Source organism: Hibiscus syriacus, unplaced genomic scaffold, assembly GCF_006381635.1.
Source record: "Hibiscus syriacus cultivar Baekdansim isolate YM2019G1 unplaced genomic scaffold, ASM638163v2 tig00112319_pilon, whole genome shotgun sequence".
In the NCBI taxonomy this organism is placed as follows: domain Eukaryota; kingdom Viridiplantae; phylum Streptophyta; class Magnoliopsida; order Malvales; family Malvaceae; genus Hibiscus; species Hibiscus syriacus.
In genome coordinates, this window is record NW_024063301.1 from 325,048 (window position 1) to 460,604 (window position 135,557).

A 135,557-nucleotide genomic window follows, 5' to 3' on the forward strand; every position below is an offset into this window, starting at 1 on the left:
GTTGATGGATATGTTATAAGAATTTCGATAAAATAGAAAGTGTATAAAATTATTAAATATTTTTTAAATTGAAAATATAAGGTGAATTAACTAAACAATTTTTTGATAAAAATTAAGCAAACAGTTTGAATTATCCATTTAAGAAATTATGTATAAAAATACAAGTAAATGTGAGTGTTTTTAGAAAAGTAAAATTCGGGATAGACACGTGTGTTTTGAATCTATTTTTCTATATAATATTACTTTTATTTTGGATTTTAGTTTTAAATTTGTATCCTTCAAAAAATTATATTTATCTCTATAAATATATAATGATATTATAAAAAAGGACTTTTCCTTTTTCTCGTCCTCTGTAAAACCCTAATAATCATTCGATCTCTTCATTTCTCCCTAAAAAATCCCGGCTTTTCTTCGTTTCATTCCCTCGATCATTTCCGTTTTTTCAAAAACCTAAATTTCTTCGCAAGATCTGTTGTGGGTCCTTTCTTATTTATATTTGGGATTAATTGAAGAAGTCTTCTAGGGTTTGTTTATTCGGAAAAAAAGAGGGCGATTGTCAAGGCTGGCGGGTTTGCGGGTCATGTAAATGGCGGATCCGCCTGGAATCCGCCTTGTAAAGATTGCACGTTATTTCGAGTTAATTTTTTGTTCTGGTGTTGTTGTTAGTGTGGGATTGGATTTCATAGGTTTACAAAGAGGTGAACGTTGCTATCTGTGACCGGCAAAGGAAGTCCGAGAAGTTGAAGCATGCTGAGCGTGCTACGGGTGCACCTCCCTTCTGATATACCAATTGTTGGCTGCGAGCTCACGCCTTTCGTGCTCTTACGCCGACCCGACAAGACCATTACCAATGATGATGTGCCCGAGTCGGCCCCTCTTGATGGCCACTTCTTGACTTACAAGTGGTAAGTGTTTTTAAATTTGTCGAAGTGTATATTTTATGTATTTTCTTGATTCGTAATTTGATTTAGTTTTGCAAGTAAATGTATGAACTTGTTTATGGCTAACTAACAATTTAAGCCAATTGGATTTTGGGCTAGTTTATTGGGCGTGTTATCATTTGGTTGTTTTTTCTGTAACTGTAATTTTTTTGTAGGTGGCAAGTGTTTGCATTGGCAAAATTTTCTTTTATACTTTTTGGTGTTTTAGTCTTTTGGGTAGTTCTTGTTTTGGCCAATGGGAGTCTGGGTTTTTTTTTTTGGTATGAGATATTTGGCTGTTTTTAGGAGATACATGTATGTGAAACTGTTGAGTGGTCACTAATTATTTAAGGGATGTGTGCAATTGAGATTTACATGTTAAGTTTTTCCACATGTGCATTTGGAGATAGTGTGATATTTTGTTACTTTGTGTGTTGGATTTATCTTGCACTTTTAGTGATCTGGTTTTTGTCATTTTTGAAGGGCCTATAAATTAGTTTTTGATTCTGGTTAATGCGTCAAATTTCATGCTGTTTTGTTTGGTTTGGATTTCGTTTTTTTTTCCTGATTTTTAACTACTAAAGTTGTTGCAATTGAACTGTCTTTATATGCTTCCTTTGTGTAAATGGACTTATGCGTCATAGATAAAAGATACCATGATACTAGGCTTAATGAGCTAATCTTTCACCAATAACAATAATTGCCACTGTTGTTTTTATTCTTGTGGCCAAATGGCACCATTATGCCTGTGAAAGCTTGTAAGAATGTTTCAACTTAATATCTTTTTCATAAGAAGAAAAAAACCATTCAGCTAAAAGATTAGATGCACAATAATCCCCCAATGTTAGCTGTTTAAAAGGTACTTCTCACGCACTTTACACGTGTTATTGCCCATTTTCAAGCTTTTGCAAGTTATAATGGTTGCCTAATGTTTCATCACAAAAGATCCTAAACTCTATACTTTGGTTTTGGCATCAGTTACATGTGAAGTTGAGGTTATTGATTATTCAGTCCTTAATGGCATTTAGATGAAACTTATGCTTCGGTTTTGATGTCAATTACATATATTAATATGATAAAGATGATTAGTGGAATATAAAGTTGAGTTTGTTGATTATTCATTCATATTTCTTTATGTCAACTTTGTAATTTGGCTTTGACATAGTTGATTGTAGCAATATGTTAAATTTTGAATTTATTACTTGTTCAGTTCATGGATGGTATATAAGTCCTTTTGTTTTAAGACGAACTCCAGCCCCTATCGAAAACAATCTTTGTTACTGATTGGCACATGCAAACATGCTTTGGGTGCATTGTAGTTTTACCGAACTTTGAGATCATTATTGTATGCATCCTTATTATGATTGATGGATTCTTAAAAATTTGTTATTTTGACTGTCTTGTGCACTTTTTGCAATTGTTCACTAGATTGTGTTGTCTTTCTGTGGGACTAGGTGGGTAAAGTTGATTGTTTCAAAAATTTTGTATATACTACATGTCTAATACACGATGCTCCTTGTGTATGCAGGTATCGGATACAAAGTGATAAAAAAGTTGCTGTGTGTAGTGTACATCCTTCTGAGGAAGCCACATTGCAGTGTGTAGGTTGTGTTAAGGCTAAAATACCTGTTGTTAAAAGTTACCATTGCTCTCCAAAGTGCTTCTCTGATGCATGGCAGCATCACCGTGCTCTGCATGATCGTGCTGCAAGTGCTGTAAATGAAAATGGAAATGAGGAGGAAGAGATATTTGGCCGTTTTAATAGCTCAGGTTCTGGTGTTCTCAATGCTAGCTTAACCGGTTCAGCGTCAAGCACTAGCTTGACAAATGGATTAACACCTCCATATCCCACTGCGGTTACGCAGAGGAGTGGTGGTGAAACCTGGTTTGAGGTTGGACGCTCTAAGACATATACACCAACAGCTGACGATATTGGCCATATTCTCAAGTTTGAGTGTGTTGTTGTAGATGCTGAAACAAAACTACCTGTCGGACATCCCAATACTCTTTCAACATCTCGTGTTATTCCAGCACCTTCCCCTACTCCTCGGCGCTTGATCTCAGTAAGCGGAGCTGATATGTTGGGAAATCTACACTCAGATGGTCGTATTTCATCCTCTGGAAATTTTACTGTTCTCTCCTACAACATCTTGTCTGACTCATATGCCAGCAGTGAGTTATACAGTTATTGTCCTTCATGGGCTCTTTCTTGGCCATACCGTAGGCAGAATTTGTTGCGGGAAATTGTTGGTTATCGTGCAGACATTGTTTGTCTTCAAGAGGTAATACTTGGTTACTGTTTGATGAATTGCTACTCTTTTCAGAAGTTTCATTTGGATCCAAGATGCAGCTTTGAAGTTTAGTGCATGGCAATTAATTGCTGTTATGCTCAACGTTTACTGATATTTTGGCTCTGTAATGTCTGCCCTGCACTTTCGTCAGTCTTTAACTTTAGGGTTTTATTTATGCTATGTTGAATCTATTTTAGATGATATATATATATGTAGTTAGTAATCCTAAAAGAAAATGATTTTAGCCTTACCTTTCTCCAAGAATAAAGCTTGGGGTTTTAAAGAACTAAGTAGAGATCTTAGTAAAACATGAAGCATTGTTTTCAAATTCCAGAATTATCAGCATATTCATCTCATATTACTGCCTTTGGGCCTCTAGGTGATGCACCTTAATATCAACTATTCTCATCTTTGCAGGTGCAAAATAACCATTTTGAGGAAGTTTTTGCCCCTGAACTAGACAAACATGGATATCAAGCATTATACAAGAGAAAGACAAATGAGGTTGCTTAAGAACTACATGATTCTCATTTCACTGATTTATAATATTACTCGTTTGTGTAATTTCTGTTGTTTATAATACAGGTTTACAGTGGAAATATCCATACAATTGATGGCTGTGCAACATTTTTCCGGAGAGATAGATTGTCACATGTCAAAAAATATGAGGTTTGGGAGTATTTCTATAGTGGTATATGGGTTTATACATGTTTTTACTGGGCTAAAGTAAATCATGTATTTTTCAGGTTGAATTTAATAAGGCTGCTCAGTCGTTGACTGAGGTTGCTGTTCAAACTACTCAGAAGAAAGCTGCTTTAAATCGTTTGGTTAAGGCAATAAATATTTACTACTAATTTCAATTTTTATCCATTCTCTTATGGCCAATATTTCTCTAATGCTAATGATAAATTGGAAACTCTATTTTGTCTGCAGGATAATGTTGCACTAATTGTGGTTTTGGAAGCAAAGTTTAATAATCAGGGAGCTGAAAATCCTGGGAAGCGGCAGCTTCTTTGTGTGGTAAGGATTGTTAATTTTTTTATTCTATGTTGTATATCTCCAGCCTATTCTATTATCGTCTGCTGTTTTGCATAATTTTTCCTTAGTGCATATTTAGGATAAAAATATTATTCATATTGCTAAGTGGTAATGGGATATGTTACCCAAATTCTGTTTTATACAACCTGAAAAGAATTGCAAAATGATCTACCCAGGATTGAGTATGTAGCATATTGCTTGTTTCTCAAAACTGGAAGTGCCTGATTTGCTGTCTAGTGTGCCAATTGGTCTGGTAGGTAGATTGGTTATTCTAGACATGTTTAGAGCCTAAACATCTCTATAGGACATGGTAATTTGTCTACGTCAATCTATGAAGAGATGGCATTGTAAGAACCCTTTGTGTCGCAGTGTTTTTTTTTCCATCATTTTTTTGGCTTTGCAACAACAATGTCAACAGAGTAGTATGCTTGTGAATGATAATCAGATTCTAGCCATTTGAAGTATCAGAGCCTGTGACACTTCCCCATATTTCCTCATGACTAGTCAACTCCCCTTTTGGATAAGATTGGTTTGATTATTACTTTGTTCTTTGATTGTTTTAACCCCCCCTCCCCCAACAAACAAAATATGGAAGTGTTGAGCATATTTTGGGCTATTCTGTAGAATTTATGTAAGTATCTCAATTAAATGATGCTATTCTTTGCAACTCTTTCATGATTTCTAGGTGCGTCGTGTAACTGTTTCTGGTTTTGGAATACAGGCAAACACACATGTTAATGTTCCACAAGAGCTAAAGGATGTCAAAATCTGGCAGGTTCTGATTTTGTTTTTCTAACATGTACAATTACTCATGTTTCTTTTATTAAGAATTTGAACTCATTTTTGCTCTTTTTTAATATTAAATTAGGTGCATACTCTCCTAAAGGGATTAGAGAAAATAGCAGCAAGTGCAGACATTCCAATGTTGGTTTGTGGGGATTTTAATTCAGTTCCCGGAAGGTAAACCTGTTATCCTTTACATGTTAGATTATTTAGTGCTCCCAATCCACTTTATTGGCTTTAAATTTTAGCAGTATTAAATGCACCCTCAAATGTTCTGCAGTGCACCCCATTCACTTCTTGCTCTGGGAAAGGTAGATCCAATGCATACAGATTTGTTGGTAGACCCTCTTGCGATTTTGCGACCTCACAGCAAGTTGACTCATCAGTTACCACTGGTAAAACTATTGTCTAGTAATTAACTACTTCCAGAGGTTATGTTTTTAGCCTTACTATCGTCACTTTCAATGATGTTCCGATATTGGTTTCGGGAGAACAAAGGAAACAAGCTTCAGTTGGTAAAAGTGGCACTGGTAATTAGCTCTTGAATTTTTTTCATACAGGTTAGTGCTTACTCATCCTTTTTAAGAGGTGTTGGTCTGGGTGTGGAGAAACAGAAGAGAAGAATGGATCCCGCAACCAATGAACCTTTATTCACGAATTGCATGAGAGATTTTATTGGCACCCTAGACTACATATTTTACACAGGTGGGTCTCTCTTTTCTGAAACAAAAAATATCTATTTTTCCCCATAAATGTCGGTTGAGGTTTTCATGTAATTAAGTGCCATATGTGACTTTTAAGTTATTGCAGCTGCTTATGACCCGTTTGATTTGTGGTTCAGCGGACTCATTAACAGTCGAGTCATTATTGGAACTCTTGGATGAGGAAAGCTTAAGAAAAGACACAGCACTTCCTTCTCCAGAGTGGTCCTCTGATCATATAGCTCTGTTAGCCGAATTTCGGTGTGTGCCTAGGCCTAGATGCTGAGAAAGGTATGCCGTTGTGACCTTTGATTTTAAACAGGATGCACATGAACAACTCTATCCCGGCTCTTCAAAGTGTCGTGACCTGAAAGATTGTGACTGTTATTTAGGCGTTGGAAGATGGCGAAGAAAACACGAGAGGAAGCCGATGGATAGAGATGAAAGATAGATCATGCTCCATAATATATATATTTTTAAGGCCATCAATCCCATTGAGGGATCTGCTGCTTTGTAATATCAACACTTGTTTCATAGTTTATATCATTGTTATGCCATTTTCATTCTATTTTATTTTTCTCAATAGAAATGTCCAGCGGCTCAGTATTATTAGTGATTGTACTTTCTGAACTCCTCTGCAAAGCTAGCATTATTAGCATTTTGCATTGTTTTTTTGGTAAATTACAAATTTCATCATAAAATTTTATTCTCTCCCATTTTGCTTATTGAATTTTAAAAGTTTTTAATTTCCTCACTAAATTTAATGCATTGGATTTTTTCACTTCGCAAATTTTCACCAAAACAATGTCGATTTACATCTATATAAAAATTCATTTACATTATAATTTCGTTAGTGAGAAAACGGTTGAGTGACAAAAATTAAATGTATTAAGTTATGTAATAAAATTAAAATGTTTTATATTATTTTGAAAGAAATGGGAGGGGGTAAAGTTGAGTTGCCAAATTATCACATTCCAAAAGGAATTTAGCATCACAGAGAGTAGCATTCCATTGACGAGTACTAATAATGGAATGATACTGTAATTTTACTTCTAACTCGACGGAAGTATTTTGTAAGTATATTCAATTTTATTATAAAATTTGCATTGATACAACCATGTGAAAAACACAAGTGTTGAATGTAAATATTTGGAGAGAAACAACAGGAGAGAGAATCCCCTCCATCTTTAACTAAATACATTCAAAAACATTTTCCACACAAATCATGGAAAAAAAATTGACTATCTGAACTTGGAACCATATAAAAACAATTCAACTATCATCCTTACAATTTACAAGTCTACAAGGCAATCAATTCTCTCTCTTTAATATACCAAAACAATTATAAAAGCTTTCAAGCACTCTGATGTATTAGCTATGCACTTTGAAGCATCTCAGATAAGGGAACAACTTAAGTAAATCATCACGGCTGCGCCTCTGCAACAGAAATCAAGATAGATTTAGCAAAAGATATTGGCAGGAATTATTAGCAACCCTTGTAATTCACATTGCAAGGGAAAGTCCATAATGTAAAATATCCATTTTCGGGTATGAGCATGTTCAAGAATGGATACACTGCAGACATAGATATTCATTTTAGTACTCCCCTAATAATGTAGTTTCCAGTAGATCATATTTGGTTGGTGCCTTCATATTTGAAGACTACCATATTGTCCTTTACCTAATGGTATATATTCTTATGTTATTTGGATTTGGTTGGAGTATCTGATACTGGTATGAGTCTAAAACGGATATTTTCAGATATTACTAAAGTTTTCCAGTGTATTTGATGGGTACATGGAAGATCACATCCCTGAACCCATTTCCGAATGTCGGACATGGGTATTTCTCAGAAAAATAAGCGTCAAAGCAACATGGGTATATTCATCCACCAAAGAGTAGTTTGACATCTACAAGCAAGAGAAACTATCTTTGATAGAATTACAACAATAGATCAGAAAGTAACTGCCGTAGCGTTCTTATAAATAAGCAGAGGACAAGCACATTAGTTTATAGAGAGAAGATAAGTTTACCTTGATACCGATACATCCACTAACATCAAGAGTCGTGATCTTATTTGCACACGACTTGGAAAGGGCCTCTAGGCACTTGTCAGTCACCCTGATTATCCCAAACAAACTGCAAGACATCAATAATAAAAACTTTTAGATGAGAATAACTTATAGGCCAGAGTGTGGCATTTGCAAATTGCATCATCAAGATGATCATATGCTTATAAATTTAATCATTCTCCGTGTAATCACCAATTTTTGGCCCACACCATCCCTGCAGCTGTCACCACCGACCTCCTGCTGCAACTCCATCCCGTGCCGGTGCCCTGCTACACCAACTCAACGCCACCACCACTCCTCACCCATGTTCAGCAGGTCACCAAACAATCAACATCAATTTTTTAATGTAAATGGGTTATAAAACCCAACAAAAGATCGGTGTAAGGGAGCCCCCCATTCGGACTAAAAAAAACGGCGATTTGACCAAACTGACACGCCTTTAACGAATTTTTATCTTTTTGGCACCGTTTAATATATATTTCCCGAAGTGGCACCCTTTCGGCTGAGTTGGCGAAAGGCGCGTCTCCGGGGACGCGCTTTATCTGTGTTTTCGCTGAGTTGGATGCCACGTGTGGAAGGCGCATCCCCGGGGACGCGCCTTTCGCCAGCTCAGCCGACACGTATTTTGTTTAATAATAAATATTTTATTTTTATTATTATTATAAATTAATAATATATTATGTAAAGTATTTCGATTATAATGTAAGAATTATCAAATGTATTTTGTTAATGTGTTAAAGGTGGAGTGAATTATCTACATTAATATGATAGAACAATATATGAAAACTAGTTTTGACTTTATTGTAGTTATAGGAAAAATGTATGAAATTATAATATTACACATATGGTTATATTATTATTTTTTATTTTGATTATCGATCTATTAATTTTATCAGTTAATTATTTAAATGTTATCAATCTAGTCATCTCTTATCAATATTTAACGAAAATATTGATGCATAAGTTAATAAATTAGTATAATTACATATTTAATCTTCAAGACTTACATATTTTATGAAATTAGTCTTATTGAAAATTTAATTTAATAAATTTAATCCTCCAATCAGAACATGAAATGTGTCATCGTATACATAAATTTTTTAATAACTTTTAATTTGTTTAATTTAATATTTTTCTCTACTTAGAAGGTGGAATTATTATTATATTTTAAAAAATTTTATAACTAATAATATTAATTATATATTAAATAAATATATTAAAAATATTTATGTATTTAAAAGTTAAAAAAAATTATTTAGGTGTACATACATTGACAAATTATATAAATGCAATAACATTAAATTATTAGAAACAAAAACATTCATTTAAATACAATATTAATTACATAAGAGTTAACGGTTATATGATGATAACAGAGCTGGACATTTTTTTCCTATTGTGCCCGATGTTTCTACAATGCCCACATCGTTTTTGTTCTGTTGACTTCTCCCGAATATCCATATCACAATGTATTCTAGTAGATTTTGGATGATCTGAGTCCCTCAATAACAATGGATCTGGTACAATTGTAAGCCAAGTTTGAATCTCATTTGGGTCTCTTTCGTTTCCTATGGGCGGAAACTCAAATTCATATACCTTGAATACTTGTGAAAGTTGGTATACGGGATCAACATAATTTTTGTAGTCCAAATGCGAATGTGAGCAAGCAGCAATGACATGAGAGCATGGATATTTGAGTGCTTGAAAGAAACCACAATCGCACCACCTCTCTTGCAGATTAACTCTTAAAGAGTTAGCTCTAATCCCTTGCAGCGGACGTGGCATTTCGGTTACACGAAACAATTCATGGGTGCGAGAAAAATTTATAACTAACATCCCATTTGATACAGCCACTTTTTTCTGTAAATCAACTACTAGTCTTGGGTGGTAAATATGTTCGTTTTGCATCCAAGTAAGAGCTTGTCCACCGAGCTTTGCAAAGAGTTGACCCAAACGAAAATAAGTCATTTTAACCAACGCCGTGACTAGTAAATGACGTGCTCCCTTTAAGGTTGAATTTATAGCTTCAGCCAAGTTTGTTGTCATATGACCATAGAGATACCCCACGTCATATGCATTTGTCCACATTTCTTTGCTGATGTCCATAATGTACTCGCACCCCTTCTTATTTTTGCCAAACAGCTCTTGTAGCATCGACTCAAACCTTTGAGGTAAGAGTTCGTAACCTAAGCCATTAGGAATATGTAATAGTTAATATGAAGTGTAAATAAGTAATAAGAAATTGATAGAAAAATTGGGAAAAAGTAACATACCCATCCGCACGACTAACTGACGTTCATCGTTCTTCTTGTATTTTCCGTAATAGTTTGCAGCAATATGACGGACACAATAACGATGTTGAACATGTGGAGGTCTATACATTGTACCCAAAGAGTCCATTACTGCTTTTATCCCAGCTCCTCGGTCTGAAATAATGCATACTCGTTCCCTGGAGACAACATGTAAACGTAAATTTTTTAAGGAAAACAGCCCAAGACTCAGTGTCTTCTCCTTGAACGAGGCAAACGCAACAGGAAGAATATTACGGTTTCCATCTTGGACCACATCCAATAATAAAACTTGCTTGTATTTCCCATACAAGAAAGTACCATCAATTTGGACAACTGGTTTACAGTACTTGATTGCATTAATACACTGAGGGTAAGTCCAAAAGACACGGTAAAATTGGCAGCGATCGCGAACCATTCGATCATTCACGTAATGATGTTGAGTTTCAAACTCAACAATTGTCCTGGGATTAAGTCTTTGCACAACATGAAACCAACTGGGCAGCTCGTTGTAAGAGGAATCCCATTCGCCATGAAGTTTGCAAATGGCATTCTGTTTTGCCAACCACGCTTTTTTATATGAGACAGTGTACCCATATTGTGATTGTATAGCAGAAATCAACACTGCAACAGCTATATGAGAGCTTTGCTTCACAATGGGCATGATTGCTTGACAAATAATATTGGAGTCCAAGTTGGGATGATCCTGGTTTATACCTGTTGCACAACATGTATGAGGACCGTTGTATCTGGTTAGTTCCCATAAGTTGTTCTTCCTCTTCCTCTTTTATACACGGACCATCCATTGACATCCGTTGTCACGTTGGACGCAGTAGCAGACATATTTCTCCGTGTTAGATCGATCAACTCGAGACTTAACTGAGTTACGAATATTGTAACTCTTTATTTCCATCATTGCTTCCTCATTCGATGCGAACTCCATTCCAATATGTAAATTACCGTCATTGACTAATGATTAAAGTCCATAGTTGCCAACATCAGGAAGATCTGGAAATTCAGGCTCATACATTGCATCATAATCAGCCTCATACATATGTGCAGGAAGTTCGGCTGGTGTTGTATTTATCGGAACGTCATCCTCTTCATCATCAGAATGTACGTTAAACTGTGGTGAGTCAGGTTCAACGAATAATCCTGTTTCAGCACCATCTGCCCCTGGCTCCCGAAGAGGTTCTTCTGGTGGAGATGAGGGTTCCTCCGATAATCCAATGTTGAGGTCAAATAAGTTCCCGCTTGCGTGTCCTCCCCTTGAACTTGAGGCCATTGTATCATGTGGGATGTGAATAGCCTGACGTCTCGTTGGCATTTCCATATGTAAGTCGAAAACATTGGCAGATGAATGTCTGCCCCTTGAAGTAGAAGAGATATTTCCATATGGATTATTGGTGAAGCCACGTGGGTTGAGATCATAAGCAGTTGCAGATGAATGCCTTCCTATTGAACTTGATGGCATGGTATCTGGCGTTGGATCCGCCATTAATGATGTGAAATCATTACAGATCAGTTGTGTCGGGCTATCAACTTGATATGCAATGCCAAAGTGAGAGGAATATGAGAGACCACGAGTTGCACGAACCTCAATAAAAGTGGCATACATTTCAATAAGAGATTGTGAACTCCCCATATGAGCATCAACCATCATAGAAACATCATCATCGTTTGAAAGCTGAAATGATGTATACGTGAGCGGAAAAAGTTCAGTAGGAAATCTGTACTGAAGTGAAGATAGTCTTCTCTGGCATGCTACACGAATCTTTAACGAAATTTTTGTGATTAACTCCTCAATTATGATTTTTCTCTTCAAGGTTAAGGGGATATAATGATCTGACTCAAAAACAACCCCCTCTTCAGCTTCCTTAATTTCTCCATCATACAAAACAACAGCAGAAAGACGACTCATTTTCATAGAATTTGAGAATTTAGAGTTTGGGAATTTGAGAATTTGAAAGCTTGTGAACTGAAGTTTGTTTTGAAAGTTTATAATATGTTGCATATAATAGTGTCTATAATCGGAGTACTATTCACATGAAGGCGCGTTCCCGGGGGCGCGCCTTCCATTATTTTGTCAGAGAATATGTTATCATTGCCCTATTATGTCACTCATGTCCCTCGGGGACACTATTCATATCAGTACCTATTATTTCTCAGGGGACTTGAAGGCGCGTTCCGGGGGCGCGCCTTCCATTATTTTGTCAGAGAATATGTTATCATTGCCCTATTATGCCACTCATGTCCCTTGGGGACACTAGATATTTCAGTACCTATTATTTCTCAGGGGACTTGAAGGTGCGTTCCCGGGGGGGCGCCTTTCATTATTTTGTCAGAGAATATGTTATCATTGCCCTATTATGTCACTCATGTCCCTCGGGGACACTATTCATATCAGTACCTATTATTTCTCAGGGGACTTGAAGGCGCGTTCCCGGGGGCGCGCCTTCCATTATTTTGTCATAGAATATGTTATCATTGCCCTATTATGTCACTCATGTCCCTCGGGGACACTATTCATATCAGTACCTATTATTTCTCATGGGACTTGAAGGCGCGTTCTCGGGGGCGCGCCTTCCATTATTTTGTCAGAGAATATGTTATCATTTCCCTATTATGTCACTCATGTCCCTCTGGGACACTAGATGGATTGTGAAATTAGGTAAATTATAACCAAAATTTAACTTCTTTTGAAAGTTCAGTAAGTTAAGAATAACTTAAATTAAAACGTTATGTGAAGTTTGAATAAATTAGATAAAATGTTATGGATAAATTGAATAAATGTGAAGTGATAAGTTGATTGTGACATTGAAATTGTATGGAATGAGCATCGAGATGTTTTTACGAATAAATGTGAAGTGATAAGTTGATTTTATTGTATACGTTTTAATATATATGTTAATGATAAAATCATATGTATGGATAAATTTAATTTCAATTTAAGTATTGTGAACTATAATTGGAATATAACTTTTAATTTCGAATACAATTGGAATATTAAGTTGAAATTTAATGTTAAATTTCGAATACTATAATTTATATTTTAATTTTAAATTTCGAATAATATTATTTTTAATTTTATTTTAAATTTTGAATAATATAATTTGTATTTTAAAAACATTTATCAAACATTTAATGTTAAATGTGAATAAAAAATAACATTAAAAATATGTATGTAACAACCATGAAACATTTAAATAACATAACCAAATTACATAAAATTCTGAAATATAACTATTTAAATAACATTAAAATACAACTGGATTACCGATGTCGTCTTCTCGAATGAGTTCCACATGGCGGTGATTGTCTATTTCGTGGAGGATTTCTTCGTGGAACTTTTTCTTCAGTCTCCTCATCTTCACTATCATCATCAGCAGCATTTTCTTCATTCGGTGTAGATGACGCTGAAGGGGCTGAAGGGCCTGTATAAAATAACGACCCTGGAGGAGTGCTAGTAACAATCCCACCGCTCCCCGGGAACTGTGAAAACTGTGGAAACATTGGCATCGATGTCTGTGATCCGGATGGAGATTGAGGTGTCTGCGGAGAAGCACCACCGGCCAAATAAGATGCATATGAACCATATGATGGATCATTAAACATAGTCGTATATGCACCTCCATATGGTATAAAACCCTGCGGGCTAGGCATGTAACCTGGCAGGCTAGGAATGTAACCCTGCGGGCTCGGAATGTAACCCTACGGGCTCAGAATGTAACCCTGCGGAGATGGCATATAAACTGGTGGGCTTGGCATATGAAGTGGAGGGCTGGGCATGTACCCCTGGGGCATCGACGGATAAGGATGTTGTGGTGGGACTGATGCAGAACCGATAGCGCCTTCTCTCCGTCCACGCGTCGGGGGACGATGATATTGAGACGGTTGACGTCTTTCTCGGCGCCTAGGAATGTTAACCCTTCGTGCTTCCGCCGAAAGTAGAAACGGCTTCCCATTTTCATTAAACCAGTCCATATAGTTATCCGTAACCATATGACCAGTTTCAGCGTAATATTGTCGAGGGGCCAACAGTGTATATAGGTTCTCCCAAAGCGCAATCCAATCTCTGTGTCTCACCACCCAGTTAACATCTTTCTTTCCTCGTCTATCTATGTTATGCACGTCGTCTAAATTCCTAGGTGCTCCAGGAATATATTGCGTACAACCATACTGACAGAGCACGCGATCAACTGGATGCCACTCAATAATAGCATAACATATAAGAGGTATAACCGATATCCATACCTCTAATGACCCACTAAGGTGGGGTGGGATGCAAGCTTTCACTTCATCGCTCGCATAAGGTATCAACTGAAACTGAAATATAAATATACAATTCAAATAAATAAAATATTCTAATTATATCTAACATTTTAAATTAAAATATTAATAATTAAACAAATTTAAAAACATACCTCAGACCCAGCTTTCGTATCAATAAGTAAACGAATTTCCTCTAACCCAGTAGGTATACTTTTATGGTCCTTTCTTTTCATCGACCACCTATGAAATATAATATAAACTAAAAACCACCCTATTTAATTGAAAATATTTAAATCAAAATTTAGTTCGAAAATTACTTCAACAATAAGGGGAATACGTATGGTTCATTCACGATCGGGCATAAGAAAGGCATGCGGAACCACACCTATGATTGTAGAAGCAGAAGACATCCACCGATAGCAGTTTTCTTATAATTCATCGCCCGACACATTTCTCTAAAGAGAAATGCCAAAACTGCAGCGCCCCAACTATATCTTCCAGCTTCATCAAAATCGATCAGATGCCGCAACCACATACAATGCACCTGGTTGCGAGATTTGTCGGGCATCAATATTCCTCCAATTATTCGTAGGATATATGCCCGAGCACATGCCTTTTCTTGATCCTCTGAAGCATTTTCATTTAAAACCTCAAAATTAGCTTTCAACCAAGATAAAGCTATTCTACCTCCATTAAACTCTGGCGGAGCAGCTCCAAGATAATCAATGCACATTGACTGCCAATCACCATCCGCCATACCACACATCATATTTCTGTCGACGGGAAGCCCCAGATGCATAGAGACATCCTCCAATGTAATTGTGGCCTCTCCACATGGAAGGTGAAAAGTGTATGTCTCGGGCCTCCACCTCTCAATCAGTGTAGAAATTAGGACAGGTTTGAGTTTGCAACCGCCAATAATTGTTGCAATATACCCGAACCCGACAGAAGCCAAATATGGCAAAATACGTTCCGGTGTCGGTATATGTGGATTTTTAATAAAAGTCTCTAAAATACGATCAGTATCATAAATAATATACATTATAAAAAATAAAAATTAATATAAATTCATAATAACTTTAAAATAAAAATAAATTTAAATATTAACATTAATTATAAAAAATATTACCATATCGCTAAAATGTCTGGAGATATGATCAATATCCAATCGCAACAACATTTCGTTTTCCATTATAACTGTAGACAAAACAATATAATTAGCACAAAAAAATTAATAATTCTAAATAAATAATAATTATATAAATATTATTTTAATAAAAAAATAATATTTACATAAATATATTAATATAAAATATAATAACTATTTAAAAAATACTAACATAAAAATAAATTTCTTACCACTAATAACAAATTTAAAACTCAAATAGTTGGAGAATTTGAGTTATATAAGAGAGGATAATATGATTTTGGTGTGAAGAATGAGGGAGGGTTGAGGGGGTTTATATAGGGGAGGAGGGGGGTAGTTAGGGAAAATGGATGGGGGCATTTATGGCATTTAATGGAAGGCACGTCCCCGGGGATGCGCTTTCCACACGTGGCAGTCGAGTCAGTGAAGGAGCGTCCCCGGGGATGCGCCTTCCACACGTGGCATCAAACTCAGCGAAAACACGGGTAAAGCGCGTCCCGGGGACGCGCCTTTTGCCAACTCAGCCGAAAGGGTGCCACTTCGGGAAATATATATTAAACGGTGCCAAAAAGGTAAATATTCGTTAAAGGCGTGTCAGTTTGGTCAAATCGCCAAAAAAACAGATTGTAGGGGATTCTCTCCCATTTTTTCTCAAGAAATCAATATAAAAAAGCAAGAAAAGGTTTTTTCTCTCTCTCTTCTTCTTTCTTTCGTTCGATTCCATGCAAAAAAAAATTAAAACAAAGTAGAGAAAGGAGAGAGGAGTGGTTACCTTTGGTTGGAGATTTCGCCCGCGTTGAAGTCTCCGGGTTAGAAAGCCAATTGGTTCGGCTTTTCGGTTCTAAGTTGAGTGAGGAAGAAGAAATAAGGGGCTAATTGGGGTCGCGGTTTGGCCTTGATTAGGACTGGTTCAGCTCCTCGGTCGGTTTGGATAGCGGTTCGGACCAAAGAGGCCGTCGTGGGCGGTGGCCGGCGCGTTTAGCCTTGGCTTGGGAGTGGTCGGCCGTTGCACATTTGGGTAGAGGGGAGAGAATGAAGAAAGAGATAGGGGTGGGGTTAGTTTAGTTTTAGGATTATATTTTATATTTAGGGTTAATTACAAATAGGTCCCCTAACTTTAAAAATCTATTTGTGTTTTGGTCACTAATTTAGAGTTAAATCGTTGTTTGGTCCTTGTCTTTAGCATATGTAACATCTTGGTCGGCTGTTCGTGGGGAAATTTCCCTTAGATCCCATATTCATTGTCGTATTTTACATATTAGTCCCTGAATCCCTACATTTTATTTATTTTATTTTTAGTACTTTAGTTTAATTACTTTCAATTTAATCACTAACATGTTATATTCCCTATTTGATTTATTTTAATTTTGGCATTTTACTTTCTGTATCTTTAATTTTAGTCACTAACTTATTAACACTCTAACATTTATTTTATTGTCCAAACTAACCCCATAACTTTTAAATTTAAGCAATTTATTTCTGTTTTTTATTTATTTATTTATTTATTTTTCAGCACTTTAGATTCCATCATTTTATTTTCCAACCCTTTAAATTTTCAACATTTTATTTGAATCCTTTTTTTATTTCCAGCATATAGTTTTTATCATTTGCATTTAGGCATCCTGACTTATATTTCATTTTATTTTAGTCATTGAGCTTGCTAGTGGTATATTCATGTTCGTGCCTATAATTTTTAATATTTATGTTTTAGTCTTATTTATTTACCCTCTTACTTGTATGATTTTTTAATTTGGATGGTTGGTTTAGAAAGCTTGCATGTTGGTCCCTTATTTATGTGCACATTGGTATTATTACTCACCCTTTTTTTTTATAAATCATCATTGTTTTCTAATATATGAAAATGAGAAAATTTCATTTTGAGAGAAATCTACGAAGACATCTCCCAACTACAAGAGAAGGTATCTTGTAGAATTGTTCGCACAAATGTTTTTTATTCGATAATTTTCTTTGCCTTACATTTATTTATTTTGATTATTTTTCACTTCTTTTCATTTTGTTTTTTTAGTTTATTTTATTTTTGTGGAAAATGTGAAATGATGTCTTTTGTGAGGGAATCTATGGGAAAGTCTTCTAACTATAAAGGAAATGCATTCCCGAGGATTGTTCACACAAAAGGGAATTCGTTATCCGAACATTTCTATAATTTAATATAATATTATATTTTTTTAAACTATAAAAATTAAAGAACTATTTTGTGAGGGGACTCCATGAAAAACTCTCCTAACTACAAAGAAATTTCATTTTCAAGGATTGTTAGTACAAAATGATGCATTTTTTTATATAAATAATTATAATTTCTTTTTTGATTAAATAAATAACTTTATTCTATAAGAATGTATTTTGGGCTCTTTAATCTTTTTGACTCACTGCATTTATTGTTTTAGTTGTATTAAATCATCGGCTCTAACCGGAAGAATGGTGAGATGGCAAATGTTGTTGTCTGAATTTGATATAGCATACATGAATAAAAAAACAGTGAAAGGAAGCATTATTACCAACTTCTTAGAAAGAAAAGGATTAGAATACTATGAGCCAGTGAAATTTGAGTTTCCAGATGAGGACTTAATGAGTATATTTGCTGCGGAAGAAGATGCTCCGAAAGATGAAGTCTGGAAAATGAACTTCGATGGTGCCTCTAATGCTGTGGGACATGGAATTGGGGCAATACTAGTTTCACCTTAAGGAGATCATTATCCTTTTACTAGTAGGCTCGTCTTTGAATGCACAAACAACATGGAAGAATATGAAGCATGTATCATGAGTATTCAAGCTGCAATTGAGCGCAAAATTAAAAGCATAGAAGTATTTGGCGATTTTACTCTAGTTATTTATCAACTTAGCGAAGAATGGATGAATCGAGACTCCAAATTTCTTTCACCAATTTTTGTCCCACACCATCCCTACTGCTGTCACCACCAACCTCCTGCTGTAACTCCATCCTATGCCCATGCCCTACTACACCAACTCAACGCCGCCGCCACTCCTCACCTATGCTCAGCAGGTTACCAAACAATCAACATCAATTTTTTAATGTAAATGGTTTATAAAACCCAACAAAAAATCAGTGTAAATGAGCCCCCATTCGAAATAAATAAAAGATTATAGGGGATTCACTTCCCATTTTTTCTCAAGAAATCAATATAACAAAGCAAGAAAAGGTTTTTTTTCTCTATTCTTTCTTTCTTTCGTTCGATTCCACGCAAAAACAATTCTTCTTCTAGTGTAATATCGTTTACATATCATGCATTATTTTATTTTTTCACTAATTGATTTTAATGGTCTTCATATTTGAACAGATTTTTTGGAACTAGCAAAACGGGTATCTTTTGTCGTGTTTTTAAAGGTTTGTGAGTTTCTCCGCACACATAACACATGCATTTACATATCATAAGCTCACTTACGAGCTTTGTCCATTTTAAGTTGAGGTGAAAGCTTAGCCTACGTGAGATAAATTGTTTCTCAGCATGGGTTTTAGCAAGTAACCTTTGGGGTTCATATACCTTATGTCTACGTGAGATAAATTATTTCTCTGCATGGACACAAGGGAATGTATCCTCTCAAATTCAACTCGATCCACATGAGCCTATAATGAGCCAGGGTTGAGTGTTTGGCAGCCTAAGTAGGAACCAACATGGATAATTCGAGTACCTTTTTCTTAGAACCCAATATTGCATATAGTGAGCCCTAGTAACCCACCCTGATAAAATTCATGTTGAAACTCTGTTCGTTGTTAGGTATTCGAATAAGTGTACACAAAGGAGAAATAACACTAAACCTCTTTTCTTTACCTGTATTATTTTGTTTTCCGAATAAATCATGTGAACTAGAAAAACATGTGGTTAGGTTTTACTTTCGAACAAAGTATGAGGGTAGAAAGCCTATTTTGGGTAGGATTTAACCTAATAAGTGTAGAAAAGCATGTGGGAGGACATCTCAATTATCTTTAAATAATATTTAGTTGATATTTGGATTTTTTTATACTGACACACTTTCTATGTTTAATTGTTTATTATTTGGCATTGCATGATCATCATAAATTAAAGAAAGGTGTTGATTAACCAAGTAATCATCAGAGTAGAAGAGTGATCATGAAGATGGAAAAGAGTTTTCATAACAAGGAAGAGTTTGCCTGGGGATTATGTATCACAGATGACCACATATGTTATTGTCAATTTTCAAGCAGAATGATCTAAAATAGTTGTTAGAGATTTGGGAGAGTTGGAGAGTAGCTACCAAAGGGAAGTTCCACAAGAAATTTGGTGACATAGTCCATATTCTCTATGTAAATATAAATGAACCATTGCTTAAAGCTCTGGTCTGATTTTGGAATCCCGCTTACAACCGCTTGACTTTCAACAGACAAGATTTGTAACATCCCAAAATCAGAGCTAATGACTAAAATGGAAGTTTTGAAAACTTTGTGTTTAATTTTGAAAAATTGAAAAGTTCATGGACTTAATTGGAGAATTTTGATGTTGGATTTAACAGTAAAGTTTGAAAGTAATAAGGGTATTATGATCTTTTCTAAGAGAAGATTTTTATTTTATCTTTTTAAGGGATATAACACGTGAAAATGGGAAATGAAAAAGGAAAAGTCTGGAGAATACAAGCTTCTTCTTATTCTCTTACCGTGTCTCCATAGCTAAGGTGAGAATGCTTTTAGTTGGCTAATTATTGTAAGTTTTGAGTTGGTTTTATTCTTGGGATGATAGCCAAGGTTAAGGAAAGCTTAAGTTGTTCTAAAATCAAAAGATGAGGGAATTAGAAATGATTAAAGATAAGATTATGATAAGTGATATCTTGGAAGAGAGTTAGTAAATAAAGTTTGAGACTATAATTGACTTGTCATCAACTTAATTAAGAAGTCTGAAGTTTTAGAATTGAGATTAAAATATGTTGAAAAATTGGTAGGATTCTTGATTTCCATATATAGGATGAAATTTTGAAGATAAAGACGTGTTAGATGAATAGAAATGGGTTTGTGTATGTGTACTTGAGTTAAGAGTATAAAAGGGATTGAGACATGAAGGATTTAAGCTGATATAGCTTAATTTTCGGGTTTAAAAAGCGAAATTTGGGCTATTAGTATCGGTACTGCTTCATCCAGTACCGATACTTCAAGAGTAAAAGAGTGATATTTGGTGTAGGGGTATCGATACTGGTTGAACAATATCAATACCATAAGCCTGAATTTGACAAAGACATTCATGGGGTATCGATACTTGGAGGGAAATATCGATACTAAGAGTATCGATACCATAAGGACAATATCGATACCATTTTGAAATAAATATCACAGAATCGAAAAAGGGTACCGATACCTAGGCTTGGTATCGATACCACAGCTAGGGAAGTATTGGTACCATACTCTAGGTACCGATACTACTCAAAGAGGAAATTCAAATTTAGTATTTTGTTTAGCTTATATTAGTAATGATCGATTCATAAGAGTTAGAATTCTAATGTTCGTGTCAAATTTTCATTGGTGTAGATATCGAACGGAAGAAAGTACATGATGAGTCAACGAGATTCGATCGATCAAGAAAGAGATAAGTATATTGCTTGGACTAGTGAGGTCAGGTGAGTGCATACTAGTGGCATATGATGTTCAATGGAAATATAACTTGTGACGAGTCTATTTCGTATAGTAAAATGCATGAATTCATGAATGTAGGTATATGTTTGATATGAGTGTATGTGTTATGTGTTATTACATATGTTACATGATTTGTGTGAATACATGTTAGTGGGATAAGTCATATGAATTGATATGAATAATATATGTGATTACATGAAAAAATAATATAAATTATGAGATATAAACATAAGAGATTTATGAATATGTAATTATAAGAGAATAAAGTATATGTTACATGATACAACCATATGATATGTTATCCATAAGACAATGAGATATGAGGCTACATGAGAATGTTATAAGATCTATATGAAAAGAAGATATGAGATTACAAGTACAAGGATATAAGTATGTGATGATTTATATGATATGAATATGTGAAATGATATAAGAGATAATGCCCATGTTATGTGGCATGAGAGCTAGAGGTATAGTTGGCATACCAAGAGTTGATGGTTATATAGGTCATTTGGGACATATACATAGGTCATTCAGGACAAACTTCACATGTCACTCAGTGGATCCTTATACGAGCTGTGGTGACAGCATATGTCCACAACCTCTATTTACTCACATATCTTTAGTTCTCACATGTTTACATGGGCTAATAAAAGAGAATATAAAGAAACCTTGTATGACACTATCTGCTTTGTTTGTGAAATGTATGATATGAAGTGTTACAAAAGTTAAATACAAGATTATATGTTAATGATAATGATAATGATAATGACAATGATGTAATTAGGACAGTGTTGATATATGTGCATGTATATAGTTGTCATAGGAATTTTTATATGATGTTTGTAATATGTTAATAATTGAAATGTGAAATGTTCATGCATAGTTAAATATCTAAAGTTTCGATTATACGTGTTATATGCCTCACTAAGTCATAGACTTAGCGTGAATGTTTCACACGTAGGTTCCGAGAAGATTAAGGAGCAAAGAGGAGCAAGACTGGTCAGCTTCTCCTTTCCGGATATCAGATCAGAAAAATCTTTTATGTAAAAGACACAAAGATATAAGCTGACCAGATGGTTCTTCAGATATGCAAGCTTAATATCATAAGTTGCTACACTGATGATTGAAGTGAACCCTGGAAAAGAAATGATCAAGTTGGAGAAGATCAAGTTTTGAAATCAAAAGAAGATTGAATCAACATTTTGCATTCATAAGAACATCATTTGTATCATGCATTACATTGCATTTTGCATCAATACATTTCTCACATGAAGATGCAGAGACAAAATACCTTATGGAAGGTAAATCCCAAATGAAGGAATCACGTTATGAGAGGCAAACATCTGAAGAATAGATGAACGCAATCCATACATAAGAGTATTTTTGGGGCATGCCCAACCAACTAGTTGTTTGAAAAATGAGAAAATGATTTTCAAATGTTTCTCATTTAATCTTTTCAAGAAAGTTCTTACCTAGTAAATTATTTCCCACAAATTTGAAAAACCTCCGGGTCATCTTTAAAACCTCAGGGTAGGATGTTTTCGCATGAAAATGAGAAAGTGATTTTCAAAGTTTCTCATTTAATGTTCTAGAAAAGTAAAGCCTCCAGGTGATTTGTAAAACCTCCGGGTCATCTGTAAAACCTCAGGGTAGGATGTTTTCGCATGAAAATGAGAAAGCGATTTTCAAAGTTTCTCATTTAATGTTCTAGAAAATTAAATCCTCCGGGTAGGATGTTTTCACATGAAAATGAGAAAGCGATTTTCAAATTTCTCATTTAATGTTTTAGAAAACTAAATCCTCCGGGTCATCTGTAAAACCTCCGAGTAGGATGTTTTTATTGTTGATTTAAGTCAGTATGACGAATATTTCTTGTTTTTTTATCTTTGCACCATTCTTGTTAACACAAAAATGAGCAAAGAGTGGCAGCTGCCGATAGTCATTTTCGTCTGTTTTTTTGTTTTTATATAATTATATATATTACTATTATATTTATTATTATATTATTATTACAAATAAATATAATAAATTAAGGCCTAATTATAAAAGCCCAATTACAATTTTTAAGGCCCAATTGATTTAAAACAAGAAGGTCTAGACCCGAATCAGGCTCATTGCAGACTTGGAAGCCCAGAACCAGTCAGACCACGTCTAAGCCCAAACAACCTGAAGGCCCAAATGTGTTTTAGGGTTTCATCCCATCAGCACCAGCCGCCAGCATCCTCAACCATTCAATCCAGCTGAAGATCAACACCCCAGATTGATCCAAATAATTCCAGAAACCCTCGGGTATCATAACCCTAGGGCTATATTCGCTCGCCGCCTCCAGCTGCTCCAACCCACGACTGCTACGACGTCGTCGCCTCGCCAGAAGATTCCAGAGACACCAGGAGAGCCGCACACGTCGCAACCCTAAGGTGAGTCACCACTGTAGTTTCAGTGACTCACCGAAGGACAGCCTTATGACTGGTCTAAAGAAAGCACTACAAAGCCCTATAAAAGGACTCGATCGATCCTGCAAGCAACAACAGAGAGAAGAGAACAAGAACAAAGAACACACAAAAACGACGGGGACAGAGAGCAAGCAACCACAAAACGAGACAGAGAGAATATACACAACAAGCAACAAAAGAAAAAGGAAAGGAACGAGTATACCTTACCGTCACTTGAGCTCGAAAGAGTCATCGGAAAGTCGTCTGGCCGAAGGTATATATTTATATCTACAAAGATTTGTTGGGTTTAGCCAAAGTGGAGGTCGGATCTAGATTTAGGGTAAACGGGGCTTCGATTTGGTGTGTTTTGAAATTTTTCGGCCATCGTGAGTGGTTGCCAACGACGACGATCGGCGTCGAAATATGGCGGCCGGTGGTGGCCGATCGGTGATCGGCTCTCCCCTCCGATGAGAATTTTTAGAGAAAGGGTAGAGAGAATTGGTTCTCTCTCTTTACAAAGAGCGAAAAAGAGAGAAATGAGATATTTTGGTCTTTTAGGGTCGTTTAGGGTGTATTTATACCCTCCTCTAAAACTACGTCGTTTTGGGGAGAGGCTTTTGGGTAATTAAGGAATGGTTAAATTCCACGCATGGTCCCTCTGGTTCTGTAAGCTTTACGATTTGGTCCTTAAATTAGGTTTTTGTACCTTTTAATTTTATTTTTGCATTTTAATTATTTTTATTTTAGTCCTTGCCATGTTAATACATATATTTTAAGTAAAATATATGTTTTAGTCCCTATTAATTTAATCATTGATATTTTAATCTATATTATTATATATGGTTAAATTATATTATTAGTACTTATATTTTGTAATATTTAGAATTAGGCTTATTATTTTTATTATTTTACAAGTTAGTCCCTAAAATTTAATATCTTTTATATTTAATACTATTATTATTTTATTTATATTTTAGTACCTCATATATAAGATATTTTGTAATAATATTTTATAACTTTGATATTTTTATAGTTTAATTGTTAAAATTATTATATGTTATATGGTAATTTTATACAATAAGTCATTAAAATATTTCCTTAACTTATTAGGAATATATTTTTAAATGATTATTGGTATAAAATAATATTCCAAATGTTTTTATGGGATGATAAAAATTAAAAACAAATTTATAAAATTTATTGCAAAGACACTAATAAATGAACACCGGTACCAATTTTGGGCGTTGTGGGGGTGCTAATCCTTCCTCATTCATAACCGACTCCCGAACTCATTTTTCTGGTAAGCAGATCTTGTGTTATATTATTTTAATACTATTCTCAAGAATTTTATTATAATAATATAACATTTTGGTGACCAATCTCACCACATTAAAAGATTGGTGGCGAATCTACTTAATGTTTTATCTGATTCAAGGAAGATAAATACTTACTTTTTCGAGACTAATTACACCTTGGGTGTACTATTTGCACTCTTCGTCGCCGGGCAGAGAAACGTCTAGACCCTAATGGCTCTATTCTTTTACTTATTTTAAAATTATAAGAAAATTGGGTTAATTATGATATAAGGATTCTAACTTTCATAAAATCATACATTGGCTTATAACTTCTTAATGTTTTGAATTTAACTCGTACCTTTTCCATATTTATAAGTTTTCCCTAGTAATTTTACAACTTTATAATTTAGTCCTTAATGGGAGATTAACAAGGCTACCATTGAAGTAGAATTAAATTAACTTCCAAAACGTGTTGCTTTTGGAGTACATTACAAGCACCTAAAGGTGTAAAGCAAGTGAGACTCAAATGAGTAGTTTTGTAAAAGAAAAAGAGATAAATGAAGTTATAAGATACAATGCACAACTTGAGTTATGACTTCTAAAATTATTTTATGGTGGATACAATTACTTTAATTGGTCTATGAAATATGGAAAGAGTGGATATATATTAAGATTTATCCCTAAAGAATTTAAAAATACTAAAAGCATATAAAAATTTATTGACAAATTTATTCAAATATGTCTATTTAAATATTTATAAAACTATGTATGATATAATCGACTAGTTAATGATTGGAGAAAGAATATAAAAATGATCCTATATGTCCGTATATTTTTATAAAAAGATTATGATCTTATAATTATCATACATATTGATAATTAGACTGAAAAGTTTTAAAAGTATGTTATTATTTAAGGAAAATATTTGAGATGGATCTTGAAATCAAATTTTATCTCGACTTGTAGATTGAGTAAATAAATATGAAATCGTCTCTTAATGACATATACTAAAAGAATTTTACAATAGATTCAATGTGTATAAAACACATTTATTGAGTCCCCAATGATTGTGAGATTTCTATATGTGAATAAAGATAATTTTGTTTTCGAGAGAAGAGTAAAGAAATTTTTGAATCCAAAAACATCATATCTTATTCAATCCAAAATTATCATATCTTAGTTGATTCAGAAGTATCATATCAAACTGCTAAAAAGATAACTTATATGTATAAATTAATTGAAGAAGCATATATTAAGGGAGCTAAATGAGTAATATTTTTTTTATGTTGTTCTTCTTTTACTTTATAAACAAGAACAACAGTATAAATGTTCAATGAATTTGCTTAAGTGATAATTTGATAGATATAATCTTCAAACGATTGTTTATTTCAACATTTAAGAATTGTATTTAAGATTAGAGTGCAAAGAATCTTAGATTATATATAATGTTGTCATGAGAGTAAATACGTGTTACTTTTTTCTTTAACTCTTGGTTTGACTCGTAATATTTTTGAGAAGATTCTTAAATGATACACGTTATAAGTATTAAATATATGTTTATTTTTTTCGCTTAAAATATTTTTCTTATAAATTTTCTACCTCTAATAAGATTTTAACGATGAATATTAAAAAATGTTATAGATATTTATCATTTATGGAGTTTCATTTAAAAAAATGAGCTTTAGATTTCGAGGTACATTAGAATTGTGATTTCAGATGACATCTACCTTATTTATCTATAAATATATAATTTTTTTTGTTCAAAAGAATAGTGTTTGTTTTATTTTTTATTTTATAATATTTTTATTGTTTTCTTAATTTTACATGCTTTGATTTTCTAAAAAAACATTTTTAAAATTTGTAACAAAACACGTTTTGAAGTGTAATTAAAATTTTAATAAATGAAAATCCAAACAAAGTTTTTACCTAAAGCACTCTCCGAAACTTGCCAATTAGATAAAGTAAGTTTGAAAATTTTAATATATTTAATTGAAGAGGCCATTGACATCCGATGCCATGCAACATATCTAAGGAAGGCCATCTTTTCAATCACACTCACTCGAAAGGAATAACTATAAGCAATTAAACCATTATATCGAGACCAAAAGCTAGATCCAGGATTCGAACCAAAATATCTGCTCTCCAATTTATAAGGAAAAAATAAAATAAACCACCACCCATAAATGCACTTGCAAAAGCATCGCAACCTAGGGTCGTAGCGAATAATGGGCCACAGGAGACATGGCTAAAGTGCAAGATGTACCCAAACGTTACCCACAACCTACTATCAGTGAGCCTTTTAGACAGACAGACCTGAACGGTTAGTTTCCTTCGGTACTATCCCAACAGCAACACCAATGTCTTCTCACCATGTCCTATGTTAGAATCCAGGTCAAAATGGAAATTGCGAAAATTTGTTCTCGAAATCCGAGGGAACATATATGTATATATACTCGAACGAAAGATTAAAAATAATTCACTATAAAGCGTGAGCTAATCCCAAGCACTAGTCACCCCTGGAGCATATCCCCCGCCATAATTGCTAGGAACTCCATATGCTGCACTATCGCTATTCCCTCCCCCGCCGTAGTAATCCAGATTCTTACCAAATATACTTTCCCTTCGGAAATCACGCCCACCGAAACTCCCTCCTCCAGATCTTCGATTTTTGCTACCTCCATAAGGAGCCCAGGATGCATAACGGGTGAGCCATGCTGGAACCTCTTGATTTGCTTCCTGCATTAGCTCAGCTAGAGGCCTTGCCATAGACAAATTGCCCTCATTAAAGAAAGCTGTAGCCAGCCCCGATTTTCCAGCACGACCTGTCCTTCCGATCCTATGGACATAATCATCAATGTCATTTGGGAGATCAAAGTTGACCACATGAGCTACATGGGGTATATCAAGACCACGAGCAGCCACATCAGTTGCTACTAAAATTGGGGTCTTTCCAGTCTTGAAAGACCTCAATGCCAGTTCCCTTTCCTGCAAATACCCATAGCATTATTTAAAGTTCCTTCTAAATCAAGGTAAATGTATAGCACAACACATCTTAGAACAAGCTTTCACTAAAAACACTGTTGCACCACTAAGTGGTGCTGGCATAAATGTTAGTACGAACTTAGAATCGGGGCAATTTGAAGAATCTCAGAAAACATTTGAAATCTTTTTCAAATTAAAAAATGGATCAGTAAAGATGAGAAATTAGAAAGAGAATGATTGCACTCTAATGTCAATATGGATTAATATATCTAACAAATGATGCCATAATGCAAAATCCAACTCATTTATCTAACTCAGGCTCCCAACAAAGTTCTTAATCTTCAAGTTTGCATGCAGAGAAGAACGCCCCCCACCCCCCTCCTCTCCCGGGCCAAATGATATTACCACTGAATAGAATAAATAAGATTAGCATATAACATAGGCATAAGAAAAATGAAGATGGCCAACATATCAAACAACAATCATCAAGGAAAAGTATATAATCCAACAAGCCACGAAGACCATATTCTTTCACTTCTCAACAGTTACCTGCTGAGTCCTATCACCATGGATGGTCGTTGCTGGGAACCCATTCATGCACAACCAATGTTCCAATGAATCAGCTCCTTTTTTGGTCTCCACGAAAACTAACGTCAAAGCTTGCTGAAAAGTAAAAGACAAACTCATCAAACAGCTATTAAGATTCTTAGACCTACGGACCAAATGAGACTAAATACCAGAATAACACCCTGAACGTTAAATATTTACTGTAACACTTGTATCCAAATTAACTTCAATTGAAAAATATATGGAGAAAGCTGCCTTGCCAGGAGTTCAAGGCATACTCTAGGAACTAGAACCCTTACATTGCATGATGCACAAGGCTAAAAAAATGGAGTTGCCAAGTGAAGCAAGGCGCAATAATTCGTGTGCATTTGAGTATATTATATAGAATAAGTTTAAGATGTATATATAATTTTAATAATGAACTCTAAAGTGTGGTCCAATTTATCCTGCAAAACATACACAATTTACTTTTTCTTTTGTTGGGCAATATGCATGATTTCCCTACGATCCCATGACTTCTGTTGAATAATCAAAACCTAGAGAAGTAAGACTGATATCTTCCCCTTTTTACTAGTAAAGATGATGATGAGAACTTCAATCATGCAAGCTTTTCTTGCACTTATCGTCTTGCAAAACAGCAAGCGTAATCAAATGTGCCCTGATTGAAAATGTCTTAGGACCGAACCACTTTATTGCCTAGCACTAAGGCACAGATACTAGGTGCAGGCCTTAAAACATTAAGATACAGGAATTTTAATATGCAAGTAATACATGATAGTCTCATGTTACCTTGCCATGAGCTCCATTTTCCCTCTGTGCATGCAGAAGATCCATGAGATGGCTTCTCTTATCAGACTCAATAACAAATTCAACCCTTTGAACAATCAAATCCGTACTTGAACCAACCCTCCCAACAGCCAAGAATATGTAATTTGAAAGAAAATCAGAGGCAAGTCTCTGCAAAGCCAGCAATTCACAAAGAACTATGTGATGTATTCCAGATAGCCTTCTTTTTATTATAAAAAACTCATAATTATCTTGATTGCACTAGAAATTTTCTCTAAAGCAAAATTTAAGTGCTCCGACCTAATGGCAAGGGTGAACACAGTTTTACTCTGATTAGATAACAGTTTCCATTTTCTACAAAACATATATAGAGGTAGAAAAAATTGAAACAGGCACAGCGGTATATTCCAGACGGACATGAAACTCACTCTAAGCTAAAAAATTCTGCCGTTATATTTGAAAACATGAGTGGAATATATCAAGAAATACAGCTATAACCAACATGGAAACCTTATTTAACAGTTATAAACCTGTATCTCTCTAGGAAAGGTGGCACTAAACAACATTGTTTGTCTCACACCGCGATTAGGCATGTCCATTTGTTCCACTATCTTTCTGATCTGTGGTTCAAACCCCATATCAAGCATGCGATCTGCCTCATCAAGGGCCAGGTACCTAATCATCATCAATGACAATATCGCCCTCTCTAGCAAATCAACCAATCGTCCGGGAGTTGCCACAAGAATATCAACTCCTCTGTCCAGCTCTCGTAACTAAGTATAAAACAAAGAACTAGTTAAATGAAATATTATTTACTAATAAGTAGGGACTTGTAAGGAGACTAATAAGCTTAAAAGTCGGTAGATTTTACAGAAAGAGAGAAGATAAATGAAAGATCGCATAAGAACATAAAAGTTGAAAGTTGGGCAACATACTTTGAAATAGAACAAAACTATGTATCCTTGATACTTAATCTAAACAAGCTAGTATCCTTTCACCACCATTCAACATTACCACATATTCAAGGGAGAATATATCCAACAGCTGGTGAAACACAAGCAACTACTTTTCCACTCCAGCTCAATGAGGACGTTATTGTAATTAGACCTTAATAAAAGAAAAGAAAGAAAGAAGCTACAACCGATTTGAGACAAACCAAGAACTGATTTGAGACCCCTTCCACTTTTGTTAGTTCCATTTGTGAAGGGGGGACAAAAAAGTAAAACAAAATAAGTTTTTGAGACAAATCCAATAATGTGGTTAATCTCAATATATAAATAAAGCCTCCAATTTGTAGTACAAGTAGATATAGCATAGAAAAGTTAATTAGATTTGCATGAAACGCAGTAAACAATAACCACACATGTTAAAAGGGAAGTGGGATTTATAGGAAGAACCTTCTGTGATGCGGCATAAGATGGCCAATTGCATTAAAAGAGAAGAAATAGAGCAAAAATGATACTCAAAACCAAATTCAAGGCGATAACAACCTGTTGATTAATTGGTGCTCCTCCATAAGCAACTACCACCTTGACACCAGTTTGATAGGAGAACTTCTTAGCCTCATCATGAATCTAAAAGTGTATCACTATCAACAAAATCAATACAACAATTCATTAAACCATTCTAAAAGATTACATTACATGTTCAAAGGATCCCACCTGACAAGATAGTTCCCTTGTGGGGGATAGAATAAGAGCAAGAGGGTAAACAGCTCGTCCTACACGCGGTCTCTGCACATACTGCTCCCGCATAATGCCACTAATAATTGGAAAGCAAAAAGCAGCTGTCTTCCCTGACCCAGTTTGAGCACAAGCCATTAGATCTCTCCCTGCCAATGCTATAGGGATAGCATGACGTTGAATCGGAGTCGGTTTCACATACTTGCACCTTCTAATGTTTTGATTCAACAGCTCCCCTAAATCTATCTCAGCAAATGTATTTACAGGCCGTGGTACATTTTCACCACTAGTTTCCACAGGAATATCCTCGTAAGCATCGAAATTGATTCCGGTATTCTCTTGCTCGCCGGAAGCCTGTTCGACAACATCATCAAATGGGTTTACGTCCCTTTCTCTCTTATCCCAGCCCCTATTTCTATTATTCCAACCACCTCCGCTCCCACCTCGTCCAACTAGAGCTCCAGTATAACCATATCCCGAACCTGAATGCCCCGGTTCGGGATTAGGTGCACCACCGCCGTTCCATCGGGACCCGCTAGCGGTTCCACTAAAACCCGGCCTCTCAGTAGCGGGACCTGGCAGGCTAGGTGCGTCTGAAGCTTGACGGTTACGAAGGTGCGGCGGGACATAAGCGGATCGAGTAGGACGAGGTGCGGAACTGTTGTCTGAAACTGGAATTTCAGATGGAGAGCTTGCTACAGAATCTGCCCACGAAGTTCTCATTATTTCGCGAACCTAAGAAAACCAAATAAATATCCTAACAAAAAACAAAAAAAAAATCCTCCACAAATTCTGCTTATCCTCTCCCTTCTTGTAGATCACACCTGATCAATGAAAATGCAAGCAAACACGACGAATAGAAAACATTAATTTAACACACACAAAAGTCTGCTATTGATAAACACACACAATGCTGAATACGGAAAAAGAATTAAAAGAAAAACTACGAGAATCGATGAGAGCAGCAGAAACCTTGTTTGGAAATTCTTTTGAAGTTGAGGTCAGGAAGCTAAAACTCGGCTGCCTTTATTTATTTACCTTATTTTTTATGATTTTCAAATTAAAATCAAAGGTTCTTCTTTTCTCTTATTTTCTTATGAGTTGTTTGGTTGCGCAGCTAGGGAAAATCCAAACGTGAGATAATCTATATAAAAAATTCGGGGACCGTAAATTCGGGGTGTGCGTCATAAATAAAAGCTCCCTAAATCTACGCTTATTTATAGTAAATGTTTTGATTTAATTACCATATTTATAGTATTATTGAAAGAAAAGTTATGTAAATTTTAATTTATATAAATTTATTTATTTTAATATTGTACGTCTGTTTAGAGTTTAGATATTATAATTATAGATTTTAATAATTACATTCAGTTTTAGAATTTAGAGTTTGAAGTTTCAAATGTAAAATTTTAAGATTAAAAGTTTTACACCTTATTGCATTCCAATAGAAAACCCCAGCAGAAGAAATAGCGACAAAATTATCGAAACATCGTGATCGGGAGGAGGAAGAGCACCGGATAGCCTACCATCGTTGATAAGTACGGTACCAACAGATAACGTCAATCTCGTGCAGCATGTGACAAGCATTGGAGAGGGAAGAGAAGATGTTCCCATGGAAGATATCTCGTCTGAACAACCTCACATGACATATATCATGAAAAACCCTAATAAAATAATCAAAACACTGAACGTAGGAGAAGGGTTTCAAAATGCGATCCGAAATGTGATAGTGCCCGTGAAATAGTGGTAGTGCCGCTGTTCGAATTACCCGTTACATTCATAATAGCATCCAATAGTACCTGCGACGGCCACAATCACGTTAAACAGGAAATGACCAAAAACACAATTACGATCGCGATTTGAAACCCTGGACAAGAGATGTTTTGCAAACATTGTGATTGGAAAATCTAACCCAAAGAACCCTCTATGTACAATAACAAAGGAGGATGAAATAAAACTAATCGATGGAGACTGCGTTATAGATAAAACTGGGGATTTTCCTACAATAAAATTCTCCGAGAGAATTCACAATCTAATCGAACAGAACATGCGAAGGTCGGTTATAATCCGTTTGCTAGGTAGGTCGATAGGTTTCAAAGCTCTCGAAACAAGAATTATGGCACTCTGGAAATTAAAAGGAAGTTTTCAACTCATTGACATAAAGAATAATTATTTCATCGTCAGGTTCGAACAAGAGGAAGACTACGTGAAAGTATTGACGGAAGGTCCATGGACAATATACAGAAGTTATCTTACCGTTCAGCCGTGGAGTAGTTCGTTCTCTATGCTCGAGAAACATCCGTCACATGTCGTAGTTTGGATTCGATTACCGGGATTACCCTATAACTATTACAAAAAAGCCCTGTTCAATATGATTGCATCGACCATCGGAAGCATTGTGAAGGTGGACTACAATACAAGCAAAGGTGAAAGGGACACGTTTGTAAGATTAGCCGTAGTGGCTGACCTTAGTAAACCCTTGCTTCCATGCATAGGGATCGATAGTTTCATACAAAAACTTGAATACGAAGGACTTCAACTGATATGCTTTAAATGTGGAGTTTACGGACACACCAAGGAACAATGCGAGGACTTCAAACATTCAAAAGCACCAAACCAGGAAGAAGGCACAAGTAACTCAGGGAATTGCCAGAATCCACAAACGAACCATCTTACAAACAACGAACCAAGAAAGGAGACATATGGCTCTTGGATGGTGGCCGAAACAAGGAGGCGAAAACCGAGGAGGAAACTACCCAGAAGAATGAACGAAATCATCAGCAATTTTCCATGCGGGGATCTCGATTCACAATCTTACAGAGGGAGATCACAGAAAATGAACAAACTGACCACATAACCAAAGCAGTAGAGGAGCAAAGGTTTGAAAGAAATCAACGAACTTTTAGGGAGCAAATCCTAACAAGGGAGAAGAGAAGGAATAACCAAGAAAATAATGGGACAAGCTCAAATCATATACTAAAACCTCAGGTAACAGGAAGGAAAATAGAAGAAACACAAAGAAAAGAATATAGGTACCAATGGGAAGAAGTTTGTAATGCATGGAAAAGCACACCTGAGTCCGGAAACATCTACTACACAAGCCATAATGGAAGACTTGACAGGAAGTAATGCAGAAAAAACATCATTGGAAAACATTACGGTGATACCTAGCCAAGAAGGACAAACACCTGAAGTCTCGTTGCAAGAATTGATTAGGGAGGACGGTAGGCATACAACTCTCTCAATTTTGTAGAAGAACCACATCTTGAAGGAAGGTACAGGAAAAGGTAGAGCAAGAACTGGAGGTCCCATCCGCACAAGCAAGGAAGGTACAAGAAGAGACTTCAAAATTAAGAAACAGTACAGACAAAAACCACTGGACAAACCTAAAAACTCTGACTGGGTAGATTCAGTTTGAAAAAAGGTAGATGCACTAGTGTCACTGAACACAAACAACACAAAAACAAGTAATTGTGAATCTGACGTTGTGAAGGATGATGCAAGTGGTGCTTCTCATATCTCGGGGACACAGGTTTCCGATCACATGCTAAACAACATGGTTGATGTTGTAGTACAAGATGGTACAGGGCTATATGATGATCTAGCATAGACTTACATTACACTCCTCCAAATAATAATGGTTAAGCTAGCTTTCTGGAATTGCTAGGGGGCGACAAGCTCCTCATTCAGAAGAATATTCAAGGATATGGTTAGAAAACATAAACCGCAGGTCGTAGCATTCCTAGAAACGAGAATCAGTATCACAACAGCTGATGGAGTAATAAAAAAATTAGGGTTCGCGAACTCATTTCAAATAGAGTCACAAGGATTCAGTGGCGGTATTTGTATCCTTTGGGTAGAGGTTATAGAGATGGATATACAAAGTGGCCAACCAATTTGTACACGGAAAATGTAGACACAAGGACAGTAATAAATGGTTCTACTATACTGCAGTATATGCAAGTCCACAAGCGGAAACCAGGAAATTGCTTTGGAATAAAATCGAACTCTTGGATCCTAGAGATAAGGAAGCATGGATACTCGGAGGTGATTTTAACGCCATTCTAAGCTATAAAGAAAGAAGAGGAGGCTCACCACGGGGAAACGGAACTAGAAAAGATTTCGCGGATTTCATTTTTGACTCAGGACTACAAGACGTACGTTTTCTGGGACCCAAATTTACATGGAATAAAGGCAATTTATATCGAAGGCTGGACAGATGCTTAATCAATGAAGAATGGATGAAGCAATTTCAAGAATCCTTAGTTCTTCATTTAGAAAGAATGGGCTTCGACCACCGACCATTAATACTCCAAACAAGAATAAGCGAATCATCAAGAAGAAACGGGCCATTTCGCTTCTTAGCAGCCTGGAACGACCACCCACTTTTCAAGGAATTTCTGGCAAATAATTGGGATAAAGCAAAACACGTTTTATCAAATGTGGAGGATTTCAAAACAAATGTCCAAGTATGGAACCGAGAGATCTTTGGGCATATAGGCAGAAAGAAAAGAAGACTAGTCGCTCGACTGAAAGGCATCGAGAAATCCTCATCGATCTGGAAAAACAACTTAAAGCATAATTGGATGTTGTGCTAGAACAAGAAGAATCCCTTTGGTTTCAAAAAACAAGAAACAAGTGGATACTTCATGGTGACAAAAAGATGCGGTTCTTCCATGTATCTACCATAAGCAGGCGAAGGAAAAACACGATAGTGGCTCTCAAAACAGCATACAACGAATGGTGTACGGATCAGGAACAATTAAATCAAATGGATGTACAATTTACCGACAATTATTCACAAGTGTGGGTGGAGATGGCCACAATTATGAAGTACTAGGAAAATTCCCTCTCATCAAACCTGAGCAGATAAAAGAAATGATGCGACCTGTAAACAAGAAGGAAATAAAAAACATAATCATGGCAATGAACCCATGGAAGGCTCCCGGGGTGGACGACATGCACACAATCTTCTACCAATGCAATTGGCCAATCGTAGGGGATTCATTTTGCCAACTAGTCCAGAATTTCTTCAATGGAAGCCCATTAGATGAATACTTGAATCGCACTCTACTTGTACTGCTACCAAAAACGAAGTCACCAGAGAGCTTGAGTCAATACCGACCTATAAGCTTGTGTGGAGTATTTGATGCAGGGGGATCCGAGACAGATGATACTGAGCTGTCAGATTGCACCTTGATGGTGCTGAGATACCATGAATTGGCAGATCAGCGCAAAGGCGGGAATTGATTGTGACATGTTCCTCATTGGGGTCGTTTTGAATATGTTTCAATCTTTTGGCCATAACTTTGGCTACAGGTGTCAGAATCGCGCATAAGACCCCAATCCGGAAAGCTCTTTTCGACGCGCACGTTGTCTACATTGAGATATGCTCCATGTGACCTTTTTTTCAACCTCAAATTCTGTCGTTTTCCCCTCCGAATCACTAGATTTAAATATTTTTTACTATTTATGATAATATTTCGATTGTCAATTAGGAAGTCAATTTAAATCCGATTTAGGCCAGATTTTTTGGAGATTACTTATTTTATTTCGAATTTCAATTTAGAGTGATTTTCAGGATTTTTCTATTTTTGGCAAAATTCGAATAAAGACGATTTTTGGCTATAACAATCCGACTTGTGGACTGATTTTGGCATGGTTTGATTTTATAATATTTTATAAAACCCTAGAGACTTTTTTTCTCTGGTTTTTTTGGGCGAATTTTCTCTTGTGAATCATCTGTTGGAGCGCCTGCAGGATAATCATTATTCTGTCCGGCGTCAGTTGGTGTCAGAGCTTCAACATCTTCCTGGGAAATTTCACCAGTTTTAATGGCTGGAGGTCGTGGTCGTGGTCGTCGTGAGCAGGTTCCGAATGAGGAAGCCCAACGCCGTGATCGCAGCGTTCAGGATGTGATGATTGCGGATTTGCAGAGGCAAGTCGCAGAATTAACCCAGCGCCTGGCGGCGCAAGTCTTCGAGAATCGTGAGGCCTCTGATCACGATACCAATTCCACTTTCGAAAACCCATATCACAATCGTGCTCTATTCCAAGAGCACCGTGGTCTGGAGGAGCGTCATGGATACCTCGGTTTTTGGGTCGATCTCCCTGAGTTTTATGGTACGTTACAGACCGAGGGATTCGTGAATTGAATTAATGAAGTAGAGCGTATTTTTTAATATAAGAAAGTCCCCGATCGTGTGAAAGTGAAACTGATCGCCATCAAACTCAAGGGCAGAGCATCTGCGTGGTGGGAACAGTTGCGACTTTCACGAGAAAGACAGGGCAAGGCCAAGATCACTGATTGGGAGAAGATGAAGAAGAAGATGAAGGGTCACTTCCTTCCCTTCGGCTACACACAAACCTTATTTCAGCGACTTCATGTGTTGAGGCAGGGCGCACGATCAGTCGATGATTACACGGAGGAGTTTTACCAATTGGTCGCCCGGAACGATTTATCTGAGACAGAGGAGCAAATGGTGGCGCGGTATTTGAGGGGTTTATGCCAGCCCTTACAAGATGTCCTCACCCTTCATTCACTGTAGAGTGTTTCGGAAGCTTACCAGCGTGCACTTGCTGTTGAAAAATAGCAAAACAGGAGACCAGTGATCAGGAACGATCACAACAGTCGGCCAGTTCGTCCTCAGGATTCCCGTCCTGCTCAACAGCCACCGCAGGGTAGTTCTAACCCTACTATTAGATGTTTTCGTTGTGGTGAACAAGGGCATAGGGTGACTGATTGCAGAAAGCCTGCTAGTCAAAAGGGCAAAAATTTGTTGATTGAGGAAAACGCGGAAGACGAGACTGAAGAGATTGGTGAACTCGTGTATGACGATGATGAGACTGATGATGTGATGTATAGAGATGGTCATGAGACTCTGGTCATTCGCAAGAGTCTACTTACTCCCAAGGGTGATTCAGGGGACGATTGGTTTAGAACCAATATTTTCCACACGACCTGCACAGTTGCAGATAAAGTCTGCAAAATGATCATTGACAGCGGCAGTTGTGAGAATGTAGTGTCCAAGGAGGTTGTCCAGAAATTGCAGTTTAAGACGGAACGTCATCCTAAGCCATACAAGCTGTCATGGCTAAATAAAGGCAGTGAGGTAACAGTTGATAGGCGATGCCTCGTGTCTTTTTCAATTGGTAGAAAATATTTTGATAATGCTTGGTGTGATGTTGTGTCTATGGATGCGTGTCATATATTGTTGGGTCGACCCTACCAGTATGATCGCAGTGTCATTCATGATGGACGGAAGAATACATATTCCCTTAGCATCAAGGGAAAAAAGATTGTGTTGGCACCCCGACGGGAAGGACTCACTCCTACCCCAGTAACCCATAATAATACTCTGCTTTCTATGTCCAGGTTTTTAGATGAGATTGAGCATGGGGACGTGGTCTATGCCTTACTACCTTGCCAGAACAATGCAGTAGACGTGGATGCATATTTACCAGTAGAGGTGCAGCGGCTGCTAGCAGAATTCTCTAACTTGATGTCAGAGGATCTTCCTCCTGGGCTACCACCTATGAGGGATATTCAGCATCAAATTGACCTTGTTCCTGGTTCAAGTTTGCCAAATCGACTAGCATATCGCCTCAGTCCCAAGGAGGCTGAAGAGTTGCAGCGACAGGTGGAAGAGTTGTTGGAGAGGGGCTATATCCGAGAGAGTATGAGACCATGTGCAGTCCCTACTCTACTAGTGCCAAAGAAAGATGGTTCTTGGCGTATGTGTGTTGACAGCCGAGCGATCAACAAAATTACAGTGAAGTACCGGTTTCCAATTCCCCGTCTAGATGATATGTTGGATCAACTATCTGGTTCTAAGGTCTTCTCAAAAATTGACCTTAAGAGCGGTTACCACCAAATCAGAATAAGACCTGGAGATGAGTGGAAGACGGCATTTAAAACGCCACAAGGGTTGTATGAGTGGATGGTCATGCCTTTCAGGCTATCCAATGCGCCCAGTACATTCATGAGATTTATGCATCAGGTCTTGCGGCCTTTTATGGGGAAATTTGTTGTAGTTTACTTTGATGATATCCTCGTTTATAGTCCGACATGGACTTCACACTTCGATCACCTCCGTGCTGTTTTTGAGATGCTGAAAATGGAGTGCTTGTTTGCCAATCAAAAGAAGTGTTCTTTCTTACTTCTGTGACTTTTCTTGGTTTTGTTGTGTCTACTGATGGTGTTCATACAGATCAGTCAAAGATAGATGCAGTCTTGGAGTGGCCCAGACCAAGGACCTTACATGACATCCGAAGTTTCCATGGCTTGGCGTCTTTTTACCACCGATTCATTAGACATTTCAGTACTCTGATCCCCTATCACAGAGTGCCTCAAGGGGCGTGATTTCCAGTGGTCTGAGGAGGCAGAGGCCAGTTTTCAACTGGTCAAGCAGAAGATGATCGAGGCTCTAGTTTTGGCACTTCCAGATTTTGACAAAGTGTTCGAGGTAAATTGTGATGCATCTGGCGTTGGCATTGGTGGTGTTCTGAGTCAGGCAGGTCATCCGGTTGCTTTTTTTAGTGAAAAACTATCGGGATCAAAGAAAAATTATTCCACTTATGATCTGGAGTTCTATGCCATAGTTCAGTCCCTGAAGCATTGGCGTCACTACCTAGTACAGAAGGAGTTTATTCTGTTTACCAATCATGAGTCCTTGAAGTACATCAATGGCCAACACAAGCTGAGTAGACGTCATGCCAAGTGGGTGGCATACTTGCAAGAATTCACTTTTACGCTGAGGCACCAAGCAGGGAGTTTGAACCGCGTCGCAGATGCCCTGAGCCGTTGTACCTTACTTCTCACCACCATGAGTACTAAAGTTGCAGGCTTTGAGACATTCACATATATGTATGCAACTGATCCTTCATTTGGAAGGATATTTCAGGAGGTAACTGAGGGTCACCGTCATGATTTTGTTTTGCATAATGGGTATCTGTTTCATGGATTACAGTTGTGCATTCCAGATTGTTCATTGAGGCAGCAAATTATAAGTGAACTCCATAATGAGGGACACTTTGGTCGAGATAAGACCTTGGCCCTTATTTCTTCTGACTTTTATTGGCCCAAGTTGACTAGTGATGTGGCCCATTATGTGGACCGTTGTTATGTGTGCCAGCGGTCTAAGGGAGTTCTCACCAATGCGGGCTTGTACACTCCTTTACCTGTTCCTGAAGCTCCTTGGTTCGATGTCAGCATGGATTTTGTACTAGGCTTACCCCGCACCTAAAGGGCCTCGGATTCTATCTTTGTTGTGGTTGACAGGTTTTCCAAGATGACTCATTTTGTAGCTTGTAGAAAGACTATGGATGCTGACCGGATTGCCCATCTCTATTTCAAGGAGATTGTGTGTTTACATGGTGTTCCTCGATCCATCACTTCAAATCGTGATACTAAGTTCATCAGTCATTTCTGGAAGAGCCTGTGGGGGAAACTGGGAACGCATTTGAATTTCAGTAGCGCCTACCACCCCCAGACAGATGGCCAGACCGAGGTGGTGAACCGAAGTTTGGGAAACCTTTTGAGGTGTTAGGCAGGAACGAAGCCGAAGCAGTGGGATTTGGCATTGCCTCAGGCAGAATTTGCCTACAACAGATCAAAAAACAGAACCACATGTTTAAGCCCATTTGAGATTGTCTATGGTCAGAACCCATCCGGGGTGCTGGACTTAGCCCCTATTCCACGTATAGGTCGTTTTAGTCCTAAAGCAGATGAGATGGCAAAGTATCTTCGGGGTATACATGAGCAGGTGAAACAGACCATTCATGAGAGCAATACCAAGTACAAGACTCGGGTCGACAATCATCGTCGTCAGGTACTTTTTGATGTTGGTGATTTTGTTTGGGCTGTATTAACTCGTGATCGTTTTCCTGTTTGTGAGTATAATAAGCTTAAGGATTGGAAGATTGGACCTTGTGAGGTCGTGCAGAAGATCAATGATAATGCTTACAGGTTGCGCCTTCCCAGCCAGTTGAAGACTTCTGATGTCTTTAATGTGAAGCACCTGAGTCATTGTTTTGTGGATTTTGATGACACTACTCTGAACTCGAGGACAAGTTCTTTCCAACCCGGGGTGACTGATGCAGGGGGATCCGAGACAGATGATGCTGAGCTGTCAGATTGCACCTTGATGGTGCTGAGATACCATGAATTGGCAGATCAGCGCAAAGGTGGGAATTGATTGTGACATGTTCCTCATTGGGGTCGTTTTGAATATGTTTCAGTCTTTTGGCCATAACTTTGGCTACAGGTGTCAGAATCGCGCATAAGACCCCAATTCGGAAAGCTCTTTTCGACGCGCACGCTATCCACATTGAGATATGCTCCATGTGACCTTTTTTTCAACCTCAAATTCTGTCCACATTGAGATATGCTCCATGTGACCTTTTTTTCAACCTCAAATTCTGCCGTTTTCCCCTCCGAATCACTAGTTTTAGATATTTTTTTTACTATTTATGGTAATATTTCGATTGTCAATTAGGAAGTCAATTTAAATCCGATTTAGGCCGGATTTTTTGGAGATTGCTTATTTTATTTCGAATTTCAATTTAGAGTGATTTTTCGGGATTTTGCTATTTTTGGCAAAATTCGAATAAAGACGATTTTTGGCTATAACAGTCCTGCTTGTGGACTGATTTTGGCATGGTTTGATTTTATAATATTTTATTAAACCCTAGAGACTTTTTTTCTCTGATTTTTTTGGGCGAATTTTCTCTTGTGAATCATCTGTTGGAGCGCCTGCAGGATAATCATTATTCTGTCCGGCGTCAGTATTGTACAAAACAATCACAAAAATACTGGTGAATCGGATCAAACCGTACTTGCCAAAATGGATTTCACCTACTCAAGGTAGTTTTGTCCCGGGTCGCAATATAACCGGTAACATCATCATCACTCAAGAAATAGTGCATTCTATGAGAAATAAAATAGGCAACAAAGGCTGAATGGCCATAAAGATCGATCTTGAAAAGGCTTACGATCGATTAGAGTGGTCTTTTATTGAGATACCCTTTCAGACATTGGAATATTGGTGGAATTGAGAACGAATATCATGCATTGTATCTTCTCGGTATCGATGCAAATCCTGTGGAATGGGTCCATGAAAGAATCTTTCACGCCAACGAGACACATTCGCCAAGGTGGCCCATTATTGCCATATATTTTTGTCATGTGCATGGAAAGACTTGCTCAAGCTATCAACTGCGAAGTTCAGGAGGACCGATGGAAGCCATTCAAAACAAACAAAACTGGCCCAAATATTTCACATTTATTCTTCGTTGACGATATGATCCTTTTTGTCGAAGCATCCATCTAACAATTAGAAATCATTAGGAAGGTACTCTAGAAGTTCTGCATAGCATCAGGACAGAAAATCAGCATTGCTAAGACGAACATGCTATTCTCAAAGAATGTACCGGACAACGTACTGAAGGAAATCAGTGGAGAATTCGGATTCAAACAAGTCAAAAATTTAGGTAAATATCTAGGGGTCTCCATAATCCACGGAAAGGTGACAAAGAAAACGCATCGATACTTAGTAAAAAAGGTACAAGACAAGTTGACAAGTTGGAAAGCCAAACAATTATCGCTAGCAGGACGCATTACATTGGCCAAAGTAGTGTTATCGGCAATACCATCCTACACTATGCAAATTACTGCAATCCCCAGAGGCGTATGTGCGGAGATTGAAACAATCATTAGGAGGTTCATATGTGATTAATCGTCGGAAAAACGTGGAATAAATCTGGTGAGTTGGGATAATCTGTGCAAATCACCAAGTAATGGAGGTGTGGGTTTGAGAACCTTAACACGTCATAATGAAGCATTTTTATTAAAAGTTGCATTCCAAATCTTAAACAACAAGGATGCACTTTGGGTAAAACTGAGGATTTATCCGGAAAACATTAGGAGTTCAAGCTACTCGAATCTCTGGCGGGACCTTGACAAAATTTGGGGTAGATTTACAGCACGGGGTAGTCTGGAACCTTGGTAACGAACATTCAACAAACTTCTGGCAAGATTCATGTCTAAGTGATGTTGGGCCATTGATAAATCATATCACCTGCGATGCAACACAGAATATGGAATCAAGATTAGTAGCTTCCATGATGAACGGCGAGTTCGAGTAGATTTGGGAGGAACTTGAACCAGTACTACCAAGGTCGGTACTTATAAGACTGGCAGCAACGAAACCCCCATTAACAACTTTACGAGAAGACTCTGCTGGTTGGAAGTGGTGGGAAGATAGGAAAATCTCATTCTAGTCTGCATATGAATCTCGTATTAAACAAAGTGGAGAGGAAGGGGAACAGGTCTGGAAGGCTATATCGAAACACAATGATCTTCAAAGAATCAAGACTTTCCTGTGGTTAGTGGCGAGAGGAGCGATATGAACCAATGGCGAAAGAATAAGAAGAAATTTAACGTCAGATGCCAGCTGCACAAGTTGGACATGGATGGGAAGGCATTGATCATATCCTAAGACAATGTCCAATTGCCAGCATATTATGGAGAATGCCAGCACAATGTACCAATAATCAGAAATACCATAATACCATTATCACTCTACTGTGTATTGTATTCCTAAGAGTACAATAGTATTATAAACTCTACTATGTACTCAATGTAGTTGCTAATCCTCTATGGTATGCCAACTATACCAAGGACTCTCAATGTACATATAATGAGCATTTCCATTAAAATCATATACTATTCATTCATTAAAGATATCCATATAAAAATATATCAAAATATTATATAATAGTGCAGTGGACAGTTCATACCCGAAAACATTTGATTTCATTTAGCAAAATATTATGAAAATATCATAATATAAATCAAATTATTTTCATTTCCAAAGTGTTTAAGGTTGGCTTGTCACAAACTTCCTTATATCATATAAATTAGTATAATGCACTAGCCTGATATGCCTTATTAGCAATCCTCAAACACTAATACAAGTCTCACTCCTTAGCTTTTTCTTTAGCATTAAGCTTGCTTCGATCTCAATTTAGCTCAAGATCTGCACATACATCATTTCAAACACATACAATGAAAAGTACATATTAGTACCTTACCATATGATCCAAATTTGACCTTAAACACTTTAAAACAGATTCTTTTGAAATTTATCCCAATATTTCCATAATTATCAAGATGGTCCCTTCCATTTAACATTGGATTCAAGCTTCCACCAATTCATTTAAGCATTCTACATCAATTTCTAATCAATTTCCTCATCAAGCTTATCATTTCTACATATACCGAATTAGTCCCCTAATACTTCCACACTTCCAATTTGATCCAAAAAAAATCTAAAGGTTGTAAAACATTGATTAATTTTCCCTAATTATTCATCAATGACCGAACACCATATAACAAGATAAAAAAAATGATCTCCAACATTATTCAAATATGAATTCTTCTTCCAAACATCATATCTAAGCATTATTAATCATTTCAATGTCAAAAACCAAATCAAACTTCGAAGTCTATAAACAAAAACCTACATGTCCAAATACATTATGAACCCTTTCTAACGGTTTTTCATCATCTTTCAAGCATGGAAATGACAGCCACATTTAATAAATTATAATCAAGCCTTAGAACATTAAATTCTATCATCCCCTTTATCCATCTTAACCATGAACTTAGAGTTTAAAGCATGAAAAACGTGAAATAATAGTACCAAAAGATAGAGAATTTCATGTAGATTAAATTTGTATTTCATGCTTTGATCAAAATTCCTAACCAAAAGGCTTGAAAAATCAAAATAAAGACACTTTTCTTACCTTGGAAGCTCACGGAAATGGTGAGAAAAAAATGAAGAAAAATCATGAAGAATTCTATTTTTTAATTTAAGCTATTTGTCATATTTTTAATAAAATGAATTTAAAATTCATTTTATTAAAAAAAATCTCATTTATCCTTAAAATCCAAAGCTCACAATCATGTCACATGTCCATGTCTTCATCTAAGGGCAAGAATTAATCCAAGAAGTTAGTAGATACCAATTTTTCCCTTGTGAAGTCCCAAAATTACAATATTTTCATTTTTCATCCAATGATTTAATTTTAACATGCAAAATCAACTTGAATCCAATGGTCCATATTAATTCTTATCATTTTAAGGCATGCAAATGACGTTATTAACCTTTCCTTATCATTTAACAAAATATTTCAAAATTTTGATTCGATTCGATTCGATTATTCGAACCTTTCTCAAGCTTTAACACTTTATAACATTTAATACAAATTCCATATAAAAAATTTGAGTAACAGGAAAACATCATTCTTGGTGATAAACTATTCATTTACGGGACTAAAATACATTTTTTCAAAAATTATCATTTAGTCCCTAAACTTATCATAAGTTAAAATTTTTGAGGTATTACATTATTGAAGAATAATATGATTTCATCTCTAAACCTTAAATTCAACTTAAAAGGATTGAAAAATCAAATTTAAAATTTACCTATATTACTTTGGGAGTTCACACCAGCAAAAAAAAAAAAAGAAAGAAGAAATCTCTCAAACATTCTTTTTCTTTTAATTTCATCATTTTTCACTATTAATACTTAAAATGAATTTTAAATTCTTTTTAATGCAAAATGACCATTTCCCTTAAGATCCAATGTCCATAACCATTAGGGGTGTTCAAAAAACCCTGAAACAATTAACTGTAACTGTTAAATGGTATAATCGTTATATTTAACAGGTTAATTAACAAAACCGTTAATAATAAACAGTTTTAGTTAACCAAACCGCTAAAAATGACGATTACCAGTAAAGGTTTCAGTTACAAATTTTTATAAACGGTTAACTATTGGTAAACCGTTAATAAATTAAATTTATAATTAAATTTATGATTTATTATATTTTCACACAAGTAACTTGATATAAGTTTCTATTATATATAATAGAATTTGTATACAAATAACTTAATATATGTTTTTTTTTATTTCTTTGAAAATATAGAAACATACTTACACCAATATAATTATATGTTTATTGTTAGGTACTAAGATATTGAGAGATGTACATACTTACACCAGTGTAAGTATGTGTTAAGTGTTGCATTTTTTTATTTTATTACACCAGTGTAGTATGTGTTAAGTGCTACACTTTTTTATTTTATTCACTTACACCGGTGTAAATATGTGTTAAATACTACATTTTTGTAGTATAAATTATGAAAAACATTCACAAAAAAATTGTAATAGGTTAACATGTAACCGAACTATTAATAACGGTTAACCATTTCTTAATTATTAGGTTACGGTTAGAAAAATTTCATAACCGTCCATGAACATCCCCAATAACCGTGCCACATGTAAATTTTCTCATCCAAAGTCTGGCATTAAACAATGGAGTTAATGGTTACCAACATTACCTTATAAAATTACATAATTATAATCTTATCGTTTCTCATCCAACAACTTAGATTTAACTTAGAGAATCAACTTAAATCTAATGTTTCATATTAAATCTTGTCATTTCAAATCATGAAAATAACAATTTTTCTCTTTCTCTATCGTTTAACAAAATATCTCAAATTTTTTATTCAATCTGATTATCTGAATTTTTTCTTGAACTCTAGCATTTTATAACTTTTAAAACCAATTCTACACCAAAAATTCAAGTAACACAAAAATATCATTATTGGTGGTAAACTATTCATTTACAAGATAAAATACCTATTTTTAAAAAATCCATTTAGTCCCTAAACTTTTCCAAAGTTTATACTTTGGCTACCAAACTTTCAATTCATTGAATTTGCTCACTAAAATATTTAGGGTATTACAGTGACTCTTACTTGCGAGCCTTATTCAGTGAGTGTTCCTATCGCTATTTCTATGGGGCATTTTGTTCATTTCTCTAGTGTTAGCCATGGTTTGGGTTCGTGCTCTAGGGTCTTTGATGTGGCGAAGATGGCCAAACAGGTTGTGGCGGGGAAAGTGAAGAGTTTCTGTTCAGAGTTTTCCCATATGCCCAAGTTAGATAAAAGGGTAGTGAAGAAGTCAAAGAACTTGAATAAGAAGACCTCTCTCCCTACTTGTCTTTCTCCCCCGCTTCCCCCTTTTCTAGCCTTTGCTAGTCCTTCACTTTGTGTTTTGGGTAAGCTCTTTTGCTTGTTTTGAAGTTGGATTTTCTTATTTGTTCTTTTCATTTTCATCGAAACTCGTGTATGTATTTATGACTATGCAGCCCCCAGTGTGACCTACTCGGACTGAATGGTTATCCACTTGACTATTTTTAGCATGTTGATAGCTGCGCATGGTTACATTTCTACTTCTTTTGTTCCCTCTTCTTTTGTTGACGATTAGTCTCCCTCTACCTTCCCTGCTCTTTTACCTTCTGTCGATGTGGAGTTAGCTCTGCTTACTGATTTTTACTCGTGGAAAATCGCCCTGGTGCATACAAGTGGTTTCATCTTGTGTCTGTCACTAGGAGATTATCTGGGATAATCTCATAGGATGCTTCTTCTTTTACCCCATGGATTGTGGGACGTTGATGAACACGAGCTGGGGTCTTCTCTAAGAATTATTTCATTCATAGTATCACTTGGGAAAGGCTATGGAGAGGCTTGAAGACAATCATAAGGAGGTGAGATCGTCGCTATAAAAATCTCTTGAAAACGAAAGTCATTTGAATAGGAAACTCCAAGCTCACGACAATAAGATTATGAAGTTATAAGCTTAGATACGAGTACTTAAGAAAGGAAAAAGGGGTGATGATGTTTGTCGAGAGGAGCTTATGAGCAAGCACGATTCGAATATGTTTACTCTTTAAAGTGAGGATATAGCCACCTTGGGGGATTCAAAGAAAGAGATCTATCAGCTGAGGAGTGAGAAGGCAAAGTTGGATTCAAATCATGCGAAGGAGATGAATGAAAAGATTAAGGTCATTGTTTTTGAAGTAGTTGACGCAAATTTCGCAAGTTAGATTGAGGCCTTGAAAAAGACCGTGCTGCTATTGTTTCTTTTCAAGTGGAACATGGTCCCTTGGATGTGTCTCGTGTGGAATTTGGTTTACTACGTGTATAAACTACTGATTTTAACATCAAGAATCCTGGTGTCCTGGACTAACTTTACTGTGAAGAAGAGGGTTTTTGTGATTACTCCTATTATTGAACCCTTGATGCCATTATCCGTAGCAGACTCCGCTATAGGTGGGAAGAATAGAGCGGATGACAGAGATGGGGTAGTCAGCAGCCAAGTTTATTTTTTCTTTGTTTTACTTTGTTTGCATCTTCTGTTTTTCTTGTATATGTTTTTTTAATGTTTTTGTAATGAATATTCATTATGTTTGTAATTTTAGTGAGCAATTGTGCAATTTTGTTGATATTATATAATGAATGTACTTGTTCTTTTTGTTAGGAAGATCTTGACTTTGTTGTTTTTTTCAATATGGCATACTTAATAGTGATATTTATTTTAATTACAATATTTTGGCAGCGACATGCCGTTAATCGAACATGGTGAAGCACACTATCTTGGTAATGGCGAACACTTACAGCACGTTCATTGGGCACACTTATAAGTGGTTGGCTATAACCCTATTCACACTTACTTGAAAGTGTTCCTGAGGTAGATTTATTTGAGCTCACTTACTTGGAAATGACTTTCACGATGTCTTGAGTTCACTTACTTTGAAAGGGGCGTAAGTTCTTATGGCGCACTAACTTGACAGTGGTGTTATTTGAGTGGACTTACTCCTAAGTGGTCTCTTTGGAATTGGAGGGAGAGCTCAAGAGCGTCAAACCCTTTTAAGATTCATTGGAGGGTGAGCTTGCTTGGAGCGTCATAGCCTTTGGATATTTATTTGGACGGCGAGCTCAATTAAGAGCTTCAAACCCTTTAGATATTTCTTTCGAGGGTGAACTCACTTGGGAGCATCAAACCCTTTGGAGATTAGTTAGAGGGAGAGATCACTTAAGAGTGTTAAACCCTTTGGAGATTCATTGGAGGGTGAGTTTGCTTGGAAGCATTAAAATCTTTGAAGAATTCTATTAAAAGAAAAACTAGCTTAGGAGCGTCAAACCCTTTCGAGATTTCATTAGAGGGTGAGCTTGCTTGGGAGCCTCAAACCTTTTGAAGATTCGTTGGAGGGTGAACTCGCTTTGGAGCATCAAAACCTTTATGTATTTCTTTAAAGAAAGATCTCATTTGGAAATGTCAAACCCTTTGGAGATTTGTTGGAGGGTGAGCTCACTTAGGAGTGTCACACCCTTTGGAGATTTTTTAGAGGGCGAGCTCACTTGGGAGAGTCAAAACTTTTAGAGATTTCTTTAAGGGCGAGCTCACTTGAAAGCATCAAACCCTATGGAGATTTCTTTAGAGGGTGAGCTCACTTGGGAATGTCGAATCCTTTAAAGATTCATTAGAGAGTTCGCTCGTTTGGGAGCATCGAACCATTTGGAGATTCATTTAAGGTTGAGATCGCTTGAGAGCATCGAACCCTTTGGAGATTTCTTTTCTTTTTATTCTCCTTTAAATTCGCTGTACTAAATTTGCTAAATAGTAATTCATTGTACTAAATACAAGGTATCGTTATTCTAGATGACATCTATCAAATAAGAAATCTTATATGTTTAATGTTGCTAGAAAGATAAAATAAATTTGACTAGTAATCTTGTACTTACATTTTGTATGAATTTTTCCTTGGAATTTTTAGAAGTGGCGGGCATTTATAAGGCTTTGATCTTTCAGATTTTATGTCTCTTTGTACATCTAGTTAGCATCCTTGGAAATGTTTTGGCATATCTTATTGAAGTTGATCGTTGACAATTTTGACTAATAAATTGATTATTTACATCATATTCTCTTGGGACTTGGTTTCTCATAGGGGGCTTATCGCCTAGTCTTCTTCTTTTATTTGTAGAGTACCCACTTTGCCTTACAACCTTGTTTTCCCTCAACTTTAATGGAGATGCTCGCTTTTCCCTCCTCATATTAAGTTTTTTGTGAGCATAAATTCCAAGTTCTTTACCAACAAGCTTTTTTTTTTTTTGATCTTGAGCATTATCTTTAGTCTTCTCTTTTCGCATTGTAGATGCATATTTTCGTCCGAGGTTATTTACTCTTTCGTACATAAAGTATATAGTATAAATAATATATAATTTTTGAAAATATTATATGATTTTTAAAAATACATATATTCTTCAAAAAATATATATGTGTTTTAAATAATTTTTTTTTGAAAATATATAATATGGTTTTGAAAACGTATTATAATTTTGAAAAACATTTTATATATGGTTTCTGAAAAACATATATAATATAGTTTTTGAAAATAATTTTAAAACATATTATATAAGTTTTTAAAAGACATATTACATATAGCTTTTGAAAACGTATACAATATAATTTTGAAAAATAGTATTATTATTATTATTATTGTTGTTGTATCTTATTATTATTATTATTATTATTTATTTATTTTTAGTTTATCTTTGTTTTCAGGTCCAATTTTAAGGTTCATAGCCAAGGTCCAAATTGAAGCACAAGCATCCAAATCCAAGTTCAAATCCAATAAAGGTTCAAGGGTGAAGCCCGCCCGCCTGACCCAACAAATAGCTTGGTTGGCCCAACAGGATAAGCATGCCTGACCCAGAAAGGAAATCCGGTTAGAGCACTCAGCAGAGAAGGCCCAACAAGCAAAGCCTGACACAACTTAGCACGCTAGGGTTTCATCATTTCCATCAAGCATCACATTAAGAGAGCAGTGTGATCAGGGTATGAACGAGCGGCCAGGATCGAGACATAGCTAGGGTATCAAAACCTTGAAGGAGGCAAAGTTGCACAACTAGATCTGTATCGTTGCATCTGCAACCAATCCGACAACCAGGATCATATCAAGAGTCGACATAAACACATCCATACACACTGAATGGTAATATTTAGGCCTTTTTAGGTAATCATTGCCAACAAACCGAGAGTAAAACAACCCAAAATCACAACGAAAATGAAACATAATTAAATTGAACCAAGAATGGCAACAAAAATGAACACAAAATGCAAACTGAATTCATTTGAAATAAAGGAAACATTTTCCTTAAACATGCATGAACTACATCAACAAAAGTCAACCAAATAAAGGCAAGGAAATCGTATCAAAACGATAAAGGGAAAGAATTGTTTCTTCAGATCCCTTTAATTTTGGGGTGAAGAGATTTCATAATCTCTTATTGGAGGAAATATTTGATCCTCACCATGCTATAAAACCTAGAAAAAAACAAGTGAGGTGCATGAGCTTTTTATAAAGAAAACACTTCAAAAATCAAAGAAAACTAAGAGGAAAGAGAGAGGTGTTTAGCTTCATCGTTTTTTGTTGTCGATAAGGGAGCGAACGATCGTTGGTGAAGTTTAAATGTTGTCGGTGACCAAGGAACCCATTCAACCTTTTTAGATAATCGTCAAAGGTAAAGAATTTGAATCAACTTTAATTTTTTTAAACTTGTAATTTTTGCATTTAAGACGACCCAATAATTAAATGGTACCAAAAGAGCGGTTCAGGGGTTCTTATTCTTCCCCGATCGTAAACGACTTCCGAACCCGATAAATTTTTTATAAGGCGTAGATCGAGGTGTCCGACCCACCTATTCCAACAGAGGTCGGTGGCGACTCAATCACTTCACCTAAGTCATGAAGGGACCATCTAAGAAGATTATTGCAACAACTTGGTGACTCCACTGGGGACGTTAGAGAATCGGGACAGAAATTGATTACCCGAATGTATCATGCTGTAAAAAATTATGAGTTAAATTTTAATTTATTTTTTATTCAAAATTTTTCAAATAAATAGGTTGATTAACTGTTTTCTAATGGTCTTAGTTTTTCAAAAAAAATAATGGGAACATATTTTAAAGTTATATACTTAAGCTCCAAACCTGTTTAAGAGGGAAGCCTTTGTGAGAATTTATTCTCCATACAGGCTTAGACTAACCTTCGAGATTCGTATGCCTTATGTCTTCGTAGGAATTTATTCCTCGCTCAGGCATATGAAAAATATCTTCTCGAGTTTAACTCAGTCCGCATAGGCTTGTAATGGGTTTAGGATTGAGGGTTTAGCAGACCCAATGGGTCATCGACAAGGAGAAATTGGCTCTCTTCTATAGAACCAAACTCGATGGCGGTGTGAGATCAGATCCTACCCAAGACCACATGAAAACCTTAGGATCTGGAAGCCTTATTTCTTGTTCCTTTATTATTCAAAGCATACAGACTAGAAATGTATGCGGTTAAGACTTATTATATGTTGGATTAGAAATCATGATTGGGTAGGACCGAAAATATGCCTGGATAGGTATTATGCGGGGTAAGAATTAATAATATTTCCTTTAATTATTGAAACCTATATGCTAACCAATTTTTTTTATTTCTTTTTACATACGCATCACTTCATAAAGACATTGATCCATGAGGTGTCATCAAATTTTGAAAAGTTTACATTAATGGAAAAAAAGGGTCATAATTCACTAAGTCAAAAACGTGAAAGTACGACTATGGTCTGGAAAGACTTAGAAGAAGAAATGAGACAATTTATCGAACATCTAGTGTCTGGATTAACAGATTATAATTCAGTCAGCGTTAAGCACAACAATGTTTAAGAACTGCAAAAAATATGGGATAGTTGGGAGGATGAGAGAAAGAAGAAACTCCACCAACGCTACGGTGACATTACGTACTTACTACGTGTAAAAGTATACGAGCCTTTGATCCGAGTTTTGGTCTAGTTTTGGAATTCGAGATATAATTGTTTTACTTTCAAACGAGAAGACATGGTGCCCACCATATAAGAATACATGAATCTCTTGCACTATGATGGGATATGCCTGGATCGAATCTTCATTAAGAATATCAACAACCACCCTTCAATAGCACGTTGGCAAAAATCGCATGGGTAGACGAAAAATGAGTGGCGAACTAAATGAAACATAAGGGCGTGGAAGAAGGGATATCCTAGATCCATAACAATCTGCTAATGGAAACCCATCTCGATGAATGGAAAAGAATGGACCTTCTCGCACTAGGGATTTATGGCCTTGTTCTTTTTCCAAAAACCTTGGGATACATTGAGGCGAACATAGTCGAACTATTCAAACAATTACCAAGGAAAACAAACCCGACTCTGATAATTTTAGTAAATACATTCTGATCTCTGAATGATTGTTTATCTTTGAATGTTTCTAATTTCACCATTGATGACACTTTTGTCTCAATTAGGGCTTTTCTATAATAATGAATACTTTTGGATCAATGTCTTGAGTTCATCATGCATTTATCATACATCATCATTGCATGTTAATTACGCCAATACCATGCATCCATTATCTAGAATCAAATGACTAACAAAAAGTTTTTTAATTAAAGGAAAGAGCACTGGACACATCACATACTCATAATACCCGATTCATAGCACAAAGAATATAAGCCATGATGAGGGAACTCAAAGAGAACTTTGCCAAAGTACAGCAAGATTTGGAAAGTAAACTGACCCAAAACCTTAAGACCACTATGGATTTCATTGCTAACAATCAGAGTACCCTGATTGGCCAAATAATGAAAGGAGTAGCCGGGGTGAACTTCGCCAACGTATCAGGTACAGGAACAACTGAGAAATTGATGACACCACCCACGAAGCTGATAATCACGCCTGGATATTAGGTGAAATCCTTTGCCACAATAGGACAAGCTGGAATAACTAACCCAAATAATAATCATGAGAATTATATCCCTAATTTCGACGAGGAAAACAAGTCCCGAAGAATGGAGGAAAAGATAATACAACTGGATGATCAAATGAAAATTGTCTAGGGGATGAATAACTATACGGGATTGACACCTTAGAACTGAGCTTGGCCCTTAACCTTGTATTACCACCAAAATTTAAAGTTCTATAATTTGAAAAGTTTGATGGAAATAGCCACCCTTCAACACACATAACCATGTTTTACTGGAAAATGACAGGGTATGGTGAGAATGATCAACTCCTGATCCATTGATCTAAGAGAGTTTGTCAGGATCGACCATCCGATGGTATAATCAGTTAAGAAGATTCGATATCAAGATATGGAAGGATCTCGCTAAATCTTTCTTGGAGTAGTACAAGCATGTGAATGAGATGAGTCATGATCAGGTTATGCTGCAGAGGTTAGAGAATGAGGCAAACGAGAGCTTTCGACAATATGCGCAGTGATGGAAAAACATAGCCATGCAAGTGCACCCTCTATTAGAAGAGAAGGATACTAGAAAACTGTTCGTGCACACCCTCAAAGCTCCTTACTTTGGGCACTTAGCGGTCATCAGTGCTGGTAGTTTCACATATATAGTAATGGCTGGAGAAATGATAGAGATGACCATTAATCAAGGAAAACTCGAGAAATGACACTCTCATTGAAGGACAACACCGAAGAAGAAAGAAGAATAAGTAAATAATGCAAACACTTACAGTTCTAGAAATGGGGTAAATGTGTCTAAGTAAGCCACAAGTTCATATAAATAGGACTCGAAGTAACAAAGAAAAGAAAGGGAACAATTTCCAAAGTGGTATAATGAAAATGCTAGTTGTGAATACCACAGAGATATTTCGGGGCATTCAATTAATGAATGCCTCGCGTTCTAAAGGCTCTTTCGGAGGTTACGAAACAATAACTAGATTCATTTCAATGACACACCCAATGTGGCACAAAACCCTTTCTCGAATCACAGGGAAAACTAGGTAAACGCCCTTATTCAAGAGACCGAGGGGCATACTAAGATAAATGTATTCGAAATAAAATACCCATTAGCTTGGGTATGGGAACAAATGATGAACCTGGGACTATTAATTCCACACCTGAAAGCCATGAACCTTAGAGAAAAGAATTATTGTCAATATGACCATGAGGAAGGACACGCCATACAAGATTGTTCTGCCTTCAAAGAACTAGTCCATGGGCCAATGGACATTAAAGAACTAGGGTTTTATTAGGAAAGCCCAGAGTCATTTGTGTGTGTTACTATGGAATCAACGGGCAAGTCATATGATGCTAGTTGACCTTTTATGATTACGCTGACGGTGAAGACAACAGAACAAACCCCTGTTAGATTGGTAATTACGGCCCCAAAGCCATTCATTTACAAAAGCGATAAGCATCTGCCTTGGAAATACGATAGTAAAGTATAAACTGTCAAAGAAGTGGAGCATTTCACCAGGAGTGGAAAGTGCTACTCACATAAGACCCCACCCCAGAGAACGATTGATCCCTTTAAAGGAGATGAGTAGATGATTAATGAGCTAATAAAAGAGGGAAAAGTTGTAGAATTCTTACAGTTCCTAAAACACAATGAGTAAAGCGTCTTGGAGCAGTTACATAAATTATCGGCTTAAATTTAAATGTTGGCCCTACTATTAAGCTCTGAGTCATATAGGGAAGCATTGTTGAAGGTGTTAAACAAAACGTTTGTACCAAAATATATACCCATCGACAAGCTAGATAGTTTGGTCAATAACATACAAGCAGACAATCTCATCTCCTTCTCATATGCTGAAATCCCACCATGAGGAAGAGGAAAGGCTAAGCCACTACACATCACAACTCACTGTAATGGATATACTTTACCTATTGTACTCATCGACAATAGCTCCGTACTGAATGTAATTCCTTTGGTCACACTCAAAAGGGTACCAGTAGATATAGTCAAATGAGGGCATATCAGAACATGGTCCAAGCATTTGATGAAACGAAAAGAGAAGTGCTAGGGAAACTAAAAATCCCATTAACCATTGGACCAATCACCTATAATATAGAATTTCTAGTCGTGGATATCATGCCATAATACAATTGGCTTCTGAGTAGGCCTTGGATCTACCAAGCTAGAGTAGTGTCTTCTACAATCCACCAAAAAATAAAATTCTTCATAGATGGTGCCCTTGTGATCATCAATGTGGAAGAAGACATTGTGGAAAGTGTGACCATCGATGCCCCTTACATTGTTGTGGACAATGACACCATTTAATGCTCTTTTTGTTTCTAGGAGTTCATCAATGCCACCTTTGTGATAAAAGTAAACAAGGTCTTTATCCTTATTGTTGAACTCCTCTACGTGAAACCTTTTTTTTCCTACAAGGGGAAAAGAGACCCAAAAGGGGAAAGAAAGAAGAAGGGTGAGGTTAACGGGTGATGAAGTCCAGTGGGAACCGATGGTTTTTCCTCATCTCTATTAAACCTTCGTGTTAGGAGGTTATGAGTTCAAAGATAACGTGGTGATGGTTTCCCCTACCCTAGAAGAATATTTGGAAAAGCTCAACATTAATTCCATAATGGGAAAGCATGCATGAATGGTTGATCGATTTGGAATCAGCCCGTTACCGTCAGGATCCGTGCTGAACAATTAGACCGCCGAAGAGTTGCTTGTGTTTTTCAGAAATTCTTCAGAGTTATGCTTAAAAATTCTATATTTTCTCAATACCAAGAGAAATAGGATATCTTTTTAGAGGGTTGAATAAATTATGCCTATTTAATCTTCAATAAAAGATGAATTCTCATTTTCTCACATGGAAAACACATTTTCTTCATCTCTTTGCGCATATATGTTTATCATCCATTTCTACTTATTTATATAGTATAATTTTCTCTCACATACGTATATATATTTCACACATCCGTTCTCTTTAGGTCACTATATATCAATGACATAAATGACGATGAGTCTAACCCAAAGATCAATTTCAAGGAACCTATGTGTCTATGGAAAGTCAATGAATGTAACAATGAGGAAAAGTAAGACTTATATCCCAAATTGTTAAAAATGGTGGTAAACGAGGAAAAACAAATCATGCCTCATAAAGAGAAAATTAAAGTTCTGGATCTAGGGACTGATAAGGATAAAAAGGATGTCAAGATCAGCATGACCCTTTCCAGTGAAACACGATAAAATCTGGTTGAACTTCTTCAAGCATAAAAGAAAACATGTCTGTGTGGTCTTATCAAGATATGCCGAGGCTTGACACAGACATGGTTGTGCACACATTATCGATTAAACCAAAATAAAAGCTAGTACAACAAAAGTTGAGACGGATGAGACTTGAAATGCTTATAAAGATAAATGAAGAAGTCAAAAAGAAATTTCATGTCAGTTTTATTCAAGTAGCCAAATACCCAGAGTTGGTGGAAAATATAGTACTCGTCCCAAAAAAGGAGGGAAAGGTGTGCACGTGCGTTGATTACAGGGACCTTAATAGGGCAAGTCCTAAGGATAACTTCCCACTTCCAAACATACACACTTTGTTGGATAACACTGCTGGAAGTTCACTTTTCTCATTCATGGATGGCTTTACTGGCTATAATTAAATCAAAATGCATCTGGAGGATATGGAGAAAACCACTTTTGTTACCATATGGGGATGTTTTGATACAAAATATTGCCATTTGGACTTAAAAATGCTGAGACAATGTACCAGAGAGCCATGGTGACTCTATTCCATGACATGATGCACAAGGAGATAAAGTGTATGTAGATGACATGATTGTCAAGGCTCAAACAGAAGAATAGCACATTAAGAATCTCAGGAAATTGTTTCAAAGATTGAGGAAGTTCCGACGAAAATTCAATTCGAATAAATGAACTTTTGGAGTCATATTTGGAAAGTTGATTGGCTTTGTCATCAATAAAAGGGAATCGAGATTGACACAGAAAAACTCAAGGCAATACAAAATGTTCTGCCTCAATGAACACAAAAAGAAGTCTGAGGCTTCATAGGGAGACTGAATTACATCGCCTGATTCATCTTGCAGTTAACTGATACGTGCGTGATAAATGCTTAATTTAGTTAATATTTTACTTTTAAATTGCTCTTTAATCATTTATTTTTGTGTCTTATTTGTTCATTTTAATTCATTTTCTGTACATGACGTAAGATTATGGAAATTGCACAAAAAGGACACAATTTTGCATATTTTTTATTTTCAGAATCAAAGTTGGCTGGAATTCGGATTTGGATTAAACTCAAATTTAGGATAATATTTTAAACATTATATTTTATCTTTGTATTTTAGTTTAAATAGGTTTTTAGTATTTTAATTAAGTTTTAGGATATTATTTTTATATTTTATTTTTATCTTTGTATTTTAGTTTAAATAGGTTTTAGTATTTTAATTAGGATTTAGAATATTATATTATTATTTTAGGTATTTTAGTTTAAATAGTTTTAAGTGTTTTAATTAGGATTTAAGATGTTTTAGCCTGTTTTTAGGATTTTGAAGGCTATAAATACCCTCTAAGGGTGAGCCTAGAAACATATATCTCTCATTTGAGAATAAAATCTTCTTTTTCTCTTTAGATTTCTCTCTATTTTTTGCATACTTTTCTATTATGCTAAGTATGACTTTGGTTATGCTTAGCTAATTTTCTTTCAAGCTGAAGACTAAAGTGAAGGCTCAATTCCAAACGTGAGAATTGTAAGGTACTTAAATCGCTTCGGATTTTCTCTCTGTTTTCTAAAGCTTACTTTTCAAATCAAAACTATTTCGACATTGGTCCAAATATTGTTATGGTTAATGTTTGAAGAAGGATTTGCTTATTGAAGCATATTCAACTTCCCGAGAACACACTTAGCAAAATTGTTTGCTAAGAGGAAACTGAGATCAGAATCAGTTGTTGTTGAAACGACACAATCCGAGTTGGCAGCGAAGAATTGTTCTTGTAAGCTTACGTGAATCTTGAAGTAAAAATTTGTTTCGATGATTCGAGGAATTTGAGGCGAAGCTGAAGTCTGAGGCTGCTTTCACAATAAGTTTCTCTTTATCTTAATCTCTTTAATTTATTTATTTAATTATTTTTTTCTTTTATTTAATTCTTATTTTTTTATTTTAACCACAACTTTAAAAAAATCCCCATTTTATAATTATTACTATTAATATTTATTATTATATTATTTTTCTTTTTTTATTTTATTTTAAAATATCTTTTCAACTTCATCTGGAATTCTATCTTTTTCTAAAATCAAGAAAGAGTTTTATTAAATCAGAAACACCACAGTCCTTATGGATCGACCATGCTTCTCTATACTACATTTTCAATTTTATTTATTAAGAAGTCAGGAATTATTTTTGATAGCAAAACGACGGTTATGAAATTGGCGCCATTGCCGGGGATTTACGGCAAGTACTGATTTATTTTTCTAGTTTTTTGATTTATGACCAGAAGCAACCCAGGTGAATTAGTAGATCTAGATCCTGAGATCGAAGCACGAGCACGAAGAATCCACACACAAACGCTTCGAGAAAAGAGAAAAAGACAAGAAGAACAAGAGCAAAGTTCAGAAGCAGAATCAATTCCAGAGATAGACTCTGAAGCAGACGCATACAACATCCCGATGGCAGAAGAAGAACAAACGATCCGAGAGCTAGCCACAGCTCCTGTCACTCAGACGCCATTATGCATTAATTTTCCTAGTGGCAGGACTCCGTTTCAATTAAAGACAGGACTCATTCATCTTCTTCCCACTTTCCACGGCTTTCCCACTGAAGATCCGTACAAACACTTGTTGGAATTCCACATGGTTTGCACTAGCATGAAACCACAGGGAGTTACCGAGGATCAAATTAAATTGAGAGCTTTCCCTTTCTCTTTATCTGACTTGTCTAAAGATTGGTTATTTTATTTACCTCCAAATTCAGTTAATTCATGAGCTGACATGAATCAAATTTTTCTTGACAGGTTCTTTCCAGTGGCTAAAGAAAGCGAGTTGCGAAAGAGCATTCTTTCCATTCAACAAAAGAGCGAAGAAAGTCTTTATGACTACTGGGAGCGATTTAAAAAGCTTTGCGCACGTTGTCCGTAACATGGATTAAGTGAGCAAACGTTACTTCAATACTTTTATGAAGGTCTTTTACCAATGGAGATGAAAATGGTGGATGCTGCCAATGGAGGAGCATTAGTTAACATGACCCCAACAACAGCAAGGGAATTGATTTCAACCATGGCAGCCAACTCTCAATAGTTTTCGAGTGAACCCAGTCGACGGGTTCACGAGATAAGTATATTTGCCCTTGAAAATAAGTTAGATAAATTAACTGAAGTAGTTAATTCACTTGTTCCAGGAAAATTTGGAGCAACAAGAGCATGTGGGATATGCACAAAGCTAGACCATCCGACAAATTGCTTTCCGCTGGTACAAGAAATAGGCAATGAAGAAATCAATGCAGTAGGGAACTTTCCAGGTCCCCTACAAAGACAATACAACCCATACAACAATACTTACAATCTAGGATGGCGAGACCACCCAAACTTTAGCTATGCGGCAAATCAGAGACCAACTTATCAACAAAGGTCTCCTCCTCAACAACAAATGCAAAACTCATCATTGAAGGAACTCATAGGAAAGTTAGCAATTTCACAAGAAAAGTTCATTGCATCCCAAGAAAAATTCCAAAACTGAACCGAAACACATCTTCAAGAGTTAGATAATCAAGTAAGCCGACTAGCTCAAACTATGGGAAAATTGAAATCACAAGGAAAACTACCTTCTCAAACGGAGTTAAATCCGAGAGAGAATGTTAGTTCCATCACACTCAGAAGTGGAAAAGTTATCTCACCCGAAGTTCGAACAGAAAAAGTCGCACATAAGGAAGAACAAGAAGAAACACCACCTCCAGAAATACAAGGTACGTCTGACTCACATCCTTCTCTTTCTTCTCATGAAATCACTCCACCACCCTTCACATCAAGGTTGATGAAGTGTGATAAAAGAGCTGAAGAAAGAGAGATCTTAGGGGTTTTCCAAAAAGTTCAAGTAAACATACCTCTTCTTGAAGTAATTCGACAAGTACCAAGGTATGCTCGATTTTTAAAAGAACTTTGCATTACAAAGAAGAAATTAATGGGGCACGAAAAGGTAAATTTTGGAGAACATGTTTCTCCAATTTTTCAACAAAAACTCCCACCAAAGATAAAAGATCAAGGTATGTTCGCTATACCTTGCAAAATAGGTAATTTCAAAATTAAACGTGCAATGTGTGACTTAGGAGCTTCAATTAATGTTATTCCATTTTCTATATATAAAATGATTACTAACGAGCCTTTGAAGGAAACATGAATAACCATACAGTTGGTTGATCGATCTGTGATCTATCCAGTGGGAGTAATGGAAAACGTCTTGGTAAATGTCGATGTATTATTCTTTCCTGCAGATTTCTATGTCATTGACATGGAACATGATAGGTCGGATTCTTATTCCGAGGTACTCTTAGGCCGACCCTTCCTAAGAACAGCACATACAAAGATCGATGTTAGAAGTGGTAAACTAACAATGTAATTTGATGGTGAGATCGTTGAATTTGATGTTTACAAAGCAATAAAATGCCCTGATCATGTTGAAAGAATTAATTTTGTTAATATTATATATCCTTTAATTGATGAATATATTGAATCTAATTTTCTTATGATCTTTTTAAGGATCCTGAACTTTGCCACAAAGATGAAGAAAGGGAATTTGAAAATATTAATTCAATCAATTCTGATTTATCTTTATATTTCTCTAAAACTAAAATTTTACCTTCTATTTTGTAGGCACCTGAGGTAGAATTGAAACAATTACCGAAGCATTTAAAATATGTCTTTTTGGGCGAAAATGAAACTTTACCAGTGATCATCTCAAGTAAATTATCCAAAGGAGAAGAGGAAGCTTTGGTAGCTATATTGCGCTCTCACAAAGAAGCCATAGGATGGAACATTGTCGACATTAAAGGATTAAGTCCCTCGACTTGCATGCATAAGATCAAAGTCGAAGAAGGAGAAAAGCCATCACGTGAAGGACAACGTCGATTAAATCCACTGATGATGGAAGTAGTAAAGAAAGAAATTCAGAAACTCCTTGACGCTGACGTAATCTATCCAATTTCGGATAGTAATTAGGTAAGTCCGATTCATGTGGTTTCCAAGAAAATGGGAGTCACAGTGGTCAAAAATCAAGAAGGGGAGTTAGTGCCAACAAGAGTTCAAAATAGATGGCGAGTTTGTATTGATTACAGGAAGTTGAACTCTCTTACTCGAAAAGATCATTTTCCTCTTCCTTTTATAGATCAAATGATTGAAAGATTAGCTGGGAAAACTCATTATTGTTGTCTTGATGGTTTTTCAGGTTTTTTCCAAATTCCAGTGGCGCCAGAGGATCAAGAAAAAACGACTTTTACTTGTCCCTTCGGTACATTTGCATATAGACGAATGCCCTTTGGTCTTTGTAACCCACCAGCCACCTTCCAAAGATGCATGCTAAGTATATTTTCCGACTATGTGGAGAAGGGCATCGAAGTCTTTATGGATGACTTCACGGTTTATGGTAACTCTTTTAATGAATGTCTTGATAATTTAACTAATGTGCTTAAAAGATGCTTAGAATATAAAATTGTTTTGAATTATGAAAAATGTCATTTTATGGTTGATAAAGGGTTAATTTTAGGTCATATTGTTTCCTCAAAAGGGATTATGGTTGATAAAGCTAAAACAGATGTTATACGCTCACTTCCTTACCCCACAACTGTGAGGGAAATTCGTTCTTTTCTTGGCAATGCAGGATTTTACCACAGGTTTATTAAGGACTTTTCGAAGATAGCACAACCTTTATGCAATCTACTTCAAAAGGATCAAGACTTTGACTTTAATTCAAAATGCAAAGAGTCTTTCGATTCATTAAAGGAAAAACTTATTTCAGCTCCAACTGTTCAGCCGCCAGATTGGAATCATCCCTTTGAACTTATGTGTGACGCATCGGACACTAGAGTTGGAGTCGTTCTCGGCCAAAAATAGGGAAAGAGCCACATGTCGTAGCCTACGCGTCCCGAACTTTGGACTCGGCTCAGAAAAATTATTCGACAACGGAAAAAGAACTTTTTGCTATAATTTTTGCTTTAGAAAAATTTAGAATATATTTGCTTGGTACTAAAATTACTTTTTTTTCTGATCATGCAGCTATAAGGTATTTGATGAGCAAAAAGGAAGCAAAACCAAGGCTTATCTGGTGGATCCTGCTTTTACAGGAATTTAACTTGGAAATTAAAGACAAAAAGGGATGGGAAAATCTGGTAGCATATCACTTGAGTCGAATTCCCCTTTCCACATCCGAACCACCACTTAGAGGAGAATTTCCTAAAAAACAACTGATGGTGGCGCAAAGCATAACTCCATGGTTTGTAGATGTCGAAACGATTTTTTTCTTAAAAGGTGAAATATGTGAGATTTTAAAAACCACATCAATTTTTAATTTATCTCTTTCAATTGATTTTTAATTTAAAAACAAATGTGATTTAAAAGAACTCTCATTTCGAAATATTTTGAATTTCCTTTACAACCTAAAAATACGGTTCGAAGAGTCGCCGCCAATCTTTGATTAGGGTGTGATAGGGCACCCAAAAATGCTTTGTCATTTTAAATAAAAATTAATTTAAATTAAAACAACAAATTGTGGTATGCGTTACCAAAAAAATGAGTTCGGGAGTCGATTACGTGTGGGGAAGGATTAGCACCCCCACAACGCCCTAAATCGGTACCTAATCGATTAATTAACGTCTTTGCAATGAACTTTAAAAAATCGAATTTAATTTAATTTTTGATCCCTTAAAACAAAGATGCAAATTTAAAAAACATTTAAAAACACTCAAATAAATTAAATTAAAATTACCAAGTCGTTTTAGAAAGATAAAGAATGTTCGATTATTTAAAAATATCGAGACCAAATCTTAAAAGCTATAACAACCTTTTCTCAATAAATTTAAATAAACGAACATTTCCTTTTCTTTCGTTCCCAAATTTTAGGTGACGAATCAATTTTTTGGTTTCACTTTCGGGATACACTTTTAATTTAAAATGGTCAAAATGACTCTCTAATCAGTTAAGACAAGCCACTCAAGACAATTTTAAATTAAAAGGGTATTACCCTTAATCCAATTATGTACTAACATCAAGTTATGCAAATGAGGATATCATACAAATTCATGCAACAAATGAAGTCATACACTTCGTAAATAGATCACTCACATACTTCCACACATAAACTTATCACATACAAAACAAATATATAATTAAAGATAACCCTAACAATGGACCTAAATTAAAGAAACTTAGATTTAAGGAATTAATCTAAAAATAATAAATAAATCAACCTTTAGGACCTAAAAGAAACATGCAAAATTATAGAACTCTTATGTCTAAATGACAAAGAAAAACAAAATAATCAACATTTATAACTAAAATTAAATAAACATGCAATACGAAGATCAAATTACAACACAACATATTAGATTTAAAGGATAAAACACCGACTAACCAAAAGTACGTGCTAAATACATAAATAAACAAAAAGGAAAAAGAAAACAACACAAACTGATGACTAAAAAGGAAATGATTACAAATATGAAGGTCAAGTTATAATCTTGGAAACTTCAATTTAGTCACTAAAATTAAATGCATGCAACAATTGATAACTAAATAAAAAAAAACAGAAAAGATTTTATTCTAAGACTAAAATATAACATGCGTAAAAGTACAAGTCAAACGCATAAACAACAGAAACTAAATACATTACCAGTTAGGACTTAAATTGAATTCGGGTAAAATAGGGAGACAAAATCAGAAGTTAAAAAAAACACGATTTAAGGACAAAAATGTAAACTACTAAAATACTATGCAGAATACGCAGCATCACAGAAACTTAAAACAATACAACCCCAGGACTAAAATGCAACATGCGCAAATCGAAAGTAAAATGTCCAGAAAATTAGAAATTAAATACATCTCAACAAGACTGAAATTAAATGCGCGTAAACTGGAAAGACAAAATTAAAACCTTAGCAAAACCAAATTAAGGACTGAAATATAAGAAATTGGAAAATTTAATGGCTCCTAAGTAGAATACCCCACGCGCGAAACAGGAAACCCTAAATACCTACTAAACGATGTCATTTCACTAATCCTACATATATGATTTTTTTAGGTGAAGAGTTACCCTAATTTTACTTCCCCTATCCCTTTAGCCGCAATCCACTCTCTCAAGCCTTCATCCTCTCTCGACTGCTCCTTCAACCTCACGAACGGCGCTGCCCAACACCAATCAAGCACAACACCGACCACCCCGCCAGAAGAAGATCACCGGAGATCTAAACCACCAAAGACCGAAGACCCAACTCCACTATTTTCTCCTTCCAATAACCCCAGGAGACCTCGACTCCATCGATGAACACGACGAAAGAAACTACACGATACAGGTAACCTCAAACGACCCTATTATCTTCTATTTACTTTGATTTCAAACCACTAAAAATAAAAACTAACTCTAATATCATTATGCAAGATTCCTAAAAGAAACCCAACACTCTAACCCTGGGCTTCAGTGGCTCAAACAGTTCGGTGAGCTTCTAATCCTTATTTTTTTTCAAACAAAAAAAGGCACACACGAATATTAGAAAGTGAAAATGAGTTAAATACCTCCTTGTTAATACTTTCTATTTTTTGGTGTTTTGCTTGAGAGAATGCTACTGGCTTTTTGTGAATGATTGATATCGTTGCGATTGTGAGAGTGGAATTAAAGAAAAAAATTTGTTTCCTTTTTATTGTTTTCAAAATGTTGAACCCAAAATTTTTTACAAATTTCCCCCTTTTCCCTTTCGTTATGTCTCTGTAATCTTCTTGCTCCGTGATCTCTTTTTTTTAACCTCACTCTTTGTAATTTGTGATGGTTGATAATCTGGTATCTCTCCCCTTTTTTTTTCCTGCGTGTATCTGTTGTCTATTGGGCTGATTTGGGCTCATACTGGTCCAAATTTGTATTGTGTACTGGATACGAAGCCTCCGATGCAGTCCCCATACGAAATCTAGCATCTACAGCTGCCTCTCTTTGCTCATTGTCGTATAACGAGAATAGAGCAAAGATCAAAAGATGATCGGGTTTTTCCAGTCCTGAGAACTTTAAAAGATTAAATCACTCCACTGTTACTTCGGGATAAATGAAACTTGAAAAATCTTCAAATGATAAGTCTGCTCCCTATTTCTTCAGAGAGTATAGAACTTGATCTTCAACAAACGTGTCCGCTCCCTATTCCTTCAGAGAGTATAGGACTCAATCTTCAATAAAATGTGTATGCTCCCTATTCCTTCAGAGAGTATAATACTCGATCTTCAATAAACGTGTCCGCTCCCTATTGCTTCAGAGAGTATGGAACTCAAACGTCTTCTTCTTACGGGTTCGCTCCCTCTTTATCTAGGGAGTATAGAACTCGAACATCTTATTCTTACGGATTTGCTCCCTCTTTCTCTAGGGAGTATGGAACTCGAGCATCTTCTTCTTACGGGTTCGCTCCCTCTTTCTCTAGGGAGTATGGAATTCGAACATTTTCTTCTTACGGGTTCGTTCCCTCTTTCTATAGGGAGTATGGAACTCGAACATCTTCTTCTTACGGGATTTCTCCCTCTTTCTCTAGGGAGTATAGAACTCGAACATCTTCTTCTTACGGGTTCGCTCCCTCTTTCTCTAGGGAGTATGGAACTCGAACATCTTCTTCTTTACCACTTTCTTATGAAGACTTCTAGATGATTTGCTTCACTACTCTCTCATGAAGACTTAAGTTTGATTTGCTTCGAAGGTCGAACCTGAAAATCAAACATTATCAATCATTAATGTGTGCTTGAAAATTTGAAAATCATTATACTCAAAAATTTAGAATTTAAGAGAATCTTTTCGAATTCATTTCTCTTGTGAGAGCTTATCTCGCCGCAACTAAATGCGAGAGTCTTCCTTGACTTGACTGTCATTTTAACCCCTCCCTTACTGGGACATTGAATCGGTTAATAACTCCTCGTGCACGTTTCTTTTTCTTTGTACTCGAGAAATTTTGCTTTTTCTCCTACATCTGATAGTCTGATGGTTTACTCTAACACTCTTCTGAGAAGGCTTAAAAAGGATATGCTTCACTACTCTTCGGTGAAGGCTTAAGATGGTTTGCTTCACTACTCTTTGGTGAAGGCTCAAAATGGATTTTCTTAATTACTCTTTGGTGAAGACTTGGCATTGCCCCAATCTTCTGTGTACAAGTCACTTTAATCGAGTGATTCCTCTCTTCATACATGAACATCTCTGTTTTTCTTCTATATCTTATGGTTATCACTTTAGAGTAATGCTTATTATGTGGATTAGACCTCTCAATTCTTCAGGGTATGCCTCTCTAAACGTGATTCCTTGTGTTTGAGGTTTGAAATCTTCCTTTCGACTTGTTGTCCTTTTGACATCATGCATCTCTCTTTTCACTGGAAGGTCTGTCAAAACCATGTGTTTATGCATGAAACATGAACACGAATGCAATTAAATGTATTAGTGTAATGCATTTTCTTTTATGCAAATTATGTTCTCATGAATGCATAAATGTTGAATCAATCTTCACTTGGCTCCAGAATGGTAAGCTCGATCTTCTTCTACTTGATCATTCTTTCAAGGGTTTGCTTTAGACGCTCATGCAACAACTCATAGTTTCCAACTTGCATTTTTGACGAGCCCTATGATCTTCTTTTATCTCCTTGTCGTCTTTGTTATCTATCTTTATTTCTTAGAAAGTGTTTTTTTCTCTCAACTTCTTGTTATTGTCAGAAGCATGATTGTGTTGCCCCGTTTTTGGAGACTATGTACATGACTGCCAAACTCCGCCAAGATTAAAGGGAGAGCTGCATCTGTTCTGATTTGACTCTTGAAACATGACGCCAAGAGGACCCCTCCAAATTTCCTTTTCATCACATCATTTCTCATTTTAACCTTGGAGTTGCGTAAGACAACCTTCATCTTGGATAATGGAAACAACACATGATCGCAACATTGATTCAGCATCATATTTACTGGCTCGTAAAATATTTAACACATTCATCTTTTCCTGTGGCTTCTGCCCATATCTTTCAATTGGAGAATCTTTTTACAAAGTGCTCAGAGTTTTTTTGCATGGTATTACAAGGATACCAAAACTCAATTGAGATTAAGATGAGATATTTTGGCTCGCCAACATTAATGCATGTGAAATCACTGGAATAATGTAACTGATGATGGACAAAATGATCATATATGGTAAACTCCACTGTCACTATTTCACCATTTTCAACACTCATACATTTCTATCTCCTTGGAATTATTTGTTTAATTCAATGATCGTTCAACAGGTCTTCATTGGCTTCCAAAGATGCCCACATTAATACCTCTGGCTGAAACATGCCTTCACTAATGCCGCAACATTATCTTATTCTGATACAGGCCTTCAAAATGCCCCAACACCTCAAATTGTAAGGCTCATTCTCAAAGCCTTCTTGGTCTGAATCTTGTCATTTCATCATGATGTGGGTTCAGTCATGCCCCAATATAATCTTTTACTGGTACGGGTCTTCAAAATACCCCAACACCGCAAATTGTAAGGCTCATTCTCAATGCCTTCTTTGTCCGAATCATGTAATCTCAAAATGATGGGGGTTCAGTCATGCCCCAGTGTGGGTATTCACGGCTCTCTTCGTACCAAAATCTCTTGACTTTGAATGCTCAAATTCTAGTGCCGCTACATAACATTATAGCCGAATATCTTGAGGGCTTCTCTTCATGTTGCCCTAAACACTTAGTAAGTGATCAATTCTTCTAACAAAATGTCTTGTGCTTTTATACAAGCCGTAAGATATGCCTCTTCTGAATGATGAGATCATCTTCTTCTTGACGGGTTACTGGCAACATCCCAATGAAATGTCACAAGTTTTATTCTTTAGTCCTTCTAAACTCTCAGACCACTTGCTTTCAATACTGTGAAATGCTTCATTATTCTGGCATCATTTATTTTTTCTACAACAGAGGCAGAATGAGCCTCACCAGCTTCAAGGACCTTTGACATTTGGAAATGTCCTGTTTGAAAATGCTTTCCCCTTTATCTTATTTTAGGGATCAAAGAATGAAAGAATTTTATAAAATATTACCCCTTAATTCAGGCTCACAATCAAATCAAATCATAAACATGAGTTCAAAAAATATCAAAAGAATAAATAAATATTTAATTTTTTAGGGTTATAGCTCTTTAACAGGTGTCAAAAGTTTAGGAGTTGGCTTCCTATTTTCTAATGATTGTGCCACCAAAATTGCATTACTTTCTCGGTCCTTGTGAATATCACAACATGCCCTTCTTTCTTGGCTTGGTATTTTAATCGGATGCGGACAAAATGATGCAACTAGCATAATCAATTACTAGACTTTCTAGAACAATTCTATTTCAGTTCTCTAAAATCTTTCATTTGTTCAAGCTTCATAGACTCCTCTAACCAAGGCAGTGCAGAAATATCGATCTAAAAATGAAATTTCTGAGTGCACGTGTGAAATTGACTATAACAGGTGTTCCTTAACTCCCTTAGTCCATTTTTTCCGCAACTCCTTATTTATAAAATTGATTTAATTTGCCATTGTCTGGCTAGCTGAAATCAGCTTTATTGTAATTTGCCTTTATCGGGCTAGCTGAAGGATTCATCTCATCACAAAGTCTTTGACTTGACAATCACAGTGGAGCATACACCGAATTGCCAAGTATCCAATCAAGGTCATGGTTTGAATATAATATATTCATAAAGCCAGAGCTTTTGAGTTTCCTCTATAACCAATTGCTTTAGCGGAATAGCTCAGCTTTATTATATACATATAATATTATAATCTAAGTATACGGATCCAATTTCTTAAGCTTGTCAAGAAGAACCTGTCATAGTCTAGGTGTTGTTGAAAGTCAGAAAATCTCATCGTTAGAGTTTAATTTCTAAGCAATTGACCTAAACTAGATTAATCTACTCGACTATTCCATCCGTAAAGATCATAATCATCATTGAACGTCATCAACAAAAGTGTAATCTAGTCGGTTTTGTAACATCATACACAAGATATGCCCCATGTTGTCCGCTCCTGTACATACCTGAATACCAAGCCTCTTGTTCAATCCCTTATGAAAGGTGAAGGCTATATCGGTCCCTGTAAGAAAAGGGTATGGTGTTCGAGTGCATGTTCCGGGGTTAAGGTCAAGGTCCTTGTTTTATCAGGTTTCAACCTTGTCATTTTGTCAAAGATTTATAACTATAATCATTAAAGAGCTTTTAATTTAGTTGATATTCAAAGAATTTCAAATCATAAATTCGATTCAATGCTCACCATCTATAAAGTAGCATGAATTCAATTAAAATATCCTTACAAATAGAAAGATGAGAAAGTAAAAAAAAATGTTCAAACAAGATGCCACAAATGGAAAATGCGATTGTGGTGGAGCACAACCTTCACTTATTCAACCAAAAGGCCCTACTTTCCCTAGAATGGCTGGTGCCCCATTAGATTAGGGTTTTTACCCTCACTTACTCCCCATTTCTCGATCATTTCTCTTGTCAGGACTCCTTTGTCAACGAGCATTTCTATCTCTTCCATCAATGGTATGCACTTGCCAGTGTGATGGCCCAATGCCCCTAGATGAAAATCACAAGCACTATTCGGGTCATAGCCATAAGCAGATGGGCTAGTCTTCATTCTTAATAGCCTTGGAGTGAGGTACTGATTCTTGATTAAAAGGGATAACAAGTCATAAATGGGCACTTGAAAAACCTTGAGGGTCGCATTTTCCCAAGACATCTTCTGTGGCCAGTCTCGGACTACCTCTCCTTTGACTTTCTTCTTGTCACTTCCCACTTCTATCTTCTTTTTTAGCTCCGATAGGTCTCAAAAGTTGAGTCTATTATCTATGCTTCGCATATCTCACTTTCCTTGATTTTATTTTTCTCCTTTTCAACACTCTCTTTTGCATGTACTTCACTTGTTTCAACCCCATCAACTTCATTCTGGCGATTGACTTTCAACTGCTGAGCATCCACCTCTATAACTCCATGAGCCAAAAGATCTCGAACTTGTCGCTTGGAGTTTCTACAATTCTCGATGGAGTGTCCTCGGGCTCCAACATGATATTCACAAGTAACATCCTCATTATACCAGCTCGGATAAGGGGGCAACAAAGGCTTGGCCAGACGTGGGACAATCAGTTGGGCTTGGAGCAACTTTGGATATATCTGGCTATATGAAAGCTCTTTTGATCCCACTTTCTCTTTGCCGTTATTATGATCATATTGAAGACCTTGTAACTGACCACTGGAACGTTCTCTTTGAAGGTTTAACGTTTGACCAACATCTTGGGAGAGACATTGATTTACAGATCTCCCTTCATCGACAAGTTTTGAGCTTCCGAGGAGCTTAGGTTTTCCATTTTCAATGCATAACAACCCTTCATTGATGAAGTTTTGAACTTTAAATCTCAGGATCGTACAATCTTCTGTAGAGCGGCTAAACTCTTGAGAATGATAACCGCATGATCTTTTGACACTTGCCAGTCTGGACGCAAATAAGTGTTGTACCTCAGAGGAAAAGGCTTTAAGAGCCCACTTTCAAAGAGAAAGGGTAACAAGTCTAAATATGAGATCGGAATCGGAATCAGAGGTGTCATCTTCATCTTTTTTCTATTCTTTTTGGCCTTCTTTACTGGCATTTGAGCCTTATCTATGCGCTTTTTCTTTGAGTCTGGCTCTACTTTCGTATTAGAAGTTTCACCCTTAACTTATGCTTTTCCCAATATGATCTCCGTAGCATTTTCTGGAATCATACTTGATTTTTGGAGTTGACTTGAATTACCACATCCCCTAACAGGTTCTTGATCAGTTGCTATCATCACATTGGCTGCACCACTAACATTCAGATTCTCACCCGAAGTCTTCATCTGTTCTTGATCATTTACTATCATCACATTAGTTGCACCACTAACATTCAGATTCTCACCCGAAGTCTTCATATTTTCTTGTGTAATAGGGTCATTTGATGATTTCTCCCCATATATCACTGTAATCATCATGCTCATCAACTTGGACATCTGTCCCCTGGATTCAACTTGGAACTTCCTTGCTTCATCAATCATTTCTTGTTGGGTCCTTACGAGTTGTTCTTGAATTCTCTCAATCTTACTAACTCGTGCTAAGATCTCATTCATTGTTGTCTATCTTTCCAGAAACACGTCTCAGGGTAACTTCAATTTGTTTTCAGAGCTTCTGTCATAGTATTCTTCACGAGTTACTCTCACGTTTTCATGATCAATGCGTGTAAAAGTGCTTAAATTAAAGCGATGCGAATGCAAATGTGGATGCAAAACGCAAATGTAAAAGGTGTTAATCCCAAAAGTGACCACTATAGAACAACCTTCATTTAGACAACAAGTTTTCATTACACCATGTAATCAAAATACAATTGTGATTCTTCATTTCCTTGAACCATACTCTTCATGGAATCTGGCATTGCATCTCCAAAATGGTCGGTGTATTTTATCACATTTGATGAAATCGGTTGTCCTTGAATTGAATCTTGGGATCTCCATCTCCACTTTCAATGGAAAGTGCTCTTCACGTCTTTGTAAAGGGTCTTCTCGTCTTTGGCATTACTACATCTATCTCCTGAGGGAACATCTTCAGGATGTCTTTCTTTATGGATCGGTCTTCAATCAGTTTCAAATTTCTTCATTCATCGGATGTCCTTCTTCATGAATCGTTCTTTAGTCAGTTTCAAATTTCTTCATTCATCGGATGTCCTTTTTCATGAATCATTCTTCAATCAGGTTCAAATTTCTTCATTCATCGGATGTCCTTTTTCATGAATCATCTGAACGCCTCTGGATCTCCCGATTTTGATTACATGGTTAAGAATTTCTCGTCTCATTATGACCAGCCTTCTTATTAGTTAATCACTTGTGAATTAACACCTTTGGATGAAGAAGATGTAAATGCAATAAATCCAAAACAAAACAGACATAAAACAAAAATGGGTTAGTACACATAATATAAACAACAAAATAATAAGTATCAAAGTCATTAAATAAAACCTACCCTCACATGTTGGCTACCCAATCATGCTTTAGCAAATCCTACCCAACATGATATCTACCCCCATGCCTTGTCATTCACAAAAAATCCTAACCGCATGATATCTAATTCGCATGCTTGTTTGATAAAAATAAACCTAACAGCATGATTTCTAGTTCGCATGCATTTATTCAAAAAAAAAAATTAAATGACTCAAAAAGCTTTTCCTTGTGTTCCCTCCTCACGGAACTCTTAAGGTTCGTGCTAGGCTCGACCTAAATTCATGATCTATATTCACTATATGCTGGGTTCAGTTATAAAGTAATAGGTTCTCGAATTGTCCTTGCCGGTGCCCCCTTGGGCTTCTGAACCCTCAATCTTGGCCCATCACAGGCTTTAGGGGATCGATTTCAATTTCGAGGGAACACACCTCCTTATGTCCATGCGGAGGTGAATACCATCATGAGGACCATAAGGCGTAAGCTCCAGGAGCGATCCACTATCCCATGCGGAGGTGAAAACCACACGAGGGCATAGTCTCTCACTCCTACTTAATTAGGACGGAGCGGGGTTTTAGCTCATGTCATGAAAATATAACTGTGCAGTGTGTGAGGAAAAGCGAGAAGAAAAAAAACACTCAAAATAAATTCCCAAAACACACAATTATTCTGAAATCATTAGCAAACAGATTAGTACAACTATTTAATTGTTAATCGAATTGAATTAAAGAAATCAAAATACAAACAAAACTTATTAAAAACCAAACAAGGGATCAAAAAACCAAATTAAAACGAATTTATAACTTTCAATTGCAAAGACAATTAATTAATCGACTATCGGCCTAACTTTCTAAAAAAGGTCCCTAGTAGAGTTGCCAAGCTGTAGAAACGATTTTTTTCTTAAAAGGTGAAAAAGGTGATATTTTAAAAACCACATCAATTTTTAATTTATCTCTTTCAATTGATTTTTAATTTTAAAAAAATGCGATTTAAAAGAAGTTTCGTTTCGAAAAATTTTGAATTTTTTTTATGACCGAAAAATATGGTTCGAAGAGTCGCCACCAATCTTTGATTAGGGTGTGATTGGGCACCCAAAAATGCTTTGTCATTTTAAATAAAAATTAATTTAAATTAAAACAACAAATTGTGGTCTGCGTTACCAAAAAAAATGAGTTCGGGAGTCGGTTACGTGTGGGGAAGGATTAACACCCCCACAACGCCCCAAATCGGTACCTAATCGATTAATTAACGTCTTTGCAATGAACTTTACAAATTCGAATTTAATTTGATTTTTGATCCCTTAAAACAAAGATGTAAATTTAAAAAACATTTAAAAACACTCAAATAAATTAAATTAAAATTACCAAGTCGTTTTAGAAAGATAAAGAATGTTCGATTATTTACAAATATCGAGACCAGATCTTAAAAGCTATAACAATTTTTTCTCGATAAATTTGAATAAACGAACATTTCATTTTCTTTCGTTCCCAAATTTTAGGTGACAAATCAATTTTTTTGTTTCACTTTCGGGATACACTTTTAATTTAAAATGGTCAAAATGGCTCTCTAATCAGTTAAGACAAGCCACTCAAGACAATTTTAAATTAAAAGGGTATTACCCTTAATCCAATTATGTACTAACATCAAGTTATGCAAATGAGGATATCATACAAATTCATGCAACAAATGACGTCATACACTTCGTAAATATATCACTCACATACTTCCACAAATATATAATTAAAGATAACCCTAACAATGGACCTAAATTAAAGAAACTTAGATTTAAGGAATTAATCTAAAAGTAATAAATAAATCAACCTTTAGGACCTAAAAGAAACATGCAAAATTATAGAACTCTTATGTCTAAATGACAAAGAAAAACAAAATAATCAACATTTATATCTAAAATTAAATAAACATGCAATACAAAGATCAAATTACAACACAACATATTAGATTTAAAGGATAAAACACCGACTAACCAAAATTACATGCTAAATACATAAATAAACAAAAAGGAAAAAGAAAACAACACAAACTGATGACTAAAAAGGAAACGATTACAAATATGAAGGTCAAATTATAATCTTGGAAACTTCAATTTAGTCACTAAAATTAAATGCATACAACAATTGATAACTAAATAAAAAAAACAAAAAAGATTTCATTCTAAGACTAAAATATAACATGCGTAAAAGTACAAGTCAAAAGCATAAACAACAGAAACTAAATACATTACCAGTTAGGACTTAAATTGAATTCGGGTAAAATAGGAGACAAAATCAGAAGTTAAAAAAACATGATTTAAGGACTAAAATGTAAACTACTAAAATACTATGCAGAATACGCAGTATCACAGAAACTTAAAACAATATAACCCCTGGACTAAAATGCAACATGCACAAATCGAAAGTAAAATGTCCAGAAAATTAGAAATTAAATACATCTCAACAGGATTGAAATTAAATGAGCGTAAACTAGAAAGACAAAATTAAAACCACAACAAAACCAAATTAAAGACTGAAATATAAAAAATTGGAAAATTTAATGGCTCCTAAGCTGAATACCCCACGCGCGAAACAGGAAACCCTAAATACCCATTAAACGATATCGTTTCACTGATCCTACATATATGATTTTTAGGTGAAGAGTTACCCTAATTTCACTTCCCCTATCCCTTCAGCCGCAATCCACTCTCTCAAGCCTTCATCCTCTCTCGACTGCTCCTTCAACCTCACGATCGGCGTTGCCCAACACCAATCAAGCACAACACCGACCACCCCGCCAGAAGAAGACCATCGGAGATCTAAACCACCGAAGATCGAAGACCCAACTCCACTTTTTTCTCCTTCCAATAACCCCAGGAGACCTCGACTCCATCGATGAACACGACAAAAGAAACTACACGATACAGGTAACCTCAAACGACCCTCTTATCTTCTATTTACTTTGATTTCAAACCCCTAAAAATAAAAACTAACTCTAATATCATTATGCAAGATTCCTGAAGGAAACCCAACACTCTAACGTTGGGCTTCAGTGGCTCAAACAGTTCGGTGAGCTTCTAATCCTTATTTTTTTTCAAACGAAAAAAAAGGCACACACGAATATTATAAAGTGAAAATAAGTTAAATACCTCCTTGTTAATGCTTTCTGTTTTTTGGTGTTTTGCTTGAGAGAATGCTACTGCCTTTTTGTGAATGATTGATATCCTTGCGATTGTGAGAGTGGAATTAAAGAAAAAAATTGTTCTTTTTTATTGTTTTCAAAATGTTGAACCCAAAATTTTTTACAAATTTCCCCCTTTTCCCTTTCGTTCTGTCTCTGTAATCTTCTTGCTCCGCGATCTCTTTTTTTTTAACCTCACTCTTTGTAATTTGTGATGGTTGATAATATGATATCTCTCCTCTTTTTTCTGCGTGTAACTGTTGTCTATTGGGCTGATTTGGGCTCATACTGGTCCAAATTTGTATCGTGTACTGGATACGAAGCCTCTGATGCAGTCCCCGGACGAAATCGAGCATCTACAGTAGACATGGTTAATTATTTGGCCACAGATAAGTTACCATTAGATTTGACGAGAGCTGAAATCAATCGAATTAAGCGAGAATCCCGATACTATATTTAGGACGGTCCTTATCTATGGAAGCACTGCTCGGATCAGGTAATTCGACGATGTATTGTCGAAAGTGAGGTAAACTCAATTTTACAATTTTGTCATTCTTACTCTTACGGTGGTCATTTTGGGCTAAAACGTACAGCTCATAAAATTCTTGAATGTGCTTTCTATTGGCCTAACATCTTTCGAGATTCTTATCTATTTTGTAAAACTTGTGAAAGATGTCAGCGTACAGGTAATTTAAGCCGTAGGAATGAAATGCCGCTTAATTCTATACAAATTTGTGAAATTTTTTTATGTTTGGGGAATCGACTATATGGGTCCTTTTACTTCGTCATTTGGAAATACTTATATTATTTTAGCTGTAGATTATGTTTCTAAATGGGTGGAAGCTAAAGCCACTAGGAATAATGATGCTAAAACTACAGTTAATTTTTTGAAAAATATTTTTTCCAGGTTTAGCACGCCACTGGCTATAATAAGCGACAGAGGAACATATTTCATTAACCGAGTAATCGAGTCGCTAATGAAGAAATTTGGAGTAACTCAAAGAATTGCTACCACTTACCATCCACAAACAAATGGACAGGCAGAAGTATAAAATCGAGAAATTAAAACAATTCTTGAGAAAATTGTTAAACCGGACCGAAAGGATTGGAGTTTAAAATTAACCGATGCACTTTGGGCATATCGAACTGCTTATAAAGGTCTCATTGGGATGTCACCATACCGGCTTATTTTCAGTAAACCATGCCATTTACCGGTCGAATTAGAACATCGGGCTTATTGGGCCGTTAAACAATCTAACATGGACATGGATGCAATTGGTGAAGCTCGGAAATTACACATTCAAGAACTTGAGGAAATCCGAAGAAATGCCTAAGATAATGCTCGGATATTTAAAGAAAAAACAAAAAAAAATCACGATAGTAGAATTTCTTTTAAAACTCTTTTTTTCGGTAAAAATGTTTTATTATTTAACTCCAAATTTAAAATTTTTACAGGAAAACTCAAATCAAAATGGCTCAGACCGTTTACAGTTACTCAAGTATTTCCTCACGGTGCTGTTGAAATTGAAGATAACTCAGTAGTACGATTTAAAGTTAATGGTCAAAGATTGAAACCATATTATGAAAATGCTCCGGTTGGTCTAATCGAAGAAATCAATTTAGAGGAACCCACGCTTTGAAAATCAGGTCGTCGAGCTAACGACGTTAAACAAAAGCGCTTGATGAGAGGCAACCCATTTCGTTATATTTTTGTTTTTGTTTTTGTTTTTGTTTTTTTATTTTCATTTTATTTGTTTTTATTTTTTTAGCGAACTTTCTTTCATTCTATTTATTTTTATTTTTATTAATTTTATTTTTTCTGAACATATCTGAATTCCGATCGAATATTTAATGAAAAAAATAGTGTAGAAAAACTGACTTGGTTCGAACTGTGCAGAAAAATTTGAACAGAACAGTGCAGAAAAAACTGATTTGGTTCGAACATTGCAGAAAAATACACAGCAGATTCAAACAATGCAGTGCAGAAAAAAATAGTGCAAAAAAAAACAGATTTGGTTCGAACTATGCAGAAAAGTTCGAACACGCATCATCGGACAGTCTACTCTACAATAGCTCGTCTCGATGTGGCCGTGATCGCCACTAGATTGGGGAGTAGTCTTTTTTTTCCTCTCTTTGTTTTTAAATTTGATATACGTTTAGGGACCAAACGGAATAAGTGAGGGGGGAAGGATAAGCATGTGTCAAATTTTTCTTGACTTGTTTAATCATTTGAAATTGAATTATTCTGATGTTGATATATTGTAATCGTTGGTTGCTAGTCTTGAATTTCGCTTTATACTCTTGCTTCCTTTTGGATTATGACCATGTTATTTATCGAAATTAATTTGCATGATTGGTGATTGATATAGCTAGTGAATTGTTTTGTTGAGTATTGATATTTCATGCTTTTGTCAATAGAGATGAACTTGTCTCAATGCATATAAACTTTTCTTGTGAGATTTGAGCCTAACGAGCATACATTTTCTTTCTTTCTCATTGTTTGACTTGTGTGTGCCGAACTAATTAGGATATTCTAGAACTTGTAATCACAATGCATATCGACACTACATGTTGAACGTAATGTTTTAATGTGATAGGAGCACCTATGATAAATCCACTTTTCCCAAAAAACCTACCCATTTATATATCCACTAGTGAACCACATTTGAGCCTATTTCCCTTTCTTTGTTTTTACACCTCATAATTAAACCCGAAAGCTTTTTTTCCTCTCTTTTCACACTCTTACCGAGACTTGAGATCTTGTATCATTGTTGTTCCAGGATAAAAAATCAATGTTTTAAAAAAAAAACAAGTTGTTCACTGTATCGAACAAAAAAAACCCTTTGTTGTGCTTCATGTTAATTCGTGGATTGTTTTTCATCTATTCTTTTTCCTTGTTTTGTTCTTCATTGCGCTTCATGTTAATTCGTGGATTGTTTTTAATTATTTTGATCTCTTGTTTCAGTATTTTAAATCTTTCTTTTCGGCCTTTCCCTACCATAACCTAAGCCTCGTTACTCCTTGTTTAAAGACCCCTTGATTATTGCATTATGTTCATTTTTCGTGGTGAAGACTTGATTGGATTCCAAGCCTATGGTAATATTTTGGTTAGTTTCGGTTTGAGCGGTTCCATTTACCCCAAACACTTTGAGCGGATATGTGTGAATCTTTGTGAGGTATTGAGTCATGTTTCATTGAAGTTGACAATTAATTGAGATATCTTGCCTACTTTAAATTTTCTTGGTTATGTCTTTGCTTGATTGTAACTTGAATTCGGCAAATGTCATGGACTTAATTCGATTGAAAGTTTGAGGAATAAATTGAAATTGAAGATGACAACTTATGATTTTGATATGTTAATTGAAGAATGCTTGAGGACAAGCATTGAATAAGTGAGGGGGAATTTGATAAGTGCTTAATTTAGTTAATATTTTACTTTTAAATTACTCTTTAATCATTGATTTTTGTGGCTTATTTGTTCATTTTAATTCATTTTCTGTACAGGACGTAAGATTATGGAAATTGCACAAAAATGACACAATTCTGTAGATTTTTTATTTTCGGAATCAAAGCTGTCTGGGATTCAGATTTGGATTAAACTCAAATTTAGTATAATATTTTAAACATTATATTTTATCTTTGTATTTTAGTTTAAATAGGTTTTTAGTATTTTAATTAAGTTTTAGGATATTATTTTTATATTTTATCTTTATCTTTGTATTTTAGTTTAAATAGGTTTTAGTATTTTAATTAGGATTTAGAATATTATATTATTTTTTAGGTATTTTAGTTTAAATAGTTTTAAGTGTTTTAATTAGGATTTAAGATGTTTTAGCTTGTTTTTAGGATTTTGAAGGCTATAAATACCCTCTAAGGGTGAGCCTAGAAACATATATCTCTTATTTGAGAATAAAATCTTCTTTTTCTCTTTAGCTTTCTCTCTATTTTTCGCATACTTTTCTATTATGCTAAGTATGACTTTGGTTATGCTTAGCTAATTTTCTTTCAAGCCGAAGACTAAAGCGAAGGCTCAATTCTATACGTGAGAATTATAAGGTACTTAAATCGCTTCAGATTTTCTCTCTGTTTTCTGAAGCTTACTTTTCAAATCAAAACTATTTCGACATTGGTCTGGATATTGTTATGGTTAATGTTTGAAGAAGGATTTGCTTATTGAAGCATATTCAACTTCCCGAGAACACACTTAGCAAAATTGTTTGCTAAGAGGAAACTGAGATCGGAATCAGTTGTTGTTGAAACGACACAATCCGAGTTGGCAGCGAAGAATTGTTCTTGTAAGCTTACGTGAATCTTGAAGTAAAAATTTGTTTCGATGATCCAAGGAATTTGAGGCGAAGTTGAAGTCTGAGGCTGCTTTCACAATAAGTTTCTCTTTAATTTGTTTATTTATTTATTTTTTTTCTTTTATTTAATTCTTATTTTTTTTATTTTAACCACAACTTTAAAAAAAATCCCCCTTTTATATTTATTACTATTAATATTTATTATTATATTATTTTTCTTTATTTTCTTTATTTTATTTTAATATATCTTTTCAACTTCATCTGGAATTCTATCTTTTTCTAAAATCAAGAAAGAGTTTTATTAAATTAGAAACACTACAGTCCCTGTGGATCGACCTTACTTCTCTATACTACATTTTCATTTTTATTTATTAAGAAGCCATGAATTATTTTGATAGCAAAAAGACGGTTATCAGTGCGATCCGATTTTTTTCTTACTTGAGAATAATAACCAAATGGTGTGGAGTGATGACTGTCAAGATGCCTTAAAAAATGAAGAAATGCGTATCAAAAATCATATCCTAATGTCATCAATCTCAAGCAAACCTCTGTTCATGTATCTTTCCATCTTTGAGAACTCGATGAGATGCGTACTGGGGCAACAATATGAAACTGGGGAGAAAAAAAGTTAGAAAAGTTAGATATTTTCCAATTGAGAAAATTTATTGTGCCTTAGTTTGGGCTACTCGAAGTCCCAGACAATATATGTTATATCATACCACATGGTTGATTTCAAAATTAGATCCGTTAAAACACATGATGAGTATACCTATTCTTTCTGGAAGGCTAGCTCGTTGGCAAATGCTGATGGTTAAATTTGATATTCAGTATGTGTGGCAAAAAGCCATAAAAGGAAGCGTCATTTCTGACTTCTTGGCTAGTAGAGCTTCTTATAACTATGAATCCTTGAATTTTGATTTCTCAAATAAAGATCTTATGGCCATGTCCGTGGAGGAAGCAATACTTCCACCTTGGAATATTGGAAAATGATCTTCGGTGGTGCATATTGGGACAATTTTGGTTTCACTTAAAGGGGATCATTACCCTTTCACAAGCCAATTGAACTTCGATTGCACCAATAATATGACGGAGTACGAAACTTGCATCTTGGGACTCCAAACATTGATTAAAAAATAAAAAGTCCAAAAGTATATGGAGATTCTGCTTTAATAATCTACCAACTCCGAGGAGAGTGGGAGACAAAAGACTCGAAGTTGATAGAATATCAAAAACTCATCCTAGGGCTGAAAGAAGAGTTTGATAAGGCCACATTCCATTATTTGCTTAGAGAAGAAAAATCAAATGGCAAATACTTTGGCTACCCTAACTGCATCATTCAAAACAAGCAAAGAATCAAGAATGATGCTCATAGAAATGCAATCTTACGAATTACAAACACACTGTTACTTCATCAAAGAAGAGGAAGACGATAACCCTTGGTACTTTGACATACTTCAGTATATCAAAAGTTAGAGCTACCCGAAGATGCATTGAAAAATGATAAAAATGCCATCCAAGAAGACCATTGCGACACATATTTAGGAATTAATAAGTTGCTTTCTTCTTTTTGTCAAACTCTTTGTTCATTCAACTTTTTATATATCTTTGGCCATCAACAATTTTCAAAGCTCATCCATTGAGTATTCGAGCCTTTTGGTAGAATTTTCTTCACATGTTACCCTCAATTTTGGTTGTCTTTCTTGATAATTTAGGTATATGGGGTGCAAGCTTTAATTTAAGGATTCGCATCATACAAACTCTAACTTTTCAAAGTTTTTCAAACCATTACGTCGCCAACAACTGTTACCGTCCATCATTTGTTGGTGATGCGATCTTCATGTAACACCCCAATTTAGGGGCTAAATTTAAGAAATTATAAAGTGGTGGATTTAATTGGTATTTTGAAAGAAACGGGGGATTAAATTGTAAGATTTTAAAGTTGGCAGACCGTTTTAAGAAGTACAGGAAATTCAGTGGCTAAACCCATGATTTAACCATTTTTTATATATGTTGAAATATAATCCCTCACCCGTGCTCAGTTTCTGGAAATTTTTCCAGTTTCCCTCTCCCGTTCTCCCTACTTCGAACTCCGATCTACTCGCCGTCCGACCTCCGATCGACGAGCCGAAACCACCATCGTGTTCGTTGTCAACCGAGGAACGAAACCCCTCAAACCTTTCGTCGTGAATCATCTCCGTTCGTCGTTAATTTCAGTCGGAATTATCGTCGGTAATAACTCGGTTTTAGTTGGTTTTTCATCGATTCACAACGATCGGATCATCCGTTTACGACACCTCCCGCACCATCGTGTTCCTTGTGCCGTTCCGAGTCCACCGGTGTTCTCCTTTTTCTCCGACGGCGGCAGCGCGTGTGGAGGTGAAGCGGTCAAAGTTTCCGACGTTTCAAAATCGAGCTCTCCGCCGTTCAAAATTGTGAACCGAGCTTTGTAAGTATCTCGAAATCGCTCAAAATAATTTTTAGAAATTTTTCTGTGAATTTTACGCTGCCGGAACAGTGCCCACGCGCCCCCACGCGCCGCCACTGCGAGTGGGGATAGTCTAAATGACCGGTTTGACCGGTTTTAGTGAATAGTTGACCGGTTTGACCGGTCACAACCCGACCCGACCCGTTGACCCGACCCGACCCGTTTACCCGACCCATTGACCCGACCCGACCCGTTGACCCGACCCGTTGACCGTTGACCCGTTGACCGTTGACCGGAGTTGACCACTGTTGACCAAAACTTTGACCGGCTTTGATCGGGCATTAAACGACCTTTGACTTCGACCGAGTATACCTATCCTGACATTTTTCGACGTTCCAAATCCGATTCCGCTGTTTGTTTTTCGAAATTCGAACCCGAAGGTCTTGAAATTGCCGGTCAAACCCGTTGACTTTGATTTTGACCGAAAATTCCAAATTTCTGAAAAGTCATATTTTATGCTTTCGACGTCCGGAATCCGAATCCGAAGTCCGTTTCGCCAAATTCGAACCCGGTAAGCCGTCTTTCACTGATTTATCACCCGATTCGATCCGTTTATCGTAATTAAGCTCCGTTTCTGATATAATTTATGTTGATATGTATCTGAGGAATTATTGGAAGTTGAATTGAAGATCAAAGGCATTCGAATGGAATTTTTATGGTCGATCGATATTGCACGAAAATCGAGGTAATACTTTACTACCTCTTTATGCTTTATAGAACATGTTGGTATTGGTAAATGCATGAATGAAAATGTTTGGTCTCATATGTGTAATTAATGAAGTTCTACACTCGATCTGAATACGGTAAAAAGGTTCAGTAATTGATTATGGTTCAGATGACTTTTATAAGAAATTAAGGGATTACTAGAATTAAATTACAAGTTATGTGCTTAGTGGTAAAGAAATCAACCTGGATCTGTAACTTGTAATTTATTTCATCAAAGGTTAAATGTTAAAGGCATTTGGATGTGAATTTATAAAAATACTCCGGTAGGGTAAAATTACGAAAATACCCTTGTGTTATAAAAAGACAAGATTGGAATATGGAAGTTAGATAAGAGGATTTTACAGACATATTGATCTGATAAAAATATTGATGTTCATAAGAAATGATAGTTATACGTAGACATTATGGATAACCGGTTTTTTAACCCCAAGAAGGTTTATGCAAGATATTAGAAGTGTGTTAAGGGAATTATTTCAAGATCAGAGATTGTTCAAGAAAGCAATTAATCATAGGATCTCTAAATTATATTATTTTCGTTAAGAGCTAATATCGAACTTATCTGGCTAAGAAATTACGGAAATGCCTTAAGAGGTAGAATAGTCTGAGATGACTCTGAATGAGAAAATACTTAGAGGATTCGTACTTAACTTGATTAAGTACGAATTTAATTGTTAAGATCCCGACTTAGTGCAGGAAAATTCCTGATATTCCGTTTGTAAAGTCTGAGAAGACACTTGACCTGAAAATATTCGAATAATGAGTAAATACTTGAAGAGTAATTTATCGGGGGTATTCTGCTGTCAGAATTGTTCGAAAGGACTGAAGTAAATGATAAGATTGAATTAAATAATAAGATCGGATGGAAGGAAAAGATTGAAATACCGTAGATCTGTAAAATGACCAAAATACCCCTGTAATGGAAATGACCCAAGAATATCACCAAGCTCAGAAATGATTGGATATCATCGAGCTCTGAAATGGATGGAATAAAACTGAATACCAAAATTTACAAAATAACCTTATGGTCTAAACTAAGTAAATGTCTTGGATTAATTAAGGAATCCAAGTAAGCATAGGTATTGGACTACCTTTAAAGGTAATGGAAAATAATTTAAGTGAGTAGATCAACCCTAAAACTATGTCAATACCTGAATGGCATAGATATTACTGGAACATGTGTTCGTCTTCTCAAGGTTGGCTCGATGATAAATTTTGGAAGTATTCAGCTCAGCTCAGCTCTAGATTGTATTCAGTACTAAGAATTGGACGTTTGTTCGACAATCAACCACGAAGACCAAATTGAATGGAATGGAAGTACAACATGTATCTGAAATTCAGGAACGTTTGAATTACTCTGGAAAATCCTGAAGTAACTGGAATGGAGATTACTACTAAATGAAATAGGTAACCTCAATGACTGAGGATTTAGTAAGTGATTTGGATAAGTCTGGAAACTCTGGTAAGTTTACGTAGTGTACAATTACAATGGGTTATGAACAAATTAATCAAGTACGTCAGCATTTCATGATATTGTGGAAGTGTGGAAATGAAATAAAGACATTGGAAGATCTATTCAACGATGATTCCGAAAATGGTCTATGGACAAGAATTGTGGTATTAAAGAGTAAATACCCTGTAAGAACAATGAATTGACCAATCGACATACATTAGTTCTGGAAACTATTCATCTAAGAGTTGTCCGATAATTCGATCAATCGACATATAATATAAATATCCTGATAATTCACATTCTGAATAATCGATGATTTTGTCAGTTAACAAACTCTTCTAATAGTGATTCTAATTTCCGGCATTCTATTGGTAAACTGAAGATTTGCGTTTCTCTGCCCGATAAGATTATCCTGTATCTCTAAATAATATCTGGAAACTCTAGTGTGTTCCCTACTTATATGAATATTTTATCTGATTTCTGATTTGAATTCTGTTTTAACATCTGATCTGAAATCTGTTCTGATTCCTAAACTGGATTCTGTTATGATATCTGATCTGAATTATGTTTTGATTTTTGATATCTCCGTTTACCGACGGAGAAATGTTTTAAATGGGGGTATTGTTGAAGGATGAAGTTCCGCAGGTTCCTCGGCTTTGTGCTCAGGGCCTTATATGTTGTGTTGGGTTGGGTGTATGGTTCTGGGGAACCTACACATTATGTTGTGTTGGGATGGGGGTATATATATATATATATGTTTTAAAAAGATCTGAAAAGTTACATGGTTTTTGGGAATACACTAGAAAACCTATTCTGATATCCTGAACCTAGACATCCGAAATATTTCCATCTGGAATGAATACTATTTGTTACTACCTGAAATATTCGTAGAATCTCTGCTCAGTATAAAGATCTGTAAATGTCTGAATCGATAAGGAAAAATATGTTTATTTGTATCTGCACGTTCTTCAGCATCATCTGGTAGTTCTGTGTTACTGAGCTTTCCAAAGCTCACTCTATTACTCACATTTTCAGGTTAAAAGAATTGTACCAGAGCATCTATCGACTTCAGTAAGGGAGTTCTTCCGGCGTTGTTGCAGAGTATGGTACATGTGATTAGGGAGCATGTAATTGTATTTTGATTTATATACGAGTCTGAAAATCTGTTTTATTTTTAAATAGCGACAAATGATTTTATAAGTTTGCATGTTCTGATAAAAAAGTTTTAAATTTTTCGCTATTTTTACAGTGGGTCGCTCCGGTGGCCCTAATGTGACACCCCGGATCGGATAGGGCTACCCTTATCGGTCTGTGGGGGTTACATTTAGTGGTATCAGAGCTATGGTTTGAGTCAAAAATTTTCAAGATAGACCGGCCGGTCAAATGTCAAAATATGTCTGATCAGTACATGCCCCTAGACTGCAATCGTACCTCTCTGAGCCGGAACTCCTGGGATGAGTCCCTATCTGTATTGAGTAAACCAAAGTTTCTATCTGCTAAGGCTATACTTGTACAAAAAGGAATACCAGTAACATCTGTCTAAACGCTGTAAAGTATCTCATGAGCCATGTGAGAGTTATTCATCTGAGAATTTCTGACTCGACTCCGGAAATGAAATTGAGATATGTTGCTGCTCTACGAGCCTATTCACGTATCCAATGCTGAATTGATTTCACAAGAATAAAGTTGTTCTGATTATTTACTTGGACTGAGGGAGAATTCTGAAGAGATTGATTACTCGAGAAAATTTTAAATTCTTTTATTGAAATAAGGAAAATTTATGATAAGAATGTATGCTCAGCTGGTTAAGGATAAGTGGAGGAATCGTACTTTTATAAAAGCTATTGATAGATTTGAAAGAACTGATGGAAGTTTCATTTATGCAATTATGTGACATGAATGAATTTCGAGGACGAAATTTTTTTTAAGGAGGGGAGAATTGTAACACCCCAATTTAGGGGCTAAATTTAAGAAATTATAAAGTGGTGGATTTAATTGGTATTTTGAAAGAAACGGGGGATTAAATTGTAAGATTTTAAAGTTGGCAGACCGTTTTAAGAAGTACAGGAAATTCAGTGGCTAAACCCATGATTTAACCATTTTTTATATATGTTGAAATATAATCCCCCACCCGTGCTCAGTTTCTGGAAATTTTTCCAGTTTCCCTCTCCCGTTCTCCCTACTTCGAACTCCGATCTACTCGCCGTCCGACCTCCGATCGACGAGCCGAAACCACCATCGTGTTCGTTGTCAACCGAGGAACGAAACCCCTCAAACCTTTCGTCGTGAATCATCTCCGTTCGTCGTTAATTTCAGTCGGAATTATCGTCGGTAATAACTCGGTTTTAGTTGGTTTTTCATCGATTCACAACGATCGGATCATCCGTTTACGACACCTCCCGCACCATCGTGTTCCTTGTGCCGTTCCGAGTCCACCGGTGTTCTCCTTTTTCTCCGACGGCGGCAGCGCGTGTGGAGGTGAAGCGGTCAAAGTTTCCGACGTTTCAAAATCGAGCTCTCCGCCGTTCAAAATTGTGAACCGAGCTTTGTAAGTATCTCGAAATCGCTCAAAATAATTTTTAGAAATTTTTCTGTGAATTTTACGCTGCCGGAACAGTGCCCACGCGCCCCCACGCGCCGCCACTGCGAGTGGGGATAGTCTAAATGACCGGTTTGACCGGTTTTAGTGAATAGTTGACCGGTTTGACCGGTCACAACCCGACCCGACCCGTTGACCCGACCCGACCCGTTTACCCGACCCATTGACCCGACCCGACCCGTTGACCCGACCCGTTGACCGTTGACCCGTTGACCGTTGACCGGAGTTGACCACTGTTGACCAAAACTTTGACCGGCTTTGATCGGGCATTAAACGACCTTTGACTTCGACCGAGTATACCTATCCTGACATTTTTCGACGTTCCAAATCCGATTCCGCTGTTTGTTTTTCGAAATTCGAACCCGAAGGTCTTGAAATTGCCGGTCAAACCCGTTGACTTTGATTTTGACCGAAAATTCCAAATTTCTGAAAAGTCATATTTTATGCTTTCGACGTCCGGAATCCGAATCCGAAGTCCGTTTCGCCAAATTCGAACCCGGTAAGCCGTCTTTCACTGATTTATCACCCGATTCGATCCGTTTATCGTAATTAAGCTCCGTTTCTGATATAATTTATGTTGATATGTATCTGAGGAATTATTGGAAGTTGAATTGAAGATCAAAGGCATTCGAATGGAATTTTTATGGTCGATCGATATTGCACGAAAATCGAGGTAATACTTTACTACCTCTTTATGCTTTATAGAACATGTTGGTATTGGTAAATGCATGAATGAAAATGTTTGGTCTCATATGTGTAATTAATGAAGTTCTACACTCGATCTGAATACGGTAAAAAGGTTCAGTAATTGATTATGGTTCAGATGACTTTTATAAGAAATTAAGGGATTACTAGAATTAAATTACAAGTTATGTGCTTAGTGGTAAAGAAATCAACCTGGATCTGTAACTTGTAATTTATTTCATCAAAGGTTAAATGTTAAAGGCATTTGGATGTGAATTTATAAAAATACTCCGGTAGGGTAAAATTACGAAAATACCCTTGTGTTATAAAAAGACAAGATTGGAATATGGAAGTTAGATAAGAGGATTTTACAGACATATTGATCTGATAAAAATATTGATGTTCATAAGAAATGATAGTTATACGTAGACATTATGGATAACCGGTTTTTTAACCCCAAGAAGGTTTATGCAAGATATTAGAAGTGTGTTAAGGGAATTATTTCAAGATCAGAGATTGTTCAAGAAAGCAATTAATCATAGGATCTCTAAATTATATTATTTTCGTTAAGAGCTAATATCGAACTTATCTGGCTAAGAAATTACGGAAATGCCTTAAGAGGTAGAATAGTCTGAGATGACTCTGAATGAGAAAATACTTAGAGGATTCGTACTTAACTTGATTAAGTACGAATTTAATTGTTAAGATCCCGACTTAGTGCAGGAAAATTCCTGATATTCCGTTTGTAAAGTCTGAGAAGACACTTGACCTGAAATATTCGAATAATGAGTAAATACTTGAAGAGTAATTTATCGGGGGTATTCTGCTGTCAGAATTGTTCGAAAGGACTGAAGTAAATGATAAGATTGAATTAAATAATAAGATCGGATGGAAGGAAAAGATTGAAATACCGTAGATCTGTAAAATGACCAAAATACCCCTGTAATGGAAATGACCCAAGAATATCACCAAGCTCAGAAATGATTGGATATCATCGAGCTCTGAAATGGATGGAATAAAACTGAATACCAAAATTTACAAAATAACCTTATGGTCTAAACTAAGTAAATGTCTTGGATTAATTAAGGAATCCAAGTAAGCATAGGTATTGGACTACCTTTAAAGGTAATGGAAAATAATTTAAGTGAGTAGATCAACCCTAAAACTATGTCAATACCTGAATGGCATAGATATTACTGGAACATGTGTTCGTCTTCTCAAGGTTGGCTCGATGATAAATTTTGGAAGTATTCAGCTCAGCTCAGCTCTAGATTGTATTCAGTACTAAGAATTGGACGTTTGTTCGACAATCAACCACGAAGACCAAATTGAATGGAATGGAAGTACAACATGTATCTGAAATTCAGGAACGTTTGAATTACTCTGGAAAATCCTGAAGTAACTGGAATGGAGATTACTACTAAATGAAATAGGTAACCTCAATGACTGAGGATTTAGTAAGTGATTTGGATAAGTCTGGAAACTCTGGTAAGTTTACGTAGTGTACAATTACAATGGGTTATGAACAAATTAATCAAGTACGTCAGCATTTCATGATATTGTGGAAGTGTGGAAATGAAATAAAGACATTGGAAGATCTATTCAACGATGATTCCGAAAATGGTCTATGGACAAGAATTGTGGTATTAAAGAGTAAATACCCTGTAAGAACAATGAATTGACCAATCGACATACATTAGTTCTGGAAACTATTCATCTAAGAGTTGTCCGATAATTCGATCAATCGACATATAATATAAATATCCTGATAATTCACATTCTGAATAATCGATGATTTTGTCAGTTAACAAACTCTTCTAATAGTGATTCTAATTTCCGGCATTCTATTGGTAAACTGAAGATTTGCGTTTCTCTGCCCGATAAGATTATCCTGTATCTCTAAATAATATCTGGAAACTCTAGTGTGTTCCCTACTTATATGAATATTTTATCTGATTTCTGATTTGAATTCTGTTTTAACATCTGATCTGAAATCTGTTCTGATTCCTAAACTGGATTCTGTTATGATATCTGATCTGAATTATGTTTTGATTTTTGATATCTCCGTTTACCGACGGAGAAATGTTTTAAATGGGGGTATTGTTGAAGGATGAAGTTCCGCAGGTTCCTCGGCTTTGTGCTCAGGGCCTTATATGTTGTGTTGGGTTGGGTGTATGGTTCTGGGGAACCTACACATTATGTTGTGTTGGGATGGGGGTATATATATATATATATATGTTTTAAAAAGATCTGAAAAGTTACATGGTTTTTGGGAATACACTAGAAAACCTATTCTGATATCCTGAACCTAGACATCCGAAATATTTCCATCTGGAATGAATACTATTTGTTACTACCTGAAATATTCGTAGAATCTCTGCTCAGTATAAAGATCTGTAAATGTCTGAATCGATAAGGAAAAATATGTTTATTTTGTATCTGCACGTTCTTCAGCATCATCTGGTAGTTCTGTGTTACTGAGCTTTCCAAAGCTCACTCTATTACTCACATTTTCAGGTTAAAAGAATTGTACCAGAGCATCTATCGACTTCAGTAAGGGAGTTCTTCCGGCGTTGTTGCAGAGTATGGTACATGTGATTAGGGAGCATGTAATTGTATTTTGATTTATATACGAGTCTGAAAATCTGTTTTATTTTTAAATAGCGACAAATGATTTTATAAGTTTGCATGTTCTGATAAAAAAGTTTTAAATTTTTCGCTATTTTTACAGTGGGTCGCTCCGGTGGCCCTAATGTGACACCCCGGATCGGATAGGGCTACCCTTATCGGTCTGTGGGGGTTACACTTCAACTATATCTATTACTATTTTGAGGTAAGAAGTACAAGGCTAGCAAAGAAAAGAAAAAAAATCTCAGAAGGTGGAGGTGATGTGTTTTTCAACAAGAATATTGTGTCGTCTTTTAAGAGGATTTTGCCTTCTTCGTGTTTCTTATTTTTCGCTTGTAATCTGTCCCTAATTCTTCACATGCATAGTGATACAAGCAATAGGTGAATGAAATAACAAAAAATATTAAGATTGCTCCTTAAGAATCGAACCTCTAGTGTGTTTTGGGAAGGGCAACATTTAGTTTGTTTGATGATCCTAGTATGTAGGCTCTAATGACTACTCCCTAATGAACCTCCTTTCCTCTCGCACTATGTATCTTGTCGGCCATATGATCCCTTTAAGGATAGTTAAAATCAGAGGTTACGAAGGGATTGTTATACCTTACTATGGGTTCACTTAGGATCTTGAATACTTGCGTTTTTACTTTGGGATCTTGATCCTTATGTCTTCTAGTGGTATTCTCCCCCTCTATGCTAGTTTCTTTTTCGTTGATTACCAGCAGTGTCTCTTTTTTTAGATCCGCTTTGAGTTGATGGCTCATTGTGCTTCAATTACGTTGCTCATTGTTTCTTTCTCCTCTTTGTTTTGTATATTTATTTCAGTCCTCATCTATTTTTCTATAGCCATTTTTGATGTTGACCTCAGGTGCGGAATCTCGATTCGATTAGGGGATGATATGTTGCGGAAGACGGCTATCGGATAGAGCAAAATCGCAACTGATAATTTGAGAAAATAAAAGATAAAAAGAGACACAAAATTTACGTGGAAAACCCCTAAAAATTTAGGGTAAAAACCACGGGCAACGGTAGAAGAATTTCACTATGAGAAAATAGGAATTACAATCTCTCTCGATCTACCAAGGAGAAAACAATGATAATTCTCTCTTGATAAAAAGAAGAAAACAACTCTCAAGAAACTCTCTAAATTATCTCTAGTATTGGAAGAAAGCTAGAATGCTTTGGGATGGTTTTGAAGCTAAATGAGTTAGGGTATTTATAGTTGAAGCTTTAAGGACTAATCCTAAATACTCTAAATTTTAGTGACTAAATTGTAATGTTCCCATTTATCAATTTTCCACAATTGCTGCTCCACCGAATTAAGCATGTACACCGAAATTTTTGCTTGATTTTTTCAATATGTTTGGCCACTTTACTTGACTTTTCAACAATCTCCCACTTGAAGATTTGATTAGAACAATCATATCTTCACACCATTCTTTCTACCTTGTACCTTCATTTTGCTTACGTTTCTGACAGGCCACAAGAGGATCGACACCAGGTAATTTTATCAGCATTGATCGCCTTCGTCATGAAATCTGCTATGTTGTCTTTGGTATGGATCTTCTGCATATCTACCGTCCCTTCTTCCACCTTTTCACGAATGAAATGGTACTGAACTCGTATGTGCATTGTCCTTGAATGAAATACTGGATTCCTTGCTAAATGCAAGGCACTTTGACTGTCACAAAACAAAGAGACATACTCTTGATTGTGCCCAAACTCCTCCAATAGCATCTTCAACCAAATTGCTTATTTACTGGCTTGTGTAGCTGCTACATATTCTGCTTCTGTTGTGGATGTAGCCACAACTAACTGCAATTTTGAAACCCAGCTTACAGCTCCACCAGCAACTTTGAACACATATCCTGTAGTAGATTTGCTTTTATCCAAATCTCCTGCATAGTCAGAATCAACATACCCATTGATAAGTAAATTTGATCCTCCGTAACATAATGCAACATTTGAGGTCCCTTTGATGTATCTCAAGATTCTCTTTACTGTATTCCAATGCTCTTTTCCTGGATTCGCCATGTACCGACTAACCACTCCCACTGCTTGTGTAATGTCTGGTTTTGTGCATATCATAGCGAACATTAAACTTCCCACTGCTGATGCATACGGTACTCGAGACATATCCATCCTCTCTTTTTCACTGCTAGGACTCATACTGGAGGATAATTTGAAGTTAATAGGAAGAGGGGTAGAAATTGACTTACAATCTTGCATGCTAAATCGTGACAAGATTTTCTTCAAGTAATTCTTTTGTGAAAGCCAAATCTTCCTATTACTTCTGTCTCGGTGAATTTGCATCCCTAGAATCTTGTTTGCTGATCCCAAGTCCTTCATTTCAAATTCCCTAGCCAGTTGTGCCTTCAATTCTTCAATATGATCTTTGTTGGGTCCTACAACCAACATGTCATCCACATACAACAACAATATAACAAAATCGTTATCACCAGACCTCTTGAAATAAGCACAAGGGTCTGCATTAAGTATGTTGTATCCAAGGCACATAATGAAGGAATCAAATCTCTTATACCAACACCTCGGCGCCTACTTTAGACCGTATAGAGATTTGTTCAACCTGCAAACCAAGTTCTTCTTTTCTTTTTCTTCAAAACCTTCAGGCTGGAGCATATAAATTTCTTCTTCAAGATTTCCATGAAGAAAAGCTGTTTTAACATCTAGCTGCTCTAGATGTAAGTTCAATGTAGCACACATTGCCAAAACTACTCGAACTGTTGTTAGTCGAACTACAGGAGAAAATATTTCATTGAAATCAATACCTTCCTTTTGAGCATATCCTTTGACCACCAGTCTTGCACGATACCTCTCAACTTGATCGTCACCATTTCGCTTGATTTTGAAGACCCATTTGTTACCAATTGGCTTCCTTCCTTGTGGTAGTGGCACAAGGTCCCATGTATTATTTTTATGAAGGGCTTCAATTTTTTCTTGCATCTCCATCATCCACAGTGAAGCATCTGAGCTGTTTATTGCCTCCTGGTATGTTGATGACTCACCGTCCTCTGTTAAAAGGCAGTATGCAATATTACCTTCTATAACATAATCTGAGTGCCAATTGGGACGTCTTCTCACACGATCTGATTGACGAGTTGTTGGAGCTTCAGAACTCTCTGGTTCTTGTTCATCATGTGCTGGTTCTGCTTCAGAAGAATCTCCTTCTTCAAACTCTTTTTCCACATGTATCTGAGTAGTCTCTGACTTTTCAGCGCTATCATCGTCTTCTTTTTTTTGTAGTTTATCCTCTACAAAGATAACATCACTGCTGATGATCACTTTGCGGGCAGTGGGATCCCACAAGCGATACCCCTTTACACCATCAGCATATCCCAAGAATTTGGATTTCCTGTATTTTGGATCTAGCTTTGAAATTTATTGGGCATTGTACATCACGTACACAATACTTCCAAATACATGGAGGTTTGAATAATCAGCTGGTTTACCAGTCCACATCTCCATTGGTGTCTTCAGCTCTATTGCAGTTGATGGAGCTCGATTCACTAAATAACAGGCGGTATTGACTGCTTCTGCCCAGAATGATTTTTCTAGGCCTGCGTCCCTTAATATTGCTCTTGTTCTTTCTAACAAGGTTCTGTTCATCCGCTCTGCCACTCCATTTTGTTGAGGAGTGTTCGCCACTGTGAACTGTCTTTTGATGCCTTCTTTCATGCAAAAGTCATCAAATTCTTCGCTTGTGTATTCTCCTCCATTATCTGTTCTGAAACACTTGATCTTATTTCCAGAATCAAGTTCCACCCGCGCTTTGAAGTTTTTGAAAGTTGAAAACACGTCTGACTTCTTCTTAAGAGGGTGCACCCAACATCTCCTGGAGTAGTCATCAATAAATGAGACAAAGTATTTTGCTCCACCTAGGGACGTTACTGGTGCTTGCCATACGTCAGAGTGAACCAATTCTAGAACACTTTTGCCTCTAGAATTTGATGTGTTGAATTTCAACCGGTGCTGCTTACTTGTTATGCAATGCTCACACAAAGGAAGTGATACCTTTGTTAAGCCTGGAAGTAGCTTTTGCTCCACAAGGACTTTCATTCCTTGTTCTGACATGTGTCCAAGTTTCTTATGCATAGTATTTCAGAATCTGAACTACATGAGGCAACAGAGGCTTCTTCTTCTAGCAATGTCTCTCCCTTCAGCATGTACAAGTTTGCAGCTATCTTTTCACCTTTCAGTACCACAAGCGCTCCACGGAACACCTTCATGATTCCTTTCCGTGTTTCAATCTTGCTAGCATTATTATCCAACAATACGTAGGATAATAAATTTTTCTTCAGACCTTTCACGTGCCGCACATCTCGAACAACTTTAATTGTTCCATCATACATCTTCAATTTGATGGTTCCCACACCAACGATCTCTAAGGCATGATCATTGCAACTATACACAGATCCTCCTGAGACAGGTTCATAATGATGGAACCATTCTCTTCTTGAGGTCATGTGATATTTCGCTCCCGAATCAATGAGCCATATATCTGCAAATCTTTTTCTGCCTTCCACGGTGGTTGACGCTTCACAGAATAGAACATCTCCATCATCTGAAGTGTTTGCGATATTGCCTTGTGGATTGGAGTTTTTATTTAGACTCCAACAATCCTTCTTCAAGTGACCCTTCTTTCCACAGTGGTAGCACTTTAAATTCTTCTTGCTCCTCGACTTCGATCTACCATGTTTATGACTGCTGCTTTGGCCACGTTCTGTTGATCTCCCTCTCATCGTTGTCAACGGTTCTGCTTGTTGCAGATTTACTTGTCTGTCTTCCTTGTTCTTGCATCAATTTTCTTCTTGTAGAACAGCAGCTGTAACGTCATCGATGACTAGACTAGTGACATTACTGTTTGTCAAGTTGATGATGAGTTGATCGTACGAATCCGGTAGACTTTGAAGTGGAAGTTCAGCACGTTCTTGTTCTCCTATTTTACAGCTTAAGGATGTAAGCTGAGAAAATAAGGTGTTCAGTGTATTTAAGTGCTCCGTCACTGAAGTAGATTTTGGCATACGGAGAGTGTACAATTTCCTCTTAAGGAAAATTTTATTGTGCAGCGATGTGGCCTCGTACAATTTTATGAGATGATCTCATATCTCCTTAGCTGTCTTTTTCTCCTCGATGCTTGACAATACTTTATCTGCTAATGCTAGATGAAAGTTTGCCATAGCATTCCCGTCCATCTCGTTCCATTTGATGTCATCTGCGAAATCCACCGGCCTTTCATTGATAGCCGCTAGACACCCGTCTTTCCTTAGGATGTCCTTCATCTTCAATTTCCACAATGAGAAATTTCTCCCATTGAATTTTTCAATATCAAATTTCGTTGCCATAGCTTCTTCTACGGATAGCTCACACTATTTCACTATCGTGAATAGTTCTCTGGAACCTTCAAAGAATGGGTAATAACTTCTTATTTTCTTATGTTGGAGGATCCACCTTTTGGTGGCAACCACAAAGACAATAAGCAGATATTACACACTCTAATCTAGCTCTGATACCAATTGTTGCGGAAGACGGCTATCGGATAGAGCAAAATCGCAACTGATAATTTGAGAAAATAAAAATGAAGATAAAAAGAGACACAAAATTTACGTGGAAAACCCCTAAAAATTTAGGGTAAAAACCACGGGCAACGGTAGAAGAATTTCACTATGAGAAAATAGGAATTACAACCTCTCTCGATCTACCAAGGAGAAAACAATGATAATTCTCTCTTGATAAAAAGGAGAAAACAACTCTCAAGAAACTCTCTAAAATCTCTCTACTATTGGAAGAAAGCTAGAATGCTTTGGGATGGTTTTGAAGCTAAATAAGCTAGGGTATTTATAGTTGAAGCTTTAAGGACTAATCTTATAAATACTCTAAATTTTAGTGACTAAATTGTAATATTCTCATTTATCAATTTTCCACAATTGCTGCTCCACCGAATTAAGCATGTGCACCGAAATTTTTGCTTGATTTTTTCAATATGTTTGGCCACTTTACTTGACTTTTCAACATGATACTCTCTCGCCTGGTAAATCTTAGGAGAGAGAGGATCCATATGTGATGCCAATGTTGATATTGTTGCATGCTTATGAAATAAAGGTTTTAAAGGATTGGCACTTTAAAAATTTGGGAGCTTTTAGAAGATTTAGAGGTTTCTAAAAAATGAGGGATGTTTTGAAGCCTTAATTTTAGGGTGTAAAGATCTGAAGGTTTTTGGATTTTGGGGATTAAAGGTTTGAAGATCTAGAGATGGCATGTCTCGTCCACGCTCACTACAACAATTGTTGGCTGGTTAAGTAGCCATCAACTGTGGGATGTGGTCGGACGGTCATCTGAGCCATCTAGGATATGGTCGGAGTGTTATTGGTGTCATAAAGGTGGTGATCATTTGGTCACTAAAGGCTTGATCATTTTGATCTCTCATGCATGGATATTTATAGAACCTTGGGCTTTGCTTTGGTTAGGAGTTGTCACGTCACCAATCTTGATTGGTTGTCTCATAGTTTTCATATGGTTGGTTCTGGTTAGTTGTCTCTGGAGGTGATGGGTTAGTGCTGATTAATTATTTAGAGTCGTCATGTCATTAGTCCTGATTGACTGCCTTAGGGTGATAGGTTACGTTAGGGTGTTGTGTGTATCTGCATAGGCCTTGTGTTGGTAAGTATTCGAGGAGGACGGGAACAACAAGGGTACGTCATATAAAATAATTTTAAAATTATAAATATATATAAAAAATTATGAATAAAGTCAAATATAAAGACTCAAACAACAATATTAAGTTTAGAACAATAAAATCCATAAACAAACTACAATATTAAAATGTCAAATTTCAAGATTCAAACCATAATAGTAACTCTAAAATAATAAAATTCATAATAAAATTATAATATTAAAGTGTTAAATTTTAAGACTCAAACCATAATATTAAGTCTAAAAAAATATTAAACCCAAATCAAACATTGTTAACATCTTCCGAGATTAACTGGCTCTCTAAATCCGACTCATCAAGTGGTTGTATGCATTGTTAGAATAGCATATAATATAGAAGAATAAAGAAAATATATATATATTTTGTATGCATGTATGAAGGAATGCTAATATCAACACCATCTACCATAACTCTAAGCTAGGCAAAGCTAAAAAATGGTATACGATCTTACAATTAATTTCTAAAGACACGTTAATGCCTTCACATTTTTATCTGCTTTCATTAGTTTCCCAAAAGGAGTTAAAAATAAAATAAAACAGAGGTCAAAAACGATGATGTACACCTTCACAAGTCATAGCTAAATAAAAAAAGTCTTCATTTCCCCTCAAGTAAAACCTCAATAAAAAACTTTGGTCAAATTCTATAAAAGGAATTTTCACCAAGCGTTTTTTTAATGAATTTAGTCATCTACTATAACCCTAATATGTTTTGCTTCAAATTAAAAAGGTTGACAGGAAATAGATTTTGTTTTATCCTAATTTGAATATGAATTTGTTATACTTTATTTTTTGTTCTTGAGAAATCGAAACTGCTACTACTAGAAAAATGAAAACCAACACTATTTAAAATCTCAACTACTCTCAGAGACTAAGGAAATCCAAAGAAGAATTGAATTTCAGGTCTTACTTTTATGTTAGTTGTCTTCAATTTTTTTCTTCTAAATTCACCTACTTTATTTCCCATTTTGCCAACTTTCCTTTTTGGGAATTTCGTTTTCTTTATCTCCTCCAACTGTAGTACGACGGAAATAACAGAGCTTGGGGACGCATGTGAAAGTCACATGCCGTCCCCGAAATGTCTCCGATGTCGTTCAACCATACTCTGCCACCGTGGCACGTCCCCAGTACGTACCCGTATCGTCCCCGTGCCGAGAACGTATCTGGTACTTGAAACGACACAACTATAAAATCCCCGTGCTTCCTAGGTTCTCAAGTGGTAACAATAAAATAGCAAAAATATCTAAGTATAGCAATCCTTCAAGAAAAATATTTAAAAAAAAACTCATAAATGGGAGGAGATTAAAACAAAAGCTTTAAGAATTACCTCCATTCTAAATTCCTTTAGATAGAAGATATGTTCTTCAAACTGATGTTAGAAACAAATGTTGAGAAATAATTCCTTTTTGAAAAAAAGATAGTAAAACACACTTTAAAGGAAATCCAAGCAGTCATGAAGAGAGTTTTAAATTTTGAATTTCATCTTATTAATAATTGTTTTTTTTTGGGTAGAGATGGATATGTCTTCCTTCATGTAGGTGCTCAAGTTTAAACAAAAAGAAGTTCTTCATTCTCAACTTCTCAAGTGATTAAAAAGATGTTCAAAATATATTTTTTCAATTGTAAGCATAACAAAGAAAAAATTAATATATTTTAAGTTTTTTTTTTTGCAAGATCATCAAAGGAAGCCTTGGTAATCAAATCTTCATCCTTAACAAAGTCAAAAGGGCCATCATCCTCAACCTTCTCAATACTATCTGTAAACACTAATTTTTCATTTTACTTAATTTATTATTATTAAAATTATTATTATTATAAATATTATTATTATATATATTATATTATTATTAAATAATAATTACAAGCCCAAGACCAGAATCGGCCCAGACCCAAATGGAAACCCTGAACTGATTTGGAGTTTAAGCTAGGGTTTCTCAACCCTACCCCATCCGCCTCCAAGATTCCAGAACATCCACGAGGCATCACCTCCACATCCAGCTGCCATTGTTGACGTTTCCACTACCAGCTGCCCCACGACGATGACACCTTGCTGCCACGATGCCAACAGAGGATTCCAGAAGGCCAGCTGCCCCCCACACGTCGCGGCTATAGGGTGAGTCACCACATAGTTTGGTGACTCACCAAAACTCATCTCTGGGATCGGTCCAACGAGAGCCTCAGTGGTGGCTATAAAAGCCACCCCACCTGCAAGAAAGAAAGAGACATAGAGTAATGAAAAAAAAAACAGAGGAGGGAGACGAGTAAAATACGAGATAGCAACACACACAACAACCACGAACAGAGGCGGCGAACAACAAACAAAGAAAAAAAAGGAAAAGAGACTCACCATAGCCTCCACCCACCGCCGTAGAACCAAGAGTTCGAAGGTAAAAAATGTAGATCTACGGCAACCTAAGGGGTTTTAGGGAAAACAAAGACCGAAATCGACATTAGGACGTTCTGATCTGTATTATAGGTAAATTTAGGAATTTCCGGCCACCGAAGGCGGTGGCCGGCGACGGAGTTAACGACGACATACGGTGGTCGTTGGCTGTCGGATTTCTCTCCGACGAGAGAAACATAGAGAGAAGCGGGAGAGGTTCTCTCGTTAGAGAGAGAACCATAAGAGAGAAATAAAGGTTTAAGCCCGTTTTGGGCCGGTTAATGGGTTTATATACCCTCCCCCATACGGCGTCGTTTTGGGGGAGGGTGTATGTGCAATTTAGGAAAAGGTTAAACCATACGCGTAGTCCCTCTGCATTTTGTAATTTTACGTTTTAGCCATTGGAATTATATTTTTGATCCTTTTAATTTTGTCTAATAATTTTATTTTATTTTAATTTAGTCCTTATCAGTATATATATATATATTTAGGGTAAATATCAAATTTAGTCCTTCAAAGTTTAGTAATTATTATTTTAATCTCGAATTATGAATCAAGGTTAAATTACCATTCTAATGCCTGTCTTTTAAATAATTCGAATTAGAATTTTCTAATCTTTATATTTTATATTTTAATCACATAATTTTAGTTTTCTTTATTTTGGTCATTGTTTGATTTAATATTATATTTAATTGTATTTTGATTTGTATTATTATCCTTTTAATATGTTTAAATTATTACTTAAATTATTATTTTATTATATCAGTCGTATAAATATATATATTTGTTTAAATAATGTTTAAATAATAATGTTTATTTATTTTTAATATCAAAGAAAAGGGCAGTCTTAAAGCAACTAGATGTCATATTCTGATATTTTAAATAAATATCTTACTTACAGAAATCAGAAAATATATAATTGTTTTATTTAAACTATTTTATAAAAAATAATCATATTTTAATATTTATTTATCAATATTAAAAAAGGATAGTCTTAAAGTAACTGGATGTCCATTTTCTGATATTTTTAAATAAATAAATATCATATTTTATAAATTATATATTAATTGTTTTAATTATTTATTTTTTAATATCGAAGAAAAGAGCTGTCTTAAGGCACCTATAAGTCCTTTTCTGATATTTCTAAATAAATAAATATTTTATTTATAAATATATATAAATTAATATTTTTCATAATTATAATTTTGAAATAATAGGATTATAAATTAAATATATTTTGAAATTTTAAATTTCCAATAATAGAGACAATTTATAATTAAAAAGTACCAATTTTGGGCGTTGTAGGGGTGCTAATCATTCCCTAAATGTAACTGACCACGAATCCCTTTTTATTATTAAAAAGAATGAATTTTTGGTTAAAACGCATATCAGTTTATCTTTTAATCGATGTTTTTTTAAAAACTCTTTTAAAGGATGATTTTTATGTATTCGACCTACCTGACCCAAAAGGCCGATGGCGACTCCCAAATTACTTTAAAAACCATTTATTCACATCACTTATCCTGCCAAGTAAAAAATTCATGCCCGGATAAAAACCGATTACGACAGCTTGGCGACTCCGCTGGGGATTAGTCAAACTTTAAAACCAATTATTAATTGTCTCTATCAATTAGAAAATTAAAAATTCATATATTTAATTTTTAATTCCTTCTTTTCAAAATTTATATATATATATATTTTCCATAATATTTATATTATTTTATTAATGTTTTATTTTATTTTTCAGGTATTAAATTTTATTATTTATTGTCTGTCAGAGGTTTGAATATTTCTCCTCGCACACAACACTTGCATTGCATAAACATAATCTCTATAACTGAGATTTATCCCTTTTAAGTGGGAGTGAAAGCGACGTCTTCGTGAGAATTTATTCTTCGTGTCAGGCATAGAGAAATGTGTCCCCTCGAATTAAACTCGATCCGCTTAAGTCTGTAATGGACTAGGATTGAGGGTTTGACAGCCCAAGGGGGCATCAACAAGGACAATTCGAGTACCTTTACTCCTAGAACTGAAACTCCGCATATAATAAACCCTAGAAATTCACCTGATCTAAGATAGTACTGAACCTCTGTTCATAGGTGTACACAAAGGAGAAATAAGCTCTAGCTTTTAATTTATTTAATTTATTATTTTTCTCTCTGAATAAATGCCTGCGAACTAGTAATCATGCTGTTAGGTTAATTTTTCCAAATAAAGCATGGAACTAGAAAGCATGAGGTTAGGATATATTATATACCATGATAGGTAGAATATTTTCTTTTCATTAATTGGTACTTACCAATTTATTTCCTTTCTCATTTTTATTTTTCATACATTTTGTTTTGTATTAACTTGTTTATATTGATTTCTTTTGTTTTGTGCCTGCATTACATGATCATGGCATAACCAAAAGGTGTTGACTTGAAAGACTGTTCATCAAATTGGAAAGAAATCGTAAATGGACAAAAAGTTTTATGATCAAAAAAAATATAATGCGGCCAAGGAAATACATCCTGGGGAAACTCCGAGGATAGAAGCAAGCAATGCACACAGAGATCCTGTTATATTAATACCAAAAGTACTCCACAAAGATCCTGCCAGATTGATACCAAAAGCAGTCTATGGTAAGAGCATCAGTCAGGGCATTCAGAGTAGTGGAGGTTTTTATGAAGCTCAAGCATGTTATTTGAAGGACTTGAATGACCAAAACAAGAAATTGAGCACAGAAATGAAAACCATGTATAAAGATTTTCAGAAGATCAGTCAAGCCTTTCAAAATGCTGGCCTAGGAAGTACCCCAGAAGAGTGGATCACAGGGGTCACCAAGCTGAAAAAGAACTGCAACATATATGAAGATCTTGTTCAAGAACTTATTGGACAGAAAGGATCTCTTACAAGGGAAAATGAGCAACTCTGAGAAGTGACACAGAAGATGAAAGAGAATGTCATAGAAGAAGTTGCAGTCCAGACAAGCAATATGGTTCTTAAATGATAGATTTAGCTGACTTTACAAGGAGATGAAGCAGACTGAAGACTCAACTTTTGAGCATGAATGGAAACTAACTGGGCTTTGGAGAAGTTAGAAGTGAAAGATATCCCTATATGTAAAGTTTTGTTTGATGTACCGAAACTTTTGTGTTCAATGAAATATGTTCTAAGATGATCACTCTTGAGTAAACACCTTTTCATACATACATTTGCATTTTGCATCCTTGCACTTTTCATTTATACTTTTATGTTTCCTTTTGTATTGCACAATTTACATTTTTATGGTTACATTCACATTTTTATATTTGCATTTTTACGTTCGTATTCATATTTTCATTTTTTGCGTTTGCATCTTTACATATTTACATTTTGTTTAAAAATATTTTGCATACATTTAAACATGTGGAATAATTCATGGAAGATTCCATGACAGAATTTCTGAAATCAAAGTGGAGCTAACTTGGTCTTCCTAAACAAGGATAAGAACCATGAATGAGATTTTAGCAAGGGTTGGCAGAATTGAGAAACTACAAGAGCAATTTATCAAGACTCGACAAAAGATGACTGATCAAGTAAAAAAGTTCCAGGAGGATTCAAAGGAACAACTGACCAAATTGATGGACCTGGTGAATATTATAATCCATGGAGAGAAACCCTTAGTGGATCCTGTTATGAAAGATTTGAATGGGATTATCAATAATGTAGATGATACAATGGAAACAAATGACCAAAACTTTGCCAGGGAATGTGGAAATTCGATAAATCTCCAAAAATCGGGTATAACCCCAGAAGATGAGACAAAGATCAAGTTGAAGAGAAACGTAGAAGAAATTTCAGTACCATTGAAGAAAGCTAAAAAAAGCAAACATCTAGATCGTAAGTCACAAGATCTTCAAGAAAGCAAAGAAAATAATTGTAATGTGACAGTGATGTCAGGGGAAATTCTACCCAAGTTTCCTTCAGTTTTATGCAGCAAGTTATATCCTGAGTTACTCAAAGCCCATCTTATTGGCCCATGTCAGGCTAAGCCTTTGTTGCCTCCTTACCCGAGATGGTATAATGAGAAAGTCTTTTGTGAATATCATGCTGGAATCTGAGGACACTCCATCGAAAATTGCGGTAACTTTAAAAGACAAGTTCAAGACCTTTTGGTTCATAAAATCATAAGAGTGGATGTCAACAGTCAATCCATTTTGATCAAACAACCGGGATTCAAACCCCAAAATGAAATTAACATGGTCAAGGCAAATGAAGATCATACAGCAGAAGATATTGAAAAGAAAAAAGGCAAAATTAAGGAATATGAAGTATGTATGACAGATTCAACTCCTGATACTTCTCTAATACTAAAGAATGAGAAAGAAATGAAAAGAGAGGTAATTCGAGATTGGCCTACCAGTTTAAGAATGAATGGGAAAAATGTAACTCTGAAGAAACCTCAAACATTTATATCAGATGTTCTAAGGACAAGTAAAGCAATGGGCAATATAAAGAGTCTAGTGAATACTACTCCAATCACAGCTGCAAAATGCATTCAGAATCAGAACAAAACTTTCATCACCAAAGGAAGCTGTTCTGAATATAAAATTGAGCCCAATTTCCACTCGGGGAAGAAGAAGATGATGATAGAGACTGATCAGGAAGAAGCAAAGATTTGTGCATTTGAGGGTTTATCCAAAGAATTTAACACAAAATATGATCAAGAAATGGAGGGCAAATGAGGAAAAAAACCTTAGTCCTATTACACACCTAACATTATAATGAGGCATGATAGATAAACAAGTGGAAGTTGATATCTACCACTATAGTACCTTTCTACTTTCAGCATCTTGTTTGAACTTGTTTTTTGTTCATTTCTCCGCTTTTTGTGCAATAAATAAACCTCTGTTGCTTTTATGGTTATGAGCAAGTAATTAAGTTTTAATCTTGAAATTTTTTAGTATCAAGTAGATTAAATATTCTTTTAATTTTTCAAGAGTTATAGATCTTTGGTAAGTGGTAAAATTATATCTTCCATATCCCATCCAACGCCAATTACTTGATCCTTACAAAACCAAATACTGACACTACGATTATCTGAGACTCTGAAGTAATGTCTCCACCTGTTTTTGAGACACCAACTCTAGATGTTTACTTTTTTGGGTAGAGTTGATCGATTCATTATGTTACCTTCCACCATATACATGACTTTAAAAGTTACACATTTTTCCTTCAAAACACAAAACCATCATAAACCAAAAGACCTCAAAAGAACCAAACTTTCAATTATCCGTGAATCTTACTATAAGAAGAGACGAGATGAGGCATCATGGACCAACTCATTGAAGATAATTTCGAGTGATTAGGGCATACTCAAGAAGAAGGAAAAAGTGATTAATTGAAATAAATATAGTATGCATTAATTACATTTTTTCATGTAAGTAAAGTTAATCTTGAATATTCATCCCCTTGGAGATACCTCTTTTTACAAGGACTTCTATGTATGAGATGACTAAACTTCGCGCACAGATCAAGCACGCAAACTCAGTGTCATGTCACCAAAAGATGAATGGGGCATTTGCAGGAGCAAATAAGAACCTTAAGAGGATCATTACAAAGACCACTGAAACTTACAAAGATTGGCACGAGAAGCTAACTTTTGCCTTATATGCATATTGAATTACTGTGCGAACATTTACTGGGGTAACACCTTATTGTTTAGTCTATGGGATGGAAGCAGTATTACCAATTGAAGTTGAGATCCCATCATTTTGTATCCTAAAGGAGGACAAATTGGAGAAGACTGAATGTATCCAAGCTCGATTTGATCAATTAAACCTTATTGATGAGAATCAATTGAAAGTTATTTACCATGAGCAAATGCATTAGAAATAGATGATGAAAGATCACATCCTAGAGAGTTCCAAGAGGGTGATTTAGATGTGATCTAGTGTTTAAAAAGATCTTGCCTATACATAAATATTTCCGTGAAAAATGGATGTCTAATTGGGACGGGTCAAATATTGTAAAAAAGGCATTTTCCCGAGAAGCGTTGATCTTGGCAAAAACGGATAGGAAAGTTCTGAGAAACCAAATAAACTCAGATTATGTCAAGATATATTATACTTAAAGAAGAAAAAAGGACAAAAAGGAAAAGGAGTTGTTCAAAGCAATTGAAGTCTTATACTCATCCAGCAAAGAAAGAAGAAGGAAAAAGAAAAAAGAAAAGAAAAAAAAAAGAAACAAGAAAAAAAAGAGGAGAAATTGAATCAAGATAGGTGACTCATAGAGCCTCAAGTTACAAAATGGATCGAGTTCAATTAATTTGAAGATTCATATTCAACAAGAAGAGCAAGAAATGATGAAGATATGAGAAAATGGAAATGAACTCAAAATTTGGTAGTTTAGAGGGATCTAGATGATGGAAAAATCCCCAGCAAGGCAGATCCAAGTCAAGCAAAGCAAGATTGAAGGCATCTAAAGAGAATATCTTCATAATTCATTTCGCCTCTCAAGATTGATTTTTATTTGCAAAAGTTGGTTTTTAAAATCTTTAATGCATGATATGAAAAATGATAAAGGGGGTTCAAGATGTAAATTTTTAAATAACATCTTGAAACCAAAGGAGGATTCGAGTTGAAAACCTAAAAAGGCAGCTCGAATATTGAATGGTGCAACAAACGACATAAGAGATGATGTTAAGCTCTTAAATGAAGCACCGCACATCCCAAAAGACGTTCCTGAGATTCTGGAATCAAGAAGTATTTCTACAAAGATGAGCATAAGAGCCATTTCTTCAAGTTAGTGGAAGCCCGAAGCGACATACTGAACCAACTTGAAAGAACCTACTTTACCAAAATCAACCTACACCTCAAATCAGTCAATAATTTTGACACTTGCCATAGGACTATGATTTTTGAATGATTTAAAAAGTGTAGTAGATTTGTTTGATATTCATTAAACTTATTGTTTATGATTTGATTATATTGTGAACCTGAAAGGGGCAATACTTTACAAAATTCTTTCATTCTTCGATAAAGAAAGGAGGAAAAACATTTTCAAACAGGACAGTCTCAAATGAGGAAGGTCCTTGAAGCAATTGTTGCTTATTCTACCTATGTTGTAGAAAAAGAATGAACGAGGCCATAATAATGAAGCACTTCACATTTTTGAAGGCAAGTGGTCCAAGAAGCCAGAAAGTCTGGAGAATTGAACTTGTGACACTCTCCTATGACATTATTAGCAGCTCATCAAGAAAGATTATCATTTATCTCATGCTGAGGGTGATAAGCATCACCAGACAGATTATTTTCCCCAACCATCAATTCATGTTCTCTAGAAGATTACATCATAGAGCCATGAACAAGTCACTACCTGCACTCTGGTTATACCGTGATGCTGGCTCAAGTCTTGATACATCATTGCTACTTCTTCTATGCCGATCATTTTCTTTGTCAAGATGATATCCATTATGTCCTTCAGAAGATTACTGAATTTGAATTTGAGGACTTATGGTACAAAATAAGACATTGGAACAGAATCTACCCTAATAGGCCTTTTATATAGGATAACATTGGTTACAAGATTCCAAAAGTTGAATATGACCAGTTTTACTGTAAACTAAACCATTCCATGATTCGAAAAGAGTGGGATATATTGAAGCAACAGAAGAGGCAGTCACTATAATAGTCATTGCAAGAAAAGACACCAACAAAAGTCTTCTAGTCATCCCGATGATATTTATTTGTCCCAGTAAGGTTGTTACACTGGATGCTACCGACAACAAGGTCAAAATTTCCAAATCTACTCATCAATTGCTCCAACCGATCATGATTCAGTTCTTACACATTTTTTTTCAAAAGTATGCCAAGATAGTAGAAGGTAACCTCTGCATCACTGATTCCAGAGAAAAGAGACAGGACATTGATATCACTGGGGAACTTGTCTCTAGCAGCTCCTCATGTATAGTTTTTAGGGAAACCTAGAAGCATTTCCACCTCATCAGGTTCAAGTGGAGTAATTTTATGCCTTCCAACCCATACCAGGTTCCATTTTCAGCACTCATCAAGAACATACTTCTGGACACTCGAAGCCCAGGAAGGCTACCAGTTTTTGTCAATGGAAAAACATCATGTATGGTGCATGGAGGAAGTAGAATAAGAGGAAATTTGTTCTCAATTGGCAGATTATGAATATAGCCCCTTTTCCATGCAACAGCATAAAAATGCTTCGAATCTACAAATTCAGGCTCTACATCAGTACTGTGACATTTTAGTCCAAAAACTAACTGGAGCAAGTGCCAAATTCTCGTAGTAGAAATAAGGAGGCCCAATAGCATCTTCTGGAAGTATTCTTTGAGTTATCTAATCTGGTTTAGTAAGAACCCCAAAACCAATCATTAGATTTGAAAGATGAACATGATCATATTCATTAAGAAGCTTCTTTTCAAGCTTCCTCTGCTTCTTCCTTTTCCAAAAATCATTGCCCGAGTTTCACCTTTTCCTGTAATTGGGATCATTGCATAATGGCTCCCTATCTTCTACTAGAAGAAGTACGTCAGCAGCCTTAGCCATTTGAGCATCACATATAAAATCTGTCAACTTTGCAATTGATGAATCCGGACCACATCTCTCCATGGCTATTAAAGCCTCAGCATCTAAGTATCCCATTTTCGTCAAGTATAACAGTTTATTCTCCTCATCAGAATCAGAATTCAGGATTTCCTCGGTATCTGAAGAACTATCAATATTTATGAAATCATCCTGAAAGATCACTTCATAATCAGATGAGTAGTTATCACAATCAACATGTTGCATGGGTGTGGATTTTCAAGAGCCTATATATGTAGTCTTGCTATTGCATCAGATTACTGTTCGCATAAATTGGTTTCTCTCCCACAGAAAAGTATATTTCAGAGATGGCCTTCACTGAAAGATGATAAGCCACTCTGTCAGCCTGGAACATATTACCAAGCTATTTTTACTGCTCTGTCTGATTAAACCCCTCCAGATACAGAAAATGGTCACCTCATTCAGAATACACATATCTCAGATGTTTCTGTCATAATGATTGAGTACTTCTTAAGTTTATGACAACATGAAGAGAATTTCTCCAGTTACTTGACAATACTACTGTTTAGTGACACCAGAATGAGAGTATTCAAGATAAACAAATTTGGGGCACGAATAAAGTTACAAGTACCTACAACAGTTCATTGTCAAAATTGGACCTCGCGGGGATCATGACATTTCAGTCAAACAGACATTGAGAGTGAATCAGACATATCTAGAGGGACATCTTGAGGGCCCATTTCAACCATAAATAGAATATTGGGGCATTTTGAAGGCTCACAACAATATGAATATTTGGGCATTCTTGGAGGCTCATCTCAACAAGAAGTAATGTTGAGCACACTTTTAACATCTGTATCAGCAAATGTTGGGGCATTTTAAAGGTTCCTTCAGACAGATCCATGTGGGGCATTTTGAAGGCTCAGATTAACAAGAAGCAAATATCGGGGCATGCTGAAAGCCCATTTCAATCAGAATTAGGATTGTTGATGCATTTTTGAATATTTGTATTAGCAAATGCTGGGGCATGCTGAATGCCCACATCATCATGTGTTAAAAATCATTGACTTGAGCAGATATTTCCAAAGAGACGGAAAAATATGAAGAATGAAAATGGTGAAACAATAACAGTCAATCTGACTACACATAATTGCTTCGTTCATCAGGCAGTTGCATTAGGGTCCTGTTGTTGAACAAATATTTATTCAGCAAGTATGGTTTCAAATACCCAATTTTCTTAAACCATGTGTCACATGACAGTGTGTTCTTTGTTAAGCTACATCATGGTTGCAGAATAAAGATGGTCCTCAGGGAGACAATTCGATCCAAGGATCAATTCCTCGAGACCTCGAACTCTGAATTTGGCCTTTTGTGTGTCGGCGATAATTAAAAATATTTCTTTGAGATTCCTGTCAGTTAGTTTCAACCATACTGTTGAGGTTACGAAGCTGTTTTTCACATCAGTTTTGTTTACTTGATGACATTGAAGAGAGAAGCTCATGTATATTGCTTTTTCCCGATGTTACTGGGGTTATCATTGCCAGCTAGACTGAACTGAGTTTTCATCTATTTGGTTTATCATGTGCGTTTCATCCCCAGCATCAAGAATTCTACGGATATCTTTCCATACATGGCTTTTATAGTGGGTGTGTTTCTACTTCTTATAACGCTCATTACAGAAGAAAACGTGATCAATATCACACTTACCCTTGCCTGAGACAATATCAAGATCAATTGGTGTCTCTTATTCAATTTATCACTAGCATATCTTGCGAATTTGATCAACTTTTTGGTCACACCAGCATCTCATTTGTATTCCTATTATGTTTTGTTCTCAAGTGGTCTTGTGATATCATACAAAAACTTTGAACACCATGCAAAGAGCTTCATTGACCAGTAATTCGAGCAGAAGCCACAGGAGATGAAGAATGTGTTGTCAAATGTTTTATGAACCAATGATTATGGTGTTGAACCAATGTTGTTATCATATGGTTTTCCTTTATTGATACAAGATGAAGTCTGTCTTCTTCAACCCCAAGATTAGAAATGAGATATGATGAAGATTTCTTTCCACTGAAGGAGAACTGAAATTTTAAACAAGAAACTAGTGGTGACAACTAAGGTTGAACGATAGGTTGTTGTTAAACATCTCAATATGATATGGTCCAAGTTACCTTACTCGAGATCTGATTAGATGTGAAGACATGAAAGGAATTAGGATAAATACTCCTTGTGATGTGTTTTAAGAGTCAAATCAGAACAGATTCTACTCCCCTAATTAATCCCTGCTGAGTCAGGCATATCTACATCTACACTCTTCAAAGATGATAGATTCTCTTTTCAAAGATGATAGATTCTCTTTTTAAAGATGATAGATTCTCTTTTCAAAGATGAAAGTTTTATTGGATTTCTACACAAATCCAGACAAAGAAAGCCGGTGTTACCAAAGACAAAATAGAGCATTAGGGTCATAATTTTGACTACAGCAAGAGTTCCACAAATGAAACATTTCTTCTGAGACTTTCATGAAGCAAAGAAGACGCAAAGATACAAGTTGATCAAATGATTCTGCAGAAATGCAAGTTTGATAGCATAATTTTCTACACTGATATCCAGAGGTAACCCTGGCAATAAATGATGAACTGAAGGAAGACCAAGTTTACCACTTTGAAGTCAAATGAAGATTGCATCAACATTCATGCATTCATAAGAATATCATTTACACAATATACAATGCATTACATTGATACATATGATTGCATTCAAACATAAGGTTTTGCAGATCTTCATATGAAAAACAAGATTCATGATTAACAATACCTTACAAGAAGAAGGTAGAATTCAAAATCGCAAATACAGGAATCACGCAAACATCTGAAGAATAGATGGACGCAATCCACAAGAATGAACATTATCTTGAGATTGGGTCATGTTACCCAATCAACATGTTATTTTGAAAAATAATGAGAAAACGATTTCCATAGTTTCTCATTCAATCTTTTCTAAAATTAAAATTGTTGAAAAGTAAGAAAACGATTTCCTTAGTTTTTTACTTAGTAAACTATTTCCCACATCTATAATTCCTACAGTGCATGATGTTACCAAAAAGCCTTCGGGAGCTTTTTGATGTTTTCAAAGCCTTAGGGTCATCTGTAAGTCCTACAGTGCATGATGTTTCCAAAAAGCCTTCGGGAGCTTTTTGATGTTTTCAAAGCCTTAGGGTCATCTGTAAGTCCTACAGTGCATGATGTTTCCAAAAAGCCTTCGGGAGCTTTTTGATGTTTTCAAAGCCTTAGGGTCATCTGTAAGTCCTATAGTGCATGATGTTTCCAAAAATCCTTCGGGAGCTTTTTGATGTTTTCAAAGCCTTAGGGTCATCTGTAAGTCCTATATTGCATGATGTTTCCAAAAAGCCTTCGGGAGCTTTTTGATGTTTTCAAAGCCTTAGGGTCATCTGTAAGTCCTACAGTGCATGATGTTTCCAAAAAGCCTTCGGGAGCTTTTTGATGTTTTCAAAGCCTTAGGGTCATCTGTAAGTCCTACAGTGCATGATGTTTCCAAAAAGCCTTCGGGAGCTTTTTGATGTTTTCAAAGCCTTAGGGTCATCTGTAAGTCCTACAGTGCATGATGTTTCCAAAAAGCCTTCGGGAGCTTTTTGATGTTTTCAAAGCCTTAGGGTCATCTGTAAGTCCTACAGTGCATGATGTTTCCAAAACGCCTTCGGGAGCTTTTTGATGTTTTCAAAGCCTTAGGGTCATCTGTAAGTCCTACAGTGCATGATGTTTCCAAAAAGCCTTCGGGAGCTTTTTGATGTTTACAAAGCCTTAGGGTCATCTGTAAGTCCTATAGTGCATGATGTTTCGAAAAAGCCTTCGGGAGCTTTTTGATGTTTTCAAAGCCTTAGGGTCATCTGTAAGTCCTACAGTGCATGATGTTTCCAAAAAGCCTTCGGGAGCTTTTTGATGTTTTCAAAGCCTTAGGGTTATCTGTAAGTCCTACAGTGCATGATGTTTCCAAAAAGCCTTCGGGAGCTTTTTGATATTTTCAAAGCCTTAGGGTCATCTGTAAGTCCTACAGTGCATGATGTTTCCAAAAAGCCTTCGGGAGCTTTTTGATGTTTTCAAAGCCTTAGGGTCATCTGTAAGTCCTACAGTGCATGATGTTTCTAAAAAGCCTTCGGGAGCTTTTTGATGTTTTCAAAGCCTTAGGGTCATCTGTAAGTCCTACAGTGCATGATGTTTCCAAAAAGCCTTCGGGAGCTTTTTGATGTTTTCAAAGCCTTAGGGTCATCTGTAAGTCCTACAGTGCATGATGTTTCCAAAAAGCCTTCGGGAGCTTTTTGATGTTTTCAAAGCCTTAGGGTCATCTGTAAGTCCTACAGTGCATGATGTTTCCAAAAAGCCTTCGGGAGCTTTTTGATGTTTTCAAAGCCTTAGGGTCATCTGTAAGTCCTACAGTGCATGATGTTTCCAAAAGCCTTCGGGAGCTTTTTGATGTTTTCAAAGCCTTAGGGTCATCTGTAAGTCCTACAGTGCATGATGTTTCCAAAAAGCCTTCGGGAGCTTTTTGATGTTTTCAAAGCCTTAGGGTCATCTGTAAGTCCTACAGTGCATGATGTTTCCAAAAAGCCTTCGGGAGCTTTTTGATGTTTACAAAGCCTTAGGGTCATCTGTAAGTCCTATAGTGCATGATGTTTCGAAAAAGCCTTCGAGAGCTTTTTGATGTTTTCAAAGCCTTAGGGTCATCTGTAAGTCCTACAGTGCATGATGTTTCCAAAAAACCTTCGGGAGCTTTTTGATGTTTTCAAAGCCTTAGGGTCATCTGTAAGTCCTACAGTGCATGATGTTTCCAAAAAGCCTTCAGGAGCTTTTTGATGTTTTCAAAGCCTTAGGGTCATCTGTAAGTCCTACAGTGCATGATGTTTCCAAAAAGCCTTCAGGAGCTTTTTGATTTTTTCAAAGCCTTAGGGTCATCTGTAAGTCCTACAGTGCATGATGTTTCCAAAAAGCCTTCGGGAGCTTTTTGATGTTTTCAAAGCCTTAGGGTCATCTGTAAGTCCTACAGTGCATGATGTTTCCAAAAAGCCTTCGGGAGCTTTTTGATGTTTACAAAGCCTTAGGGTCATCTGTAAGTCCTACAGTGCATGATGTTTCCAAAAAGCCTTCGGGAGCTTTTTGATGTTTTTCAAAGCCTTAGGGCCATCTGCAAGTCCTACAGTGCATGATATTTCCAAAAAGCCTTCGGGTGCTTTTTGATGTTTTCAAAGCCATAGGATCATCTGTAAGTCCTGCAGTGCATGATGTTTCCAAAAAGCCTTCGGGAGCTTTTTGATGTTTTCAAAGCCTTAGGGTCATCTGTAAGTCCTACAGTGCATGATGTTTCCAAAAAGCCTTCAGAAGCTTTTTGATGTTTTCAAAACCTTCGGGTCATCTGTAAGCCCTTCAGTGCATGATTTTTTTAAGACCTCTGGAATGATGTTTTCAACATTTCAGTCTTACTCAAGAGAAGTCAAATGAAAAATTATTGTCTTTTTCGTCTTTACTCTATTCTTGTTAACACAAGAATGAGCAAAAAGGGGCAGCTGTAAACACTAATTTTTCATTTTACTTAATTTATTATTATTAAAATTATTAATATTATAAATATTATTATTATATATATTATATTATTATTAAATAATAATTACAAGCCCAAGACCAGAACCGGCCCAATCAACCAGGCCCAACCAGAACCGGCCCAGACCCAAATGGAAACCCTGAACTGATTTGGGGTTTGAGCTAGGGTTTCTCAACCCTACCCCAGCCGTCTCCAAGATTCCAGAACATCCACGAGGCATCACCTCCACATTCAGCCGCCGTTGTTGACGTTTCCACTGCCAGCTGCCCCACGACGACGACACCTTGCTGCCACGATGCCAACAGAGGATTCCAGAAGGCCAACTGCCCCCCACACGTCGCAGCTATGGGGTAAGTCACCACATAGTTTGGTGACTCACCATAACTCATCTCTGGGACCGGTCCAACGAGAGCCTCGGTGGTGGCTATAAAAGCCACCCCACCTGCAAGAAAGAAAGAGACAGAGAGCAACGGAAAAAAATCTGAGGAGGGAGACGAGCAGAATACGGGACAACAACACACACAACAACCACGAACAGATGCAGCGAACAACAAACAAAGAAAAAAAAGGAAATGAAACTCACCATAGCCTCCACCCACCGCCGTAGAACCAAGAGTTCGAAGGTAAAAAATTTAGATCTACGGGAACCTAAGCGGTTTTAAGGGAAAAAAAAGACCAAAATCGGCCTTAGGACGTTCTGATCTGTATTTTAGGTAAATTTAGGAATTTCCAGCCACCGAAGGCGGTGGCCGGCGGCAGAGTTAACGACGACATACGGTGGTCGTTGGATGTCGGATTTCTCTCCGACGAGAGAAACATAGAGAGAAGCGGGAGAGGTTCTCTCGTTAGAGAGAGAACCATAAGAGAGAAATGAAGGTTTAAGCCCGTTTTGGGCCGGTTCATGGGTTTATATACCCTTCCCCATACGGCGTCGTTTTGGGGAAGGGTGTATGTGCAATTTAGGAAAAGGTTAAACCATACGCGTAGTCCCTCTGCATTTTGTAATTTTACGTTTTAGCCACTGGAATTATATTTTTGATCCTTTTAATTTTGTCTCGTAATTTTATTTTATTTTAATTTAGTCGTTATCAGCATATATATATATATATATATATATATATATTAGGGTAAATATCAAATTTAGACCTTCACAGTTTAGTAATTATTATTTTAATCTCGAATTATGAATCAAGGTTAAATTACCATTATAATGCCTGTCTTTTAAATAATTCGAATTAGAATTTTCTAATCTTTATATTTTATATTTTAATCACATAATTTTAGTTTTCTTTATTTTGGTCATTGTTTGATTTAATATTATATTTAATTGTATTTTGATTTGTATTATTATCCTTTTAATATGTTTAAATTATTACTTAAATTATTATTTTATTATATCAGTCGTATAAATATATATATTTGTTTAAATAATGTTTAAATAATAATGTTTATTTATTTTTAATATCAAAGAAAAGGGCAGTCTTAAAGCAACTAGATGTCCTATTCTGATATTTTAAATAAATATCTTACTTATAGAAATCAGAAAATATATAATTGTTTTATTTAAACTATTTTATAAAAAATAATCATATTTTAATATTTATTTATCAATATTAAAAAAGGATAGTCTTAAAGTAACTGGATGTCCATTTTCTGATATTTTTAAATAAATAAATATCATATTTTATAAATTATATATTAATTGTTTTAATTATTTATTTTTTAATATCGAAGAAAAGAGCTGTCTTAAGGCACCTAGAAGTCATTTTCTGATATTTCTAAATAAATAAATATTTTATTTATAAATATATATAAATTAATATTTTTTTCATAATTATAATTTTGAAATAATAGGATTATAAATTAAATATATTTTGAAGTTTTAAATTTCCAATAATAGAGACAATTTATAATTAAAAAGTATCAATTTTGGGCGTTGTAGGGGTGCTAATCCTTCCCTAAACGTAACCGACCACGAATCCCTTTTTATTATTAAAAAGAACGAATTTTTGGTTAAAACGCAGATCAGTTTATCTTTTAATCGATTTTTTTTAAAAACTCTTTTAAAGGATGATTTTTAGGTATTCGACCTACCTGACCCAAAAGGCCGATGGCGACTCCCAAATTACTTTAAAATCCATTTATTCACATCACTTTTCCCGTCAAGTAAAAAATTCGTGCCCGGACGAAAACCGGTTACGACACTATCAAACCTTAATCCTAAATATTATCTTGAGATTGTTTGGTTGGATATGAAAAAATATTTTCATAAAAGCTAGATATATAATCTTTGGATAACAACTAAACATTTTTTTAAATTTTGGAGGTCTCATCTTTAAACCTCATGTCTTATAGCTCAATTATTCTTTCATTCATCCCCTCTATTTCAAGTTGATAGAAGTTCTAAATGAATTTGAGTCTAATTGTGAGTCGAGTTCGAGTTATGTAATGTAATATTCTGACGTGAGTTTGGTACCTTGATTGGGTAGGGGGTATTACATGTTAAGACCCCCTCCGAAAGAAATTTAAAGACGCTGAAAGTTTTTAGTAAATAGAGTACCTTCGCACAAATATCAAGTCAAGTTACTTCATATAATTTTCTTGAATAAGGTGAACAAGTTTTGTAGACAAGAGTTGTACGTCCGGAGTTGAAAGCTATACTTTTGTAATTATTCGAACCCTCCAACACCCTCTGGCTCATCATCATCTTTTAACATGATAAGAAAAATAAATAAATAAATCTAAAAAGACTCAATTTATTGATTGAGGACTGCATTTATTCATCTTGTCAGCCTAAAGACGATAATCATGATTTTATATTTGACAACATCAATCACAGAAATCAGTATATAAACCTCTATGCACTTCAAGAGATGGCTCTCTCTATCTCTCTTCCCCCCCCCCCCCCGATAATCTACTCTCTCTCCGAGACACTTTCATAACTTACATGGTGTAAAATATATACATTTTTTTAATATCAATATATATTTTTACTCCTTTAATATTTAAAAAATTTATATAAATTTTATATGGTGTGAGTGAATATTATCCCTAAATATATTGATACAAATTTAAGACTCTTCCTTCTCCTAATTTATGTATTATATTGACTATACACATAGTTTTAGGAGATGAATTTGATTAAGGAAAATAATAAAATTATCTCTCAAAGGTGGTTGATAAATTTGACTGATAAGGATAAAAAGAAATTTTATTGTTTATTGTCTTTTTAATAGGAAATTTTAAATATGACAATTTTAAAAGTTATACATTTTTAATGGAACATAGAAGTAGTACATAGAGTCTAACAATCAATAATCTTAGCACTATAATTGTGTTATTGTCTTACCCCTAAATATAGAACAAACCTTGAGACTTTAGTGGATATCCAAACCTTAAACAAATTCAATTGCAATTTAATTTTGTTCTAAGATTTCCTTCCCCTACTACCCTATATTTAACTCTTCCTATAATGCACTAGTTTTTAAACATGTAAGAGATGGAAAAAAACTCTCACCAAGGCCACCCAATGAGTAGCATCTCCACATTGCTCGCTTCCTCTCACGTTTGGTACCTAACCCAAAGTTCCCATTTTTTTGGCACCCGATTTGGTTTCCTTTACTTTCTTCTTCTTCTTTTACTCGTTTCTTGTCTTTTTTCCTTTGATTTTTAGGTAGCGTTTTCTTTCTGGCCTACCATTTTAGTTTTTATGTTATATGCTAAAGAATTCTTCAACTGCAATGTACATATAGGCAAAAAAAGAGGCATTCTCCTTTCATCTGGGTTTTGTTATTTTTTGTGCTGATTTTTCTCTATGCATTAAACGTTGTTGGGGGGAAAAGATATCATTTCTAGTTTTTAGTTTCATGAACAATTGAAATATCAAGTATTTTATTGATATTGTTATTTTTTATATTTAATGTTTGTTTTATCGTTTATGTTCAGGTTCATGGTTATTTCACTTAACAATATGTTTTTAAGATTAGAATCTGATTATTTATGAGTGTAATGTGTCTTATCGTTACATCTAAAATATGTTGAGAGTTTCGAGATTCTAAATGGCCAACGTTGTGAAGATATGGTTCCTCAACGTGGCATCTGATCATTTTGCTTCTTTTGTTTACATTTAGGTCTTGAGACCTGGCTTTTTGTTTCCAAAATTTTCATTTGAAATGCATCAGTTCCAAGGATGATGTTAAGAAAGTGCTTCCATCAGCTGGTTTCAATGATGGTGTTTTAGAGAAAATGAGATGGAATCATATGGCTAAAAGAGAATGAAAGTTGACCAATCTTTAAGGTTTAGCAATACGGAAGCATAGACCATGATCTCGAATACCGATATCGAAAATGAGGTGTCTGTTACAGCAGAGAGCTGCGAGAAAGTGAATGACAATGGCACATTGCAAACACCAAATGACAAGCATGAGAAAGAGTCGCATTCCGACTTTTCTGATGTCGGAGGACGTCAATACCAAGCTGCATTGAAGTTGCAAAAGGTGTACAAAAGTTTCCGAACAAGGCGGCAGCTAGCAGACTGTGCAGTTGTTGTTGAGCAAAAATGGTTACTATCTTCTTTTGCCTAGTACATAACCAGGTTGATATAACATGAATCCAAACGTTTCCATCTTCACATTTTAATTGTAGGTGGAAGCTATTGGATTTCGTTGAACTCAAGCGAAGCTCTATATCATTCTTCGAGATCGAAAGGCCGGAGAGTGCGGTTTCACGATGGTTTAGAGCAAGAATACGAGCTGCCAAGGTATAAGTCTTGGATAAGGTAATTAAGTAAGCTCTTAAATGCATTTGGCCTGCAATGTTGTCTTTTTTTTGCAGGTTGGAAAAGGGTTATCTCAGGACGAAAAGGCTCGAAAACTTGCTTTGCAACACTGGCTTGAAGCGGTAATGCCATTTCAAGAATGAAAAATTCTTAGTAAACTGTTAGCTCTTGTTGATCTTGTTTCTTGGTGCTTATAGATTGATCCTAGGCATCGCTATGGCCATAATCTTCAATTTTATTATGCCAAATGGCTTCACTGTGAAAGTAAAGAACCCTTCTTTTACTGGTAAGATTTCATTCAATTATGGAAGGATTTGTGTGTCTTAATAACTTATAACACCAATCTGTTAACTTTGAACATGTAGGCTTGATATAGGAGAAGGTAGAGAAGTCCATCTCGAAAGTTGCCCTCGGTCGAAGCTTCAACAACAATGCATCAAGTACCTTGGTCCAGTGAGCTTAACCTCCCTTTTCGATTTCATTTATGACTGGGTTAAAAAACTAGTCATACGAGAATGATCTAGTTTATTCGGAACATATTTACTTTTCGATTTACAGACCGAAAGGAATGAGTTTGAAGTAGTAGTAAGGGATAAAAAGTTATTGTACAAACAGAGTGGGGAAATTGTTGATACCACAGGAGGACCAGAGAACGTGAAATGGATTTTTGTTCTGAGTGCTACTAGGAAATTGTATGTTGGAAAGAAAAGCAAGGGCAATTTTCAGCATTCGAGTTTTCTGGCCGGTGGAGCGACTGTGGCTGCCGGAAGATTGGTGGCGGAAAAAGGTGTTTTGAAGGTAAAATGGTCAGATCATCTCTCAGTGTGTAAGATTTTTCATGCATTAAAATGATTGGTTCAACTTTATATAGGCAATTTGGCCCCATAGTGGACATTATCTCCCAACAGAAGAGAATTTCCAAGAGTTCTTATCATTTCTTCAAGAGCATAATGTTGATCTTACAGATGTAAAGGTAGACAACAACAATTCCTCGATTGTTTTTTAACATTATAAACAAGCATAATGTTAATGGTTTTTTACAGAAAAGCCCTGCCGAAGACGATGAATTTTTCATCAGAAAAGATTCTTGCGTTGCAAGTAACGAAACAACACAAGGAGACTCGCAACAAACCGAGGCAATGAGCAATGAAAATTCAGCACAAGAGAACAATGGCTCTAGAAAGGAAGATGAAGACGTTGCCCAAAATTCTAATAAAACAATGTCAAGATTGTTCTCAAAGGTAAGTAACCTTCAAATAGAGAAAATCCACGACGTTATCGCAATCTTGAAGACAAAAGCGCTATCACCGCGTTTCCGCCGTGAACATCAAACATTTTCACCAAAGACCCAAGATGGCTATGCATCAGCAGAAGAATCCCTATCTGAGGAGGAACTTGCATTCACTAAGATCAACTTGCTCGGCGAAGAAGACGACGAGGAAGATCGAAAATCTATACCCAAGGAAAAGATATTGAGAAGGATAGACTCTCATAAAGTGAAATCATATCAGCTAGCTCAACAATTATCCTCCAAGTGGTGCACAGGAGCTGGGGCAAGAATAAGTTGCATGAGGGATTATCCATCTGAGCTTCAGTTCAGGGTTTTAGAGCAAGTGAACTTGAGTCCAAGATCAAGGAATGTGAATGCATCTCCTAGGAAAAATTCACGTTTTAGCCCCACGGTTTTGACTCCAACTTCAGCGTGTACATCATCTAAAAGTCCGCTTGGACCTACAACAAATGATAGTGACGAAAACAACAATAGCCTAGGCGAGTTTTAAATGAAACTCGGTCTGGCACGTTATTGTTAGAGAAGAATATATTACGATTTTGTTGTTCCTTTTGCATATTCATTTTTCTCATTTTCTTGTAGATCTTATTGTGAAAATGAAAGGATAAACTGAAAACTCATCATATTTGTAAATCTTATATGAAGATTTGTAAATCACTTTGAAAGGATTTTTATTCAATTGATTGAGAATTTAATCTCTCTACAACTGAAAACTCATTGTAATGTAGTTGTAATATAATTTATCTTGTATATCTTCAATATCACTAACAAAACTTGTAACGATAAATTCTTTCAAAATTCATAACACGGGACATATTTTATAATACCACTTGTTAGAAAATTTCAAGTATAAAAGAAAAGAAAAGAAAGTGAAATCATTGATGTAAGACACTTGTGCCTTGGTTGTGGATTTAGTGAGAGAGCAAGACACTTGTGCCTTGGTAGTTGATGTTATGGTGATAAGGGTGGGCTATGATGAATGAATAAGTATGTAATGGAAGTGGGTTGTTTTAGTTGTTGTTTAGGCGTGGTGGTGGCTATGAAACAAATAGATTTGGGTGGATAGTATCTTAAGCAAATAAGGAAGAAACTAGACTACAAAGAGCCTAACACAAAAGCTTATAATTTGCTTAAGGGGTGGTAACAAAGGACTTGGCCCCGTTGACTATAATGAATCAAGAAACACAAGTATCAATGGAAGGGAAGGGGTTGAGGCCACAAGCACACAAGGCACTTGATAAGTCGATATAGTTCTTAAAGAACTTAGGAAAGAGAAATAACCTCACAAATATATTGATATACAAAAGGGGAATGTCTTATAAATGCCAATCACTGGATTTAATAGTGAAGGGATATAGCCGAATAGATACATGATGATTAGACTAGGCACTTCCCATGAACATACATGATCATTTGAAGATTAATTACAACTCTAGATGTTGAAAAGGTAAGGTTTTGATTTGGTTTGGCCTTGGTCTTCTCTTATCCGAATGGTGTTGATGGTTCGACCCTTGGTGCATTCAAATGAGTGGTGTAACATGCTTTGGCCGAATAGGCTTGTTACTCTTCATTCTTGGCGCCTAAATGTGTGGTTGAGAAGCTTTGGCCGAATGGTGTTGTTCCTTTTGAGTTTGGTGCCTAAATTGAATCATATGGAATGCACATGCCTTTATGTGATGCACATGGCAACCCACATGATCCTCTTGATGTAGTATGCTTCTCCACGCCATGGTAAGATGAGGTTTCATCCATAGGTTGTATGTTGAACGCATAGAAGGTATTAGGTGCCATGATGGAGTCATAAGTAACTAGCTAGTGTAGTTAGATAGCTAGGTAGCTAGCTAAGTAGTATAGGTTGTATGTTGAACGCATAGAAGGTATTAGGTGCCATGATGGAGTCATAAGTAACTAGCTAGTGTAGTTAGATAGCTAGGTAGCTAGCTAAGTAGTATAGGTAGCTAGTTATGTATCTAGTGACACTCCAGTTGCCTCTAGCTATCATAAGTCTTCAACTCAGTCATTTGCTCCTCAATTGCTCTCTAGCTAGTGTCATCTCCCATTCAGCTCCTTTAGCTACTCCTCGGCTAGTATCATTATGCATTGAGCTCCATTTAGCTAAATTAAGCTATCCTTTGATATGTTTGAGCTAGCATGAGTCTCCATAAGTTAAGTTAGCTATCCATGAGCTGGCATAAGCTTGCTTAGTGTAACCTCCTATACCCGACATTAGATGGATTAGGTCGTATCGAGGAGGCCCATTAACTTATCTCCTAAAACTTGACCAAACATTATCTAAAAAAACTTTAAAATTAACCCTCACATTTATTGAGTTCAAATTCTTTAAGGGGGTGTTTGGTTCAAGGATTGTGGGATTTCTATGGGATAGGAATCCCACATTCCCATGTTTGGTTGGCCGTGAATCTCATTCCCGGTAATGTTTTATTACCAATAGTAGATTTTTTGGGATATATTACCGGGAATGTCTTTACCTCCCTTAGGTATTGTAACATTACCGACGTTTTGGACTAAAATGCCCTTAAATTTTTATTTTTTTTCAAAAATTTACTTCTTCTGTCATTGAATAATAAAAATTCTACAAAGGTTAAATTACAAATTTATCCTTAAATTATTTTAGATTTACAAAAAAACGTCTATAATTAAAATTTTATATGAAGTTCAGGGGTTAAAAATTTTTTTACCCTTAATTTTGTAAAAAAAATTATATAAATATTATGAATTTAATTTTTTAAAGAAAATATATAAATATTTTACAATTTGTAATATTATACAAATATATAATAAGGATTGTAACACCCCAATTTAGGGGCTAAATTTAAGAAATTGTAAAGTGGTAGATTTAATTGGTATTTTGAAAGAAACAATGGATTAAATTGTAAAATTTCAAAGTTGACAGACTGTTTTAAGAAGTACAAGAAGTTCAGTGGCTAAACTCATGATTTGACCATTTTTCTTTAGGAGTTAATATAACCCCATTTCCCGTGCATTTTCTGCAGAAAATGCTCATAATTCCTCTCCCGGTCACCAACTTTCAACTCCGATCTACTCGCCGTCTGACCTCCAATCGACGAGCCAAAACCACCATCGTGTTCGTTGTCAAGCGAGGAACAAAACCCCTCAAACCTTTCGTCATGAATCGTCGCCGTTCGTCGTTAATTTCAGTTGGAAGTATCGTCGGTAATAACCCGATTTCAGTTGGTTTTTCATCGATTCACGACGATCCGAGCATCCGTTTACGACACCTCCCGCACCATCGTGTTCCTTGCATCGTTCCGAGTCTGCCGGTGTCATCCTTGGTCTCCGACGATGGCGACGCGTGTGGAGGTGAAGCGGTCAAAGTTTCCAATTCATTGAACCGAGCTTTGAAAGTATCTCGAAATCGCTTAAAATAATTTTTAGGAATTTTTCCGAGAATTTAGCACTGTTCACGTGCCCCCACGCACCGCCACTGCGCGTGGGGAAGAAAAAATGATCGGTTTGACCGGTTTTGCTCTTGTTTTGACCGGTTCAAAACCCGACCCGACCCGTTTAACCGACCCGTTGACCGTTGACCACTGTTGACCAAAACTTTGACCGGCTTTGACCGGGCATTAAACGACCTTTGACTTACCTCAAACCTGATAAGTTGTTTTTATTTGATTTATCACCCGATTCGATCCGTTTATTGTAATTAAGCTCCGTTTTTTATATGATTTATGTTGATATGGATCTGAGAAATTATTGGAAGTTGAATTAAAGATCGAGGGCGTTCGAATGGAATTTAATGGTCGATCAGTATTGCACATAAATCGAGATAATACTTTACTACCTCTTTATGCTTCATGGAACATGTGAATATTGGTAAATCCATGAATAAGATAATATTGGTCTCATATGTATAGTTAATTAATTTCTACACTCGATCCGAATACGATAAAAATTCGGTAAGTGATTATGGTTTAGATGACTTTTATAAGAAATTGATGGACTATTAGAATTAAAATTACAAGTTCTGTGTATAGTGATAAAGGAATCAACTTGGATATGTAACATATAATTTATTTCATCAAAGGTACTTGGATGGGAAATTATGAGAATATTCCGGTATGGTAAAATTACAGAAATACCCTTATGTTGTAAGATGAGAAGAATTGTCCCTGGAAGTTGATTAATAACTCTGAAAGGATATATTGATCTGATAAAACTATAGATGTGCATAAGAAATGCTAGTTTGTTTAGAAAATTTGGATAACCGGTTTTTAACCCAATAGGGTTAATGCAAGTTACTAGAAGTCTGTTAATTAATCATTTCAAGATCCGAGAATGTTCGGGTAAGCAATTAAGCATAGAATCTCTGAACTATATTTATTTTCGTTAAGAGTTAATACCAAAAGTATATTGGTGAGAAATTACGAAAATGCCCTTGACAGTTGAAAATAGTCTAAGTTGACTTTGAATGAGAGAGTAACCTGAGAATTTGTTTTTAGATCGATAAATTACTGATTTGATTGTTGCGATCCTATCTTTGTATGGAAAATTTCTGAAAATTCGTTAGTAACACTTGAAAAGACATTTAACCTGGAAATTACCGAATTCTGAAGAATGAGTTATTGAAGGTGCTCTTTGGTCAGAATTGTTTGAAAGGACTGAAGTAAGTGATAAGATTAAATTAAATAATAAGATCGAACGTAAGGAAATGATGGAAATACATTGGATCTGTAAAATGACCAAAATACCCCTAGAATGGAAATGACTCAAGAATGTCACCAAGCTCAGGATTGAATAGATATACTCAAGCTTTGAAATGAATAGAAAAATGTTGAGCACCAAAATGACCAAAATACCCTTATTGCCTAGAATAAGTAAATGTCTTGGATTAATTAAGAAATCCAAATAATCATGGATGTTGTGCTACCAGTAAAAGTTATAGAACACATCTTAAGTGATCAACCAACGCTAGTGCTATATCATTACCTGAATGATATAGATACCACTTGAATGTTTGTTCGTCTTCTCAAATTTGGATCGATTATAATTTTGAAAGTACTTGGCTCAGCTCAACGCTAGAGCGTATACAGTACTAATAAGTGGGTATTCGTGAGACAATTCAACCACGAATACTAGAATGACTTTATTATATGACTAAATTGAACTAAAAGGAAATATAACATGTATTTGAAATTCAAAAACGTCTGAATTATTCTGGAAAACTTTAAAGTAACCGGGATAGACTTGCTTACTAAACGAACTAAGTAAACTCAATGACTGAGGATTAATTAGGTGAGTGGATGACTTTGGAAACACTGTTGAACTTACATGATGAATTGTCCTTATGGGTTATGAACCATGAATCAAGTACATCCGTATTTCCTGATATCATTGAAACATGGAAATGAAATAAAGACCGTTGGAAGATCTATTCAGCGATGATTATGGGGATGATCTATGGATCTGTATTATGGTATTAAAGAGTGAATACACTGGAAGGATAATAACTTGACTTGTTGACATGTATTAGTTTGGGAGTTGTGTAACTGGAGTTGTTTGATAATACGATCGATAATCATAGATTGTAAATGACTTGAATCTTCGATTCTATATTTCATCTAAAATCACTTCGGTCATGTTTGAAAAAGCAAGTAACACAGAAGGAAAATATTTTGAATACCTTATTTGGTTCAATTGGGCTGAAATCCTATGAATTCAAAGTATATTCCTGAATACCCCTGATTGTTTGGGTAATGGAATCACTCGCAGTAAATCTGAATTTAGAATTATTATGTATAAAGGTTCCTGAACATTTTCCTAATGCACACGAAAATATTGTGGGATTCTAAAGTATCAACCTTAAATGTCTGGCTAGATCGGTTAGTAATCGATTCTCCTCAATAGGACCTTGTTCCTGGAATTCGATCAAATTTCATAAGTTTCATGTTATCCATAATGATAACTACAATGGCCTCTGAAAATTCTTGGATTCTCTAGTGTGTTCCCTATTTATTACTGAACTATTTTAATTGTTTTAAAATGTGGTACATTGAATTCTATGGCTCATGTTTTATTAATGCACCAATTTATTGTGATGTTTTATGGATTAAGACGACTATCTGATTTTTTGTTTGAACTGGTATTTGATTACCATGTAAATGGATTTATGGAATTTATGTCATGGTGCAATTGTATTTTTGATACGGATTTATAAAGTACAGCTCTGATCAAGCTGGAAAACTTTGACGGACCTAATGTGACTCTTGGGTAGGCTCACGGACCCCAAGATGTTCCATTAGGTTGGCTCCCTTTTGTTGTGTGCTTAGGTTAAGCCCTATGGACTTAAGACTTAAGGATACAGGCCCCAAAGCCTATCCTTAGGTTGGCTTCCTTTTCGTTGTGTGCTTAAGGTAAGCCCTATGGACGTAGTTCTAGGAACTACGGATGGTGTACAAGAGAATGGTTTAAACTACAAGTTTCAAAAGTTAAATTTCATTATGATTTTATGAGATTTACTGAACTATCATTTGATAAGTGTACCTAGTATGATTTTATTATACTGTTGGAACACACTAGACATCCTATTCGATCTCCAGAAAATATCATACTTTGAATGCTTCCTATGAACTGTGTTTTTCATGGCTTTAACTTGATGAACAACTAATAGAACCCCAGATTATTCCGCAAACTGGTATATGTATGATTCAATAAGGAAACTATATGGCTTTCCATTTGTCTACATGTCATGTAGCATCATATGGTAGTTTTGTATTACTGAGCTTTCCGAAGCTCACTATATTACTCGCTATGGCAGGTTAAAAGAATTGTATCGGTGCAACTATCAACATCAAGAAGAGAGTTCTTCCAGCGTTGCTTTCAGAGAATGGTACATGTGATTAGGGGACATGTAGATTGTATTTTGTTTTATATCTGAGTTTGAAAAACCTATTTTATTTCTGAATAATAATAAATCATTTTATGATTTTACATGTTTTAAGAAAAGTTTTAAATTTTCTGCTATTTTTACAGTGGGTCACTCCGGTGGCCCAAATGTGACACCCCGGATTGGATCTGGTTACCCTTATCGGTCTGTGGGGGTTACAAGGACAATTTGGTCAAATATACATTCCAGTAATATTTTATTCCTTTAACCAAACACGGTAATCTTACATTCCTGCTAAACCAACCAAACACAAAATACAACATTCCCAGTAATCCTATTCCCTGGTAATATTTTATTCCCATTGCTAATCTTACATTTCGTGAACGAAGCGCACCCTAAGTGATCAAAGTAAATGAATAATACTTTAACATGAATAAAACATATATCAAATCCCAAGGTTTAAGTCTACAATCCAAAACAGAATTTATGTCCAATGTTCCAAAATATTTAAACATATGAAATATTATCCAATATAATTTTAATAAAATAGAAATTAGAAAATTCGAGAAAAATTGTCATACTATGAAAATAATTAAATCTGAATAATGCGAACTCCAAGTACCGAGTCTCCTAAGTCCAAGTATTTGAAAGAGAAACTATGGAGGTGTAAGCTATTAATCTTAGTGTGCCTCTAACGTGCAAACAATCGCAAATATATCATAATCCGATCAACAAACAATAATCAAATCTGAATCAACCAATAAATCGTAGTTCCAAGTCAAGTAGTGATATCATAAATTTAAATGATATGCAAATGCTCATGCACCCACAGTACATCAATCTGACCCAGAAGAATGGGTTCCCTAGAACTGCACTATTTCCATCCCTCACACCATATAAGTGGGGTCTACCACAAAGGCGGAGGCAACTAAATTTAAAAAAGTATCATTTACCCCGTCGAGTGAATGCATTAAACTTCTCCTATCAGAAATCGTCACAATATGACATGCAAATGGAACACATCCGATATCGGATTCGATTCGAGTAACACATATCCGAATAACACATACTCGAATAACATATATTCGAATTTCGATGTAATATGAATGAGAATGCAATTATTTGATCCTAGATTCTGATCATATAACATAATCTGAACCTGATAAATAACATATTACACATAACACAATTTATGTCTAACAGAAGATAATAATCAGATATTCTGAACGCAATAACATATATTTTGAATCTGACATATCAACATGCAACACATGACATTTATCAGAATTTAATGTAAACAATTTCAGCCGATATCACATAACAATAAATCTCACAATTCACCGTGCATACCAAACAATCAAATAAACATAAAATTCAATATAGCATCGGTCAGAGACACACCTCGATGGAATAACTAACGTCGGTCATAGCGCGTATCACGAAAAACTCTAACAATGGTTTGACGCGAATCAATTCCTTTGAATTAATTTAAATAATCACTTAGGGATGGCAAAAAAACCCGAACCCGACAAGAAAACCCAAAAACCGAATTAAATGGGTCGGGTTCGGGGATAATAAACGGGGACGGGAAAAAACTATTATTCTATGTTAAACGGGGATGGAGAAAAACCGTTTATGCTAAATGGGGACGGGGACAGGTTTGGTAATCCCCGCCCCGATTACCCGATTCGATACCCGACCCGATAAATATTTAAAATAATTATTATATATATATATATAATATTAATAAATTTAATTTAATTTAAAATATATATATAATATTTATATATTTAATTTAAATATATATATACCCGGCCGATACCCGTTTAAATAACCGTTTATGCTAAACGGGGATACCTGTTTCCCCGCGGTTTTCTCCGATTACTCGATGGGGATCCCCGTTTAAATTTCCGCGGTTTTTAAGCGGGGACGGATACAGATTTTTTAAACGGGGACGGGGACAGAGACGAGAGACCAATACCCGACCCGTTACCATCCCTAATCACTAGAATATTCTAAAATTAATGACATAACTAAATGTACAAAGTTGCTAAATGTTGACTTACAGTAAACACGAGCAACTCGAGACGGTTCGAAATTCATAGGTAACAGAGGTAACTCGGTTCCCTATTCATATGTCCTGCTTAAATTTTCGACGCTAGAATTAATACCCATAAAGCCCAAATATTCCATAATAAATTTAAAGATGAAAAATAATAATTTTTTTATTCGAAACGAAAACTGGTAGTGGGGTTTTCATTCGAATATAGACTGTCGGTATTGAAACAGGGGCTGCCAACGTTAAGGGTTCATCGACGATGGTCCTGGAGGGTTGGGGACGTCACGACCAGCCTAGTCGTGGCCTCAAACGATCGGCGACGACAACAGAACCGAAACAGAGGCTCGGAAGCAACCTAAACCGCACCCAGACGACCGGTAAAGGCAATCCCGACATGGCATCGACCAGCCAAGCCTTCCCCTTGAGAATATCGGCCGTGCAAAGGCCATAAAAGGTCGATCGAACCGATAATGACGATTTTATGAGTTACGCTCACCGTTTTCGTGACCCAATGTTGTTCAAAAACGATGAAAATAGAATGGAGTTCAATGGGAAGGTGTGAACTGTGGCCGACGGCTTACCTTTGTAGCTGATGGCGTCCAAACGTAAACGGCGTTGGAGATTTAAAGTTGCGGCGCTGCTTGGCTTTAAGGGGGGAACGCTGCAGAGAATAAATAATCGGGGGGAGATTTTGATTTAAGGTAAAATGGGTAATTTATGAAGTTGATCATCCCTTTCTCGTGGTTTACTAATTAAACTCAGAACTTCCAAAAATTATAATTTAGTCACTATTTTCATTTAGGAATTTGGTCAAAATTTCCCAAAATTTTAGGATTTTAGATTTAAGGATTTATTGGGGGTGTTACACTTAGCCTTCATAGTACATACATGTGTCATGAAAACAATAATATAAGTATTGAAGTGATGAGAAATCATAAGAATAGATACTGTCGCCTATGCTAAAGATGCAATGAGTTAAAAAATGAATGCATATGCATAGAATGAGTTAAGAAATGATGTATGAACATAACATAAGCTAAGTATGTGTCTAAATGCATTATGCTAAGAAAAGTATAGAATGTACATAGTATAAGGACTATAACATGTCATGACTATGCTCAACATAATATGCATGATATAAGCCATTTATAAGGTAAGATAATACATATCGAGCATGGCATGTAACATAAGGCATGTAATCATCAAACTTAACATGATATAAAAGGTATGCATGGCATAGTATAGTAAGATGGACATGCTATATGTAATATAGCATAAAGTGCAAGCAAACTAATGATATGTAAGCAAAATGAAAAGATGTAATAGAATAGTAAATGCTCTTTGATCCTTCATCTGATCAACATTTGAAGAAAGAAAGCTGAAGAGTAGAAGGTGTAAGAGTAAGATCACATCAATTTCCCTTCTTAAGAGCGATTTGTCCTCAAATTGAAGCTCCTTATAATGGTATGCTTCTTATCATTAGGAATAATTGAACATTCTTTTCCTTAAGCACCCATCTTGTTCTATTCTTCTTGTATCATCTCTTTAAGTGCGTAATCAATAAATGTTTATATATGAAAAGATCTTTCTGTAAAGGCCTTTCTTTGGAATAAGATTACCAACATGTACCTTATTAAAAGAACTCTTTTCAAGACATCCCTTTGAATATTCTTCATAAACTTGAAAAGAAAAATCATGTACCTTGGTGTCTTTATGTTTATAAGGCACGATGTCCTTAGGTGATGTCAAAAGACACAACATAGTTGCTTTATCATTAGAATAGGTACATAACTCCTTGAATGAAACATCATGTTTTCTTGAAATGATGTAATCCTTTTGTAGAACCTTAGGTGAACCCTTTTTTCTTTTAATGGAAAGACACATCTCTTGTTGAACTTCCTTTGAACCATAAAGTGTCCTTTAAGAGGAATACTCATGTTCATTCATGAAAATACTTTATTCTTCATTATCTCATTTGGAATCAATGCAGTGCATCAAATCATCATGCTCTTTGGTAAAAGGTTCTAACTCTTCAAATTATCTTCTTGAATCATACCTTTTTATGTTTCTTATTGTTTGAAAACTTAAGTTACTGTTTCCATGATACATATAGGTACTATGAAGGATAAGGTAGGTTGTGCAAGGTCATGGATAGCTAACTCAATCTATAGCCGCTCATGCTGGCTAAAACATATCAAATGATAACTTAACTTAGTTAAATGGAGCTCAATGCATAAGGATACTAGATTAGGAGTAGCTAAAAGAACTGAATAGAAGATGACACTAGCAGGAGAGCAGCCGGGGAGCAAGTAGTTGAGCTCAGGACTTATGGCAGCTGGAGGCAACTGGAGGCGGTTGAACTGTCACTAGGTACCTAGCTAGCTACCTACACTACATAACTAGCTAACTACACTAACTAGCTACATATGACTCCACCATGGCACCTAACATCTTCCATGCATGTAACATACAACTTACCATTGAGATCTTACCTTACCATGGCGTGGAGAAGCACACTACATCAAGAGGATCTAGGCTTCAATGTGCATCACCTAAAGGTATGTGTATCCCATATAATACAAGTTACACACCAAACTCAAAGGCAACAACACCATTCGACCAAAGCTTCTCAACCACACATTTAGGCACCAAGGATAAAGATTAACAAGCCTATTCATCCAAATCAAGCTACACCACTCATTTGAATGCACCAAGGGTTGAACCATCATCACTATTCGACTAAGAGAAGAGAAAGAGAAGATCGAACCAATACCTTACCTTTTCATCATCTAGAGTTGTAATTAATCATCAGATGATCATGTATGTTCATGAGAACTGCCTAGTCGAATCACCATGTATCTATTCAGTCATTTCCCTTCATTTTCTATATAAAGCCAATGCCTTGACATTTGTATGGCATCCCTTTTTTGTATATCAATATTTTTTTAGGTTATTCATCTTTTCTAAATTCTTTAAGAACTCTATCAACTCATCAAGTGCCTTGTGTACTAGTGGTGTCAACCTATTCTTTTCCATTGATACTTGTGTTTCTTTTCTCATTATAGTCAATGGGGCCAAGTCTTTTGTTACCACCCCTTAATAAAATTATAAGGTTTGGGGTTAGGCTCTTTATAGCCTAGTTTCTTCCTTATTTGCTTAAGATATTATCCAACATATTCCATTTGTTTCATAGCCGCCGCCACGCCTAAATAGCAACCAAAACAACCCACTTACATTCCATACTTATTCATTCATCATAATCTAACCTTATCACCATAACATCAACTATCATATCATTCTCTTCATTACTTATCTTACTATAGGTACTTGCTCTCTCACTAGATCCACAAGAAAGGCACAAGTGCCTTGCATCAGGCGATATTCAAAGCTTTGGGTGGAGCACAAATGTGTACAAGGATCCCTACAAAATAAGAAAAGAAAACAACAAAAATAAAGATCAAGAAGTAAGGTTCATTCGGCCAGTGAAGAAAATAAACAAAAGAAGGCTCCAACAACAACTAAAGAAGTTCAAAATTAATGTGAAGGCCAAAGTAAAAGTGAATCACAGAAGGAAAAGCAAAGGAAGCACTTCAACAACATCAAAGTATTCATCAAAAATCTTAAGACATCAAGTCCTTGATTGTGGTGAAAAGTGAAGTTTTAAGTGCCTTGTTTGTAAGCAACCATTTTCTTTCTTTTCTTTCTTAGGCTAAGCCATATTTTACACTAAATTTGTTATCATCCTACCCTAAACAAGTTTGCAAGTGACGCCAATATTCACAAAGACTTGAAAGGTTTTGTGTGAGTTCTCTTTAGGACTTTCACCAAGAGGAAAGTAAGGTAAAATGCATATTGAGCGAGGGAGATCAAAAGAGGACAGTAAAAGCCAATTGTGTCATCAGTGCAAAAATGAGTGACCTGAGTGCCATCATTTTTTTCCTTTGGAGTGACTTAGAGAGGTTTTTGTGTGTGCAATTTGGTAAAGTTCCTTTTCAAAAATTATTTTTTATTTATTCTAACAATGTCTCAAGATTCAGGACAACCACCCTGAAGAACAACCCCCAACTTACAAGTTCAAGCCACTTTGATTGTGATGATTAGATTGATGAGGATAGAATTTGAACCCCTTCATGAAAGACTTGGTAGAATTGAAGGTTTAGGAGGCAATGTACTTAGAAGGCAACCAAGGCATAATGAGCAAGCAGACTGTGAAGATGAATAGGCCGAGGTTGATTAAGCATCACAAGGTTCAAGGAGATATGTGCTGAGGAACAATGAAGAGCACATGTTCCTTGATGAAAAACTTAATAACATTTGAGTTTTTATTCTTGCATTTCAAGGCAAAACTAATCCTGAAGCCTATCTAGAGTAGGAAGCCAATGTTGATCATGTGTTCGAATGCCACAACTATTCAGAGAAAACGAATGTTACATTAGCAGCCATGGAGTTTATTGATTACGCCTTAGCATAGTGGGATCAATTGACTATTACAAGAAGAATGAATTTATAAAGGCATATAAACAACTAGCAAGACATGAAGGCCATTATGGGGAGACGTTTCATACCCGTTCATTACCACCGAAACTTTTCCAGAAGTTGCAAAATCTTAAGCAAGGCAACAAGAGCTTGGAATATTACTTCAAGGAGATAGAGATAACCATGATTTGTGGAAATGTTGAAGAAGATAGGAAGTTAACAATGGCAAGATTATTGGCATGTTTGAATTCTAAAATTGCTAACATCATAGAGTTGCAACACTATGTGGAATTGGATGAAATGGTATATATGGCTATACAGATTGAAAAGAACTCCAAGATGAAGAGTTTGAACCAAGGCAACACTTCTTCCATAGTAAAATGGAACCAAGGAGGCAACACATATAAGAAACAATCTTCTTTACAAATCAAGGAGAATGTTGAGACACCAAAGTCAAGAAAAATTATGGTAGAATGCAAAGGCAAAGATAAAGACAAGCAACCAACAAGTGCAAAAAGGACCTGATACATCAAATGCTTCAAATACCTGGGTAGAGTTCATGTTACTAATCAATGTCCTAACCGAAATTCCATATTAATTCTAGATAGTGGGGAAGTTACATCCGACCCAGAAGATGGATGAAGAGAAGAAATTCTTGATGAGGAAGAAGAAGAGATTGAATATGCTATTGAAAGTGTACTTCTAGTTGTGAAAAGATTTGTTAACACGCAAATGGCAAGTGAGGAACAACAAAGAAAAACATCTTTCACACTAGATGCAATATTGAATAAAAGATTTGTTTCATGATCATTGATATTGGTAGTTTTACTAATGTTCCTAACACTAACATGGTTAAGAAATTAGGTTTGAAGACCCTAAAACATCCTACACCATACAAGTTACAATGCTTGAACGATAGAAATATGCTTAATGTCACAAAGCAAGTATTTGTTCCTTTCTCAATTGGTAAGTATAAGGATAAGGTTATGTGCGATGTGGTCCTAATGCATGTTAGCCACATTTTTCTTGAAAGACCGTGGCAATATGACAAGAATATTGTGCATGATTGTTACACAAATCAATACACTTTCAAACATGGAGGCAAGAAAATTGTTTTGGTGCCATTTTCACCATAGCAAGTTCAAGGTGACCAAAAGCACATGAATGAGAGCATAGAAGCATTCAAGTAGGCTCAATCAACTTCCAAGATCGGGGAGAGTACCCAAAAGGGAAATTTGTTCACCATAAGAATATATGTTGCCTCATATGCTAATAATGCAATGAGCTAAAACAATGAATTCATATGCATTGAATGAGATAAGAAATGATGATGAACATAACATAAGCTAAGTAAAGATGTGTATGAATGCATTATACTAAGCAAAGTATAGAATAAACATAATACACAGACTATAACATGTCATGACTTTGCTTAACATAATATGCATGATATAAACCATGTATAAGGTAAGATAATATATACTAAGCATGGCATGTAACATAAGGCATGTAATCATCGTACTTAACATGATATAAAAGGTATGCATGACATAGTACAATAAGATAAATATGTAATATATAACATAGCATAAAGTGCATGCAAAGTAATGATATGTAAAGAAAATGAAAAGATGTGAGAGTTGAGTAAATGTTCCTTGTTCCTTCATCTTATCAACATATGAAGAAAGCAAGATGAAGAGTAGAAGGTGTAAGAGTAGGCTCATATCAATGATCATGGAAAATATCTCACGGTTATTATTTATCATTTGAGGTTAGGTGACACTGGATATCGTATTACTCTTGATTTGCATGTATGAATAATACACGAGTGTTATTTATGATATTTGACATTAAATTATATCATGCAAGAATATTAATTTTAGTATTTGATGTTAGGTGATCTCGAGTATTATAATATAAAATTATCTAACGTTAGGTGATACCAGATAACTTATTATTAATAAAACAATTATGAGCGTAGATCATAGAG

General features: G+C 35.8%; 3 protein-coding genes, 1 long non-coding RNA gene and 1 pseudogene across 6 annotated transcripts; 3 read left to right on the top strand and 2 right to left on the bottom strand.

Annotated features, from left to right (window-relative positions):
- The first annotated feature begins 325 nt into the window (after nt 1-325).
- LOC120177815 (carbon catabolite repressor protein 4 homolog 1-like) lies at nt 326-6,299 on the top strand. 2 transcript variants are annotated; one of them, XM_039183825.1, is made up of 12 exons: nt 326-905; nt 2,449-3,202; nt 3,629-3,715; nt 3,797-3,880; nt 3,958-4,044; nt 4,145-4,231; nt 4,971-5,024; nt 5,118-5,209; nt 5,313-5,427; nt 5,593-5,775; nt 5,834-6,024; nt 6,126-6,299. In XM_039183825.1, exons 1-11 carry the CDS (start codon nt 748-750, stop codon nt 6,017-6,019), a joined length of 1,887 nt encoding a protein of 628 aa, XP_039039756.1. In that variant the 5' UTR covers nt 326-747; the 3' UTR covers nt 6,020-6,024; nt 6,126-6,299. The 2 variants fall into 2 exon arrangements, with proteins under 2 accessions (XP_039039756.1, XP_039039757.1); XM_039183826.1 differs by having other exon boundaries at nt 327-905; nt 5,593-5,737; nt 5,874-6,024.
- A 748-nt stretch (nt 6,300-7,047) lies between these two features.
- LOC120177816 lies at nt 7,048-16,548 on the bottom strand. Its single transcript, XR_005521475.1, has 3 exons — nt 16,285-16,548; nt 7,767-7,872; nt 7,048-7,170 (listed from the first exon to the last, which is right to left on the bottom strand). It is a non-coding gene; the product is annotated as an uncharacterized LOC120177816 (long non-coding RNA).
- A 10,621-nt stretch (nt 16,549-27,169) lies between these two features.
- Nucleotides 27,170-31,943, bottom strand: LOC120177813 (DEAD-box ATP-dependent RNA helicase 37-like). Of its 2 annotated transcripts, XM_039183823.1 has the most exons (7): nt 31,849-31,943; nt 30,856-31,700; nt 30,685-30,768; nt 29,725-29,967; nt 29,198-29,365; nt 28,391-28,504; nt 27,353-27,844 (listed from the first exon to the last, which is right to left on the bottom strand). In XM_039183823.1, exons 2-7 carry the CDS (start codon nt 31,597-31,599, stop codon nt 27,353-27,355), a joined length of 1,845 nt encoding a protein of 614 aa, XP_039039754.1. In that variant the 5' UTR covers nt 31,600-31,700; nt 31,849-31,943. The 2 variants fall into 2 exon arrangements, with proteins under 2 accessions (XP_039039755.1, XP_039039754.1); XM_039183824.1 differs by lacking the exon at nt 31,849-31,943 and having other exon boundaries at nt 27,170-27,844; nt 30,856-31,599.
- Nucleotides 31,944-33,931: 1,988 nt separating this feature from the next.
- On the top strand, nt 33,932-35,474 carry LOC120177785. The gene is made up of 2 exons (XM_039183803.1): nt 33,932-34,100; nt 34,831-35,474. The coding sequence occupies exons 1-2, from the start codon at nt 33,932-33,934 to the stop codon at nt 35,472-35,474; spliced, it is 813 nt and encodes a 270-aa protein (XP_039039734.1).
- Nucleotides 35,475-46,820: 11,346 nt separating this feature from the next.
- On the top strand, nt 46,821-120,654 carry LOC120177786 (annotated as a pseudogene).
- Nucleotides 120,655-135,557: the final 14,903 nt, after the last annotated feature.

Bases quoted from the DNA above. Each gene is read 5' to 3' on its own strand.
- LOC120177785 (XM_039183803.1), top strand. From the start codon at position 33,932: ATGCATGGAAAAGCACACCTGAGTCCGGAAACATCTACTACACAAGCC. The intron at 34,101-34,830 runs GTAGGCATACAA...ACTATACTGCAG, and splicing joins AGAATTGATTAGGGAGGACG to TATATGCAAGTCCACAAGCG.
- LOC120177815 (XM_039183825.1), top strand. From the start codon at position 748: ATGCTGAGCGTGCTACGGGTGCACCTCCCTTCTGATATACCAATTGTT. The intron at 3,881-3,957 runs GTTTGGGAGTAT...TGTATTTTTCAG, and splicing joins CACATGTCAAAAAATATGAG to GTTGAATTTAATAAGGCTGC. The intron at 4,232-4,970 runs GTAAGGATTGTT...TTTGGAATACAG, and splicing joins AGCGGCAGCTTCTTTGTGTG to GCAAACACACATGTTAATGT.
- LOC120177813 (XM_039183824.1), bottom strand. From the start codon at position 31,599: ATGAGAACTTCGTGGGCAGATTCTGTAGCAAGCTCTCCATCTGAAATT. The intron at 29,968-30,684 runs GTTGTTATCGCC...TTTTATACTTAG, and splicing joins GAGCACCAATTAATCAACAG to TTACGAGAGCTGGACAGAGG. The intron at 27,845-28,390 runs GTAACTGTTGAG...GGGTATTTGCAG, and splicing joins ATGGTGATAGGACTCAGCAG to GAAAGGGAACTGGCATTGAG.